The sequence below is a fragment of the Scyliorhinus canicula genome, chromosome 8 (genome assembly GCF_902713615.1).
Source record: "Scyliorhinus canicula chromosome 8, sScyCan1.1, whole genome shotgun sequence".
In the NCBI taxonomy this organism is placed as follows: Eukaryota; Metazoa; Chordata; class Chondrichthyes; order Carcharhiniformes; family Scyliorhinidae; genus Scyliorhinus; species Scyliorhinus canicula.
In genome coordinates this window covers 17,638,317-17,782,495 of record NC_052153.1, presented here as the reverse complement: position 1 = coordinate 17,782,495, position 144,179 = coordinate 17,638,317, and the positions used below count along the sequence as shown (strand labels likewise).

Genomic DNA, 144,179 nt, shown 5'->3' with positions numbered 1-144,179 from the left:
AGGCCAAGAACAGACATGTGGGCATGGGAGCAGGGTCTTTTGTTAAAATGGCAAGCAACAGGAAGGTCAGGGTCCTGAATGTGCACAGACCGAAGATGCTCAGCAAAGCGATCACCCAGTCTGCGTTTGGTCTCTCCGACATAGAGGATACCACATTGGGAGCAGCGAATGCAATAGACCAGATTGAAAGAGGTGCAAGTGAAACGCTGCTTAACCTGAAATTAGTGTTTTGGGCCTGGATGTTAAGCATGGAAGATGTAAAGGGGCAGGTGTTACACCTTCTGCGATTGCATGGGAAGGTGCCATGGGTGATGGGAGAGGTACTGGGTATGGTGGAGGAGTGGACTAGATTGTCGCGGAGGGAACGGTCTCTGCGGAATGCTGACAGAGGGAGTGAAGGGAAGATGTGTTTGGTGGTGGCATCACGCTGGAGTTGGCAAAAATGGCGGAGGATTATGCTTTGCATACGGAGGCTGGTGGGATGAAATGTGAGAATGAGGGGGACTCTATCCTTGTTCTGGGAGGGGGTGTAGGGGGCGAGGGTAATGGCGTGGGAGATGGACCGCACGCTGTTGAGGGCCCTGTGGGAAATCACTGACTTTTTCTGTCACTGACACCATTTTCTTTCCTGCACCTGTCTCCTCTTTGCTTCCCCCTTCCCCTCCCCCCACACCTACAGTTCACCCTCTGATGTTAGTTTCCCTGCTGTTTGACCTTTCACATCTTTTGTCCTCTCTGGGGACTGCCATTAGCACTCTGTCCCCTTGCTTTCTGTGGCATTAGCACCAAGTTTCCCTGGGTTTCTGTGGCTATGATTCATCTTTCATTCTCACTCCACAGTATAAATACTTCCCACTCTCTCTGTCTGTTAGCTTTGACAAAGAGTCATTAGACTTGAAACGTTAGCTCTTTTCTCTCCCTACAGATGCTGCCAGACCTGCTGAGATTTTCCAGCATTTTCCCTTTTGTTTCAGATTCCAGCATCCGCAGTAATTTGTTTTTATCCCTGTGGTGTAGGTTCATCACCGTGCTGTTAAGGAAGGGAGTTCCAACAGTGAATGAACGCCGATATAGTTCCAAGTCCTGATGGTATGTGGCTTGGAGGGAATTTTTCAGGGGGTAATGTTCCCATGCATCCGCTGCCCTTATCCTTCAAGGTGGCAGAGGTAATAAATTTAGAAGGTGCTGTTGAAAGAGCCTTGGCATTAAGCTTGAGAAGGTCAAATTCGCCCTGAGAGGATCGGTGAAAGGGTTCTTTAAACTGTGGCAACCTTTCCTCGACTTTCTGGTTCAACGATAGGGTACTGGGAAAGTAGCAGCAGCAACCCGGGGGGGTTGGGGGGGGGGGGGGAACGTTGATTATGTTTGCTTATTTTATTTAAATTTGATTTATTTAATTTTAATTTATGGTTAAGTTCTTTTGTTGGGGGGGGGGTGGGGGGAGTGTGATACATGTGATGTTACGGTTTGGGGGGGAATTGTGGGTGTTATGGGGCTGTTAGTTGCATATTACTGCTTGTTGCTATACTTGTTATATTTTTATATTTTCTGTAAAAAATTCCAATAAAAATTATTTTAAAAAAAAGAAAGAGCCTTGGCATGTCGCTGAAGATTGTACACACAGCTGCCACTGTGCTGATGAATGGTTCTGAACATCACGGTGGTGAATGAGGTGCCAATCAAATAGGCTGCTTGGTCCTGGATGGTGTTGAGCTTCTTGAGTGTTTTTGGAGCTGCGTTCATCCAGGCAAACGGAGAGTATTCAATCACATTCCTGACTTGTGCTTTGTCGATGGTGGACAGGATTTTGGGAGTCAGAAGGTGAGTTACTCCTAGTTAAAAGTCAGGAGGTGAAGTTAAAAGGGTTAAAGTGTCGGCAAGTAAGCTGACTGCCACATCGCGACGTGTTCATGCGCAGTAAACCTTTGGAGAGACAGATTTAAGCTGATACATTTTCTGCTTTTACTCTCGAGTAGGCGTCTTTGCAGGACTATTAAAGAACAACATCTCCGTCAGCTGAGCAGAGCTCAGAGTCTCCTGCTTCTTCTGATGGGGACTTTATTGTTTCCAACATCTCCTCCTCACTGTGACACATGATTCACCATGTGACAATCCAAAGAGGATTGAACACCCTGACAAGGAGTATGTACCTGAGCTGGTGGAGGTCGAGCATGAGGCCTGTACAGTGCTTCCTCAGGGAGATTTGTCTGGAATTTTCTTGCTCCTCCAGTTCTGGGGATGCTTGCAGGACCTGTGTGAGATGAAAGACGTGTATTAGAGCTGACGAGTTGAGAGACTCCTCTGTCCTTATTGTTCAGATCACCATTTTCATTATTATCAGCATGGGCGAGCATTGTTTGACATGTAGCTGTGTTAATATTAATTATGTCACCAGGTTGCTGTGAGATCCCCATCACTAAAGACCATGCATGTTTGTCCCTAATGCAACCTCCTCTGCAGTGGTCAGAGTACCTGCAATGTCACCTCCGATTCTTTAACTTCCTCTGGTCACCTGCGCTCCTTTTTCCAGTAAAAAGAGAAATAAGACCTTGAGAAGGGGCATCTGAAGAGAGTTGTGGAGGAACAAGTTAGTGGAGGTCACCGAGCAGTCGGTGCCACATGATGATAAGGTTATGGTGAATATTGGTGGCGGATGGTCCCTGGGGATGTAGCAATATGCCTCGAGGGAAAGTGAGGGATGGGTGAGCCTCAAAGGTGTATTGGTCTGAGGAATGCTGTCCAGTAGCCTGGGAAAGGCTGATTGAGAGGGTTTGCATTTGAATATAGATGGCCACTTACCTTTCCTGCCCTGGCGAGGTCAATAAACCTCCCTTGGCATCATACCCAGGTGCAAGGCATCGCGCTCTTGCTGCTCATCTCCTCTACCACTCCCAGCCACATGGGGTAGTTCTCTGACACAGGCATCTTCCTACTGGGATCAGGAATCTCTCTATGAGCTTTTACTGCTCACAGCCTGATGCCCAGAGATGCATCTGTATCCCGGCTCTCAGACTTCCCTTGTAGAGCTCTGTCTGTCAAGTAGCTGGCTTTGTCTTGACACTTGTGCAACATCACACCCTCACAGCCTCTCCTTAAGAAATTAAACTTCAACGGTCATAGATGTTTCAGCATCACAGCTGCCCACATCCTAATTGGTTGGAAAACCTGCAAGTTGGATGTAGTTGTTGGGGTTTAGTTATAAAATACTACTGATAAATCAAACTTCCAGCCTCCCCATGCATTGTCGCCTTCCCGTGCTTCAAATGGATTGAAACATTATAATTCAACCCATTGTCTCTGAAAGCTCTAGCGACCTCCCTGTCTAGTTTCCACAGAAACCCACAACTCAAAAGGTAGCAGGAAGGGTATTATGTTACATTATGTGACATTATGTTAGCTAAGAATTACACTAACAATTAATTTGAGATTATCAGTCGGTCTTGCAATGTAGCTCAATTATGCTTTCCAGAAGCTACATATATTCACATGAAGACACCCTTATTCTGCAGGAAATAGGAATATAGACATTGCACCTTTTTGAAATAAAGAAAAATACCAGATACAATAGCTCTCTTGTGTTTTCTCCATAGTAACGCCTTGACCAATCAGAGCTGAATATGCCAAACAATCAGCATCCCTTTTTCACATGCAATATAAATTGTTGTTCCTTTGAAATTTGGTATTCTTGGGTCTGCCCTGACGAGGGCAAGACAAAAAGCTTTGACAGTATGGGTGTGATTGACCCAAAAAATGATTAAGTGGTATTTTGGGTGGCCTACAGGGGGTGATTCCCTCCAGGTATTTGGGCGCGATCCAGATCTGTATTCCCCCACACTTACTTTTTTTTTGAGCTCGGGGAGATTCTCACTGAAGAGTCGTACCGAATTTTGTTCTGCAGTGGGGAACTAAAGACACCGGCTAGACCGGCTCCTCAGAGATTGGGGCGACACATTTGAAGGGTGCCCAGATCTCAAATTTAGGTTCGGGTTCCCCACAGGTTGGCATTGCCATGGTGTGGCACTGCCCTGCCTTGTTCTTGACCACAGGGGGTCCAATGGCCTTTGTGTACCTCGGCGAGGCCATCATGTCCAGTTTCTGTTTTTGGAATTGGGAGCTCACCTGGTTGCCACATGTCATCCTCTGGTTTTGAGAATTGCCTCTCTTCTTGTCTTGTTATGCTCTTGGCTTCCTTGATGTGCACTCTGACAATGGAAGGTTCAGATGTTGAGATCAACACGTTTATTAAACTATTTACAATTCTCCTACTCGGATTCGCCTCTACTGTCAATCCTTCTATAGCTACTCAGACTGACGAACCAGTCTGCTACAATCCATGTGATGTTGAATCAACCCTGTGTCTGTACTCACTGAGTGTCTCCACTGGAAAGAGGAAGATCATGTGTGCTGTGTCTTTTTTATATGGGTTGGTGTAATGCCCTCCTGTGGTAGTGTCACCTCTGTGTGTATCGTGAATGCCCATTGGTCGTGTCCTCTCTCACTGACCTTTTGGTTGAGTGTCTGTGTGTCATGTCTCTGGTGCTCTCTTTAGTGTCTAGCTAGTCTACGTGTGCTTACATTAACCCCTTGTGTATCTACAGTGATGCATATCACCACATCCCCCTTTTCTCATGTTACATATTTTCTGTACACTGTTAAAGAAAATTGAACAAAAAACAGGTAGATAAGTGATGCTCTGTGGAAGTTATGATAACAGTGATCATTAAACAATAAGTGCAACTCATATGTATGAGTCCAAAACCCATCAATTATCATGGTCGAATGTCTTTCTTGTTGGGTTGGTGAGTTTGATGGTGGCATGTCCTTATGAACGCCATCAGTGTCCCTGTGCATAAGGAACCAAGAAGTGGTCAAATTACTTTGTTGTCTGATTTGGAGTCTTTTTTTCTTCTGATGTGATGCTTGTGACAGCGATGTTGGATGGCATCTGTCCTGAAAGCCAGGTTGCCTGTTGGTAGTGCAGCAAACATGAATTGGGAAGATGCATCGTCCTGCCATGGTATGTCATTGTACTGAGCTCAGCAGTAACGGTGTCCCTCATGGGCAGAGTTGTACCATGTCGTATCAGTCGTAGTTCCATTGGTGTAGTCTTTGTCGTGCTTGCTGTCGATGATGTTGCCTTTGGTACGCGTTGTGTCGTTGTCTTTGATATGGTTTTTATAGGTTGTGTTGTTGTGTTGGTTGGTTTTGTTGCCGTGTTTGCTGCGCTCAAGGACCACACTCTGTGGATAATACGAGTCCCTCACACAGTTACTCGTGTCAGCGTGCTTTGTGGCATCTGCTGTTTTCTTGAGCGTGCCGTCACTGAGTTCGCGGCGCTCCCCGTCTGGAGTCAAGTCCGGCTTACTTGAATCAACTTTGGCATGTCGATGCTCCCCGTCTTGAGTGTGGTCTGTTTCACCTGAGTCAGTTTTGGCTTCTTGATGCTCCCCGTCTGGAGTCATTGCAGGTTCACTTGCCTCTTCTAAGGTTTCTTGATGCTCCACGTCTGGAGTCAAAACATTCAGGAATGCATTTGCTTGTGGAGAGGCTCGAGCGAATGAGGTTTGAAGTAACGTGGTGTCACCGGTGTCACCAGTAGTCTCACTGTGATCGTCGAGTGCCTCTGTACACACTAGCTGAGGGCTGTCACATTGCACATCTTGTATGGGAAGTGGGATGCCGTCGTCACTTGTCTCACATACAGTGGGTAGAGCCTCAGTAGCTTCTTGTTGTTCACTTGAGCAGGGTAGACTGTCAGAGTCTTCTTCTGGTGGCTCAAACAATCTGGGTGGACTGTCATAGTCGCTTTGTTGTTCACTGGAGCGTAGTAGACTGTCATAGTCTTCTTGCTGTGAACTTGAGCATGGCAGACTGTCATAGTCTTTCTGTTGTTCACTTGAGCATGGCAGACATCGTCTGCTGCTGATTGCTCAGAGGAGGTTGGTAGACCCTCATGATCTTTTGCATGCAAGGACTGCGCTTTGGAGTCTTGCGTTGCTTCTATCATGGAGGCTGTCCACGAGCTCGCTGTGGAGGCTTGTGTCACTCGAGTCACTTCTTGTTCATGCAAAGACTGCGCTGTGGAGTCTTGCATTTCTTCTACCATGGAGTCTGTCCACAAGCTCGCTGTGGAGTCTATCATCGCTTTCTGTGTAGAGGCTGGGACCCTTTGTGGTGCGTGAAACACTCTCTGTGTGGAGTCGGGAACCTTTCGCGGTGCGTGGACCATTCTCTGTGTGGAGTCGGGAACCCTTTGCGGTGCGTGGACCACTCTCTGTGCGGCAGCAGGCCGCTCTCGGTGAGCTTGTACCGCTCTCTGTCTCTTGGTATCAGACCGCAGCATAATCCTGCACTCATGAGTCAGGATGTCATCCTCAAATCCGAAGAATACATCCGTGTCTGTGTTGGATTCTTCACTGTAGAACACATCTCATTGCGGTTCGGATTTGGTACTGGGGTAGCCATCTCGAATGATGAAATCTTCGTCTGAGTCGTAGTCTTCTCGGACCATATCATCACTTTTTGTGTCGGAGCTGGCATTGTGCTTGTTATGTCCAAAGAAGAAATCAAGGTCGGAGTCGTAGTATTCAAGGACTGGATCATCTCTTTGGGCGGTGCTAACTGCTTGTTGCAGGGTTCTGCGGAGGATATTTTCAGCTACTGGTCGAATTTCAGGCATTGTGCTGTCATTCCAGGTGAAAGAATCAGGTTTTGCAGCTTTAAATTTTTTAAACCTGTTTTGGGATATTTTCCCTTTAAGTGGGCGTGGTCCGGGGCCTCTGACGTCACAAAGTGTGTGACATCGGTCGTAGGAAGCGATTGTTCATGCGCATATCGCTGTTCCTTTACTAGGGGCCTTTTTTTGCAATTGCGCATGCGCGGCTTCCCGCGCATGTGCAAACGGACCTTCCCGTTCTGTGCGCTTCTCGCGCAACTGCGCATGTACAGTACCTTTTTCAAGATGGCCGCCGATCAAAATTATTGTTCTCTGCTCCGGGAACGCGGCCTCGTGGTACGTACTGGCGCCTCTCTTACCGTTTTCTGTTGGTTTGCTTGTGTTTTCCTCGCAGTATTGTTCGCATTTGTCCAGGACTGCCTGGAAGTCGCTCCTGTTTTGCCCTTTGGAGAAATTGAATGTTTTGAAGATTTCTTCTGCTCTGGCACCGGCGGTGGTGAGCAGAAGCTCTGTCTTTTCAGCATCGGCCATGTCTTGTAGGTCGGCTGCTACCAGGAAGATCTCAAACCTTTGCCTGAATGCACGCCAGTTTCCGTGGAGATTGCCGTGGCAGTGGAGCCGCTGCAGAACCGGAATCTTCATCATCTTGCCTGGGTGTTGTTGCTGGTTGTCACTGTTTGCTGAGTTGTAACTGTATGGATTGAAACAGTCACTCACTGGCACCATGTCTTGTTATGCTCTTGGCGTAGCACAAGCTGAATCCTTGATGTGCACTCTGACAAAGGAAGGTTCAGACGTCGAAATAACTTCAACACGTTTATTAAACTATTTACAATTCTCCTACTCAGATTACGCCTCTATTGTTAATCCTTCTATAGCTACTCAGACTGACAAACCAGTCTGCTACAATCCATGTGGTGGGTGTGATGTTGAATCAACCCTGTGTCTGTACTCACTGAGAGTCTCCACTGGAAAGAGGAAGATCATGTGTGCTGTGTCCTTTATATATGGGTTGGTATAATGCCCCCTGTGGTAGTGTCACCTCTGTGTGTATCGTGAATGCCCATTGGTCGTGTCCTCTCTCACTGACCTTTTGGTTGAGTGTCTGTGTGTCATATCTCTGGTGCTCTCTTTAGTGTCTAGCTAGTCTACGTGTGCTTAGATTAACCCCTTGTGTATCTACAGTGATGCATATCACCACACTTCTGTCTTGCCCACTAGCTCCATCGACCTCAGCTCTGCGGGGGTCTGCCCACGAAAGTCTGGGATGCTCCTGCTAATTTTCTATCACTTCCTTCAATTATGGACCACCTCGTCCTATGGGCACACATAAAGGACATGGTGAGTCACATGGAAGCAGGTTCTATGGTGGAGGGAGGCGGGGGGGTCTGCAGTTGGTGGCATGAGTATGTAAGGCACCTGTCAAAGAGAACAATGCTGGTCTGCTTGTGGCCATCTTCCTGGCTGGAATGAGAGAGTGTGTGGGCAGTGGGCGCTTAAACACAGCTCCAGCTTGTCAGGATCCCCAGCGTCAATTCCAGCCCCAGAGAATCAGATGGCAGCAGGAATGGGAATTGCCCTGAATTCATGTGGGCAGAGCGATGGCACAATTGCATGTCCTCAATTGTTCGCTGAATAACGCCCCCGATGGAAAGGTGAAGAGCACACATTTCAATCCCGGCAGGAACATTTAGTCTCCCAAATGAATAATTCTGGCCAATGTATTATAAATTCTAAGTAAAAAAGTTGTGTTAATTTTTTATAACCATTCCCACCTCTGCAACCTGTGGCCCATTCTCATTTTGCTGTTTTCCATTGGTTGTGGCAGCCTATAGTTTCATCCCCTTCTCCTCGCCCTCATTGTTCGCTCCTCTTTGTGGCTAATTAGGTATCCTGTAGCTTATACTCTTTAAAGAAATGGCCCGCCAACAGTCTGCCTTATTGATGACTCCAATCGGACAAGTGTTTCATTGCGTGACCTCTGACCTTCAGTCTCTCCATCCAATCATGAAAGATTTCTTCCTCGTTGCCAACGAACTAACAAAAAAGTGCTCAACTAAAATGTTTTTAAAACATTGAGACCCTAATGTTTTTCTTTTCTCACCTGTTTTGCTTCAGGGGCAAAAATTAAATGAGCCAAGGGCCTTATCGTGAGATTTTCCGATCTTGCCACAGAACACTCCCATTCCAATCAGGCATGGAAAATCCTGGCCTGTGTTACAGTTGCCTGGCAGTGATTTCTTTCCTCCCCAAGATACTCCATTAGTGTTCGAAGGGCTGGCTCACCAAGCAATGAAGGATGGGGTGAGGGATCACAAATCTATAGGGCCAATAGGAGGCTCTCCAGTTTGGAGTGAGCTGCAACCTACTTATGTAGGTAAAGAGAGTGTGTGCCTCCATTTTGAGCCACCCTCTTGTTAAAACCATGATTTATTTGAACTAAGATTGATGAGGTTCACTTGTTTGTAATAGCTCCTCAACTGTAAATCACATCAGCTTCGACAGACCTGACCATATGTCAAGAAAGAACACTTTAAATGGTGAATTCCATGGTGAAAGTTTAACGATTAAGAAGGCGACAAGTCAAAAGGATAGAAAACAAAGTGTAAATTAACAGTAATTAGCAGTAATTAACAATAATTAACAGTAAGAGGAGAAAGCTTGACTTTAACAACTGAACAAGAATTCTCACCACACTTCTCAGATCAAGTCGTGAGGTGAAGGCTTCGAAAGCATGGATAACACGTGAAAACACACCTCTATTTCAGCATCTCTCTACAAATATGGCTTCTCAAGATCCTTTCTTTATACCTTATAGACATTGAAAGCCCAACTTAGTCAATTGTTGGAAAGTAGCCAATTGGCCTATAATTTATCAATCATGAATGAAGATATCCCATTGGCTTTTTCGCTAATTACGCACATTGTCTCAACTTTAAGACAATGGCTTGTTCTTAAGCTCTATCTCTTATCTTGAATTAGTCCATGTGCTGACCAATAATCAGTTAATCTTTCGTTAAACTTGAGACATAGAATCCATAGAAATCCTAAGTGCTGAAGGAGGTCGTTCAGCCCATCAACTCTGCACTAACCCCCTGAAAGAGCATCCTTCCTAAGGCCAAACCTCCATAACCAAACCTGAACTGCACATCTTTGGACACTATCTTACAATTCTTACGACACTTTAAGAATTTGTCTTAATAATCAAATATTAATTGTCTAGTTCTCCTCCTACCTCGCAATGTGTTTTGTGGCGAGGCAGGCAGCTTATCAATGGCCGTCAGCGGGATCTTTCGGTCCTGCCAATGACTACGGCATTTTGCGTGGCTCAACCATCCCGCCTTTGGTGGAACTGGAAACACCTGCCGATGGGAAGGGATGGAAAATCCTGCCCATTGTGTTTAAACTTATAAAAGTTGTCAACTTTTTGTGTTCCAGATGACATTACCAGCCTATCAATTAATCACACATCTATGAACTAATTATTCCTTGATTGCCTCACAATTAGTGACGTCGATTTAATTAATCTGTCTGGCAAGTTTCCAACAATGCGGATTTAGTTTTTTTCTGAAATGGTTTTTGCCAACTTTGCACAAAATGCTAAATAACATATCAATTCAGACTACAAAATGATAGTCACACTGAAACTATTGATTTTGAAACTACCAACACTTGCAGCAATTATTATTTTTTAACCATTGCAGTAGGTGCAGCTGTGAGATAAGGGGTTAATTCCAATCGTGCGATATGTGAATGAAAAATCATCATATTCTGTAAATACTCTATAGGTTAGTAAAACAAGTCCAAGAATATTCTATGGTAGCGGTGAGTGAAGGAAAAAAGCATGGAAAACGTTCTGCCATTCTCCAGAAGCTTTGAGGAGATTGCAGGTCTCAACTAAGCAGAAGCGTGGCTACGTTCACACCGAAACTTTTCCAGATACTGAACCTCCTCAGGCGTCACCGTGAAGGAAATCGGTGAGGAGGTGGGTATCTATCACATGTGACAGGTAACTGTGCAGAAGATATTCTACCCAGGTAAAGAATCAACAAATAAAGCTGTGGAAGATCAACTAATAGAAGCACTTGGTGCTAACTTCAATCTGCGAAATAACACTATTGTCGGGCCAACTAAATTTAACATGGTGAACAGCAAGAGGAAAGAATTGATACATTTCCCAATCTTCAATATAGATTTGCAGAGAACTATGGAAACTTAAAAGATGAACCACGCAGCACGGTTGCACAATGGTTAGCACTGCTGGCTCACGCCTCTGAGGACCCGGGTTCAAACCCGACCCCAGGTCACTGTCCGTGTGGAGTTTGCACATTCTCCCCGTCTCTGCGTGGGTCTCACCCCCACAACCCAAAGATGTGCAGAGTAGGTGGACTGGTCACGCTAAATTGCCCCTTAATTGGAAAAGAAAAGACTTGGGGACTCTAAATTTATATTAAGAAGAAGATGAACTAATCAGTAACAGAGCCCTGCATGAATCATTATCTAAGAGATGATTTAACAAAGGCAATTTCAGCTGAGCGGACAAGATGAGGTCAGGGAACAAAATCGATCAGTGGTTCAGTGGTTCAGGGTGACAGCAGAAACCAAGTTCTGAAGCCAATCGATTCGGTGGAATGTATTAATTTCAAAAGCAGAGAGATGGCTGTAACAAAGCAGGGGAGGCAGGAAGAGCATCGATCAACCACCTTAGCGAACTGCAATCAGTGTGGCGGGTAAGAACACAGGAATGAAAATGATTCCGCTGAAGACGCTGAATGCCATTCTTTTGCAGAAAGGAGGGCCGCTTCCAAGTTGTGTGTCGCAGCAAGAAGCCAATCCAACATAAATGTAAAGAAAAACCTTCAAAATGTGGAAAATCCCGTGAAGTAGAAAATAGCAATGATATTGTGAAGTCTGTCCTTGGAGAGTTCAGGAATCAAGCAGATATTTCTGGAGTGCTGATATCTCAGTGGAGAGAATCAATGCACGCTCTTCCTGCTGTGAAAAAAAGAGGAAGTTAAAGGGCGTAGCTCCTTTTGATGTGGTGGGAACCTGTCAATCATAGCAAGAGTGTTTATGAACATTGTGGTTGGCATCAAAGCAGGAGAATGTGGATGCATTCAAGCGTGAAGAGAAAGATAAATAAACAATCCACCAAACAGCTGTCTCTGAAGTAGTAAAACTGTTAGTCACTGGCCAATACAATGTGTTGCTGTGTGAAATTGAATGAAAGATCGGCATTTTAAAGGCTCGCAAATGATTTCAAGCCCTCTGAGGTGTACTGCAGCTTTGGGGAAGCCTGTTACACTTGTAAAAGCTGCTTCTTTTTTAGGGATCCTTCCTGTTGGTTCTTGGTTGTTCCCTGTTTATTTCCTTTTTTCCCCTTTCTTTTATGTTTAATCCATGGATGATTTGCAGACTTGTGTCTTGAAGGCAGCTTGCATCTTTAATTCAAGCAGATGAAAACAGTGACCAGTACCTTTAATTAAAACAGGAGAATCCAGAAGGCTGTGCTGATTTGGATTAGTGATTGCCGACTGACTGGCATCAGCGATGTCTCAGTGTGATTTATTTGGCTGGTGGCCAATGAATTAGCCTACAATGCTGTGCTCTGCCCAGTAACAAGTGATGATTGGATCTGATCCCGCTGGAATGTTTTTCAGAGCTCCAAGGGTTGAGTTTGGTTTCACTTTTGACTCTGCATCCCAGACGGAGGGGCCTAACTAACTCTCTCCAAAAAAAATCTAACTAGTAATCTTCAGAAAGCTACTTTGGGGACTGACACTCTTTCCAGACGGTCTGGGGGTCATTCTCTTGAGATTGCAAAAGCCTGAAGTAAAACTCAGAGCTGAAAGCAAGGGTTTGATGTGAAATAAAGTGCCCACACAGAAAGATATCGGCCTGAATGTGGGTCTTGAGCTGAAACCGAGTTTGATAAGAACTAACATGCTTCTCCAGAAAGCCTGCTGCCTGTGCGTAGTGAATTTTCCAACCCCCGGGGACCCTGAATGAATGACTCTACAAGAAAGACCATTACCAGCTGTGAGCCAGAGACCTTGATTAACCAGTGTGCTGTGTGTTGGTAGAGTATGGGATTGTTAAAGGTATTTGGGGGGGGGGGGGGGGTAGGTATTAGTTTGTTGTTATCCAGGTGTTTTCGCTGCATATTTCATGATAGTTCTTGGTATAAATAAATAGTAATTGTGTTTCAACCTTCCTACTTGGTGACTGTAATTATTGGGCAGCACAGGGCCAAAGGCAGCAGGATCTTTATAAGAACTATTGGTTAATCCACTTGTGTTGTGACTCCAGGGCACGTGAGACGGGAATTAACTGTGCACTTTCCAAGGAAGGCGCCAAATCTGAATGCTTCTGTCTCTGGCAGACGTTGTAAGAAAGGTTAAGTGAAAACACAATGATATTTCAAACTGCTGCCTGAACTACTCTTCAGATTTCAGGCATGGATCTTTGATGGGGGGCGTGGCAGGGGTTAAAGGGAGGGCTGGGGGCATTTAATGGGGGGGGGGGTTAATGAGCGGGGGTAAGGAGCACCCCTGCCTCGTTCCCCTTTGCAGTCGAAGGTACACGGAGCTGGTGCATTTGTCTGTACGCTCACCATGGGGGTGCTGTACAGGACTGACCTTCCTAACCTCCTTCAAGAACTCATTGGGAGGACAGAACCCCCCCCCCCATCAAAAGAAACGTAAATAAAGTTAAGAGTTCTGGCATGGATTGTAAATCCGAATGTAAATCAGAAAGTGCGGACGCGGGAACCTTGTTCACAGGAAAGGTGACAACAGATTGTACAGGTGTTGTTGTCTAGTGTCTTTGTTTGTGCATTTTGCCAATGGCTCCGTTTCTTCTTCTGTATGAACTTTGCTACTAAATGTTAAATCCCAATATGAAAACATTTTCACAAATAAAAGTTCCAATAATGTTAATGTTTTCCTAACCTCAGCAGACGGTAAAAGTTCTGCATTCGCACGAAAGCAAAAATAGCCAGGCAGCCAAGTAGGGCCTCAACGCCTGCCCAGAATGCAAGAATTCTGGTCTCGTGCAGCAGGCAGGCTGCAGGCAGCTGACCTCGTCCCTGCTGCCTCGGGGGGGACCCGCAGACGGTTTGGGTTTTCCTGTTCATCCCTGTTAATCATGGGGTGCACAGACTGCCAGATCGACTGTAAGAAAGGGAAAAACGTCACGTTGAAAACCTTTCAAACTAAGCCGAAGCGCAAGGGTCGGAGTACTTACAGAACACTGATGGAAACTGAACCAAATGACTCATTCTTTAACTTCTTCTGAAGTTCCTCAGTGTGGAATGTTAAGTAAAAGTTCGACAAACCTCCATGCTGACTGAAACTGGCGCGAACACATAATTCCGTGTGCGATGTTGTATTTTACAGAAGAAATCATTGCCGACGATGCTGAATCAGATGATGAATACTACGAATCTATGTATGATGATGTTAAAGATGATTCGGAAAGTAAAGGCATGGAAGGTGAGCCAGATAATGACGAATATGAAATGCTCGTAAATCTATTTCGCAGTAGCAAGGACGGGCTTAATGAAGAGGCCCAAGAAGCGCTGCACCGGCGGTTTGGCAGGAATGACGGTGTGGTCACGAGGGACTCGCAGACCGCGCTGGACACGGAGAAGGGCAAGAGCTCTAAGATGGCGCACTCCAAAATAAAAAGTGAAATTGCAGGGGCTGCGTAAAAACTTTTGAACAAGCTAGTAACAGACGACATTGTACCAATCTTAGAGAAGCTTGCTCCAGAGGTAGTTGGTGAATCGTTTCAGGCCTCTGAAGTGGTTCGGGTAGTCAACTCCCTGATCCTTCAGTCGACTCCACTGGAAGGTGAGTTGGAGGAGCTGATGACTATCTCGCTATATAACTCGACAGATCACACATATATACTCGAGCAAGACCAGGATGACCCAATGCCTGGATTTTCAGAGCCAGAGAGTGTGTGCATCATCATTTCTAATGATGAGGAGCCATTGATCCTTGCTACAGCAAGCCAAGAAGGGGCAGAACCTGCTGTCATAGATGGGACTTCAGGCACCAGAGAGTGAGGCCCTCCAACCTCCAGATGAGGGCACAGAATTGGGTGTATCCTCGCAATCCCATGGAGACATGCTGGCACCACAGGCCCCAACTGAGGATCAGCATACTTCTCTGCACAGGGTGCAAACCAGCACCAAAACAGGGGTTCCCAAACCCAAACATAAAAAGAAAATAATTACTCAAAATAGTCATTAAAACAAAAAAGAGAAAGAGGAGAAGAGTGGGAGAGCTAGCTCATCCCATTGGTAAAAACAAACAAGAAGAAGGTGATGTTATGAGTAATAAGCCAGAAACAGAAGAGACAGAGAATATACAGTGAAGCAGCAAACAGCGTTGTGGGATGAAAGGAAAAAAGAATCTGGTGATGCATGTCTGGACATTCAGGAGGCATTACTCCAAAAGGCACAGTCTTCAAAGGATACAAAGCAAGAGACTGGCATGCTAACCAGTCTTTGGAAAGGCTGGCAACAGCCCAAGTGATCCCGGGCAATCCCGTCAGGGAGGAACTATGAGCTGGGTGAAACAGACAGAGATTGACCCGGCATATCATGTCTATGGAAATACTAGTTAAATCTGTTCATATTGTTTGTGCTTATCACAAATGTATAAAGTAAAGGGAATAATCATGTCTGTATACAAACAGCAATATCTCCTAAGGAAAGGGGATGTGGTGATTTGTCTGTGGATAATATTACATGTACTCAGCAGTGTGACCTCCCACCAGCAGGTGGCTATGTACTCAGCAGTGTGACCTCCCACGAGCAGGTGGTGTCTGATATAAGTCAGGTGACTTCCGGCTACCATCAGAAGGTTGTAAGGCGTACATGAGGGCAGTCGTGCATAAGGGTTGCTCCAGGGGAATCTATGAAAACTTGCTATTTATCGGTTCGTTACCTTACCACATGTGCATGATAAACCCTAGTTCTGGTTAAGTCACCAGTAATTCTGTAGATTCATTGCTAGACAAGAACACGGAACACAACGGGCTGAATTCTCCGCCGTTGGGATTCTCCGTTTTGCCAGCAGTCCGGGGGTTTCCCAACAGCGTGGGACTGCCCCACAATGGGACACCCCATTGACCAGTCAGCGAAACAGAGAATCCCGATGGCGTGCTTCACCAGAAATCTGGTGCGGTGGGACGGAGAAACCCTCCCCAAATCTCGTCAAAGGGGAAAGCAGCCTATGGTCATCTGGAACTGTGGCGACTTTACCCGACATTGAATGTTCCACTATACTGGTCACTTTTGTTGCATCAAGCTAAAGCACAACTTGAAAATTGTGGCAGCTGTGATCCAGGCATTGATTTTTCTCCACTCCCGCACCCAAACTGAATTACCACAGTTAAGAATTGCGCATTTTCCTTACACTATATGGGAAATCTCCTTTATACCGTCAATGAGCCTATCTATTATCTTCTGCAACGCATTCCCCTGTCAACGATGGTGCACTTCACTCCCAGCACTGCATCATCTGTATCTAAGCTCGGGATGTTGCCTCCTAATCTCTCCCAAGACCATTACATCCTGCACACTATAATACCAACCAGCTTTTATGTACAAATGTAAAGAAAAAAAACTGTCTGATGGGTAATGATAACTATTTCCTTGCAAATACCCAGGAGGGTCTGGATGTATTAACTGAACAAGGGCTGGTAGAAAGCTATTATCAAAAGAAATTGTTTTATGGTAATGAATTGGTGGCGTTTTAATGGAAGGCACCGGTTTCTATTTTAGCAGCCAGCAGTTGAAATTTCAACCTTTTTTTTGAAAGCAAGATTAATTATTTTGTCTTCAAAACCCGATACCAATTTTGATTAAAATATGTTGTGCTAGATAAATAAGCGAATACTACACGTTAGGGAATTATGGCGAGATATTGAAAATCCATTCATGTGCAATAAAACAAATGATTTTCATCAAAGGATGTTGGCGAAACCCTTCTATTTTAACAACAAGCTGTATTAAGAGTCTTAAAGTGGTGACATATTGCTGATGAAGCTAATTCCGTTATTGTGATTTTCTCTCGTGAAAACATTGCCTCAGTTGATGGATTTGCATTTCCTACCTTCATAAAATTAATAGCTAAATCATTAGGATCTGGTTTCCCTTTAGGCTTCTGTTATTCTCCTCAGAGCGACACTACTTGCCTTTCCTGCCGCTCTCACTTTGCCGATTATCCCCTATCGGCACGCTTTCAGCCTGTTCCTAAGCATAAGAATTGGGGTGGGGGCAGTCGGTCATTCTTCCTCCTCGGGTTTTCTGCTGAGTTCCCCATATCCGTTTTGATTTGCTTCCTCGGCACAAAATTAGCCCACCAATTGAAGAAACCAGCAGAAGATTGAAGAGGTTCAAGTGTAAGTTTCGGCCTGCTACTAATTTGCTACCCACGATCCTTTGCGCTGGTCTTGAAATGATTGCACGCAGAAGCCGGACCTGTTCACAAAACCGTGCGCCTTCCCAAACTGAATGAGTCACCGCTTCCACTCAATGTGCCCATTTGCAGGCCTTCAAGGAGGCTCATGCAATTAAGATATTCTTCAAGGCGCCAGTGCACTTTAAAAAACTTTCAAATCTGAAAACGGCCACTGTGCGGATAATCGAGAAAATGGTTCATTGCAGCTTTATCTTGTAATTTTAATTGTCTACATTCAGGTTCGTGGACGAAACACTTTGCTTAAGAATGTTTATTTTTATGATAAATCAGGGCAGCACGGTGGCACAGTGGTTAGCATTGCTGCCTACGGCGCTGAGGACCTGGGTTCGAATCCCGCCCCTGGGTCGCTGTCCGTGTGGAGCTTCCACGTTCTCCCCGTGTCTGCGTGGGTTTCACCCCCACAACCCAAAGATGTGTAGGATAGGTGGATTGGCCACGCTAAATTGCCCCTTAATTGGAAAAAATAATTGTTCGTGAAACTTTTATGACAAATTCATTTTCAGCTGCATTCATAAAACTGCAACAAGTTACCACTCATAAATGTGTCAAGGAATATATTTTTTTGAAAATGGGTGGGATTCTTCGTCGGGCAATATCAGGAAAGGCGACTGGGTGGAGAATCGGGTTTGACGCCGCAATCGTGGCCAGCGCTGGGTTCATGCCAAATTGCAACTCTCCGGTGCCTCAACAGTGGCGTCAATGCGTTCCACTCCACACTTACAGTAAATGCCGTTTGGTTATCATTAGCGTGCCTGACCCCCGGGTGGGGGGGGGGGGGGGTGATCAACAGGATGCTTGTCCCCTTACGAACACTGGCGCATGACAGGTGGGTCTCACAAACCGAAAGGGGTTCCACTCAATAAACGTGCACATGGACTGCACATCATACACGTCTGCGCCCGATAACCGTCCACGCCAGGAATCGGGCCCATGGATGCCCTGTCCTTATGAGGTGGGGTGTGGGGGGCTCGAGGATCCCCAACAGGTAAGTTGGGGGTGGTCCGTAATTCACGTTGTGGGATCGAGAAATCGGGGCATCATTTAAGAATCCTAAACGGATGCCGAAACGCAACTTCTTTTACAATTCGTGCCGGTAGTATAGTATCGGAGAGGTTTTCCCTCTCTCAGTTCTGATGAAGAGCTAAACAGACTCGAACCAACAACTCTATTTTCTCTCCCTAATGATGCTGCCAGCACTTCTGAGTCTTTCCAGCATTCTCAGATTCCAGCATCCGCAGTATTTAGTTTATCACAACATAAGTTATGCCTATTATGAAACTTTTTTCGAGTCATTTTCAACAAATTCTTCACCACCATGTGAAAAAGTGATCTGTTCCGAAACCTTAGTAAGGGAATGAATGAACTGATGCCAGGTAACTCTATCATTTGCTATTAACTGCATTTTAGAGAAGTATCAATATTCTGCTCTACAGCTCCTCTGCAATGTCACTTAACCGTCTTGTAAACTCACCAGCAGGGGCTCTCAAATGCTGCCTGCGCTGTAGTCTAGTCAATTTATGTCGACATCAAATGCGAACTGCACAAACAAAAATGGTTCACTTCAGAACCACTTTCAACTGCTCAAGCTACATCGTCAACATTGCAGAAATGAGCCCCTATTGGCTGACAAACATGAAGTGTAGAACAGTGCAAGATCTTGGGCGCAGTTCTCCCGAAATGTTTCCATGTGTGGTCTCCGGCAGGAAATGAGTTGCGATTCCTGTCATGTGGGTCGGCGCGATCTAGATTGTAACCTGCCCACACTTAGCCATTTTTTGGGGGTTGGGGTGATTTGCTCTGTGAGTGAGGAGTGCGGGGGACAGAGGCACTTCCTCAGAGATCGGGGTGCCAACTTTAAAGGGCGCCCTGATCTTAAGACAACCCTACAGAAAGGTCTCCCCACAACCCCACCAAATCGCCTTCAAAGACACCCCCAATCACTGTCATTAGGCGTCCCCACACATGAGTAACAGACAGCATGGGGTTAAAGGTCTCCCCCCCTTCAAACCCCTCCCCCCCCCCCCCCCCTTTGGGCCCCTTACCCTCTCAGTGTCTTCTTTAGGCCCTGCCCCTTGACAGTGCCAACCTGGCACTCCCCCCACAGCCAGGGCACTTTTCATCCATGTCCATGACCACCCAGGGGCTACAATGACCTGGGATTCCCCCCCCCCCCCAGGGTGGTCAGACAAGACACCTGCTCAAACAAATAAGCACTTCAGAGTTAATGAACAGTGAACTGCTACAAAAACAAACAAAATTTATCCCTCCTTTGAGATAGTTTTCAGCTGTCTATCAAGAGGCTTGTAAAAGTTAATGAGGTGTGAAATTCAATGTAAACAAGCAAGTACTAAGGGATATACGCAGCCATACTGCAACCGTGAAACCACCGTGTTGGATGCCGCGATGCAGTTTAGTTGCAAACACTCGTCTTCTGGCGGTTCTCAGAGAACGGTGAGGAAGCGACATTTGCCGCCTCGATATACACCACCTGATCAGCTCCAGAAGTGCACAATGCGCAGTCACGGGCGACAAAGAGAAAGCGCCCTCCTCCTCCATCCTTATCGGAGGAGGCTTCGGACTTTGAGGGGAAGGGATGTCATAACCCGCGTGAGACCTACGGGGTCAGACTAATTAGTCTCTGAGTGAGTCGCGTGGAGTACGAGCTTCCCTGCTGAGAGGAAGGGCCCCCATTACCGGAGCAATGGACATGATGTATAAAAGCTTAGCCCAAGTGGGAGCTGGGCAGAGATGTCCCGACTGGAACCTGTTTACATTGTGTAAATAGTTACTTTGATAATAAAGAACCTGATTCTTCACACCGCTCATGTGGAGTCCTCTGTGGTCACAATACACAGATTGTATTGAAACTTCAAGTGGACTGAAATGTTTCTCCGCAAAACAAGCTGTAGAATGGCTCTGTCCTGTGAGAGGGTTTAAGGGCAGACAGGCTGCAGCTGTGCTTTGCCCTATTATGGGATGTTCAACATGAAAGAAAGTAGCTTCAAGGCTTCACAGGCACATCACTACCCCCATCCCTGGGGAGACTCCCGACCTGGCCCCTTCCAGCCCAACCTTAGTCCCCCAACACTTAGCTCCCTTGAAGGACCCACCGACCCCCCCCCCCCCCCCCCAACAGCATCTGGCCAGAGACTGCCGTGCCATAGTGCCCCCTAGGGATAAGCAAAGAGGCGTACTCAACTCCTTGCTCCCCCTCACAGTCCATGGCTCCAGATCCCCGCTTCTCGAGACCTGTAGTGAATTGCACCACAGGATTTCCCACGGAGGGGCCGGGAGCATTCCGGGGGACCGCTATATTCAACTTTAATCGGCAGCATTGGAAACTGTTCTGTGCCCGGCGCAAATCCCATTTCGAGCCTCTCCTGGAATTCTCCTGACATACCGGGATTTGTGTCAGGCACAGCGAAGCAAGACAATCACCTCCCTTTCTCTACCTCACTGTGCGAGGCTAACTTCAAAGTATCAAAGAATATTTTATCTCTTGTTCTGGGCCAGGGTTTAGAAAACTCCAAAGTACATTCACGGAGTTCACCTGACCCACAACTGTTTATTGATTGTGGTTATGATGAGCACAAGGGCCTGCCTTTCAGGTGTTACTCAACAGAGGCGTTAAGCACTTTTAATCAAAAACAAGCATTATTCAACAAATTTAGTTAACATTTTTACAAACACACACAGCAAGCATTTTCATCAACAACAAATGCAAATACCCCACACAGCTACAGTATTCTATGTATCACCCTTAGTAAATTTCCCCCTTTAACAGTTCCATTTTAATAACAAGATCCCATGAACCAGAAACCCCTTTTCAAAGGTGTGGCCCAGCACACGACACTCTTACTATCTTTAAGACTTGGTACGGATACACCTGGTTTCCTTTCCAAACAGCAGGATTGAATTCCTTCCAGAAAACAGTTATCTCTTTTAAGTTGTCAAGTAATCTGGAAACAGTTTTAAAAATGCAGATAGAGAGACACTTCTTTATCAACCTGTGCAGTGAAAAACCAGTTCAAACCCAAAATAAAAGTAAAACTCAGAGCCACAGCCAGCTCCCAACTCAAAAACAAATGTAAAAACTCAGAGCCACAGCCCAGCTCCACCCACACAATGACATCATTGTAATAAGACAAAAACATTTCTTAAAGGGTCGCTCCAATGACACTCTCAAGGAAGATTTATAGCCCATTTTGACGATATTGGCTCTTTAGATCATATTGATTATATTGATTTCACTGGAATAGAAATCAGAGTGCTTTTTAAAATAAAACTCTTCACCACAACTTCAAAAATTTCGCCCTGCCCTTCACTAACCTCCGCCATGTACCACTCCCCACTCACTTTGATGGCAGACACCGCGCTCACAGCTCTAAACCAATACTAACTTTAAATGAGGACTTTGCCTATATGATGATTGTCCAGACATTCCTTAAAAGCGACATGTTTCATTGTTACCTTATTTCTCCTCCCCTCCAAGGCATACCATAACATACACAATCTCCGGGATTTTCTGACTCCTCGCGACTTGAATTGCCGCAGGCATGACGGAAAATTTGTCCGAACAGCCAAATGACGGCCATTTCACCACTGATTGGTATTCTATCTGTCACAGATCATTAACAAGTATGAAGAGTTTAAATAATTATTTCATTGGGTGGAGTCAGTCACGCTGTGTGTGGCAGAAAGGAGGATTTTCACTAACAAAATCATATTTCAGCAGCAGGAATTTGTGAGTTTGAATATAGTTTTCAAGAGTCAGTTCTAAATACAGATGTCATAATCACCTCTGTCCTACAAGACAAGTAAACAATGTCTGTTATGAAGCTATGAACGCTTTTTGCCCTTAGGCTTTTTTTATTATTCATTCAAATAATGTGGGCTTCGCCTGCTGAACCAGCAGTTATTTGCAATCCGTAATTTCCTTTGAGAATGTAGTGGTGAGCTGCCTTCTTGAACCACTGCGGTCAATGTGATTTGGGTACACCCACAGTTCTCCTGGTGAGGGAGGCCTAGCATTTTGATCCAGCAATGATGAAGGAATGACACTATATTTACAAGTCAAGAAGATGAGTGGCTTGGAGGGGAACCTCCAGGTGGTGGTGTTCCCATGTATCTGCTGCCCTTATCCTTCCAGTTGATAGCGGTCGCGGGTTTGGAAGGTACTGTCTCGGCTCCTCAATCTCAAACTGTTTTCAACCAAGCCTTCGCCATCAAATAGATTCATGTGGAAAGTGACGAAAAGGGTCAACAAATCTCCATTTTGCAGTTGTAAAATTTTCTTTTAAACTGTTTATACTTTACTGCCAACTCTATTCCAGACATTGAGTTTGGACATTTCGCCAGGTAGTAACATTAAAAGAAGAGAAATGCTGACACCGAGGGTGGGATTTTCCAGCCGCCCACCCTGCGTATTTTGCAGCAGCAGAGGTGGCTCGCCATTGGCTGCTGGCGGGATCTTCAAGTCCCGCCGATGGTTATGTTGTTTTGCGTAGCTCGCCTGTCCCACCACCAGGGAACCCATTGCGGGGGGGGGGGGGGGGGGGGGGGGGCATGCCATTGGCAGGACCTGAAGATTCTGATGGTTGTAGGGGATGTAAAATCCCACCCAGAGTTCATGATCTGAGTCCCGAAATTATTCTTTTTAAAGAGCATAATGTGCTCTCCAACAACAAAGAAAACCTATGTCCAACCCCTCTTAAGAAGTAATTATATTTTGCCAGCAGAGACTTTCAAAAGGAAGCACAAAGCTTGTGATTTAGAAGCACTTTGCTTTTCTCTTATGTTTCCACTCACGGCTATATGATTGAAAAGGTGAAAGTAAAATTTTTCCATCACAGAGCAGAGTCCTTGACAAATAAGAGCTCATGCGGTCAATTATTCAGTCACCTGCCTTGTGCCCTTATGATTTAATTGGCATTGAGCAGGCCCCCTGTACAGAGAGACCACTGAAGATCCTGCTTGACTTCACACGACTGCTTGCAGCTGTGTGCATCATTTAAAAAATAATCTAAATGATCACTTTATAATTTAGCGGATGGAAAGCACTTTTCCTTAAGTGCAATATTGAGGCACTTCCTCTGATTAACGTTTATTTTTTCCAGATCTAAATCGGTTTGAGAGGTTAGGAATAATTGCACCACTGCCAACTTGCTTGCTCTTCAGTATGGTTGACACCTCCACCGCACTTATTATTTAATCTACCTTCTGGTGTCAAGACCTGGAGCTATTGTCCCACAGTTTGCACATTCAACGTTAATAATGTTAATTCTGACAGGAAAAATATTCAGTCCCTCTTCTCACGTGCTTATTGTAGATCATATAGGTTTGAAAAGATTTGGAAGGGACAGAAAAACAAACCAACAATTGGAGGTGAACAAATCGGCTCAGGTTTAACATTTGGGCCCTTCCACTGATCATCCAATTCCAAGCCGCCTGACATTTGAAAAGTTGACCCCCACAGCCCCTTCTGCAACCTCAATTGCAGATAACCCTTAATTCCGCACATCTTTGGTTTGAATTATGTGGTAATAATCTAATTCAATAGTACCGATCCCTCCCCAACATTAACTGATTAACAAAACATCTTTCGGCACAAATATCTTTTGGGTTTTTTGTGCACCCCCGTGCCCCCCATTGATGGGACCCGCTGGAAGGTGCATTGGGCCAACTATAAGCCCATTGGCTTTCGGCTGGGATCGGAACTCCTGGCGGTGGAAGGGTTGGAAAATCCTGGCCAATACCTTTCCTACCTGCGATGAACTCCTTTGGGTCTTGGATGTATTTGATGTCTCTCTATCTGGGCTGTGCCATAGAACATAGAACAGTACAGCACAGAACAGGCCCTTCGGCCCTCGATGTTGTGCCGAGCAATGATCACCCTACTTAAACCCACGTAACCCGTATACCCGTAACCCAACAATCCCCCCATTAACCTTACACTACGGGCAATTTAGCATGGCCAATCCACCTAACCCGCACATCTTTGGACTGTGGGAGGAAACCGGAGCACCCGGAGGAAACCCACGCACACACGGGGAGGACGTGCAGACTCCACACTGACAGTGGCCCAGCTGGGAATCGAACCTGGGACCCTGGAGCTGTGAAGCATTGATGCTAACCACCATGCTACCGTGAGGCCCCACGGACAGAGCTCATGAGGAGAATTTCCCGTCCCCCCTTTCCGGCGGGTGGGAATGGCGACTCGAGCGGAGAATCAGGGGGGAGTCAACGACTTTCACGCTGGGGGCATTTCCCTGCTCAATTGCCCCTCTCCCCTGCCAGTGATGTAATAATGTTCCCACAAGCAGTGATGGGAACCCCGTTATAATACATTAGCATCTACTTAGCGAGCATCCCCACTGTATCACCATTCCACATAGGGAACTCTGCACTGCCCTCTGAAACACCCCCACTCCCAACCCCACCCACCAATGTGACGTCATGGAGACAGGGTTCACAACTAGTTTAGAAAAATGGGGAAGTGGAAAACGAAACAGTTAAGTCCAGTTTCCAGGCGGGAGAGGCCCATAGATCCATGCCTGGGGGCACTGTCTGTGGTGGGGGAGAAGCATCCATGGGGGGGCTTCCATTGGGGAGGTTCGAGGTGGGATGGATTGTTCTCTGGCATTCCCGGGGAGGTAGGCGGGGGGGGGGGGGGGGGGGGGGAGGAGGAGGAAGGTTTCTGTGTCTGCCTGCGAGGGGGTCTTTTTCTAAATTTTTTACTTTTTTTACATTGGTGGGTCCATTATAAAGAGCCCCCCGATCTTTCAGGAGGGGAGACTGCTGGTGAGGTGGGCTCATTCCCACCCCACCAGCATCATGTCGTGGGACCTCTTCACTTTTTTTTTAAAGTGTTTAAAAACCCGCAAGGCAGCTGGTGGCCTGTCCTTCACTTTTCCCACCGGAGACCACACTTAAAAAAAAAGGGAAAATTCTAACCTGTGTGTTTATTATTGTCTGCAATCCAAATTTAGTTTAATATGTGTGAGATTCATTTGTTTTTAGATTTGTTCGTTCCAGCAGCAATCCTTTGTGAATTTAAAAACAAAGCCAATTATTTATTATTACACTCTTGGCCTGGGGATATGAATGTGATGGGCCACACATGTAATTACATATTTCTGTCTCTTTTGTAGCAGGCCTGTAGTTTCTTCGCTGAGTTGGGTTTGTGGCTGGAGAGGCACTGAAGTGAAAGTAGAGGATTCTCAGTAAGCTGCAAGATTTCTTGTAGTTGAACTTCCAGGAATTTGGCTCTCGGGTGTACTCATAGGTTGAACAAATTGGGGGGGTAATTCCTTCCTTTTTCAAGGTGAAGTTATTTTGCCTTTGTGGTCATGTCATGAAACTGTTTTGATGCCTTTTCTAATGCTTGTTCAGAAGGAACCTCAAATGATGTTTCTTTGATCAGAGTAACTTCAGCTGCAGCTTTTAAAGGCAGCTGCAGGCATGGTCTCCTTACCCATGTGACATTTACACGTTCAAAGTTCTGAAATAAGGTTGTGGATTGGGTGGCTGCCCATCCTGTGTTGTGGCCTTTCACACCTTTGAATTTTTTGAATTTAGGGACTATCACATTGCAATAAATAATATTTGTCCAACACTCGTTAGGTTTTGACAACTATTGATCATAGAATCAGAGAAATAAAAGTGCTTAATTCAGTCCATTGAGTCTGCACCAGCCCTTGGAAAGAACACCCTACTTAAGCCCACACTTCAACCATATCCCCATAACCCAGTAACCCCACCTCACCTTTTTGGACACTAAGGGCAATTTATCATGGCCAATCCACCTAACCTGCACATCTTTGGACTGTGAGAGGAAACCGGAGCACCCGGAGGAAACCCACGCACACAAGGGGAGAACATGCAGACTCCGCACAGACAGTGACCCAAGCCGGGAATCAAACCTGGGACCCTGGAGCTGTGAAGCAACAGTGCTACACACTGTGCTACCGTGCTGCCCATGTGGTGAGACAGGAAGGCCAATTGGCTGGTATATCATACCCCTGTTGTTTTACAATCCATCCTTAACACAGTCACTGGGATAGTTTATATTTTACCGAGGTCTTTGCTTAAGTTTCAGGTCTTGTCTGGTATTGCAAAAATTGTCAGCCATCTTAGAAATTGTTGCATCCATTTTTAAGGAAGCACCACTTGAAAAGTAGTAATAGCTTATTGCCTGTACTTGGCATGACAGATGACTTAACCGTCGCTTAAACTTCCCAATTTATGTAAAATCTTGCTTGGTCAGCTACCGAAAATACTCACATAAGCCGATAGCTTACAGTTTCCTAGCATCAAAATTGGAGGGTACCCCGATGATGTGCTGGAAATCCCTCTAGGAAGTTCCTTCGTAAAGGTTTACCTGGCACTTGCCAAAAATTGCTTACTTCCTCTGGACAATTGTGCTGGGCTGGGAATGATCCGATGGAAGCAATTTAAATCGCTAACTTTGGATTGTTCTGCCAGTATTACCCTGATATAGACCCACCCACTCACTGGACAACCCGGACACACATGCACCACCAGGGTACCCACCACACCACCCCCACACCCAACCCGACACCCACCTCCGCTCCACCCCTGTGTGACCTGAACTCTCCCCTCCTCCCCTCCCTCGCCTGACCTGACTTGACCCCTCCCAAACCCGGTGCGACCTGGTACGACCCCCCCCCCCCCCCCCCCCCCCCCACCCATCCCAGGCTGAGCACCCTATTGAACTAAGCCCATTCCCCGATGAACCGCCCCATCTGGACTTACCTCGCTCCTGGATTGACACCCAACCCAGACTGACCTCCCTCCCTCCATCACTGATCGCATGATCAGGTTCGAACCTTCCCCCCCCCCACCCCCACAACCACCGGGTCTGACCCCCCCCTCCCCTCCTGGGTGCGACCTGATCCCCCATTCCCTAAACTTTAGAACTTGTCTGCCCCCTCCAAATTGTCCCTTTAAACTTTCCCCTAGTGGCATCAAAAGTGTGAGTGTGTTACCTCTCAGGGCTCTAGTTACTCCACAACGATGCAGCCATGGGCCCGTCTTGCTGCTCCTTTCTCACCCAGCCTGAGTGAGGAAGCTTGGGCAAGACAAGTCTTCGGAATGCCCACGCAGCTAAGTCTGGTGAGCAATGCAATCCGCCGGAGATTGCCGTTCTGCCGAACAGCCATCGGCCTAACTGTCTTCCACATCATTCACGCAAGAGTTCCAGAGTAAACTCCTGAATGATAAAGATGAGATACCATTCAATAAGGTTATTAAACAAAAAGCAACTTCCGGTACCTGCACAATGTGGAAAACCGGAAGTTGGAGTTTGAGACAAGCTGCTTCTCCAAAGGTTGGGATATCGGGATTGTTCCTGGTGGACTGCATATTGAAATGACTGCAGTGGCGAGAACCTGCTATTTTTGACCATTAGTTCCTCATTGAAGATGCCTGAAGGGTTCGGACAAATCCATTCAGGGATAAAAGATTCAGGACTCTCGCAGGGTAGATGCTGAGAGGTTGTCCCCTCTTGTCACAGAGTCTAGGACCACAGGGCATAATCTCAGACTAAAGGATTGCCAATTTAACAGAGATGAGGAGGAATTTCTTCTCTCAGCGGGTATTGAATCTGTGAAATAATTTGCCGCAGAGGGCTGTCGTGGTTGGGTCATTAAGTATATTCAAAGCTGAGACAGACAGATTTTTAATCAATAAGGGAACAACCTCTCTGTTCCTGAAAAAAACTAATGTTATAGTTGTGGGAGTCCCACACCGTCAGGAAAAAAATAATTTACCTCTTACATTAGCTCCATAATCCTACCAATATTTCCCAATCTTTATATCACTTTTTTGTATCACTTAAATCAATTTGTATTTCCTGTTTCAAACTTCCTGGTTTGGACTCTGAGTGGGTCAGGGATGATTCTTCAGTTGGACTGGTTAAAGATGATGTTTTTTCTTGCCCTGTTCAAAGATGGCTCAAATCCACTGTGGAAGGCATCGCACTGGAACAGACGCCTGATAACATGGGGCTGAACTCTCTGTTGCGGGTCCATTCCGCTACCGCTGCTTGCGAGGACGGAGAATCCGGCTACGCCTTTGGCTGGTGGCGGGATTCTCTACCCCTGCCGCTCGTGAGTGGAATATCCCATCTAAACCTCCCCACTCTGCTGGGAAATCCGGGGGCGGGCGGTGCTGCCGCTGGGACCAGAGAATTGTGCCTCCAGCGAATGGCTGGAGAATCTCGCCCATAATCTCTCAGCTCTTAATCCCGTTGAATACATGTGGGCAACTGCTAGTGAGTTGAATGTTGATTCCTTCATCACTGATCACAACATTCTGGCCATTGCCTATTCAACCCTTGTACATCCATCCACCACCAGCATTTGCTTGCATTATACATCACAGCAAAGACACGAAGGAGTAAACCTTTTTTATGTTGCAATCAGTTTGTTTCACTTGCCTTGTGACAGATCAGGAAGTAAGGAGCGTGTTTATAATTCAAAAAATGCACAGGCACAATACTGTCAAACTAATCTCCTTGGTGTTCTGCTATGCTGCCTGCTGCACTGTCCTTGGAGGATTCATTAGAGAGGAGCTTGAAGCTGATCATTGACAGACTTTTACTCAGTTGCATACCCAAGTGATAATATTCTAAAAAAAATAACCAAAGGCATGCGTGTACAGTATTAAATACATATGATAATTGATTTTCTTGCCGCTCCTGAATCACTTATTAGTGTTCAACAAGATGTGAGATGTCTTTTCTGGGGATTTGAGAATTTCTTACATTTATGTCACCATCAAAGGTTTCAGCACAGATTGGTGGCAGAGCGTAACGCCATCCATTCTGACTCAATTTCTTCTATCCTGAAAAGGAAGGAACAACTGGGGTTAACGTACAATTATTCATGGCCTTAGGACATCCCAAAGCACTTTACAGGCCATGCAGCAATCGTGGAGTGTAGTCACTGTTATCAAGTGGAAAACAATTGTGCACAGTAAGCTCCCACAGAGAGTGGTGCGAAAATGCCCAGATAACCCACTTCTTGTTAATGAGTCAGATAACCCACTTCTTGTGGTGCAGGGCAAAATAGGTAGAATGGCCCCTTTAAGAGGCAATACTTCACAGGCCACAGGGCAACCCCTGAGCTCATGGGGACAGTGCACACGACAATTAGCCTATCAGGTGTTTAACTTGGGTCTGGCTGTTGGGGTTTGGTCAGAATTACCCTGGGAATTGTGGGAACAAGACCTGGGTAGTCGTTTCCCTATTTTGTGTGCTTAGTTCTTCTTTGTTAAATAAATCACTGTTGTGATTAAACGCTGCCTCGTTGCTTGCCTCGCAATATAACATTGGCGATGAGAATAAATCAAGCTCGTCGAAGTAAACGCGTCAAAAATCAGAAGTGGGGGAAGAGTGGCCTCTCCGAGTCCTGAAAAGGTAAATCATCGTCAACAGTCAAGCATCGAGGCCACTATTTGGGAAAATTGATTAGTTTGATCCAGAGGTTTAAAGTTGGGGCCAATACGTCGAAAGGCTTCGATACCTCTGCCAATGAAATTACAACAGAAGAGAAACAGAAAGCAGTGTTACTCATAGTTTGCAGCCCACAAACATATAGGATCGTGTTCACCAATGGGATGGAGAATCAGGCGTCTGGCAAAATCAGGATCGACGCCGGGCGCTGACCCGATTGCAATGCTCCGACCCCCCGCTGGGGACGGGAACAAGGTCCACACCACACACCAGTGGGAGCATGGAAATAAATGCAAAGCGTCCTAATGACCCATTTAGCGGGCCCGGTACCCAATGTCCTGGCCCTCAGTGATTCCCTGATATCCACGGCCGGGAATTACATGGGCGCGAATCACCTGCGGCTTCTACCAGTGTGGCCCTGGTGTAGTGGACCTTGCGGTGAGGCAAGAGGTGACCATTGCGCCCTTGGCCCACCACTAGGTATACCACTCCAGGGCCATGCTGACAGAGACCATCCGTGCCCATCCGAGGGTCACAACCCCCCCCAACAATGCACTCAATGCATTGCCCACCCGCGCCTCCTATACCACACACCCGCATGCCCCCCCACCCTCTTCCCCAAAACGAACCCCCTTAACTCCTGCTCCTGTATCTTGTTGTTGGATTAACCTCCAACAACCACAATCATCTTCCTTTGTGCAAGGTATTACTCGAATCAATGGAGAGTCTTCCTCCTGTTTCCCATTGATATCAGTTTTGCTAGGGTTCCACAGATGCCACACTCCAGTGCCTTGACGTCAAGGGCAGTCACTCTCACCTCACTTTATGATACCATGGCTCGTCTCAACCCTGTATAATCTTGGTTGTGGAGTATTGTGAACGTTTGTACCTTCCCTCTGTTGGTCTCAGACCCAACCTTTCTCCCCAGGCTTCATCACTGGAAACTAGCATGCTCTATGCCTGGTGATTAAAGTTTGGAGCCAGCTTGTTTCTCTGTTTTTCCTCATGCTGTTTTACACTCTCATGGCTGTTTGTGATAACGTTGCATTTGAATTTTTGTGTCAGTGAAAGAATGTGTGTTCCCCAATCTCTTACCCATTCGTAACTTTGATGGTGAGATACCATTGTGCAGTGGTGAGGATCGATAACTCAGAAGTCTCAGAGGTCTCAATTTTTCTTTTGTAACAGGCAGCATGGTAGCATAGTGGTTAGCACTGTGGCTTCACAGCACCAGGGTCCCAGGTTCGATTCCCTGCCAGATCACTGTCTGTGTGGAGTCATGCTAAATTGTCCTTAGTGTCCAAAAAGGTTAGGAGGGGTTATTGAGTTACGCGAGTGGGGTGGAAGTGAGGGCTTAAGTGGGTCGGTGCGGATTCAATGGGCCAAATGGCCTCCTTCTGCACTGTATGTAACTCCTTAATGGTGTATACCCCTTTCTCAGCCTCTCCATTTGCTTGCAAGAAGTGAGGTGGCCAGTTGCTTGGTTTTGAAACTGTACCCTTACCTGAACACCATTTTGTTGCCATGGTAACTGGTGAGAAACCCCCTTAATGCTGCATCTTTTCTATTTCGCTCTTGCCCAAGAGTGGGTGAGGGGCTTTCCTTATCGTAAGGAGGCAAATTCATTTAGCATCAGCCCGTTAAGTGATGTGCTACTAGGTCTTTTATCTTCACAGCCCAGTAAACAATTTGGGAAACTTGTTTTGGAATGTGGTGCCGTAATTCTCATCAGTAACTTCGTCTACCTTAACAAACTGCTTTTAGTTTTAGGCAATCCCTCCTACTTTGTGAAGAGCATATTTGAATTTGAGTGACATAGAGATGTTGGCAACTTTATATTTCAGCTTCACCATGAGCTGAAATTTGATAAAATTGAAACCCCTGCTCCTGTGTCTAATTTAAACTCAGAGGGTTGTCCATCTAATTTGATTTCACACTCCAGTACTTCTTTTCAGTTTGACTTAATGCCCTTAGAAAGGTTAATTTCTATTCTTGTTGCTTTTCCAATTCCTGTATCTGGATCTGTTCTAAAACTTTCTCCCTCTTGCTGCAAGTTATCAAGTGTTTTCGAGCTTAATCTTCTGCACACAGCCTCTCCTCCCCCCTTCAACAAAACTGTATTCTAATTTCTGTTGCACGATCTGTGCTCACCAGAATTGACTCCTTTCTTGTCTGTAAGAGACCTGACAAAGCTTTGGCTAACACACCTGCAATTATTCGGTCATGTGTCAGCTCATCTTTCAAACTTCCATATGTGCAGTTCCCTGCCAGATATTTGAATCCAAGCTTTCACTTGCTCTTTATTTAATTCTGTTAACTTTACCTGCTCGTTTTGTGAGTTTGGACAGTTGCTGAAATAAGAGTCAAAAACGTTTGTGACTTCTTCATAAGGAGTTGGTGTCTCACCGTCTCTTTGACTTGCTGTCACGTCATCAGTCATAGTTCCCGCAGCATAATTTAAGGTTGTGACCTGATCTTCCTGCTTTGTTTTTACATTGTGAACCATTTTTCTCTAACTGTCCCCACTTCTGTGCTGTCAGTGAGCCTTCCACACTCTGAAATGGTTCTGGCAGTGGTCGGTATTGCTACTAGGGTGATTTTAGTGTAGATCAAAGGTGTCTAACTATCAGGGTCGTATAGTTATGTTTTTTGAATGTTTGCCATGTTGGACTTTCCCCAGATTCACTGATTCAGATCTGTTTCACTATCTTTCTTTCTGAGTTTACTTCCTGATTTTCCTGACTGTCCTGTGTTTGACTGTCCCTAGTCTGCTCCAGAGGAATGAATTAATACATGGATGACAGAGGCTTTCCACAGCATGATTCAAACAGACAATTGGAGGATCTAATCTGGTGTAAAATGGATGCTATTGGATCAGCCACCAAAATACATCTTTCCTGAAATTCATTTATTTTATAAAAGTCAATAGAAGTGAAGATTAGGATTAATGTACAAGTGACAGGGTGGCACAGTGGTTAGCACTGCTTCCTCACAGCGGTAGAGACCCGGGTTCAATTATGACCTTAGGTGACTGTGTGGAGGTCGCACTTTTCCCCTGTGTCTGCATGGATTTCCTCCGTGTACTCCCGTTTCCTCCCACAGTCCAAAGAGCCGGTTAGGTGGATTTGGCCATGCTAAATGGTCATCTCCCCTTAGTGTCCAAAGGTTAGGTGGGGCTGCGGGGAGAGAGTGGGGAAGTGGATCTAAGTGGGGTGCTCTTTCAGAGGGATGTGCAGACTCGATGGGCCGAATGGCCTCCTTCTGCACTGTAGGAATTCAATTCTAAGTAGCTCCATAGCAAAACGTACAGACTATTCAACCCTCGAGCATGAATATTCCATTAGATTGTAGCTTGAACTATACCTTAACTCATCTCCTCACTTGGTTCCACCTCCCTTAATATCCTTGCTTCACAAAAGCCGAACAATCCCATTTTTATGTTGCAGAAAAGACCCATGTTATTGAAACTTGGCTCATCTTGGGCAGCACGGTAGCATTGTGGATAGCAAAATGGCTTCACAGCTCCAGGGTCCCAGGTTCGATTCCGGCTTGGGTCACCGTCTGTGCGGAGTCTGCACATCCTCCCTGTTTGTGCGTAGATTTCCTCCGGGTGCTCCGGTTTCCTCCCACAATCCAAAGATGTGCAGGTTAGGTGGATTGGCCATGATAAATTGCCCTTAGTGCCCAAAATTGCCCTTAGTGTTGGGTGGCGTTGCTGGGTTATTGTGATAGGGTAGAGGTGTTGGACTTGGGTAGGGTGCTCTTTCCAAGAGCTGATGCAGACTCGATGGGCTGAATGGCCTCCTTCTGCACTGTAAATTCTATGATCTTATCAGGACAAATGCAAGAATGCCAAATTTCAAACGATCGCAATAATTTATACTATAGGAGAAAAGGGTACCAATTGATTGGCATGTTGGCTCTGATTTCCTGAGGCATTGCCATGGTGAAGACAGTGTAGCTCTCAGGTCACTTCTTCTTGTTCTGCACAGATGATGAGGGCAGCGGAGAATAAAAATCAGTGAACAAAGGTTGTTCACAATGTGGCCAATCCTCGGAACGAAGATGGATGAATGACAAGAGGAATGTCCTTATTTTGGACATCTCAGATATCATCTATATTTCACAATCACCCAAAGCCAAAACTACTTTGATGGAGCCCGTCAAGTGGAATAGTTGGTTCCAGATTTACCTCCAGATATCCATTCTGTTGAACTATGTTTCGAACACGTGTTACACAATGAGATTGTTCAAAAACCTCTGAAGTGTACAAATTCACATCCCAGGCTTGGAGTTGGAAGAAACACTGATTTAATGTGTCCTTATCAGAAATGACATGCTAGAAAGAAAAAGATTGTGCAACACTACCCTGTGTGGGCTGATTCTTAATGACTGTTCAGCCAACTCCTGTTTTTGTGTTGCAACTCAAAATTAACATTGTCAGTTAATGCTTGAAACTGTGAGATGAGTTGCAAAAGATACATTGCAGGGAGCTCTTTCTATACATACATATTTTAAAAATGATGGAGCTAGAGCAGAGAGCCAGGATTTTTTGTTTCAATTATTTCCTAGGATGTGGCATCGTTGGCGAGGCCAACATTGGTTGCCCACCTCTAATTACCCTTGACCTTTGTGGACCATTTCAGAGGGCAGTTAAGCATCAGTTCCATTGTTGTGGGTCTGGAGACACATGTGGGTCAGACCAGGTAAGGATGGCAGATTTCTTTCCCTCAAGGGGAACTGATGTTTTTTTTAACGACAACTAATAATACCAAGGCTGACTTTTCAATTTCAGATTATTAACCTCCTGCCATTGTGTGATTCAAACCCTTAATTCCAGAACATTAGTCTCTATTACCAGTTCACTATGCCACCATCTCCCTCTAAACGTGTGGTTGACAATGACGAGAAACTCAATGGGTTTTCAACCTACTTCAGTGGGTATCAATGTCAGGAAGGATGCAAAATTGGCTATGGACCTGCTTTATAGTTTAGTATTGTACTAGAGGTAACCCATTGAGAAAAACAATCATCATTTTGTTTCTTTTTGGAGGGTTTACATTTGTCTTTATGAAGTTGTGGGATGCTAGTCTTGTTTAATGGAATATTTCCCTAATTCCATTGCAGATGCAATTGACTTTTGTCCCAACAAAACAATGTCTTATCCTCAACTTCAGAAGGAGTACTCTTACTGCGCAAGAGTGACATTTTCTCTCTCAACCATCTTTGTCATTTTCCTGAGTGAGATTGCTGATTATTGCCAGATCGGTGCCGTCTTGTGTGTGGTCCAATAATCATGAGGAACAAAGTGAGACTGTGCGAGGTCATGTGAAGATTCTAATTATTGAGCAGGGGAGAATGAAATCCTGAGTCCATCTCCTATTTGTGAAAGGATAATGTGCTAACCATTGGCTTTCCCCGCCTCCTATTTTAAGTTGTGAACATAAAACCTTGGTTCAATGAGAAGTATAAAGGCGAATCACTGGTGTGTTGTTCTTTGTGTTGTTAAATTCAGGATGGTTGGCGTAGTGTCCACAAAGACCACAAATAGCTTTAAATTGAACAAACTATAAATTTATTAACACTACTAATTTGGATTCGACACTTACTCCTATACAATACACTGTTGATAATTAACATATAATCTACACTCATCTACTACTAATCTCTATACTATTACATTAACTATGATCTGCTCTCACTCACACCATCTTTCCTTCAGTCTGTTCTCTAGCTATTTCCTTCACTTCTCTCTCCACAAGGCTTAGCATCAATGTCTTATATACTTGTACATCTAGCTTTCTCTAGTGGTTGCTTTAGACATTTAGTTAACCCTTGCAGTTCTTACGTTTATGAAAATGTCACAACTGGAAGGTGCCTTAACCACATTTACTCTGGCAGTACATTTTGTTTCATCCTGCCTGCCACACATAATGTGCCCTGCCTGAGCACATGGGCAAACTCTGAGGCCTCCACCAATGCCACTTGCACTGATCACCCTTCTGCTTAAATTGAGAAATTGCCTGCATCAATCCTTTATTAATTATAATTGACAAAAAACAATTAGTAACATGCAATAAGAAAGAAAGAATTTGTAATTCCACATCCCAAAGCACTCTAGAGTCAATGATGTTTTTGAAGGGTTAGTTATTATAGCAGAGGAGGTCTTGTAGTGCAGTTACTTCCTGCCTCTGGGCCACCAACTTAGTGTTCACTTCCCACTCCAGGAGCTGATGGCCATGGAAGGCACATTCATAATGTGGCCAAACAAGTTGGATGATCGATTTTCCTGATGGCAGACAATAAGAGTGTGAGATGGTCCTGGTCAGCAATACGGCAGAAGGCAATGACAAACGACTGAAGTACTTTTCCAAGTATACGCTTGGACCAATCAAATGAGAGCCGATGGTCACCAACGTCCTCTTCGGACAAGATACCTAACGGAGGAAGTGTCACGATAGTAATGTAAGAATACACACCAATCAATCTGTGCACAGCAAACCCAAGTTAATTAATTTTTTTGATGTTGGTTAAGGAGTGAATATTGCCCAGGACATCAGAAAGAACCTCCCTCCATTTTGTGGAAAAGTGTCATGGAATCTTTTACATGCACCAGAGAGGGCAACCAGGCTTTTGGTTAAAGGTCGTATCCAAAAGAGCAGCTCTGACATTTTAACTGCATTGAAGTATCAATCCAGATTATGCACTCAAGTCTCAAGATTTGGACTTGACATCACAATGTTCCAACTCTCTAATGACAAGCTCACAACTACTGAGCCAAGCTTGATATATTTATATTACATTAGCAATCTGATACTCCAATGACTGATGGTGCCCCCTGCCCAGAATTTTGTCTTTCCTGCAGTAGAAACATTCACTGAATTGTTTTGCTTTTAGTTTAGTGGAGAGATAGGTAGTAATGTCTGAGACGGTGGAGCAATAATCCAAAGGCTTGACCCAATGCCACAGGGTTCATATTCCACCACAGCAACTGGTAGGGATTTAGAACATAGAACATAGAACAGTACAGCACAGAACAGGCCCTTCGGCCCTCAATGTTGTGCCGAGCCATGATCACCCTACTCAAACCCACGTATCCACCTAATACCCGTAACCCAACCCCCCCCCCCCCCCTAACCTTACTTTTTAGGACACTACGGGCAATTTAGCGTGGCCAATCCACCTAACCCGCACATCTTTGGACTGTGGGAGGAAACCGGAGCACCCGGAGGAAACCCACGCACACACGGGGAGGACGTGCAGACTCCGCACAGAGAGTGACCCAGCGGGGAATCGACCCTGGGACCCTGGAGCTGTGAAGCATTTATGCTAACCACCATGCTACCATGCTGCCCCAAATTGGATTTAAATCCAATTAATAAATTTGAACTATAATGCTAACCTCAGTAATAGCGATGATAGCAACAATCCTCAGTTATTGGAAACACCCATCTGGTTCACCATTGTCTTTTTTTAAAACATTTAAAAAATAAATTTAGTGTACCCAATTCATTTTTTCCAATTAAGGGGCAATTTAGCGTGGCCAATCCACCTACCCTGCACACTTTTGGGTCGTGGGGGCGAAACGACGCAAACACAGGGAGAATGTGCAAACCCCACACGGACAGTGACCCAGAGCTGGGATCGAACCTAGGACCTCGGTGCCGTGAGAATACGGGACCAACCCACTGCACCACCGTGCTGCCCCTACCATTGTCCTTTGAGGGAATCTGCCATCGTTACCCGGTCTGGCCGACATATGGCACCAGATCCACGTCAATGTGCTTGACTCTTAACTGACTGCTGGAATGGCTGAACAAGCCACTCTGTTCAAGGGCAATTAGGAATGAGTAACAAATGCTGCTCTTACCAGCGATACACATATTCCACAAAATATATTTTTTAAATATGGAAATTACAAGCAGCAAAATAAGTTCATTGATTTTTTAACTTTGCCTTCTGGTTTGTTTGCTTGACTGAGAATCACAGTCTGGGGCGGTAATGGTTTCAATAATTTACCTATTCAGCAAATAATTGGCTTGCAGTAAGAGGATGTATGATCAATAGCCACACAGTGTGGGTTGCTGTTTTGTGGGGCAGAAACATTCATTAGAGGAGCACAAGTATCCAATAAAACATCTAATTTCAACAATTGCTTTGCCACAGGTGGTGAACAGTTTTTGTGGCTCTGTAAAAGCTCACGGGATACAGACCGAAAACCGATCGCTTGCTGAAGATCGCAGTTACATGAAATCCTTGCCTTTGTTGAAGATTGGTAGCGTTAAATTTCCACCAGAATCATGACAGTAATGGTTATTCTCAGTTTCTTCATAACTTGCTAATTGTTTTCTTATTTCCCTGTCAAATATTCTTCCTTCCTTTCCGGGCAATATTGCTACTTGTTGCTACTGAACGATAGAAATTGTGGGATCCTGCTGCACAAGTGCAGATAATTAAGTCTGATCCTGTCCTCAACTGTGAGAGAAGGGCAGCACGGTGGCTCAGTAGGTTAGCACTGCAGTCTCACGGCGCTGAGGTCCCAGGTTCGATCCCGGCTCTGGGTCACTGTCCGTGTGGAGTTTGCACATTCTCCCCGTGTTTGCGTGGGTTTCGCCCCCACAACCCAAAGATGTGCAAGGTAGGTGGATTGAACACGCTAAATTGCCCCTTAATTGGAAAAAATTAATTGGGTACTCTAAATTAAAAAAAAAAACTGTGAGAGAGCCTTGCAGACAGTGAAGGTATAACACAAACAAGGACTTTATTGGGAAGGTGTTGTCACACAGGCTGCTAGTGTAGACTACGGGTAACCTGCCAAAACTGGTGATGATTTCATCACTACATCATATGATCAAACCCTTAATGTGACCCTGTTCCAACTCGGCAAAATATGAATACACTTTCCTCACCCTTTACATCAGAGGTCCCTGCAATGAAGCACAATATAACACCAACAATCAGCAATTAATAAACACAGCAGTCAATAATTTAGACGTTTTGGAGGACATTGATTCCTGTGTGGTTGTCAGTGAACCTCAGGTGTCTGATTTGTCAGGATCATTGATCCTTTCACTTCAGAGTCTAGTTCTTTAGCTCTTGCCCCAGGGTGTCAATCCGTTTTTCAGCTGGCAATCTCAACCCCTCCAGGCTGCCCACCAAGGTGTCCTTTACCTGAATCATGTGGCACAACCTTTGTGATGCCTTCTCCAGACTGTGGCGTGCCTCCGTCAGACCTTGCATCTCTCCACTCCAAGTTTCATTCTCACGGTATTCACTCTCTCATTTTAGGTCTTCTTTCTGGAATGCAACTTCTAAACTATCTAGTTGAAGCTGTTGCTCCTGAAGACTTCCAAAACGTTTCTCGCTCTTTAAGAACATAGCAAATTAAGCCTTTGGGGATGATTGTTAAGAAAAGTCAGGGTACGGTAATTCTTGCTGTTGGTGTGTTCATTGGGCTCCAGATGCTGCTGTACAGAGTGAAAGAGGAAAGGAATATTGGTGTTGCAGACTGCACTCTGGGCAGTTCCAACTCTTTTCATTTGGTCATCTAGAGCAACTCCCATCCAAACATCCTTCATGAGTCTCTGTGTTGCTCCTTTTGCTCCTGTTGTAGCCATTATTTACGATCAGTAATCTTTTTATTCTTGTTGGCCACTGATGCATGATGGGAGGCAGCAGCTCTTTTTCCAAATTGAATGTATTTTGCCAATGCACTCTTGTGCCAATGTTTTCTTATGGTCAGGTGTTTCGCGATGCACCTCAATTTCCTGTTCCTCTGTGGTTTGAAATTTACAAAGCACTTGGTCATTCTCAATGGGTTTTTCAGTATACATTTGACCTTCATTTTTGTCAAAGTATTCATATGCACCTTCCATAAGCTCTTCATCCTTTGTTTCTCGATGCTGAATCACATTTGTTACAGGAAGCTGAGCCTTTTTCATCTTGGCCCCAGCACTGCTAGCCTGAACCATGGCCACAGCTGCTTTTCAGTGGCTTCTACACATTCTGTTCCTTTAGAACATAGAACATACAGTGCAAAAGGAGGCCATTAGACCCATCGAGTCTGCACCAACCCATTTAAGCCCTCACTTCTACCCTATCCCCGTTGATGTGTTGGGTAAGCTGGGTCTGCGAGGACTGCGTTTACTGTAGCAGTGAGAGACAGTCTTCCAACTCTTGAAGAAATGCAACTCTATTTTATTGAACTCTTAACTATCATACATACTTTAACTGTGGGTTGACACTATGCTGAGTTTACTGGAGACCTGAGGCTAACCTGACCAGACTATCTTACTACCACATGGTGGATGTTAGAGTTGTTGCTCACGGGCTCTGACTGTCTCAGAGGCTGGATCCCAAGGGAGCGGTAAAATTAGTGCGCTCTGGCTTTATAGTGGTCGTGTTCTGTCTGGTGATTGGCTGCTGTGTTCTGTGGTCATCCTGTGTGTCAATCAATGTCTGTCTGTGCATCATCATATACTTGTGTGTATATTATGACACCCATAACCCAATAACCCCTCCTATCCTGTTTGGTCACGAAGGGCAATTTTCCATGGCCAATCCATCTAACCTGCACGTCTTTGGACTGTGGGTGGAAACCGGAGCACCCAGAGGAAACTCACGCAGACACGGGGAGAACGTGCAGACTCCTCACAGACAGTGACCCAGCGGGGAATCGAACCTGGGGTCCTGGCACTGTGCAGCCACAGTGCAAGCCACGTGTGCTACCTTGCTGCTCCTTTAGGCTATCGGCTTTTGTTTGAACCTGCTTCGGACTCTGACATGAGATTCACCTCAGTACACCTAACGTGATTCTCTCCAGCCAGGTTCTCCCTATTAGCGCTGGGAAGTTAACTTTAACAACTTGTAGGGACAAATCTGCATTCTGTCCATTTAGCTGCACATTTACATCAATGCTGTCCCTTAATGGAACAACTCCCAGGTATAGGTCATAAGTCTTACCTTTGAGTGTTTTAAGGCAATATATCATGGTTTCTCTTGATAAACAGTTTCTGGTACCAATGAAATGGCTGCGCCAGTGTCCACCCCCATTTTCACAATTGTCCGACCAGTAAAGGAGTGACCCAGTAATGGTTGGTTGCACTCGCAATGGCCAGCAAGTTCAACTACAGTTCATCATCTGACTGTGGCTCTGCTTCCTTTTTCTGCCCTTTGTGAATGACGTGCATACTCTTCCCTCTATTCAATTTTTCACTTGATATATTTGATTCTTGCTTTTTATAATTCTTGGTTGAAACTTGTGGTTTCTTCCCCCAACTTGCAAGTTCGATGTACCCCTTTTTGCCACAATTCCTGAATTTTACATCTTTAAACCAGCAATCATTTGCTGTGTCCACATTTTGAACCTGCGACAGTGTGCTGGTCTCAGCTGACATTTTATGGACTTTAGTGCTCGAGCTTAATCATTACATTTCCTTAGCTGTTGGCTTCATAGAGACTGCAACCTCTAAAACATTCTTTAGGCCTAAGTTGCTTTCTGTTAACAGACTTTTCTGGACAGCTTCACTTCTTAACCCACACACTAATCTGTCTCTAATGGTGTCATTCAAGAAGTCTCCAAATTCACAGTACTTAGTTAATTTCTTTAAAGTAGGCTCCGAATTGTGTGATTGATTCACCATCGTGTTAGTTACGTTTATGGAATCTGAACTTCTCGCCGATGGCCAAAGGTTTATGTGAGAAGTAGCCCTCCAATATTTCCATTACTTCACCATAAGTTTTCGAGCCTGGTTTTTCTGGTTGCACCAGAGTTTGCAGGAGGTTGAAAGTTGTCCCCCACATTATGCTCAGGAAAGTCGAGACTACGTCCGCTGAAATTTTGTTCGTCTGGTCAAAATATTCAAATCTTTCAGTGTATGAGGTCCAGCCCTTGGTGATTTCATCATACGGTCCCATGGTGTCAAAAACACTCGCCATGTTTACAATGGGAAGGCTTGCATAAGGACAAATCTGTCACATCGTTTTTAACACAACCTGGCTTTTTTTTCAAACAAGGTAATCCTGAGTTTAGCCTGTTACTTTTCAAGTTTTTCAAGTAATGCAATACTCCCTGCTCTCAAATAATTGTCACAGGATATTTAGAAATTAGGAGCATAAATAGGCAATTCAGCCTTTCCAGCTTGCTATGCAATTCAATCAGATCATGGATGATCTCTGCCTGGTCTCAAATCCACCTCCCTGCCTTTTTCACATATCCCTTTGCACCGTATTTTAAAATCAGACATATATCTTCTTCTTGAAACCATTTAATGATTTGGACTCCACTGCACTATGGGGCAACAAGTTCCACAAATTCACCACTCTCTCCGAGAAGTAGTTCCTCCTCTGCTCAGTTTTAAATCTACCACCTCTCAATCTATATCTATGACCTCTCATTCTTGATTGCCCCACAAGGGGGAACATTTTGTCTACGTTTACTTTATCAATTTCTCTTAGTGTTTTATATACCTCAATCAGATTGCCCCCACTCTTCTAAACTCCAGCAAGCATGAGCCTAAACTGTTTAATCTCTCCTCATACGTCAACCCTTTCATCCCCGGAATCAATCTGAACTGCCTCTAATGCCACCACATCCTTCCTCAAATAATTTGTTACTTTACTTGCTACTCACAGTAGAGGAGCACTTCTCCAGAACTTTGCAGCAGAGCACGTAGCAAGCAAAGCTTTTAAAAAATTCTGTATTTTCAAAATTCTGTTTAAATTTTGGTCCCTTCGACACCCGCTGTTATTATTCGGCACTCCTCCGTTGCCAGCTATGGTGTAGCAATGTTTTCATCTTCTTAATCCGTTTTAGATGTTTGTAACATGGATCGACCATTTTTATTATTACCCTGGATTTCTGCATTTCTTGTTCAGGTGTTTGTAGTGTGGATCTGACCACCTCGTCGCCAATTTACTTCACGGTATTTCAAAAGAGAAGCTTGCAGACCATGAAGATACACAGCAAACAAGAGCTTTATTGGGAAGGTGGAGACTGACTGGTAGCTCGCCCAAACTATCAACGATGTCATCAGTATGTCACGTGATCAAACTCTTAAAGTTACCCTGGTTGAACCAGGAACAAGCATGCATACACATCACCCACTCCCCACACAAGGAACATTGATCAGGCGCAGTAACCCTTTCTGATTCACTCCCCTTCTCTTGATCAGTCAGTTGTAAATGAGAACAAAACAAGGTTTCAAAAACTCAGCAGGTCAAGGAGAATCTGTGTCAAGAAACAGAATTAGCGTTTCAGGTGACCTTTCGTCAGAATTGTAAGTTGTAAATTCATGCTTGGGGGTCATCTAATCCACAGGAACCCAGCAACATAAATCTCCAAAATCTGGCTTTTCAAATCCATAAGTTGAAAGCAATTGCACAGGAATACAGTGCTGACCCTAAAACACATACTCTTTCAATTGAAGGATAATACTGAGGTAATCTATGAAGATCACTGTCAATGGTTTTTAACACTTTTATATGATGTGTATATGATGTGTAGACGTTTATATGTTATTGACTTTAGAAGCCATTGGCATAAACTATGACATAGAATTATACAAAATATATAGGTCAGAAACAAGCCATTTGCTCCAACTAGTCTAGAATCTATACTTCACTTGAGCTTCTGCTGATCTGCCTTCATCTCCTTCTATAAACATAACTTTCTATTCACTTCTCTCTCATGCTTCCCTTGTAAGTCCATCTATACTATTTACCACAACCAAAAAAGCGTAAGACATGTGAGTATTCCATTCGGCCCATGGAACCTTCTCCGCTATTCAATGGGATCATGACTGATCTGAAATGATAATCCCCAACACCACGTTCCCTCATTCTCTAGAGGATTCCTGACTTTAACACTCCATCATTGGTGGCCCTTCCTTCTGTTGTCTGGGCCCTGAACTTTGCAATTCCCTCCAACAGCCTTTCCAAATCTCTATTTTGCTCTCCCCCTTTGGGCTGCTCCTTAGAACCTATCCCTTTGACCAAGCTCTGAACTAATGTCTCCTTATGTGGCTTGGTGACACACCTCAGTTTATAAAGTACCCGTGAAGAAGTGCCATGGGATTTTTTCTGAAATTATATAACTTTAATTGTCATTAATAGGCTCACACAATGGCACCTAAGATAAATGTAGGAAACTTTTATATCAGCACGAATTTGTGAGGGGTCTTGCCTTACAAGTCTTATTGAATTCTTTGAGGAGGTGACCAAGCATGTGGATGAAGGTAAAGCAGTGGATGTGGTGTACATGGATTTCAGTAAGGCATTTATAAGGTTCCCCATGGTAGGCTTATGCAGAAAGTAAGGAGGCATGGGATAGTGGGAAATTTGGCGAGTTAGATAACGAACTGGCTAACCGATAGAAGTCAGAGAGTGGTGGTGGCTGGCAAATATTCTGCCTGGAGCCCACTTACCAGTGGCGTACCACAGGGATCAGTTCTGGGTCCTCTGCTGTTTGTGATTTTTCATTAATGACTTGGATGAGGGAGTTGAAGGGTAGGTCAGTAAATTTGCAGACAATACGAAGATCGGTGGAGTTGTGGATAGTGAGGAGGGCTGTTGTCGGCTGCAAAGAGACATCGATAGGATGCAGAGCTGGGTTGAGAAGTGGCAGATGGAGTTTGACCCTGAAAAGTGTGAGGTGGTCCATTTTGGAAGGACAAATATGAATGCTGAATACAGGGTTAACGGTAGGGTTCTTGGCAATGTGGAGGAGCAGAGAGATCTTGGGGTCTATGTTCATAGATCTTTGAAAGTTACCACTCAAGTGGATAGAGCTGTGAAGAAGGCCTATGGTGTGCTAGCGTTTATTAGCAGAGGGATTGAATTTAAGAGCCGTGAGGTGATAATGCAGCTGTACAAAACCTTGGTAAGGCCACATTTGGAATACTGTGTGCAGTTCTGGTCGCCTCATTTTAGGAAGGATGTGGAAGCTTTGGAAAAGGTGCAAAGGAGATTTACAAGGATGTTTCCTGGAATGGAGAGTAGTACTTATGAGGAAAGGTTGAGGGTGCTAGGCCTTTTCTCATTCGAACGCATAAGGATGAGGGGCGACTTGATTGAGGTTTATAAGATGATCAAGGGAATAGATAGAGTAGACAGTCAGAGACTTTTTCCTTGGGTGGAACAAACCATTACAAGGGGACATAAATTTAAGGTGAATGGTGGAAGATATAGGGGGGATGTCAGAGGTAGGTTCTTTACCCAGAGAGTCGTGGGGGCATGGAATGCACTTCCTGTGGAAGTAGTTGAGTCGGAAACATTAGGGACCTTCAAGCAGCTATTGGATAGGTACATGGATTACGGTAGAATGATGGGGTGTAGATTAATTTGTTCTTAATCTAGGACAACAGTTTGGCACAACATCGTGGGCCGAAGGGCGTGTTCTGTGATGTATTTTTCTATGTTCTAACATATCGTATTATATATCTGTTCTAGCAATTTTTTTTAAATCCTGGTTTAACATGCAGGTGATGTGTCTGCTCGGGCTGATATTAAAGTATTGTAAAAGTGTGGTTATCATTAATTCCAACCATACTCTTGTTTACCTATATGGGATTAATGGAATATTGTGCATTTTGAATGGTTCCCTGGGGTGTAGATAATTTAGGAGTTGCGCTTCACCTTCAGCAAGATGGTCATGAGACAGTTAATGGGATAGATATGGGGCTGGGTTCTCTATTTGGGAGACTGAGTGATGACGCCAGTGGTGCATTTGTGGTCTTTCACGACCAGAGAATCGGTGTGAAACCCTCACCGATTCCGGTACCGGTGAGGGGCGAGCACCAGCACCGACTGAAACTCCCGCTACCCGCACCGAAAACGGCAAGAGAATGGTCGGGTCCCTGGCCGAGCATGCGCACGGCTGACAACCTGCACCGATCTTGCCGTACAACATGGCGCCGGTTGCACACAAACCCCTGGCCACACCTCACCAGCACCCCCAGCCCTAGCAGAAGCCCCCTTGGCCAGCCGCATGGATTCTAGCCGAGTGTGACGGTGCTGTACACAGTCCACAGGCGGCACGCCGGATTCCCGACCACTGGGACCACACGTGGCTCGCGCCGTTGGGAACTCGTCCCATTGGGGGTGGAGCATGCGGGTAGGCCAGCCGAGGGCATGCCGCGCCGCTAAAATGGCGCTTGTCATGATGACGCCAGTTTGGAGGGCGCAGAGCATAGTGGACCTGTGTAAAACCAGCGCCGGCCCCGATTTTGAAGTGGGAATCCATTCTCCTCCTGATCACCGATCATGATTTTGGCGGAAGGCTACAGAGAATCTGCCCATGATGTAATTAATGGAGGGGCCAGATATGTAGCAAGCAGTTTAGCTGTCAGATTTCTTAGTCTGATAAAGTTAGAAGGATTTCCAGGTTTTGCCTGAAAGGGCCTCACTCTCCTTTTTTAGCAAATCTCTACACAATAATACAGTAAGCATCCCTGTGTTTGCTAACTTTATTTACAAGTGGCTTTTGACCTGTAATGGGCTTTGCTTAATTGAAGATAGAGAAGGTATAAGTTAGCAATTAAAATGTTTCCTTTTATTTTAAGAATTGTCTTAGTCTTAATTGTAAGGGTATTTTCTGATGTTAATGTGATTAATACTGTGTTAAGAATAAAGTTTGTTTGAATATAAAAGATCCATTTTTGTCAGTGTAATCACTCCTGGAGCAAAGTATCCCTTCCTCACAATATTGCAAATAAAAAATTGTTGGGCTTTCTCATCCATTTTCCCAACATAAATTGGGGTCTGGTCCAGTATACCGACACAGCCTTTAAGATTTCGTTTTGGCTAGGGCATAAAAGAGAGACAATGATGTTCAAAGACATTCAAACATGCACCTTCAATACCAACAATCAATTTCAGTCTGTTGATATGCAGGGAAACATAAGTAACTCCTCAGTGAATATCCAGCACTTCAATACAATAATGCAATTAATGAATAGTCAATTAACAGTGAAAGTAAATTGGAAGTATTAAACAAGGTAATAAAGGCTTGCGAGATGTTGAGAAATATTGCTCATTAACTATCATAGTGAGAATATAACTAATTGGGTGGGATTCTCCTTTCCGGGGACTGAGTCCCCACGCTGGCGGGAAAACCGGCGCCAACCACTCCGGCGTCAATGGCCCCCGAAAGTGCAGAATTCTCCGTGCTTCCAGGGGCTAAGTGGACGCCGGAGGGGTTGGCGCCACGCCAGCCGGTGCCGAAGGGACTGTGCGGGTTCATGCATGCGCCGAAGGGCCGACGTGACTCCGCGCATGTGTCAAATCACGTCGGCGTGGTTCCGCTGTTATTGAAAATATGGAAAGATGTGTCATTTGAAACATGGAAGTCTGGCAATATCTGGTCTAAGAGAAACATGAGAGAATACAGGGAAAGATCCCATGAAGGGTTAATAGCAGCTGCAAAGAGCAGGATTATAAATTGTTCCAACTGTGGCACCACCCATTTAAATTAACACTGCCCTGCAAGAGGCAGACGCTGTTTAAACTGCGGGAAGCCAGGCCACTATGCAGCCCTGTCCAGATCTACACCACCAGTCAGGAGCCAGCGTTCCTAATTCCGACGATGGTGCAACAATGCCTGCAGGATTCTGATCCCGGGAGTGCAACGGATCCAGATGATGAATGCCTGGACAATGCCCACCGTGTGGGCATTATTACAACCAGTGAATATGCCACACCAAACTCATCGCAAGTCCAATCAATCCTAGCTGTTGATTCCAAGGACGAATAGCGAGCAGTGATGAAGGTCAACCACTGCCTCATCCAGTTCAAGCTGGATACAGGTGCCTCTGCCAACCTCCTCTCACAGGCAGACGTCAGTTGCATTAAGAAGCCCCCCACGGTGCTTCCAGCTGCCTGCAAGCTCCTGGATTACAACGGGAATGCCATCACGGCACTGGGATCCTGCCATCTGCACGTATCCAACTGACACACGCAAGCACGGTTACGCTTTGAAATTGTTAAGCCGGACAGGGCATCCCTACCTGGTGTGCACGCCTGCAAGCAGCTGAACCTCATTTAAAGAGTTTACACCCCGACATCCTCCCTTGTGGATCTTCAGGCTGGCATCGACAGCATCCTCACCCAGTATTCAGATGTGTTCAACGGGATGGGCAAGTTGCCATATCAATACAAGATTCTGCTACGACCTGATGCCAAGCCAGTGGTCCACGCACCACGACGTGTCCCTGCTCCACTGAGAGAGCGCCGGAAGGCACAGCTCAAGGATCTTCAGCAAAAAGGCATCATATCGAAGGTCTCCGAACCAACTGGGTCAGCTCGATGGTGTGCGTAAAGAAACCTGCGCATCTGCATTGATCCCAAGGATCTCAATAAGAATATCACGCGGGAACACTACCCCTTCCCGAAGTGGGAGGAACTCACGAGTGAGATGGCACACGCGCGCTTCTTCACCAAATTGGATGCATCACAGGGATTCTGGCAAATCCAGCTGTAAGAGTCCAGCAGAAGGCTCTGCACCTTCAACGCACCGTTTGGCAGATACTGCTACAATCGCATGCCATTTGGCATCATCTCGGCATCAGAGATATTCCATCGCATCATGGAGCAGATGATGGAAGGCATTGAAAGGGTTTGTGTGTATTTGGATGATATCATCATATGGTCCACGACCCCTGAAGAACATATGTCCCGTCTCCAGAAGGTATTCCACCATGTACATGCCAACGGTCTAAAGTTAAACAGGTCCAAATGTTATTTTGCCACATTGACGCTCAAGTTCCTAGGCAACCAGATCTCGCAGCATGATGTGCACCCAGACACAGACAAAATCAAGGCCATCGAGGCGATGAAGGTCCCTGAGGACAAAAAGGCGGTTCTGCGCTTCTTGGGTATGGTCAATTTTCTGGGCAAGTTCATTCCAAACATGGCCACACACACCACGGCCCTACGCAACCTGGTGAAAAGGTCATCTGCCTTTGAGTGGAAGGTGGCACACCAGACAGAGTGGCTGGAGCTGAAAGCCAAGCTCACCACTGCACCAGTCCTGGCATTCTTCGGCCCGGACTGGGAGACAAAGATATCCACAGATGCAAGTCAGGATGGCATCGGTGCGGTGTTGCTTCAATGAGAGGATCATCCTGGGCACCAGTAGCAGACGCATCAAGGGCAATGACGCCCACTGAAATCAGGTATGTTCAGATTGAGAAGGAGTGCTTGGGTCTTCTCACCGGCATCCTCAAATTTCATGATTATGTCTACGGCCTGCCGACATTCACTGTTGAGATGGATCAGAGGCCTCTGGCCCACATCATCCACATGGACCTGAACGACATGATGCCTCGGTTGCAGAGAATCCTGCTTAAACTTAGGAAGTATGACTTCAACTTGGTGTACACAGCTGGCAAGGAGTTCATCATCGCTGATGCATTGTCCCCCTCCGTCACCTCGCCCGGTGAGCCGCTGTAGATCATCGCATGTGCAGCTGCGCGCTAGCACTCTCCCGGCGACAGATGAGAAGGTAGTTCTCATCCGTGATGAGACAGCCAAAGACCCCCTCTTGCAGCATGTCATCCACAACCTCACCAATAGCTGGCAGAAAGGGCAGTGCCCACAATTTTATAACGTGAAGGATGACCTGACGGTGATTGATGGCATCTTCCTCAAGCTGGACAGGATTGTCATTCCGCTCAGTCTCCAGAGCTTGGTGCTGCGGCAGATTCATGAGGGACACCTGGGCGCCGGGAAGTGCAGACTCAGAGCCCGGCAAGCTGTCTACTGGCCTGACGTTAGCCAGGACATCACAAACATGATCCTGAACTGTGCTACCTGTCATGGGTTCCAGCCAGCGCAGAGCAAGGAGATGCTCCAACAGCATGACATAGTGACCTCTCTGTGGTCCAAGGTTGGCATCGACCCATTTCATGCAAATGGTCGCGACTACGTATTGATCATCGACTATTTCTCGAATTACCCCAAGGTGCTGAAGCTCCCAGACCTCACCTCTCAGACCATCATCAAAGCCTGTAAGGAGACGTTCTCAAGGCATGGCACCCCAATCACCGTCATGAGCGACAATGACCCGTGTTTTACCAACCTGGAATGGTCCACGTTTGCCAGATCATACAATTTCCAGCATGTCACCTCCAGTCCGCACTATCCACAGTCCAATGGAAAAGTCGAGAAAGTGGTGCACTTGTGAAACAGCTCATCTGCAAGGCCGCGCACTCTGCTTCCAACACACACCTTGCACTTCTCGCGTACAGTGCGACTCCATTGTCCACTGGCATGTCGCCGGCTCAACTCCTGATGAACAGGGACCTGTGGACGACTATTCCAGCCATACACCTGCCCAACCTGGATCACCTCCCTGGGCTGCAGAAGATGCAGCAACTCAGAGACTGTTAAAAGCAGGGCTATGCTGCCCATGCCACTGATGCTATCCCCGGCAGACACTGTCAGGATCAAGATACCGGATGGTGGGTGATCTGCCCCGGCTGTCGTTGTTCGACAGGCTGCGCCCTGTTCTTATTTTGTACGTATGGCTGATGGCTCAATTGTGCGAAGGAATGGACGGGCACTGTGCAAAATTGCCTGCCTGCAATCACTTTCTTCTCCATCACCCCCGCTGGACTCATTTTTTTAACAGGGGTGAATGTGGTAGTCACCACTGATGTATATACTGTATATATATATATATATATATGTGTGCTTTATGGTAAGGCCCCTGTACTACAGATACGGGGGTAGATCCCTGCCTGCTGGCTCCGCCCAGTAGGCAGAGTATACATATGTGTGCTCCCCGTACAGCAGCCATTTCATCAGCTGCTGTAGGAGGCCACACATCTCTGTGTAATAAAGCCTCGATTACATTCTACTCTCGTCTCGTCGTTATTGATAGTGCATTAGTAGCTCAGTAAGTAATTACGTACCGCTGTGATATTCAGACGCGAATATTCTACAGTCAGCTTTTTACGCTTATGTAAATGAAGGGCGTTTAGAATAGCAAAACAACATTAATGTGAACACGCCTCTACTGAGGTGACTTTAGAAATGGTAAGGGAAGAAAATCTCCAAACAACTTTGGAATGTATTTGAAGCCTCATGTCTTTTTTTTTTCCTATTCCTGCCAAAGATTGCCACGTTCAGTTCAGTAGGGTTCTGCTTAATTGATGTCACCCACTGACAGGATCTATTAGCAGGGAGTTTCACAGGAAATCACACTGATCTGCATTACTTTCCCCCTCCCCCACCCTCCCCACCCCCCCACCATTCTTCAATGCCAACTGGAAGACATCCAAGCCAGATACTTGCAAACCAGCCAAACACACAATGGCAAGTGCCATTCGTTCTTCAGAATGCCTGACACAATCTTCATGCAATTTTCTCTCTGCTGCCGCTCATGAGGCTTCCTCAGCCCGTTCCCTCACTTCACTGACTACATATGCACTTGGTCGGGTTTTATATATAATATATAATCGCTTATTGTCACAAGTAGGCTTCAATGAAGTCACTGTGAAAAGCTTGTTTGCGTTTTCTGTCCTGACGCAGGGCCTTGGCGATTATTTATGAATCACGGCAAACCACCCTGACTGGTTGCTGTCCGGTAGGCCTCAGAGCCAGGCCTTGAGCCTACCTCAGCCAGAGTGGGAATCAAACCCCGTGCTGTCGTCATTAATCTTGTCCACTTTGCGGCCGTCTACCCAACTGATGGACCGGGTCCCAAGATTTTTAAAAAAAAATAAAATCACTTCCTTCGTTGTCCTTTGCTTTCCTTTCAAAGTCCAACTCAGCCCCTCAATGAAAATCTCCAGCCGATGGGCATTGTAAGGGAAAGAAGCAAAACCTTTCATTGCAAAGAATACCTGAATCCGCTTTCCTTCTGAAAAATAAAGTACATGTGTTTGTCATGGTGATATCATCGAATCCCTACAATGCTATTCGGCCCATCGAGTCCGCACTGACCCTCTGAAAGAGGACCCTACCTAGGCCCATCCGCCCCCTACCTGCTGGCTCCGCCCAGTAGGCAGAGTATACATATGTGTGCTCCCCGTGCAGCAGCCATTTTGTCAGCTGCTGTAGGAGGCCACACATCTCTGTGTAATAAAGCTTCCCCATAACCATATCCAGCCTTTGGATACTGAGGGGCAATTGAGCATGGCCAATCCACCGAACATGCACATCTCTTGACTGTGGGAATAAACTGGAGCACCCAGAGGAAATCCACGCAGACACGGGGAGAAAGTGTAAACTCCACACAGACAGTCACCCGAGGCCGGAATCAAACCCTGGTCCCTGGTGCTGCGAGGCAGCAGTGCGAAGCACTTTGCCACCGTGTTTGTGATGGTAACTGGTTGTGACAAAATTATTCAGGACCATTCTGAACCGAGTCACAAACATGACTCCAAGTTCAGCATCGGCCAGAAGGTAAAAATGGATAGCAAGCTGTCCCTGACATATTTTGGAGGGAAAAGAGTAGGTAAAATGAGTTTTGGTCTTCGAGAGTCTGAGACTGGGGAGTTAATAGCAGATAATAAGGAAATGGTGGATGAAATGAATTAATATTTTGCTTCTGCAGAGGAGACCAAAAACATTCCAATAATAGTTATAAATCAAGTGGAGAAAGAGAGAGAGGAACCTGATGGAACTGCGGGCTGAGAAGTTTTGAAATAGCGCCCTGATCTCGAGACCCCCCCCCCCCCCCCCCATCATAGCCTCCGGACCTCCCCTTCTATAAGGGGGTCATCGAACCCACAGCATCTCACGCCATAAGGGCCGGGCACCCTCAGGCCCGAACCCCGGCATAATAATAACCTCTATTATTGTCACAAGTAGGCCTGAATTAACACTGCAATGAAGTTCCTGTGAAAATCTCCTCGTCGCCACATTCTGGTGCCTGTTTGGGTACACAGAGGGAGAATTCAGAATGTCCAATTCACTGAACACATCTTTCGGGACTTGTGGGAGGAAACCGGAGCAGTAAGCCCGCGCAGACATGGGGAGTAAGTGGGGACTCTGCACAGACAGTGACCCAAGCCAGGAGCAGAACCCAGGTCGCTGGCACTGTGAAGCAGCAGTGCTAACCACTGTGCTGCCGAGCCATGGGCAAAATTCCACCCAGGCACCACCAGCTAGCAGTGCCCCTGTCTGTGTACCACACAGATGGCATTGCCAGTGTACCATCTTGCCTACAGCCCAACCACCCAGGGCCCACCGATCACCTGGGTGACCTGTGGGGTTAGATCCCACGGCTTGGTAACTCTGACGAGTGCCTTAGTGCACACTTATATATGCAGATTTAGATCTCACCCATTTTGGAGGTCAGGCAGAACCCAGAAATTCTGACAAATATTGGACTGCTGATTGCATTCTGTTAAATTCCACCTAAATAAGCGGATAGACATGACATGCTGGAATCAAAGTTGACAGCGTACATAATTAGGCGTGTTACAGGGAGATCTATTCTGTGCACAGCTGTTTCACCTACAGCGACATATTGACTGATTGGAAGAGAACTATTTCTTCCAGACTGTTGAACTCCTTAACAAAAGGTACGTTCTAGCAATGTGGAACGAAGATGTAAAGAGATTTGAGAAAATCTAAACTGTTGAGTGGGCTGTGTTCCCAGCTCCATCAAACTCTTAGTGCACCACCTGCGAATATGCAGCTCATTTTACAAAGTTCACCACTGCTTCAGTCAGGGAAGCTGAGAATTTAAACAGCTGGCAAGGTTTAGCTGCCACTGGCGCAATGGGAAAAATCTTGTCGCTTCAGGGTCAGAGTTCAACGTGACTGAAAATTAAGATTAAAGCCTAGTGTACCCAAATTTGGACAAATTAGCATTCAATCTCTTTCCTGCTACGGTTCTTGTCAATGAGGCACTCAATGGCAGAATATAGAGAGCAGGGGCTCAGTTGGCTGGAACGCAGGTTCGTGAGCAAGGCCAACAGCATAGGTTCAATCCCCGTACCGGCTGAGGTTATTCATGAAGGCCCCGCCTTCTCAAACTTGCCCCTCGCCTGAGGTGTGGTGATCTTCAGGTTAAATCACCACCAGTCAGCTCTCTCTCCTCAAATCACCACCAGTCAACTCTCCCCCTTCAAAGCAGCCTACGGTCATCTGGGAAATTTTACTTTAATACAGGGCAGACGTTATTGATATACAATGCAGCGATTGGTTTAACTGGGTACAGAGAGAACAGTTTCTATATCTTCCAATCTCTCGTAAAATAATCTATTGAAAACCAGGTTCCCAGTGCATGCCATATTTCTTTTTCTACATCAAAGGTACATGTCACAGATAAGACATTATGTTCCATCTATTTCCAAATCCTTTGAAGGCATTCTATTCCTGTAAAGAGATTTAGCTGTTTACTCCAACGCTGTTTCCTTTAAACAAGACTTTCTGATGTAACTTAAGTTTTGTGACGAGCAAGCTTTATTAACCATTATCTTTTTATAGCGTAATATATCGATACTTCTACCTATGTTTATTACTTTAGCCACTGCAGTTAAATTTTAATCACGGTTGATATTTTAACCGTCACGTATTCTCCCACAAGCACTTTCTGTGTGAAAAGAAAGCAATGTTTTCCTGTCACACTTGAAAGCCATTCTGTTTATCTTGGAAGACCTGTTGCTCCAAGAGACAATGAAGTTCTCCTGTTAATCCTTCACTCTCCACAGATGTCCAATATACTCAATTAATGATCATCCTTTTGGAGGAAACACATGTAACTGCTAATGCTATGTATGTCCAAACATCTGAGCATGACTGGGCTATTGGCAGCCTCACCACCCCCACACCACAAGATTGTGGCTGATCTAAATGTGGCCTCAAGGCCATTTTCCTGTCTTCCCCCTGTTGCAACGCTGTTTCTTAAAGGGGTCTTCATTGTCTTCAGTATGTTAACTGAGAGCCTGTATTAACTACTTGTAATTCTATGCACAGACAGTAAAGGGCACAGGCAAGGAGCTATCCCATGTCCAGGCCTTCAAATGTCAACGCCACACTGACTCCTGGATTTGGATCATGTGCCTTCTTGCATGACTGTGTGGATGGTACTGTACTCATAGAACATAGAACAGTACAGCACAGAACAGGCCCTTCGGCCCTCAATGTTGTGCTGAGCCATGATCACCCTACTCAAACCCACATATCCACCCTATACCCGTAACCCAACAACCCCCCCCTTAACCTTACTTTTATTAGGACACTACGGGCAATTTAGCATGGCCAATCCACCTAACCCGCACATCTTTGGACTCAGTCCCACATTAATCCTTGTTGGGTCACATCCAAAACTTGCCAGCTGTTTAAATATGAAGCTTCCCTCACCTGAGGAAGGAGCAGTGCTCCGAAAGCTCGTGTTTGAAACAAACCTGTTGGACTTTAACCTGGTGTTGTAAGACTCCTTACTGTCCCTCACTGAAGCAGTGGAAGGGTGTTTTTCCGAATGGAGGTTTGTAACTATTGGTGTTCTGCAAGGATCAGTACTGGGGCCTCTGCTGTTTTTAATGTATATAAATGATTTGGAAGAACACGTAGCTGGTCTGATTAGCAAGTTTGCGGATGATACTAACATTGCAGGAGTTGTGGATAGTGATGAAGATTGTCAGAGAATACAACAGGATATTGATAGGCTGAAAAATTGATCGGCAAAATGGCAGATGGAATTTAACCTGGACAAATGCGAGGTGATGCATTTTGGTAGATCCAATTCAGGTAGGAGCTATAAAATAAATGGCAGGAACATAGGGACGCAGAGACATCTGGGGGTGCAGGTCCACAGATCCTTAAAGGTGGCAGCACAGGTGGTAAGGAAATTATGTGGCATGCTTGCCTTCACAGGACGGGGTATCGAGTATAAAAGCTCATAAATTATGTTACAATTATATAGAACGTGGTCAGGCCACATTTGGAAGATTGTGTCAAATTCTGGTCACCGCGCTACCAGAAGACGTGGAGGCTTTGAACAGAGCACAGAAAAGGTTTACCAGGATGTTGCCTGGTATGGAGAGTATTAGCTATGAGTAGAGATTGAATAAACTGAGATTGTTCTCCCGAGAGAGACGGAGGCTGAGGGACGACCTGACAGAAGTTTACAAAATTCTGAGGGGTATAGATAAGGTGAACAGACGTAGACTTTTTCCCAGAGCGGAAATGACAATTACAAGGGGGCACAAGTTCAAGCTGAGGGAGGATAGGTTCAGTGGAGATGTGTGCAGGATGTTTTTTACACAGAGGGTGGTGGTGGCCTGGAATGCACTGCCAAATAAGGTGATTGAGGCAGATACATTAGCAACCTTTAAGCCTGATCTGGATGGACACACGAACAGACGGTGTATAGAAGGATACAGGCGTTGGATCTAGATGGGACACGGAATTGCCGCAGGCTTGGAGGGCGAAGGGCCTGTTCCTGTGCTGTATTGTTCTTTGTTCTAACCACATCAAAAGGAGCTAAGTGCTTTCTGATGTGAAAAAGAGGAAGTGAAACCATTTTTCTGCTTTTGATGTGGTGAGGACCTGTCAATCATAAAGTTCACACATGAACATACATTATTCACACAGATTCTGTACTACATACATATAATCGGAAGCTTCTGCATTTTTCATTCTCCATTCTTTCATTAGTCTTAACCACTTAAAACTTGGTTTTGTGTCTTATTTTTTCCAACTAAAACGGAACTTAAAACTGAAGGAAAAGTGAATTCTCAAAATGAAGATTTTCCAAACAAAACTACAAGCAGGCGCAGGTGGGGTGCAAGAATGATCATTGAGATTTTCACTTACAGGAAGCGACAGAGCTCACATTTCCCCTGCCCCTGATTGTCACCTCTCACTAAACCCCGCCAGTCAGGGGTACCCCCCTCTCCCCAGATCATAAATGCTTTAACAACTAAAATATCAATTCTCTTTCGCTTACACCAATTTAAAATACACCCACTTCACAAAACAAACAGTCAAAAGAACAACTGAACATTAACAACTTACACAAACAATTTTTTCCCCCCGTTTTTGTCTTTTCCAATAGCATTTTCACCAATTGTCGTACTTGTAACCATAAGACCATCGACATAGGAGCAGAATTAGGCACTCGGCCCATCAGTCTGCTCCGCCATTCAATCATGGCGAATATTTTTCTCATCCCCATTCTCTGCCTTTTCCCCATAACTCCTGATCCCCTTATTAATCAAGAACCTATCTATCTCTGTCTTAAAGACACTCAGTGATTTGGCCTCGACAGCCTTCTGCGGCAAAAGGGTTCCACAGATTCACCACCACCTTGCTGAAGAAATTCCTTCTCATCTCTTTAGTCTGAGATTCTGCCCTCTGGTTCTAATTTTTCCGACTCGTGGAAACATCCTCTCCACGTCGACTCTATCCAGGCCTCGCAGTATCCTGTAGGTTTCAGTGAGATCCCCCCTCATCATTTTAAGCTCCAATGAGTACAGACTCAGATTCCTCGATCATTCCTCATCCGACAAGTTCTTCATTCCAGGGATCATTCTTGTGAACCTCCTCTGGACCCTTTCCAAGGCCAGCACATCCTTCCTTAGATAAGGCGCCCAAAACTGCTCACAATACTCCAAATGTGGTCTGACCAGAGCCTTATTCTGCCTCAGAAGTACATCCCTGCTCTTGTACTCTGGCCGTCTTGATATTAATGCGAACATTGCATTTGCCTTCTTAACTGCCGACTGAACTTGCACATTAACCTGAAGAGAATCTTGAACAAGGACTCCCAACAAGCCCGTTTGTGCTTCTGATTTCCGAAGCATTTCCCCATTTAGAAAATAGTCTATGCCTCCATTCCTCCTTCCAAAGTGCATAACCTCACAATTTTCAATATTACATTCAAGCTGCCACTTCTTTGCCCACTCTCCTAGCCTGTTCAAGTCCTTCTGCAGACCTACTTCCTCAATAGTACTTGTCCCTCTATAGATCTTTGTATCATCTGCAAATTTAGCAACAGTGCCTTCAGTTCATTTTTCCAGATCATTAATGTATATTGTGAAAAGTTGTGGTCCCAGCACCGACCCCTGAGGCACACCACTAGTCACTGGCTGCCATCCTGAAAAATACTCCTTTATCCCCACTCTCTGCCTTCTGCCAGTCAACCAATCCTCTATCCATGCTAGGATTTTACCCTTAACATGGGCTGTTAACTTATTTAACGGCCTCCTATCCGGCATTTGTCAAATCTAAATAAATCATGTCCACTGGTTCTCCTTTATCCAACTTCCTTGTTACCTCTTCAAAGAGCTGTAACAGATTTGTCAGACGTGACCTCCCCTCATGAAGCCATGCTGACTCGGTGCTATTTTACCATGCACTTCCAAGTACTCCACGATCTCATCTTTAATAATGGACTCCAAAATCTTGCCAATGACCAAAGTCAGGCTAACCTGCCTATCATTTCCCATCTTCTGCCTCCCTCCCTTCTTAAACAACCACTTTCCAGTCCTCTGGGATCCTTGCTGCCTCCAGTGATTCCTGAAAGATCATCACCAATGCCTCCACAATTTCCTCAGCTATTTCTTTTAGACCACTGGGGTGATGTCCATCCAGTCCAGGTGATTTATCCACCTTCAGACCTTTCAGCTTTCCCAGAACCTTCTCCTTAGTACTGGCCACTACACTCACCTCTGCCCCATGCTTTTCCTGGAGCTCTGGCATCCCACTGGTAATTTCCACTGCGAAGACTGATGCAAAGTAACTATTCAGTTCCTCTGCCATTGCCTTGTTTCCTGTTATTACTTCTCCTGCCTCATTTTCCAATGGTCCAATGTCTATTTTTGCCACTTCCTTACCTTTTATATATTGAAAAAAACTCTTCCTATCTTCTCTTATATTACTAGATAGCTTACACTCATATTTTATCTTCTTCCTGTCCCTCATATGCTTCAAATCAAGTGGTTCTTCATCCCAAAAATGTTAAGGCCCCTTCCCCAGCCTATACATCAGCCAGTGTTAACAACAGGGGGGCGATTCTTCCAAATGGAGCCCAGTTGTTCGCGGCGTCGTGAACGCCGTCGCATTCCACGATGGCGCAAAACGGGCCCGGGGTCGACCGATTCTGTCCCCCACAGAGGGCCAGAACGGCACTGGAGCGGTTCACGCCGCTCCAGCCTCCCTTCCCGGCGGCAAATGGACGTCCGTTCGAGCAGAGTTCCTGGCAGCGACCAGGGGTGAACGGCGCCGTCGGGACTCTGTTGAATCTGTGCGGCCACTCGGCCCATCCGGGCCGGAAAATCGTCGGCCCCGCCGATTCCAGTGTCCCGCGGCCAACGCCGCGCTACACACGCCGGCCCGGTGCAAATGGCACCGGTTCTCCACACCTCGGAGCATCGCGCGCCGGCATTGGGGCTTTGTGGTGCAGTTGCGACGATTCTTCGGCGGGGGGCTTGGAGAATCGCCCCCCAGGTGCTTCTGATCCCTTTTCATCCTCTGTCAGTTACCCTTGATCATGTCAAGTGTTTGTCATTCCTGAGGCCTGAGGAAGGCCTCAGCGGCCAGTCAAACCTAACAATATCTATCCTCGGGAGCCTGTTGCCTGCGGGGACTTTCCTTTAATCGGAGCATGCAATTCATTCTCTTTATGACGCCAAGTTGTTGCCGATAAAAATGTTTCAGAATCTGAAGTAAACCGAATGTAGGACATTTTATCACAAACATTTGGCAGCAAGATTCGAACTCCAGAGTCGTTCAAAAAAGCAGTTACAGCAGCATTTATTTATGCACAGCACAGATTCAGCTGTCTGCATCTTATTTTGTCCATTCCTGGCCTTCATCTTTCTCACAGACAAGCTAGTGGAAAAGTACAGCTCGGGTTTATCAACTGCAGTAACTTCATTTTGAGCAAAACACATGTAGTAAAACAAACCGGACGTGCAGGCTAAGGGCTGTGGGGGAAACATTCAGGCAAAAAAAATCCCTCTCACAGTGTAAGGTTCTCATGAATCACATTAAACCTTCATTCTGCACATCACTACCAAAATGTACCACTTCACACTTTCTGAATTAAATTTGATCTGTCACATGTCCTCTTGAAGTCTATCACTATCGTCCTCACACAGTTCACAATATGCCTATCTACAATTTTAAAACATTTTTGGGTATCGATCTTAAATGGGCAGAACATGAACCCATATTTTTTTTTTGTTTGTTTTTTAATAAATTTTAGAGTACCCAATTCATTTTTTCCAATTAAGGGCCAATTTAGCATGGCCAATCCACCTACCCTGCATATCTAGAACATAGAACAGTACAGCACAGAACAGGCCCTTCGGCCCTCAATGTTGAGCCGAGCCATGATCACCCTACTCAAACCCACGTATCCACCCTATACCCGTAACCCAACAACCCCCCACTTAACCTTACTTTTTAGGACACTACGGGCAATTTAGCGTGGCCAATCCACCTAATTTGGACTGTGGGAGGAAACCGGAGCACCCGGAGGAAACCCACGCACACACGGGGAGGATGTGCAGACTCCGCACAGTGACCCAGCCGGGAATCGAACCTGGGACCCTGGAGCTGTGAAGCATTTATGCTAACCACCATGCTACCGTGCTGCCCCATGTTGGGTTGTGGGAGTGAAATCCATGCAAACACGGGGAGAATGTGCAAACTCCACACGGACAGGGACCCAGAGCTGGGATCGAACCTGGGACCTCGGCGCCGTGAGGCAGCAGCACTAACTGTGCCACCATGCTGCCCATGAACTGATATCTTAAAATCCATAGGATCGCTACAGCACAGAAGGAGGTAATTCAGCCCATCAAGTCTGCACTGGCCCTTCGAATGACCACCCTGTCCCGGCCCAATTCTCGACCATGTCGATCAAGACCCGAAATAACTTATTCTTTAAACCACACAAAATAGATGATTATGGAAACGCAAGGGCATTTAAAGGAACAAACAGCAGACGGGAGTACAAGGATGATGGACCCTCACACTGATTTTCCTTTTAAATGATACAGCAAATGAAACAAAGGCAGCAAAACAAAGAGAGAGATACGTCAAACCGCTCACATCACAGAAATGATTCCAGAATTCTCTCCACACACAGGCCTGTTTAGAATTCATTCGAATCTAGATATTCCAACTCCCCCATGTCTTTATTACGTGAGATGACCCCTCATGCATTCGGCACTCTGCACATTCTTTTCTGCACATTCTTCTCTGTCAAAATTAGCTTCATGGCAGACAAAGGGCTTTCAATTAATTAATACTTCATGTGACTTTTAGACATTTTATTGTGTACTGGTTGATTTCCGAAAGGTAAAGCTACCATCGTCCCAGATAGAATCATAGAATCAAATAATAGAACCCCTGCAGTGCAGAAGGAGGCCATTTGGCCCATTGAGTCTGCACCAAGCCTCTGAAATATTACCATACCCAGGCCCACTCCCCCAGCCTATCCCCGTGACCCCATGACCTCACCTAATCATTGGACACTAAGCGGCAATTTTAGCACGGCTTATCCACCAAACCTGCACGTCTTTTGATTGTGGGAAGAAACCGCAGCACCCGGGGGAAACCCACGCAGACACAGGGAGAAAGTGATGGCACTCCTGTATTATTAAATGTAAAAAAGTGTAAATTAAAATATATTTTCTATCTTTTGTTGTTATTTGGAGATCTAAATAACTTGTCATAAAAATCTCTGCACAGATTATTGGGCAGCACGGTAGCACAAGTGGATAGACTTTCCCACCCGTAAGCCAACGGACGCCCGTGGTGTGCGAGGGTCCGGGGTGGGGGGGGGGGGTGTGGCGGGGGACACACAAGTGGGAAAGCCGGCAGGTATATGCTGCTGGGTCTGCCGACCACCCAGTGTGGGATCTCCCTCCTGCTCGGAAACCATGCGCCCAATAGAGTGAGCCACTCGTAGCGAGGGCCACACCCATGGAAAAAAACCCTTTTGCCATTCAAGTTGACCTTTCTGGTCCCCTTTCCAGGCCTGTCTGACTCGCTCCTAGCGATTGCGTCACTTCCCTGTGTTCCCGGGTTACACAGCAGTCGGCCTCAGAGGCCCAGTTGCTCTGGCATCAGCTTACACGACCAACAAGTTCTGGCTTAAACATTTTGGAGATGAAGGATGCAGGAAAATGTTAGAACACACAATACATGTCCATTCTGGCCCATTACATTACTTTTATTTCTAATATATTATTTAAGGAAGGCATTCTACTGCTTAGCAACAGTTTAATATCTCCCATTCTTTAGTTCTGATTTACTCTGTTTTCTTTCCTTATAGACCTGTTGAATTTTTCCTGCATTGTCTGTTTGTTTCCAATTCCAGCATCTTCAGTATTTTGCTTATATAAATAAAGTTGCTTTCTAGCTCGAACTTTAACTCCTCTTACTGAACACTATTACATTCAGGTGAGATGGGGTTAATAGGTTCCACTGCTCTCCCTCTCTTTGTTTCACCACAAGAGAATGTTTTTAAACAGATATACTTGTTAATTCCGTGAGTTATTTTTACAGTTTGCTTGCCCTGGATAACAGGGTCTGATAGCTTTCCTTGGGATTTTACAAAGAAAAGAGAATAAGTCTTTTTGGAATTAGCCACGTCTAAGTCAAATGACTTTTTAAACACCTCCAAATTTGTCACTTACACACGGACTTGACGTCCACACACACACAATCAACGTTCAAACATACTTGATGTTCATCACACACACTCACAATCAACATTCAAACACACTTGATGTTCACCACACATACAATCAACGTTCAACCACACTCGACGTTCACACACGCACATACGATCAACGTTCAAATACACTCGACGTTCACACACACACACACATATACAATCAACGTTTAAACACACTTGGCATCCACACACACATATACAATCAATGTTCAAACACACTCGACATCCACACACAGACATACTTGATGTTTGCCCACACACTCGACTTTCACATACATACAGACACACTTGATTGTCACACACACAGACATGTTCAATGATTGCACACACACTCTACATTCACACACACATGCACATTCAATATTCACATACTTGACGTTCACCCATGTACAAACTCAATGTTCACACACACACACACTCGATGTTCACACAGATACACACACAAAATTGATGTTCACACACTCTCAATGTTCACATGCACAAACACACTTAACATTCATACACAGACACTCGACTTTCACATACACACCGACACACTCGATTGTCACACACAGACATGCTTAATGATCACACAGGCACTCTCTACATTGACATAAACTTGACGTTCACACACACACTTGATGTTCGTACACGTATGCACTCAATTTTCATGCACTTACACACACACATACACACTACTCAGCATTCATACACACAAACTTAATGTTCACACACGCACTCAATGTTCATATACACCTACACACTCGATGTTCATGCACATACACACACCATCAACGTTCATAGACACACATATATAAGCTTGACATTCACACGCACACACAGACATTTGACATTAGCACACACTCGACATTCAGACATGAACATACCCACATATCCAATGTTCACACACACACACTTGACATTCACACACACACACAAGCCCACACACACACTCAATGTTCACACATACAAATATAAACACACACTTGATATTCACACACGCACATACATATTTGACGTTCACACACATACTTACTAAATATCCATACCCACATACTTGACACTCACACACACTCAACGTTCACACTATTACATTCAACATTCACAGACAGACACAGACACAGACACGCCGTTCACGCACACACAAATAAATTATTGAGTGATGGGGAGATGCAGTAAGTAATTTAGGGTTCAGTATAATTAAAGGAGCATATGGCTCTTGATGGTTTGGTGATTTCAAGCTGAGGTTAGAGGTCCTGCTGTTTTCGACATGAGGCAGTTTAAAAATGTGGATGGATGATTGATCTATGCTTCTGGAGACAGGAGTTCTTTTCTTTTTAAATTTCTGTTTGCGGCACCAGGATAGTTTAAATCAGGAGGCAGATTTCAAAACATGCAAGTTGGATGGAGAGAGAGAGAGAGAACCCACTCAGGATCTTGTCCCTTCAATTGCTTGTGTCCAATTCTGCAGAGAAAGTACATGCTTAAACATACAGAAATGGTTGGACAGTCACATGACCGTCTCTCACCAATTGCACAGTGACCTAAATATGGCCATGGCCACTGTATTCCAGCTCCTTGATTCAATTCTGGCTGGGAATACCTCGCTCAGACAGGATTCCATTTTTCAAGTAATTATGTCAAACTGTTTGGCTCCACCCAACTTAGTACCAGGTGACTGCGGTGCACTTTGCTAATGGGAAAGGGATTGGTCCCCACTCATTATCCTTCAAGGGCATCATCCCCGTTGCAGCTTTGCAGGTAGGCTGTCTCCATTTCAATAATTTTGTGATGCAGATGGTATAGTGATACAAATGTACAGCCATCTTTGATTGTGATCCCAAGCCCATGGAAACAAAATCAATTGGTGGGCTTTCCAGATGGTAAATTCAAAAGTCATTTTTTTCAATATAGAGCATGATTTCACAACAACAACATTATATTTCCTAAATCTCACACCCGCCTGCCTCCGATCTCAGCCCTGACCCATTTTCAGATCAGGTTCTCTGGGAGACAACAGAGAGGGAATTGGAATACATGGCAATGGGGCTCAGGTTCATAACAGGCATTAAATCATTGGTTTCAGTCTTCCAATGGAAGTGCAGGACCCTCTACCTGGTCCAACATTCTGGCCTTTACTCTGAGTATCATTGCACACAACCACTTGGATGTTATTCCATTAAATATGGTACATCTTTCTTAAAACACGAAACAACAGTATATACTCTTGATGCCAGTTGCTTAGTTTCTCTACGGGTCAGACTCTGTCCATACGAACCCTCCATGCAAAATTTCTGAGTGATTGACCAGGTCACCCTAACTACTGCAGCAATAAAGTCTGTGCGTTCTTTCTTTGTATTGCTTTTGGCTCTGGCCTTGTGAAGTAAAACCGGTTTTTCACCCGCTCAATTAGTCTGCAATTATCCCAGTGCTCTTCCCAATACAAGTCAGTGGGTTCAAGGTCCCTTCTCCGGTTTTCTCCTGCCCGGGCCCCTTGCAAAAACCTGAAGGCCATGTCTGAATTAACAAAGTCAGCTTGATTCCTCTTTTTTTCTATCTGCAGGGCTGTTAGAAACCTCCAAAGCTCAGAGAAGGAGCATATTTATTAGCCTTAACGAGGGGTAGACCCTATCTTTTCCCTGATGTGATCACTTCTGGAGGTTAGTTCATTTGACGGAACTTGTTGGCCGGGATTCTCCAACCCTGCGCTGGCGTTGGAGAATCCCTGCGGGGAGGCGCAAATCCCGCCCCGCTGCCCCGATGCCGGCTGCCCTATTCTTCGGCGCTGTTTTTCAGGGGTCGGCGGGATTCGTGCCACGTCGGTTGGGGGCCGTTGGCAGCGGGCCCCCCGGCGATTCTCCGGGCCCCGATGGGCCGAGTGGCCGTCCATTTTTGGCCAGTCCCGCCGGCGTGAATTACTCACCTCACGCATGGTGGGTCCTGGCATGTAATTGTGCGGGGGCAGTTCTGGGGGGAGGCGCGGGGCTATCCGATCCGGGGGGGGGGGGGGGAGGGCCACGGTGGCCTTGCCCGCGATCGTGGCCTACCGATCTGTGGCCGGGCTGGTTCCGTGGGGAGCCTTCTTTCCTCCGTGCCGGGACCCTGTCGGACTCGGCCATATTGCCCAGGAACTGGTGCAGAGAAGGGAATCCCCACGCAAGCGCGGTAGATACGCCGGCTATTCTACGCATGCGCAAACCCGCGTCAGCCCTTGGGCGCTGGCCGGAGCGGCGTGGACAACTGCGGCGGCAACATAGCCCACGTGAAAGGTGAGAATTTCTCACCTTGGGAGGCCTTTGACGCCTGAGTTGTTGCCGCCGGTTTTCACGCGTGGGGACATAGCCCCATTTTCAGAGAATCTCGCCCGTTAATTCTAGCAAGGCTCTCTTGGTTAAATTAACCATCATGCCCCTCTCCATGCCCATACTGCACAGTTGTTGGAATAATCTAAGGTTCTTCTTTCACTTTGTTGTTCCTTCTTCCACCACCTTGCAAACGCTACGCAGGGCTGCAACACAATTGGTCTACATACATTAATATAAAAGCAGTTACATAATTAAAAAGGTGCAGTTGATAACGCATTCCCTGATCCATTAGCTTGCACAAGAAATATTGACTCCTCTAAGACTCGAAGCTATGATTCATCCTGTCATGGAATTGGGTCACAGTGTTCTCAAATTCAATGCCGTTCAAAGATGCACAGATGGAAGGTTTTGAGGCGAGCTGCCTATCCTGGAACAGTGTATATCCTCTCAGGCATCACAGATGAAGCTAACTGTTCAATTTTTCATCAGCTTGTGAATAAACAAGCAGACTAAATGTGGATAGTATTAAACTACAAAGAATGCTGCAAAATATACGTCAACTTTTTATGTAAGAGCAGAGGGAACCATGAAACATATGGAAATAAACGTCATCCTTTCGAGCTCATTAGCTCCGAAGTGCAATGCACAATGACACTTGCGTCACCCACCTAACTCAATACAAAATTCCCGAACAAGTCATCTGACGCCAGGTTAAATTTCCAAAGGTTCAAAAAAAGGGGCTGGATATTCCCAGGCCAAAGGGGGGCTGAAGTGTATTGCACAGGCTTGAAAAATGGGGGGACCCGAGAACGATTCTCCCACCCCATTCTTGGTGCCAACGATTTTCATTGGTGCAGGGAGGGGACGGGTCGCGACCAAACGCTGCTGTCCAACATTTGTTGGCACCATTGCGGAAGTGGATATTTCTGAATTTTATTGCAGGAGGTTTTGGTAGGTGATGTGAGTCACATCAGCACAGGGGTATCATGAACCCTGGATTTGAGATGGGAAGCCTATGAAACATCAGTATAAAAGCTGTAGGCTACTTCGCATGTCATAATGAAGTGCTATAGTCAAAGTTATATCTATTTTACCACAGCAAATTATCAGTGCTTTGATTTGAAATGGTAAGTGATAATTAAATAATGGTCAGGTTGATCATTCTGTCAAATGCCAATCTGTCAAGGGAAAGAACAGCCTTGTGAAAGTGGAAAAGTCTGTAGATGCATTGGAGTACATAATCTTCATGGATAAAGTGCTATTTTGCATTGTACAATTTTGAAATTCAGATCCGATTGCCTGTAAAATGTCCTAATTTCTTAATATTTTCTTCAAGTTCAACATAGTCATATATTTCATTATTTGCAAGTTGTGATCGGTGGCTGAGCTTCTAGCTGTCTTCAAAGGCTCGAATGGATTCTACTCCAGGGTATTAATAATGCAGCTCTTCAATACAATGTCATAATGAATGCTTGGCAGCCTTCCTAACTACTAATGGATTTTGCTAAGTTGGGGCTATTTACACAGCTGTCAAGGGGAATGTAAGCTTGTTTATTTTGACAGATTTATGAGATTCTGAAAAGGGCAGTGAGCTTTAAAGTGGCTAATAAAGTATTATTTTGGCACACTTGCTTTTCAAATGCTTCCAAATGCTACTATAGGTATCATGCGTTACAATTGTCACAGATATCAGATGAGTGAGTGGGGGATGTTGGAATCAGGATAGAGTGCATTGAGTAGATGAGGGTTGTCTGGTGCCTCATACGCATCTTCAGAACTGAACCAAGACGTCAGTAAATGAAGGCAGGCCTTTAACTTTGCAACTTCAACATTGTCCCTTCTCCTCCTCTGCCTCGGGCCTTTTGCCAGAGGTGGCAAGTCCGACTCCAAGCTCTTTCCTCCACCGCTGGATGAAACTTTGCCAGTAAACACTCCTGGTTGGGAGGTCTAATTGTGACTTTGGGAACTCCACCAAATCCCAAGTCCCACATCAAAGATGAAATGTGCCCAAAGAGTTCCCTTCATTTATCTTTGTCAAAACCTACATAAATATTTCCTAATATCCATGTAAACATACACTTGTAATCTCTTCTTTGCCAAATGATCCTCATCCATTCTTTTTAGAGAGTTATAGGAATTAACACTAACTCTGAAAGTGGTCTATTCTACATTTCAGTCACTGGGAGTGAAGAGAGTTCAATAAATCTCCAGCCTCACATGACGTTTTGGCTGTTTTCATGCTGTACCTTCTGTCCCGAGAATTTAAACAATTATCTCATGTTCCTTTTAAAGATTGGAATCTTTTAATCTCCTTTTAGAACTAAAACACATCCAGTTTTCCCAGTCCATCCCTGGAATTTAATTTTTCCTTATATCTTGTGAGGAACATCAATCTCTTTATGAAGATCAGGTGATCAAAGCGGGCCACATGACTCTAAATATTGCCTCCTCAATAGTATTCAGAGAATTGAAATAGACACCTTTACTTTGTGATCAAATATCCTGAAGCTGCATGTCATCAACAGCATCTGAGTTCAACTGGATAGTTCTGAAGCCTCGATTTAAAACATCTTATTGAAATTTGTCTTCTTGTCACCTTTGGTATTCATTCTAGCAGCATTCACTTTGTATATTCGGGTTGCAGTCGCTGGCCTGTTTTTGCAGTTTAATTTCAATAATCTGCACTTCCACTGAAAAGAATACTTGGCCACGGAGTAAAATGTTCTGACCTTGCATGAATACTTGCGCCTGCCACTTCAGGCGAGATATTTTTGATCTCTGCAATCGATTTATTCGCCCTCACAACAATCAGTCGATACCATCCTTCCTGTCTGATCTCCAGCGGCCACAGGCATTCACCCATGGCACCCAACCATGCTCTTAATCTTGCTGGCTGCCATCTGGGAAACCGGGGTTGAAAACAAAACTTAGGATCTCTCCACAAACTCGTTACGACCTCCAAGGTTTCCTGCTTTCCCAAATTTCTCCAGGCTTTTCGGACATATGCTACCCCCCCCCCCCCCCCCCCCATCCTCCCCCCACACCCTCCCCGCCACCACCCCACCCCCATCCAATTCCTCTCAACCTCAGGTGGTGCACTTGAACCGAAAGGCTCAAAGTAGCCTTTAGGCTTCAACATACTCAGCACTGCAGACCACATCTTGACAGTGAAGACACCAATGTCTGGCCCATTTACCTCACTGGCATTGCTTCAGAGAGGGCCAATTGTGCTTTTTAAAATTTAATTTAAATTTTTCCAAGTGATGGACAATTTAGCGTGTCCAATCCACATACCCTGCACATATTTAGGCTGTGGGGGTGAGACCCACATAGGCACGGGGAGAATGTGCAAACTCCACACGGCCAGTGACCCTGGGGCCAGGATTCAAACCCGGGTTTTTGGCGCCGTCGGGCAGCAGAGCTAACCACTTAGCTACCGTGCCGCACATTACACCTTTTACGACCGATGAAACCGAAGCAATGCACCCAATTCATAACCTCAAATGCTTTTGATAATTAAATAGTGTAGAAATGCTCGAAGAAGCAAAAAATCAAATTTCATCAGGCGCGACGTTGTAGTGACAAATGGATGCCAATTGCTTTCTTGGTTTCTCCTAGGCAGAAATTACAAACTGTTCATCCAAATTATTGCTTCACAGCTATAAACAGAGCACAGCATTAAAACAAGAACGTGTCACCAAATCATGCTGTGATATAATGAATGTCACTGCTCACAGGGTAATCAGAACTCTGTCTATGTCTGCCCCAAATTACTCAATTGACAGTACTTCTGAAGATATAATTTGATTCTGCGGTTTCTAATGTAAAAACAATTTCCAATTAGCTTTGTTGAATGGCATTCCACATTTCCGAGGTACTAATTATGCGTGTACACAATGTTTCTCACATTTTATACAATCAACTTGCTAAATAGATTACTTTGTAAAAGAGATTTTTTTTGACAACCCTGTGTACCTTCCTTCTTGATTGAAGAGAAATTCCACAAAGTTTTTGACAAAACGACTGCTGTTGACAAACCTGTTACGGGGTTCAAACGAATGTTGGATTCTGTAAATTTAGCCTTGTGTTGGAACATGACGCGGTGTAGCCGCACACTGTGTGAAGCCTTTCCTCTGCTGCCACTTCCAGTTTTATGAAGTTTGGAAAACGTTCCCGACGTGACACATCAGACAGCCGACGCTGTCATCCACTTGAACAGCCCTTTCACTCAAATTGGACAAACACAAGCGTTCGAAAACTGCAGCTCATGACGCCATCGTGTTTGTGGCCCGACCAGAATCTTCAAACGCTGAGGAGAAGAGGCGCGAAAGCATGGAACAAAGATGGCCAAATGCTTTTTTGACAGAAGATGGTCAGTAGGTTGGAACACAGAAATCAGAGGTTTTGCCTCACCTTGATGTGTAAAATTACTGGTTAATCCTGATGTGGCGCTCGAAGAGAAGAAATTGTGTATTTTATTTTCCTATCATCGCCTGTCACTCTTGTCCCTGTTTGACACTGATGTGGTCTATCTCCTTCTTGTCTATCATTGTGTACATACCACAGATTTATTCTCCTCAACTTTGTTGTTTTTCCAAGCCTGAAGTTCTCTGTTTTGTCTCTCCTGTGTATCTCCCACTCTGCTCTCCCAGTTTGACTTCCGCCAAAAGTCTTTTTTCTCCAGTCCTCATGCCCGACTTTGACCGTTGCTTGTTGCTTTGTCCTGCCTTCCTCAGCTTTACATGTCCCTGCAACACCATAAACCAGGGGTGGGCAAACTACGGCCCGCGGGCCGCATGTGGCCCGCCAAAGGTATTTCTGCGGCCCACCAAGTCATTAAAAAAAAAAAAAAAAAAAATTTTTTTAATTTTTTTTTTTTTTTTTTTATTTTTTTTAAGGTTAATGGAGGCGGGCTGTTGGGTTACTTACTGGTATAGGGTGGATACATTGACTTGAGTAGGGTGATCATTGCTCGGCACAACGTCGAGGGCCGAAGGGCCTGTTCTGTGCTGTACTGTTCTATGTTCTATATGAGGCGCCCAGAATCATAACCGGGTGAAGTAATTATTTTACTTAATATACTATGCGGCCCTTTGTGAATTGTGAATTTTTGAATGTGGCCCTTGCACGGAAAAGTTTGCCCACCCCTGCCATAAACCATCCCATCCTCTCAATAAGCCTCACCACCACGGTCCAGCACCTCCTCATGTTTCCATTCCTATCGAAGATATTGGGGGTTGTTGGGATTGGGTGGGTTGGCAGTCAACATGCTCGAGGCTATTCCCCCTGAATGGTGCCACTGGGACCTGACGGCAATTTTTTATGCTGGCTTTGAGCTTTCCTGTCAGGTAAAGGCACCAGGTAGAAGAGCGAGAGCCAGAAGAGAGGCAAACTGCTAGGCATTTTTAAGTTACGCTTGTCAGGATGGTATGATTTAAATTTCCTGCCCCACGATCCTACTAGGAAAGCTTAGCACCATCGCACTGCGTGTCAACGCCCCCCCCCCCCACTCCATGAGTTCATCCCCTTCCCCAAATGTAAGATACCCACCCTTAAGAGATGGACTCCCTCAGCCAATGCCCCATTAATACCCGCAGTTAATAAACACCATTCCCCCCCCCCCCCCCCCCCACAACCACATTCCCATTTCTCTGCTGCCAACGCCCAGCATTATCAGAAATCTTGATTCCATTAAATAAGGCCCAGTGGTTAAAGTAACCCTGCCTCATCTGTGGCACTGGGAGTGACTTTCTAAGATCTCGCCATCCACCTGCCCATGTAACCCGCCTGGAATTAATGTCAGAGCCATTCTCACAGGATTGTCAGAGCAGAAGGAGGCCATTCAGCTCACTGTGTCTGCACCGGCCCTCCAGATCAGCAATTCATTTAGTGCCGCTGTCCTGACCTTCTCCCCATAACCCTTTACGTTCTTCCTTTTCAGATCCCGGTTCAATCCCCATCCGAATGTTTTGATTGAACCTACCTCCACCACAACCACAGGCAGTGTATTCCAGCCCCTCACCACGAGCTCTGCGAAGGCTTTTTCTTAGGTTGCGTTTAAGTCTTTTGCCAATAATTTTAAATCTGTGCCCTCTCATGTCGATCTTTTCATGATTGGGTACATTTTCTCCGTATTAACTCTGTCCATGTCCCTTACGATTTTGAATGTTTCTATTAGTATACCTCGATCAATACCTCTACATGTGTAAATCCCCCTTTTGGCCCCTATTTAGCCCTACTCCTTTTTTTTTTATAAATTTAAATTACCCAATTATTTTTTCCAATTAAGGGGCAATTTAGCGTGGCCAATCCACCTACTCTGCACATTTTTGGGTTGTGGGGGCGAAACCCACGCAGACACGGGGAGAATGTGCAAACTCCACACATGGGACAGTGACCCAGAGCCGGGATCGAAGCTGGGACCTCAGCGCCGTGAGGCGGTTGTGCTAACCACTAGGCCACCGTGCTGCCCCTCCCTACTCCTCCTTTGACCACCCCCTTCACTACTTTCATGCTTATGGAGGATTTGGGGGTTCCCTATATATTAGTTGCCATTGTCCATTCAGACTTCCTCTTTGTTTATACTTTTTCCACCTCCTTTCTTAAACAAGGGGCGGGATTCTCCGACCCCCCGCCAGGTCGGAGAATCGCCCGGGGCCGGCGTCAATCCCGCCCCCGCCGTGTCCCAAATTCTCCGCCACCAGAGATTTGGCGGGGGTGGGAATCGCGCCGCGCCGTTTGGCGGGCCACCCCCCCCCCGGCGATTCTCCGGCCCGCGATGGGCCGAAGTCCCGCCGCTGTCAAGCCTCTCCCGCCGCCGGGAATCAAAACACCTACCTGACCGGCGGGATTGGCAGCCCGGGCGGGCACTGGGGTCCTGCTGGGTCTTCACCATGGCGGAGGCGGAAGAGACCCCCTCCCCTGCGCATGCGCCGGGATGACGTCGACGCTCCGGCGCATGCATGGACTTACGCCGGCCGGCGAAGTCCTTTCGGCCCCAGCTGGCGTGGCGCTAAAGGCCGTTCACGCCAGCCGGCGGAGCGGGAACCACTCCGGCGCGGGCCTATCCCCTCAATGTGAGGGCTTGGCCCCGGAAGGTGCGGGGATGTCCGCACCTTTAGGGCGGCCCGAGGCCGGAGTGGTTCACACCACTCCAACACGCCGGGACCCCCCGCCCCACCGGGTAGGGGAAAATCCCGGCCCTGGTTCTCACTTGTTTTTCAACTTGACATTTGCCAGAATTGGACAGGATCTGAAATAAAATCGAAGTGCTGGAAAAATTTAACTTTGGCTGTAACTATTTAACTCAACAATTTGTCCACAATGGAACCTTACCCAGAATGGCACACTCCAAATCTTGTAACAAGCCCCACGACACCATTCTCCTTTATTTCTGCTCAACTTCCCTGCGCCCCACTGAATTTAATATAAATTCCTTATCCTCATTTTTAAATCCCTCTGTTTTGTTTTTCTTTATTCTTTCATGGAATGTAGGCATCACAGGCGAGGCCAGCATTTGTATCTCATCCTTAAATGCCCTTGACTCGCTCCGTCATTTCAGAAGGTATTGAAGAGCCAACCACATTGCTGTAGGTCAGATCAGGTAAGGACAGTAGATTTCCTTCCCAGAGGAGGATTCGTGAACCAAATGGGTGGTACAGTGCTTAGCACTGCTGCCTCGCAGCGCCAGGGACCCAGGTTCAGTTCCGGCCTTGGGCGGCTGTCTCTGCAGAGTTTTCACTTTCTGTCGGTTTCCTCCCTCCGTCTGAAGATGTGCAGGTTAGTTGGGGTTACAGGGATAGGGCGGTGAGTGGGCCCAGTTAGTGTGCTCTTTCAGAGGGTTGGTGCAGACTCGATGGGACGAATGGCCTCCTTCTGCACTGTAGGGATTCTATGGATTTTGTGGAGTTTTATGACAATCGATGACAGCTTCATGGTCATCAGTACTGAGACGAGCTTTCAATTCCATATTTTACTAACCGGATTTAAGTTTCACTAGCTACCCTGGTGGGATCTGAACCCATGTCCTCAGATCATTCATTTGGGCCTCTGGATTACTTGTCCAGTAAAATTACTCGCCACCATTTACCCCCACTTTATTGCCCCATCGTAACTCTGTGATCCCTTCCAAATAAGCAGGCAAGGCTTTCTGAAGGTTGGGGCTTGAAGAGTTAAGCAGCCACCTTTCCCACCGCTTCCCCCTCACCCCTGACCTGGCTCCCAGATTACAGTGGGCGGGGAAGGCACCAGACCGCCTGTCAGCCCTAAGGCCTGTTGAGGCCCTTGAGTTAAGTGCTTCATCCCATCTCTGCCGCTATTTAATATACAGCAGAGGGAAGTTGGAGGAAAGGCAGATAGCCCTGAGCTTTTACTGTGTAGGCTGCATGTGGGCAGTAAGAGGGAGCATCTCCTTTGGGAGTGGTCCCTGTGCCCATTGCAGGCAAAGACCCCTCCCCACTCCCTTTCCATCCGAACATTCCTTTTTCCCCCTATCCCCGGCCTCGTAAACCAATCCTCCCCCCACTGCTCAGCCTCACCACCCCCATCTACCCTCCATCCTCGCTGGAGACTGCCAGGCAGGTCTGTCCAAAAGCCGAAACTCACCTCGGAAATAGGTTCCATCATTCTTCTTCCCCAGAGACTGCCCATGGTCCATTGGTGCTGCTGTGTCTACAGTACTGCTGTCAGTCAGATTGGCTGGCAGCACTTGAGGACAGGACAATTGGGGAGGTGATCCCACTCTGAAACAATGAAGGCTGCTCCACCTATCATATTGCTATGGGGCAGCCAGGCTTTGGGTGAGTGGGCTGATCAGGGTGAACAAAGCCTGCCCTGAGGTTAGGAGAGAACAGGAGCCTGTATCTGTCAGCAAGAAGGAGAACAATCTGGATAAATAGAAATGATAGCAACATTTAGTCAACCCAATTTGCTTGTGTCGGGTAAAGCTTTCACTGAAACCACTCTGGGTCAGTCTCAATACGCATTTGGCCTCAATACGTACTGTCTCCACCTTCATTCCTGGATTGGACCTGCTTGTTGCTTATTGGTCACCAGAGAGTAGAAATTAACAGTCAGCTAAATCCCTGTAAGGTTATTTAAAAGGGAAGCGTTCGTACTGTTACACAAATGAGGAGAAATGGTTGCAAGATGTTTGCTTTGGGGTCCATTTACTGAAGATGGGAATCAGGAAAGACAGAAGTACCTTGTATTTATGGAACACTTTTCATACCCAAGGATAGGGCCAAGTGCTCCACTTTTACAACTTGCCATTATGTAGACAAATGTGGCAGCTGATAAAAGCAAATTACAGCGGATGCTGGAACCTTAACCCAAAGATAAAATGCTGGAAAATCTCAGCAGGCTGACAGCATCTGTAGGGAGAGAAAAGAGCTAGCGTTTTGATGACCCTTTGTCAAAGCTAAAAGACATCGTGCGGGATTCTCTAATAATGGTGCTATGGCCCCACGCCGGCGTGAAAACCAGCGCCAATGACTCCGGCGTCAACGGCCCTGAAAGTGAGGAATTCTCACCTTTCTAGGGGGCTAGGTTGGCGCCGGAGTTGTCCCCGCAGCTCCAGCCAGCGTGGAATGGCCCACGAGAGTCCGCACATGGACGGAATGGCCAGTGTATTTCCCCGCATGCACGGAACAGCCGCCGTTTTTCCGCGCATGCGTGGGTGTTCCCTTCTCCACGTCGACTTTTGGGACGGTAGGGTGGTGCAGTGGTTAGCACTGCGGCCTGCGCTTCTGAGGACCCGAGTTCGATCCCGGTCCTGGGTCGCTGTCCGTGTGGAGGTTGCATGTTTTGCGTGTGATTCACCCCCACAACCCAAAACTGTGAAGGGGAGGTGGATTGGCCACGCTAAATTACCCTTTAGGGGCAGCACGGTAGCATGGTGGTTAGCATAAATGCTTCACAGCTCCAGGGTCCCAGGTTCGATTCCCGGCTGGGTCACTGTCTGTGTGGAGTCTGCATGTCCTCTCCCTGTGTGCGTGGGTTTCCTCCGGGTGCTCCGGTTTCCTCCCACAGTCCAAAGAGGCTGGTTTAGCTCACTCAGCTAAATCGCTGGCTTTTAAAGCAGACCAAGCAGGCCAGCAGCACGGTTCGATTCCCGTACCAGCCTCCCCGGACAGGCGCCGGAATGTGGCGACTAGGGGCTTTTCACAGTAACTTCATTGAAGCCTACTCGTGACAATAAGCGATTTTCACTTTCAAGATGTGCGGGTTAGGTGGGTTGACTGTGCTAAATTGCCCGTAGTGTCCTAAAAAAAGTAAGGTTAATGGGGGGGGGGGTTGTTGGGTTACGGGTATGGGGTGGATACGTGGGTTTGAGTAGGGTGATCATGGCTCGGCACAACATTGAGGGCCGAAGGGCCTGTTCTGTGCTGTACTGTTCTATGTTCTATGTTCTATGACTCCCGGGCAATATGGCGGAGCCCTACAGGGGCCGGGCGCCGAGTAATGTAGGCCCCCACGGAACCAGCTCGCCCGCCAATCGGTACGCCCCGATCGGCGGGCCAGGCCACCTTGCCCTCCCCCGAGGTTGGATCCACCGCTCCCCTCCAGGACGGCCCCCGCACACTCACCTTCCAGGTCCCGCCATGTGGGAGGTGAGTAACCCATGCCAACGTGCCTCAGGCCAAACCCGCCGGCCACTCGGCCCATGGGGGCCTGGAGAATCGCCGGGGTGGGGGGGGGCTGCCCGGGTCGGAGAATCCCGGCCATAGAAAGTGGGAGATATTTATACTGTGGAGGGAGAATGAAAAATGAGTCATAGCCACAGAATCCAAGGGAACAGAGTGCCCACATGTCTGTCCTTGGCCTGCTGCAATGCTCCAGTGAAGCTCAGCGCAAACCGGGGAAATGACATCTCATCGTCCGATTAGGCACATTACAACCTTCCAGTCTCAACATCAAGATCAATAACTTCAGATGATTAGCTCTACTCCAACCCTTTGTTTTCATCCAATTTCATTTTAACTGTCTTACCATTTCTTCCTTTCCTATCTTTCCTTCCCCCCGCTATCTTATCCCCCCTTTCCTTACCATATCTCCCCTTTGCTTCCCCCTTCCCCTGACCCCACCCATGCCCCCCCTCCCCCCACATCTACATCTGTCACAGCTACCCTCTGATATTAGTTTCTCTGTTGTTTGGCCTTTCACACCTCTTATTCTCTCTGAGGACTGCCATTGGCACTCTTTTGCCTTGGTTTCTGTGGTTATGACACAACTTTCATTCCCTCACCCCACAGTATAAATATTTCCCACTTTCTATGTCTTTTAGCTTTGACAAAGGGTCATCTGGACTCGAAACGTGAGCTCTTCTCGCTCCCTACACATGCTGCCAGACCTGCTGAGATTTTCCAGCATTTTCTCTTTGGTGCCCTAATGAGAAAGTGCCTTTCCCTCCCTCTCGACACTCTCCAGGGCGGTCTTTAGCTTCACTTCCATCCAGGCTGGCAGGCAGGCCTGTAGGCCTACCCGGAACAGAGGTAACTGTTAGTCCTGTTGCTTCACAGCGCCAGGGTGCCGGGTTTGATTCCTGGCTTGGGTCACTGTCTGTGAGGAGTCTGCACGTGGGTTGCCTCCGGGTGCTCTGGTTTCCTCCCACAAATTCCGAAAGACCCGGTTAGGTGAATTGGACATTCTGAATTCTCCCTCTGTGACTAGAGGATTTTCACAGTAACTTCATTGCAGTGTTAATGTAAGTCGACTTATGACACTAATAAAGATTATTCTTCTCCACGTCCAGGCAGTTAAACTGCCCCCTGTCATGTCAGGAAACTAAAGGCTGACTGGAAAATCTCAGTCTATCTCCTTAAACAACTATTAACGCAGCTCTTAATGAACCAATTTACTGACTGCCCACCTTGTGGGAACACCCAACCTTTCTCAGAGTCGAACTCGCCTCCCCAGAATGAACAGCACTGGGAGGCCAACATCTCTCCCATCACCCATGGTTCCTTCCCATGCAATCACAGAAGGTGTAACACCTGCCCCTTTACCTCTTCCAGCACTAAACTAGCACTAAGGCCGGTGGTAATATCTTTAGTCCCTGTTGGCCTTTGTTCCCAACATTGGTGGGGCCTGAAGATCCTGCCCAGAAATCCAACACATACTTAACGTTCCTTATTTGATAGTGGCTCACTCGGCTATTTCAGAGGGCAGTTCAGAGTTAACCACACGTTGCCTCAGATTTGGAGTCGGATGCAACCGGGCCAGGTAAGGACGGCAGGAGTCCTTCCCGAAAGAAAATCAGTGAATCAAACAAATAGTCGCTGATTGTTGGCATGGGCATCATTACTGGGACTAACTTTACATTCCAAGCTTATCAATTGAATTCCACGAGCGGCCGTGGTGATATTTGAACCCGTATGCCCCAGGACAAAGCAGCCCGTTTGATTGCTCCCCCTTCCACAAACATTCAAACCCTCCACCACCGAAGAACAGTGGCAGCTGTGCGCACCATCTGCAAGATGTACTGCAGGAACTCTCCAAGGCTCCTTCAACAACACCTTCCAAGCCCTTGACCATTACCATCTGGAAGGACAAAAGCAGCAGATACCTGGGAACCCCACCACCTGGAGGTTCCCCTCCAAGTCGCTCACCACCCTGACTTGGAAATATTTTGCCACTCCTTCACTGTCGCTGGGGCGACATCCTGGAACTCCCTCCCTAGCAGCACAGTGGGTTTACCTACCCCTCATGGACTGCAGCGGTTCAAGAAGGCAACTCATCACCACCTTCTGAAGGGCAACTGGTGATGGGCAATAAATGCTAGCCTAACCAGCGATGCCCACATCCCGTAAATGAATTATAAAAAAGTGTTAGCCTATGCCTTTGGATTTCTTAGGCACCCTCGCCTCTGGAGGACAAGCTCACAACAGAGTTGTTTTTTATTTGTTCATTTGACAAATTGATAAAACACATATCTACACTTTACGATTTGGCATGAATCCATGTTGCCACAAAAAGCAATTAATTAACACTGAAGTATTACAGAAGAAGGTTGTTTTGTTCTGTTTGTTCCACGAGTGCTTGATGCTGACACTGGATTGAACCATTCAAAAATGTTGCATTCACAACATTAGAATTCTTCTGCTCAATGATTTAAAATTGAAAATGTTTTTTGCCACATTTCCCTTCTCTCCGGAAAGTGCTAGACATCTTCCATGTGGCTTTTACATGACACAAGCAGGTCTTCACCCTTCCACACTCGCTGTTTTGCGCCTCCAGTTTTCTGCCGGCTCATTTGGAGTGTTGCTTTGTGGCGGGTGGGAGACCTCACTCGAGGTGGAGACTACCTCACGAAATGGCTTCGCAATGTGGGTTCGGAGGAGACAGGAATGGTTCAGCCGGACAGAAATAAAACAACCAGGGATGAAGTGCTGAGGAGAGTGAACAAACCCGTCAGGCATTTGCTGAACGTGATTTGGAATGTGCAGCAAGAGAGACTGGACAGGGCACTTCTGAAGAGAAAACCCGGCAAGTGCGGAGGGAAGAGTTCAAGGAAAAAGAGGGAAGAGGGAGGGAGAGAATATTGATGCTGCATGGCCTGAAAATTGAAAGAAGCTATTGGAAAATGAAAAGACTGGCACGGATACAGAATCACAGAGAAGACAATGGACATGTTACAGGCAGAGTATACGCGATGGTGATTTCTGTTGGTACATCATTCATTCACACTTATAAACACAAGGTGTTAAAATAATCTCATGAGAAGTGAGATTTCTCTTGTTTTTGTTCTATTTTGGCAAATCCAGCCTATCAATCATGACTGCAGCTTGCGTCCAGCTGGTGATTACAGTTGTTCAACGGTAGATGGAATTCTTGTCTTCTGATTTTAACCATCGATTCTTACACTGTGCTGGGGAACTCTATGCAGCTCTAGGTTTACTGATCACTTCTTGACGATATTGCTCGAGGTTTGCTGTCACCCAGTTACATGCTACTGATTGATCATATGGCTGTCGTGCTATCATCTGTCCACAGATCGAGAACACCCGATGCAAGGAGGCAAAATGTTTTTTTACAGGGAGACAGGCAATCGAGGAGCAAGGGGGCCTTAAAAAGGACAATTTTCCTTAATCTGGATGCCCCTAATGCTACTGATGGGAGGAAATGTTTCTTGAGGAAACTCTATCGAAGATACTGGTGCTGAAAGAAGTATACACACTGAGGACATCTTTTTGGTGGGTGCCCTTGTGCATCTGAGGCACCTCCCTAAGATTGCGCCCTGCTTTTTTACTTCACTGCCTGGCCTCCAATACCAGCCTGATCACCCCCTACCCACCACCACCCCCCGTATAGTGACCCGCTGACAGTGCCAACACAGGCCCATCATCCTGGAGTGATGTTGCACAGACCTTTGGAGGGTCATGATGTGGAGATGCCAGCGTTGGACTGGGGTGAGCACAGTAAGAAGTCATATAACACCAGGTTAAAGTCCAATAGGTTTGTTTCAAACACGAGCTTTCGGAGCGCAGCTCCTTCCTCAGGTGATTCCTTTGGAGGCTGGAATAGGGTGGTCGGGGAGGGGGGTGGTGTGATGGGCAGGGGGTGGATGGTGGGGGGGAGGGGGTGGATTGGGGATGGAGGGGGATGAGGGGAAGGAGAGAAATGGGGAGGGGAGAATGGGGGGGGAAGGAAGGACATGGAGGGCAGGGGTGGAGCTGACAGACGTAGCTTCTTCCTATGTGAATCTTATGAGGATGAGGGCCCACCCTGGTCCTCCGGGCAGATCGGACCCTTGCCGCAACCACCAGTTGAGCTCCATCCTCCGGGCCCTCCTCAGGCTCCTGCCCAGGCTTGTCCTCTAGGCCCTCCCAGTCCGTCTCCTCCTCAGACAAGACGGCATGTCACCCCGTGCCTGTGCCAGGTTGTGGCGGGAACAGCGGACCACCACAAAACAGGGGACCCTCTGGAGGGGTGTACTGTACTCCACTACCAGAGTAGTCCAAGCATTGGAACCTGAGTTTGAGCACTCCGATACACCGCTCAATGACAGCATGGGTGGCGGCATAGGCCTCATTCTACTGTGTTTCCAACTCAGTCTCAGGCCTCTGGACTGGCAGGACAGTCACCATCATCCTTTTTGACACCTGTAAGGGTAGCGTTCACACACGTGCATGATACAAAGGCGGTGGTCGCACACAATTTGAATATTGAGGGAGTGGAACTCCTTCCCGCTAATAAAGGGTCACTCCCTGATGTCCCGGTGTGCGCAAGGCAACATGCATGCCATCTATTGCCCCCTGGACCTGGGGAATTCCAGCGATGGCGGAGAATCCTGCAGCCTGGGCACCTTGATGGGCTTTATAATATCAAAGAAAATTACTACGGATGCTGGAATCTGAAACAAAAGCACGGATCTTGATGAGTTTGGTCCAGGTTGAAGGTGTAGTTGGATGCCCAGGCATACAGGGCATCTGTGGCCTCCCGGATGCATCCGTGGGCTGTAGCTTGAGAAATGCTGCACAGGTCCCCACTCGAGCCTTGGAATGAGCTGGTTGCATAAAAGTCGGGCTGCGGTGACCACCGCGGCCACTGGGAGCGGGTGTCCTCCTCCTCCATGGGGTGCCATGTGCCGCACTGTCTCTCTCCTGAGACGGAGCCTTCTGCGGCACATGCTGTCCATCCCCTCATCGAAAGATGCCTGTAAACCTTGGGCCATCACTGGCCTCACACAAGTGTTCCTCCGCATTCCCCCCCCCCCCCCCCCCCTCCCCCGCCCCCGCCACCATTACCATGGCTGTTCCGCCTTCTCTCAGAGTGGCCATCCAGTGAGCGAACCTTGCCCTGCTCACTCACCCCCGGCCACATCAGGAGCCCCGAGACCCCAGACCTCTGCCAGGAGCATTGGGGAGACCATGTTCAGGTGCCCTCTCCTGATCCACACGCTTACCCTCTAGATGTGAGAGGAACGCCAGTGTTGAAGCCCTTGAGTGTTTGATTGTTGTCAGCTGTCTCTATGGTGCTGACGCTCCTAGAGTTCAGGCAAACTGTTCAGGCTTCAAAGTTTCCTTGAGATGCTCTGCACTAATCATCCTCTCAGACATGGCATGTGTACCCTGGAGTAGGCACTTGAGGGTTGGGAATATTTTGTTTATTAAACAGTCAACAAGAACAAAGATTTGAAAATCAACTATGTAACATTCCACATAACCATTAATCAACAAGGAAATGTCGCCGTTCCATATTGGGACCAATATAAAGCTAATTTTCACAAAAAGACAACCCAGGTATCGCTTGTTGCAGGTTCCTCAACAGAAATGGAGGATAAGCCTGAGAATGTGTTATCATGTCCAGAACTTTGTTGTAGAAATGATCTGTCCACCAATGTGTGACGTGTTCCACGTATCAGTGCCATTCTCTGTCCAGGAACCGCGGCTGTGCAGGCCCCTCCCACAAGGCCCAATTTCACCAGAACTAAATCCTGGCATCCACATATTCCACCAGGTGCAGTTGAACATCCTTGACTTCCAGCATGTTTAACTCGCGATGATGTGCTAGTTACATGCAGCACGACCACACTCGCAACAAAAGCATCAGCAATCTGTGAAAGCATTTCTTTAACGGCGTTAGCAGGTGGCCCATTTGGAACAATGTCGCGCAGCCGGTCCCGCAGCGTCTTCTTGCCTCTGGACTCAAACATCCCTCTGAGCCCAATGCTCCAGGATCCAGGTATGCTTGACTTTTTTTGGTACAGGGATGACGGTCGTCTTCTTGAAGCGGATCGGGACCTCAGATTGTAAAGAGAGGTTGAAGATGTCTGCGAATACCCCCGCCAGCTGATCCGCACAAGACCTGACTGCTCGTCCGGGTACCCCATCCGGGCCAGTGGCCTTCCGTGGGTTGGCCTTCGAGGAGACTGCTCTGACATCTGCAGTGGTGATCTCAGATACAAGTTCATCCGCGGCTTCTGGGGTGGAGGGCTCGCTCTCGCTGACCTCTTGCTCAAAGCGGGCATAGAATGCGTTGAGCTCATCAGGGAGGGGTGCGTTGGAGCCGACGATTTTACATGCCTTCATCTTGTAGCCCGTTATGTCTTGCAGGCCTTGCCATAGACGGCGGGGATCCGTGTGGCTAGCCTGGGACTCGAGCTTGGTCCGGTACTGTCTTTTGGCATCTTTGATGGATTTCTTTAGATCGTATCTGGCTTTCTTGTAGAGGTCAGGGTCGCCTGACTTGAACGCCTCAGACCTAGACTTCAGCAAGTAGTGGATATCCCTGTTCATCCAGGATTTCCAGTTGGGAAACACGCAGATTTGCTTCTTTGGCACACAGTCTTCTACACACTTACTAATGAAGTCAGTTACTGTAGTGACGTACTCGTTCAGGCTGCGAGTTTTAAAATACTGACCAGTCCTCTGACTCTCAGCAGTCCCGTAGGAAATCATCCGATTCCTCAGACCAACAATGCACAACTTTCTTTGACGGATTCTTCCGCTTCAACTTTTGCTTATAAGCCGGGAGCAGGAGCACAGCCTTGTGGTCAGATTTGCCAAAGTGTGGGCGGGCTATAGAGTGGTAGGCATGTTTGATCTTTGTGTAGCGGTGGTCCAGGATGTTTGGGCCTCTGGCGGAACAGTTGACGTGTTGGTGGTAACTTGGCAGTACGCTCTTGAGCTTGGCCTGATTGAAGTCCCCAGCTACAATGAACAAGGCTTCGGGATGTTTTGTTTCAAGGCTATTTGTGGTGGTGAATATTTCGTCCAGTGCGATTTTCATGTTCGCATGGGGTGGAATGTAAACTGCCGTCAGGATAACGAAGCTGAACTCACACGGAAGGTAGTAGGGGCTGCATTTTAGCGTCAGGTATTCTACGTCCGGGGAGCAGAAACTCGCCAGTGTTACTACATCTAGGCACCAGGAGGTGTTGATTAGGAGGCAGACCCCACCTCCCCTCCCCTAGCCTTGCCTGAGGACACCGTATGGTCCATTCGGTGGATTGAGAAGCCCTTTGGTTGTCGGACACAGTCCGGTGAAGCAGGAGTGAGCCATGTCTCCGTGAAGCAGAGCACACAGCAGTCCCTTAGTTCTCTTTGAAAAGTAAGTCTGGCTTTAAGTTCGCTTGTTTTCTAAAGATTGGATATTAGCTAGGAGTAAGCTAGGCAGAGGGGCTTTGGGGCCGCGTTGTTGCACTCTCACCTGCACATTTTCCACGCTTCCTGGAGTGACTGCTTCTTTTCAAGCCTGGGAGACGGTGAGAGTATGCAGTGTTAAGGGAATAGTTGTGTCCAATGAGGTTCTTCACTCTGGTCAATGTGTGGATGGAGGATTTGTTGCGTTGCTTGAAGTTCCTGCGTCGGTAGGTGGGTCTGCGCGGACGAGCGTTCCGGGTCGCTGTCAGACTACGGTTTGTTTTCACAGGTTGGTAGATGTCCAGTTCATGCTCCGGTGTGGATGGGGTGAAGGCCGGTAGGTGGATGACGTCTCTGGGATTGTGGTTGCGGATGAGGCGATGGCCGGGTCCGTGTGTTGGGGTCCGTAGGGACCTTTCCAGATCGCGATCTTCCTTCAGAGGACGGAGAATCTCTAGACCAGGAAGTAAATTTAAAAGAGCAGTGTTAGTGATTGTTAGGCTGTGGGAGTTGATTTTTAGGAGTGTGGGGCGACTGCAAAGCAGGGGAGTGGAAGCAGTGCTTAGGGTCTGTAGGGGGTCGCAGCTCTTCGGGTCAGAGGGGTTGGAAGCTGGGGGATGTGGTAGTCACCACTGTAGCATATATATCGCATATGAGGTGTATTACGGTTAGGCTCTGTACTACAGGTATAGGGGTAAATCCTTGCTTGCTGGCTCCACCCAGTAGGCGGAGTATAAATGTGTGGGCTCTCCAAGCTGCAGTCTTTTCAGCAGCAGCTGCGGGAGGCTACATATCTCTGCGTAATAAAGCCTCAATTACACTCAACTCTCGTCTCGTCGTAACTGATAGTGCATCAATTTATTACGCAGAGATTTTACAACGATGGATCTCCGCATCAAGCCTGATTGCCTGCAGCTGCACCCTCAAGCAGACAACGCCAAGTCGGCCTTCGCACATTGGCTAGCTTGCTTTGAAGCATACATCGGATCTGTGACAGAACCACCCTCAGTGGCACAGAAGCTCCAGATCCTGATTACGCGGCTGAGCACTGATATCCTTCCCTTCATCCGGGACGCGCCTACCTATGCTGAGGCCATGGTGCTACTGAAGGAGAACTACACTCAGCAGACCAACAATGTCTATGCCAGGCATCTCCAGTCCACGCGGCATCAATGCCACGGTGAGTCTGTGGAAGATTTCTGGCGTGCACGCCCTGGCGAGGGACTGTGATTGCCAGGCCATTTCAGCCGTTGAACATTCTGAACTCCTAATTAGGGACGGTTTTGTTACGGGCATAGGGTCGGCGTACATCTGCCAGCGCCTCTTAGAAGAGGCTACCGTCGACCTCGCTGTGATCAAGAAACTCGCGATCTCACTCACAGTCGCCTCCCGCAATGTACAGGCGTACGCCCCCGACTGCAGGGTCCCCCCCCCCTTCCTGGACATCATGGACCCCGCCAGCGAACACGCAATCGTGGACCCCACCAGCGACCGCCCCCAACCAAACCCAACCGTGCGCCGCGCAGCAGCCAACCAACCCCGGGGGACCCAAATGCTACTTCTGCGGACAGACGAAACACCCCCGGTAGCATTGCCCGGCGCGGTGCGTACTCTGCAAAGCCTGCGGGAAGAAAGGGCATTTCGCTGCTGTGTGCCAGGCCCGCTCAATCGCCGCTGTAACCAGAGCCATTGTCCCTGCACCCCCCATGTGCGACCAGTGGGCACCGCCATCTTCCTCGCCTCAGAACTCGTGCGGCCCATGGGCGCCGCATCTTCCTCGCCTCAGACCACGTGCGGCCCGTGGGTGCCGCCATCTTGCTTGCCTCAAAACACTTGCGGCACGTGGGCACCGCCATCTTGCTTGCCTCAGGACATGTGCGGCCTGTGGTGCCACCATTTGTAACGCCGCCCACCACGTGCGCCCCGTGGGCTCCGCCATCTTTACCGACTTAGGACCCCTGCTCGACAGGCACCTCATCAGGCCACTTACCGCCTGCAACCGCTGCCGACCAGCCAGGGGCCTTCCAACACCAGCTGCGTCTCGCCTCCATCACGATCGACCAGTCCCAAGCGCACAACCTCGCGACCGCGTCGACAACAGTGAAGGTCGATGGGCACAAGACATCAAGCCTTCTAGACTCCGGGAGCACTAAGAGTTTCATCCACCCCAAAATGGTAAGGCGCTGCTCCCTCACAGTACACCCCATTAACCAGAAAATCTCCCTGGCCTCTGGATCCCACTCCATGGTGATCCGGGGATACTGCACCGCCACCCTCACCATCCAGGGCATAGAGTTCAGCGGCTTCCGGCTCTACATCCTCCCAAACCTCTGCACTGCCTTGCTTCTTGGCCTGGACTTGCAGTGCAAACTCCAGAGTCTAAACCTGAAATTTGGCGGACCTCTACCACGCCTTACTGTCTGCGGTCTCACAACCCTTAAGGTCGACCCGCCTTCTCTGTTTGCAAACATCACCCCGGATTGCAAACCAGTCGCCACCAGGAGCAGACGGTACAGCGCCCAGGACAGGACCTTCATCGGGTCTGAGGTCCAGTGGCTGCTACGACAAGGTATTATTGAGGCCAGCAACAGCCCCTGGAGAGCCCATGTGGTAGTTGTGAAAAATGGGGCGAAAAACAGGATAGTTGTTGACTACAGTCAGACCATCAATCAGTACACGCAGTTCGACGCAAAACCCCTCCCAGGGTTTGTCACCCAGGGGTGTATGGTCAATCAGTTTGCACAGTACCGGGTCTTCTCGACAGTGGACCTGAAATCTGCCTACCACCAGCTCCCCATCCGCAAGGCGGTCCATCCGTACACCGCGTTTGAAGCGGTGGGCCTCCATTACCACTTCCTTAGAGTTCCCTTCGGCATCACTAATGGGGTCTCGGTCTTCCAACGGGAGATGGACCAAATGGTTGACCGGTACGGACTGCGGTCCACCTTCCCGTACCTGGATAACGTCACCGTCTGTGACCATGACCAGCAGGATCACGACACTAACCTTTGCAAATTCCTCCACACCGCCAAACTCCTCAACCTAAGGTACAATAAGCAGAAGTGTGTGTTCAGCACAACCCGCTTGGCCATCCTCGGCTATGTGTTTCAAAATGGGGTTCTAGGGCCCGACCCCCATCGCATGCGCCCCCTCATGGAACTCCCCCTTCCCCACTGCCCCAAGGTCCTCAAACGATACCTGGGGTTCTTCTCGTACTATGCCCAGTGGCTCCCTAACTATGCGGACAAGGCCCACCCAATCATTCACGCCACAGTTTTCCCACTGACGGCCGAGGCTCACCAGGCCTTCAACCGTATCAAGGCCGACATTGCCAAGGCCGTGATGCACGTGGTCGATGAGACGCTCCCCTTCCAAGTCGAGAGCGATGCATTAGACGCCGCTCTGGCCACCACCCTCAACCAGGCAGGCAGGCCCGTGGCATTCTTTTCCCGCACCCTCCATGCCTCCGAAATTCGAGAAGGAGGCCTAAGCCATAGTAGAAGCTGTGCAACATTGGAGGCATTACCTGGCCGGCAGGAGATTCACTCTCGTCACTGACCAACGGTCAACAATCAACTGACCAACTGACCAAGGATTGAGCTCTCCACCTACAATTACGAGATTTTGTATCGCCCCGGTAAGCTCAACAAGCCCCCCCGATGCCCTATCCCGAGGTACATGTGCCAGCGGACAAGTGGACCGACTCCGGATCCAGCATGATGATCTCTGTCACCCAGGGGTCACCCGTTTTTAAAATTTAATAAAGGCCCGCAACCTGCCCTACTCCATTGCGGAGGTCAGGTCTATCACCAGAGACTGCCAGGTCTGCGCGGAGTGTAAACCGGACTTCTACCGGCCAGACCGAGCGCATCTGGTGATGGCCTCCAGACCCTTTGAATGCCTCAGCGTGGATTTCAAAGGGCCCCTCACCTCCACCAACCGAAACACGTACTTTCTTAACGTAGTTGACGAATACTCCAGAATCCCCTGCGTCGTCCCATGCCCCGATATGATGTCTGCTGCCATCATCAAAGCCCTTAACACCATCTTCGCTCTGTTTGGTTTCCTTGCCAACGTCCACAGCGACAGGGCATCCTCATTCATGAGCGATGAGCTGCGCCAGTAGCTGCTCAGCAAGGGCATCGCCTCGAGCAGGACGACCAGCTACAACCCCAGTGGCCATGGGCAGGTGGAGTGGGAGAATGGGACGGTCTGGAAGGCCGTCCAGCTGGCCCTACGGTCCAGGAATTTCCGGCCTCCCGCTGGCAGGAGGTCCTCCACGACACCCTTCACTCCATTCGGTCGCTCCTGTGCACCGTAACTAACGAAACCCCCCATGAACGTCTCTTTGCCTTCCCCAGGAAGTCCACCTCTGGGGTTTCGCTGCCAACGTGGCTGGCAGCTCCAGGACCTGTTCCCCTCCGCAAGCACGTGCGGTTCCACAAGGTGGACCCGTTGGTCGAGAGGGTACGGCTGCTCCATGCGAACCCACAGTACCCCAACGGCCACCAAGACACAGTCTCCCTCAAGGACCTGGCGCCAGCTGGGTCCCCCCCCCCCCCCCCCCCCCCCCCGCCGCTTCAGCGCCACCCTTCCTCCCCCCAGTGCACCTCACCACAGCCCCCGCTCCAGGACGATCCGTCCTCCCCTTGGTCCCACCCAGGGATGAAGATGAGGTCGACATGCTCCAGGAGTCACCGGAGACCAAACCGACGCCTGCATCGCCACCGGGACTGCGGCGCTCGCAACAAAGGATCAAGGCGCCCGATCGTCTGAATTTTAAAACTTTTCCTAAAATGTTAATATATGCATGTAAATAGTCTTCCACCACCCCCGCTGGACTTTTTTTTAACAGGGAGTGAATGTGGTAGTCACCACTGTTGTATATATCACATACGAGATGTAATACGGTAAGGCTCCTGTACTACAGGTACAGGGATAGATCCCTCCCTGCTGGCTCCGCCCAGTTGGCGGAGTATAAATGTGTGGGCTCTCCGAGCTGCAGCCATTTCGGCAGCTGCTGCGGGAGGCTCCACATCTCTGCGTAATAAAGCCTCGATTACTCTCTACTCTCGTCTCGTCGTAATTGATATGCATCGGGGGAGGGGGGGGGGGGGGCTACAGCTGCTGCGATGCTGGTCTGGTCATTGGAGAGCAGCAGAGTGGAGGTCCTGGCTTCTGTAGTGTTTCCCAGGTCTCTGGGAGCCTGTTGAGTGAAGGCCCTGGGTTCAAGGGTGTTTTCCTGATCTCTGGCAGCCGCTGTAGGGGAATTCTCAGGCCTGGGACTGCAGCTCCGGCAACTGCTCACACGTGGTCGGCTGGTCGGGGTCGACTTCAGGACGTCAGTTTCAGGTGTCTCCAGGGTCCTAAAGATCGCTAAATCTGTAAGTAATTGAATAAGAACATTGTTAGAGAGTTTAAAAGAGTTATAATGAAGTTTTTGAAGCACAGAATGCGAGTAAAAGATAGAATTAGATGGTATGCTGGGCACAGCTTGCAAGAAGTCGCCTCCCTCCAGCGCCATCTTTCTTTCAGAAGACATGTCTTTAAAGAACAATACAGCACAGGAACAGGCCCTTCGGCCCTCCAATCCTGTACCGGTCATGATACCAACCTTTGCCAAAATCCTCAGCACTTCCTTGTGCCATATCCCTCTATACCCATCCTATCCATGTATTTGTCAAGATGCCTTTTGAACGCCATTAATGTATCTGCTTCCACAACATCCCCGGCAACACGTTCCAGGCACTCACCACCGCGGCAAATGATGGCGACTAAAACCAAGGAAGCTCAAGAGGCTAGAATTGGATGAACAGCGAGATCTTTCAGGGTTGTGTGGATGGAGGTGATGACGCAGCAAGGGAGGGGTAAGGACATCAAGCAATTTGAAAACAAAGGTGATAGTTTTAAAATCAAAGTAATTACTTGATTGAGAAGCTGGTGTACTCCAGGGGAGGCAGTGGTGTCATGGTATTGTCGCTGGACTAGTAGGGGACGGCACGGTAGCACAGGTGCTTAACACTGTTGCTTCACAGCGCCAGGGTCCCACACTCGATTCCCAGCTTCGGTCACTATCTGTACTGAGCCTGCACGTTCTCTCCGTGCCTGCGTGGGTTTCCTCCGGGTGCTCCGGTTTCCTCCCACAAGTCCCGAAAGACACGCTGCTAGGTGATTTGGGCATTCTGAATTCTTCCCCCTGCACCCGAACGGGCGGCGGAATGTGCCGTCGTACTGTCAATGGAAGCCTACTTGTGTCAATAAAGATTACCATTAATCCAGAGACCCAGAATCATTCTCTGGGTACCTGGGTTCGAACCCCGGGTTGAAATTTAATTCAATAAGAAAATCTGGAATTAAAAGTCGAATGATGACCTTGAAACCGTTGTCGATTGTCGTAAAAACCCATCTGGTTCACTAATGCCCTTTAGAAGGAAATTGGTTGCCCTTACCTGGTGTGGCCTACACGTGACTCCAGGTCCACAGCAATGTGGTTGACTTTTAAGCTGCCCCTCAGGGATGGGCAATAAATATTTGTCAAACCAGCGGCACCCACATGAATAAAAAAAGTAAACACAGGGATGGTAGGTGCATGGGGCTTAACCTGAGTTAGGATGTGGGCAGCAGAGTATTAGGTGACTTCAAGACGACAAAGGACAAAGCCAGCAAGGAGTGCGTATGAATAGTCAAGAGTTAACAAATAAATGAGGGCTTCAGCAGTGGAGGAGCTGAGAGAGGAGCCAAGTCAGGTGCTGTTATGGAGGTGGAATTAGGTGGCCTTGAGGTGGCGCAGTTATGTGGAGTCAAAGAGGGCACCAGGGTGGTGAACTGTTAAGTTCAGCTCCAAATAGTTGCCTGGGAGACAGGCCGGGTCAGTCGCTCAGGAGTGGAGTTCGGAACTGGGAATGAAAACACTTTCAGTCATAAATATTGAATAAAGAAGATTTCTGCTCGTGCAGCACTAGATATCAGTTCAGTAATCTGATAATTCAGCAACAGTGGAGGAGTCAAGAGAGGTGGTGTTGAGGTAGAGCTGGATGTCATCATCCTGCATGGGAAAATTAGCACTGCTTTCTGATGATGCTATTGAGGGGCAACGTACGGATGAGAAACGGAGGCGACAAAGGTAGATTCTTGGGGAGAAACAACAGAGGTAACAGTGATGGAACAAGATGAAAAACCATTGCTGGTAATACTCTGGGTAGGGTTAGGCAGATGAGGATAGAACCATCCAACTGAATGGCAGTCGAGAAGTTTTGGTGAAGGGCGATGTGGTCAACGGTGTCAAAGGCTGCAAGACAGGTCGTGATGAATGAGAAGGGTTAGTTTACCTTTGTCCCAGTTAAATAGGTTGTCACTTGTGAACTTGATAAGAGCCACTTCCCACTGTGGCACAGGCAGAAATCTGATTATAAGGATTTAAACATGGAATTCTGGAAGAGATGGGCACAATTTGGGGAGGTGACAACACCACCAAGAGCGTTGGAGATGAAAGAGAAGTTGGAGACGGGCGGCCATTTGTAAGAACCGATAAGGTCAGTGGAAACAATCCTATGATCCTCAACCTCATGTCACCGATCAGGTGTCTTGAACTCAAAATCAGTTTTGATGCCTTTTTTCTGCACTCGCTCCAATGCCTGGATATTCCTGCTGTAACACTGATCTCGAGTGTGCACAGTGATCCAAATGGACAATGGCGCATTTTTCAGACTCATTAGCAACTTCTGCGACTTGTGCTCCATTGTCCCGATTATCCCAAGAACTGGTTAGTCTGTCTGACTAAAACTGGACATCATACAGTTGGTTTCAATAAACTACCTACCATTACCCAGAGATATAATTCCTGTGGTTAGAGCCTGGAGTGGGAGTTTAGAGCCATTTTAATTTCTATTTTCGCAGCTTCGTTTTCACCTGTTAGTCCAATTAGTTTTCATTCATCCAAAGTAAACAATATTTGTCATTCAGCAACCTACCTTACTAAACTATCCAAATCCTCTTATGTTCGATATGATTTAGTTTCCCTTTGGAAATAACAGCAATGTGGATATATATAGCACTTCTAGCAGAGTCAGACGCTCCATGTGCTTAATGGGATCATAATCCGACAACAAATTGACATCAAGCCAATGATGGAGACAGGAGTAGAAACAGAAAATGCTGGAAAGCCTCACCAAGTCTGGAAGGGGAGGGAAACAGAGATAATGTTTTGAGTCCCTCTATCTCTTCTTCAGGAGACATAGATATAGAATATAGATATAGATATAGAATTCATAGTTTATCATAGAATTTACAGTGCAGAAGGAGGCCATTCGGCCCATCGAGTCTGCACCGGCTCTTGGAAAGAGCACCCTACCCACCCAATAACCCAGTAACCCCACCCAACACTAAGGACAACCTTGGACACTAAGAGCAATTTATCATGGCCAATCCACCTAACCTGCACATCTTTGGACTGTGGGAGGAAACCGGAGCACCCGGAGGAAGCCCACGCACACACGGGGAGGATGTGCAGACTCCGCACAGACAGTGACCCAAGCCAGAATCGAACCTGGGACCCTGGAGCTGTGAAGCCATTGTGCTATCCACAATGCTACCGTGCACAGGTGGCAAAGACTTGGTAAAAGAGGTAGGTTTGAAGAAACATTGTAAAGAAAGATAGAGAGGTGGATAGGTTCAGAGAGACAAATTCAGGGTCATTGTTAATAGAGACTGCTGCTCATGTAATCATGAAAGATCAAAACAAAAATGGGTGGGGTGGCACAGTGGCACACTAGTTAGCACTGTTGCCTCACAGTGCCAGGGACCAATGTTCAATTCCAACCTCGGGTGATTGTCTGTGAGAAGTTTGCATGTTCTCCCTGTGTCTGTGTGGGATTTCCCCGGGTGCTCCGGTTTCCTCCCACACTCCATAGATGTGCAAGTTAAGCAGATTGGCCATGCTAAATTGTCCCTTAGTGTCCAGGTTAGGTACGGTTACGGGGATAGGTCGGGAGAGTGCGCCAAGGTAGGGTACTCTTTCAAGGGGCCAGTTAAGACTTGATGGGCTTAATGGCCTGCTTCTGCATTGTATGGATTCTATGATTTTCTGGTCCCCCAGCCATGTGTTTCTTGGCAGCGCACCATTCGCTGGCGGCGAGACTCGCTACTCCCACCGCTTGTCAATAGGATTTCTGTAATAACCTGCACAGGACTCATCCAGCTGGGGATGATTGTTTCCCTGTGCTCATTGTACTGAGTTGACCGAGCACTAGTGTAAAAGGCCGGCAGCTGTAGAGCCAGCTAAAAAAGAAGGAAGGACCCGGTGAAATATAATCGGGCCCTGTCAGGATAATGCTGCTGCTGAATTAAAAGACTTTTAAGAATCCCGTTGGACTCCCCTCGCTTTATTAAAATTTCCCTTTGAAGCCACCCCACCCCACCCGGAAACACGAGGGCAAGGGTGCACTGCCGGCAGGAACAGAGAATCCCAACGGCGGGAGAATTCCAGCCCTTAATTTAACCACTTCTCAAGCATTCGGATGAGTAGGGAAAGAATACCCCCAATAATGTTGTTTCCGTTCCCAGTATTGGGTGTCAGTGTGTTTTCCTGTGTAAAAAACAGTGTAAAGGAGAACCTCAATTACAAAAACTCAAGGGAATTATATTTTTGAGTGAAGATAGGTGAGAATACTTAGATCAGCCAAGATGACGCAAGTTTCTTTTAAGAAAAATTAAGTGAAGAGTCGGGCTAAAATATAATGAATTTGTGTGGCTGCCTAATTCTACTGGACTGCCTTCTGCTCCACTGGAGAATACAGGAACCCTGGGCTGATTCTGCCAGTACTTGGTGGTCTATTCTGGACCTCTCAGGAAGGGGAAATACTGGCTTTGTTGATAAACACTTCCTGCTGCTGGATTGACCAAACGATGACCCTGGTTAGATAGGAGTGTCCCTGATTGTCCAGCTGAAGGATAGTCACCTGCTCTGGGGTCAGAGTACCAGAAGCAAGATGGTGAGGCACGTGCAAGCACATTTTAAAATAATATTTCTATCTGAACTAGTCAATAAAGTATGCATTCCAATGAATGTGATAACTGCATGTGTACGTCAGCCATCTTTGAAACTCTGAGACGACATGAGCTCCAAATGAGGTAAAGTTAAAAATGCACTCAGCGCTGTATCATGCAACTGAAATCCCGCGCTGGATCCCGCCATTCTCCGAGGCGGGCGGCGCGACTCACGCCGGGCCAGTTTTTGGGGGACGGGAGAATTGGGAGGACAGGGGGGGTGGGATTCACGTCGACCCCCGACGATTCTCCCACCCGGCGGGGGTTCGGAGAATCCTGCCCGAGGAGTTGATAACTAATTACAAAGGTCTGCATCAGAAGCTGATGAATCCATTCACTGAGTATTCAGTTTGAACACAATAAAAATGAAGCAATGAGTTATGTAAACAGTGGAATGTGCAATTAGATTCAGTGAGTCACAGAAAATCTATCACATAGCCTTAAGCTAGAGGTGTTGTACACAATGCAGCATTATTCAACTGGTAAGTGGAAGATAGGGAGCAATTTGACTCGGTGCAAATAATACTGATTGTGTATGATAGTTTTCCTGTTCGCACTGATTTAATACCCTCCTTCAAGTGTCATCATTCTGGGACAATGACGTTCTCCTTTTGAAATCTGAACTGAAGCAGCCCATCGATCATCTCCCGTTCCGGGAAACCTCTCACTAATTATATTAAAAATACAATGTGATCAAATTAATATCGCTACAAAAATTTCTGCCAAGACACATGCTTTGCTGCATACTTGGCTTGGAGCTAAGTAGTACAATCAGATCTATTTCTAGCCGCTTTACAAAAAATAAATAAGGCAGATTTGAAACTTCAAAAGGGGGCTTTTACCAATGGTCCCATTTAAATGTTTTTTGGGCAGCTGAGCACGCTGTAGCTAGTATTGTGATATAACTTTAAGAGAATACTCAAATGAACAAGGAACCAGGATGTAAAGCAGCAGCCAATTAGCAATGTAAGAGTTGCAAATTTTGCTCTGGCTCTGTTTAATGATGGTTGATGAATCACTGGAGTAGATTTGTCTGTTGAGCCATCTTATAATACATATATATATATATATATAATTATATATCAGTTGGAGAAATGGGACGTACGCATAGTTTAACAGTCCTGTGCGTGAGATTGGTGAGTTTATGTAAAGGGATCAGCAACGCAATGTGGTGGCAGCGGTGTGAGTTTGAAGACCACAGGGGGGGAGCCACAGACAATATTTGGTTCAACAGAGACTGTATGCATTGAAACCCAGGAGGCAGAGTCCGGTACAGATGGTACTCTGCAGGACAGTGAGTACCTGATTTTTGGGAATTGCCTGATTTATGGTTAATGGGGCCAAAGAGTTAGTTCAGAGCCAAACTGCGCAGTTTCTGAATTGGACAGAAAGGCTGCAGGCCATTGAAATGTCCTTAGGTACCATTCTCATACAAAAGACAGGGGGGAAAAAATGTGAAATACAGGAAGACAGCACCATTAGGATGAGTGTGGCCAAAACCTGAACTGCAACCAAGAATAGCAAGGGGGAGACAATGATTAAAAAACCAGCAGCCGCACTGCCGAATTGCTCCATGGAGTAGAGAGGGCAGAAATCCTTTATCGGTTGGGAGCACCTGTAAAAGACAGGGAAAAGCAAGATGACCACCAAATTCGCCAGCATAGATCGGAAAGCCAACAGATGTCTGATCTGAATTCAGGCTGTTAAAACAAAGGATGGAATTTTGCTTTTTAAATTTATCAGACACAAAACCAGATAAATAAGCAGTGCAAATAAAGACAGCCATTGGAACTGAGCGGTTGCATAGAGTCAGCGCTTTGAACCTGTCTGCGGGGTGGGGTGTAGAAGGACCATGATCAGCTGTGGAAAATGCTGAGGATTAGTTTCATGTAAAGGTGAACTTCAGATTGAAGCAGATGAAGCTGGGCTGTCTGAATGGATAATGGAGATTGTTATATCTCAGGAGCTGATTGAAGCCTTCCAAAAAAAAAACCTTTTGGAGAAAAATATAGTGTCACGATATTGACACACTCCTAAAAGATGGCGAACAATATGAAGCCATTGTGGCCAGGCAACAGCACCTTGGAGCTCTGAATGCAGCTACCAGCATTGGCACGGTAGCCAGGATAAAGAATGCAAGTAGTTTGTGTGGAAAGTGCAGTGTCCCATACAAATCTGTATTTGAATACCATTCAATGGTATGCAGTGTATAGTGGTGGAGGTGAGTGGGCCCTCAGTGTCACAACATCAGATTTCTGACTTCGGACCGGGGTTGGAGGCCAGGCTGTGCACACTGCGGGGCATTAGGTCACCACCACCAGAGGGCAGCGGCCGGGGAGGACATTGGGAGGATCATTCGGTCCTCTGGGGGCTTCCCGCAGAACAAGAGCTGAGGTCCTCACAAACTGGGGCAGAGAGTAAGCGAGAAGTGCAGGCTCAAGATGGATTGGAGTTGCCGGGAGCATGGGTTGGAGGAGAAGGAGGGACAAGAAGCCTGCTGGAGAGAATTGAGAACCGGAACTGCAGCCTAGAGCTGGAGCAGCAGTTCAAAACTGGCAAGTATTATGGGATAGGGTTTAGGGGTCACCAAACTATATCATGGAGTTCACCTGACCCACAACATTTAATAGATTTTGGTTATGGGGAGCACAAGGACCCACTTTACAGGTGTGATGCAACAGAGATCTCAAGTATTTTTTAACCAAAAACAGTATTTATTCTATGAATTCAATTAACATTTTTTAAACACACAGTGAACATCTTATCAACTACCAGCACTGACACCACACCCCCACCCCCAAAGATACAGTACTCTATAGATAACCTTTAGTAACTTTCCTAACAATATCCATAAGTCAAAGACCCTTTTTAACAAATACACTAGGTTTGCATTCCTTACAGAAACAGGTATTACTTTGAAATCATCAAGTGATCTGGTAACATTCTTTAGCATGCAGAGAGAGAGGCCAAAATACACCTCCTTGGTTCGAATGCAGCTCTCCAACTGAAAACGAAACTGAAATTCAGAGCCAAAAACAGCTTCCAGCTCAAAACTAAAGTAAAAAGCAGAGCCCAGCTCCACCCACACACTGACATCACTGCAGCCACTTGAGAAGACAAACATTTCTTAAAGTGACATTCCCATGACACAAGTCAGTGCGTTGAGGAGATGAGACCTTGAGTAGAGCAGAGATTTGGACCATTGGCTGAGAATATTCTCTGCAATTAGTTTGTGCCTTGAAGTTAAGCTACCTCTTGAGAGTTTACGCAGCTTTGATGCTGGTGGAATAAATTAATCTTGTTTTATAACCTCCATACAGTCTATGTGCTTCAATCATCAGTTACAGGTGTAAGAGGGCATTGACTCACCAATGTAGGAAACCAGTTTCCAGAGGTGCGATTAGAGATTACAATTAGATGCGTGTGTGCAACAACTGGGAATGCACCAGAGACACATATAAATGAAAGCGTAGACATGAGGGTAGCGGCCTGGCAGGCTTGAATGAAGACTCAGAGTGGAGGAATCTTCAGCCAGAAAACAAACAGGTTTCTCACATCAGTCATGTGGCACCATGTATAGATAAAAGCAAACAGTTAAAGACTTTTGCTACTTACAGCATCGTATGCATGAAGAAATGTCGCAAACACAACTCATAGCCTGAGGCGAGCAGGAACATCTAACAGGCAGAATCCTGAGGTCCATGTATCTGTATTGTTGGGAGTCAGTGATAAAACCTACAGCAGCAAAATTAATTGTGGGCAACGGGTCACCTATTTGTTGCACTGGTACATTGACATTGAAATGTAACTATGCCAATTCTGCATTGAAACCAAAGTATTCTAGCTGGTGGATGGGAGGGGACCAGCAGTAGCAAGTTATTTCAGAGTGTCAGTCTGCACTGAAGTCAACATTCTGACCACACACAAGTTCAGATACATTGGGCGGGATTCTCCGACCCCCCGCTGGGTCGGAGAATCGCCGGGGGCTGGCGTGAATCCCAGGCACCAGAGATTCGGCGGGGCTGGGAATCGCACCGTGCCCGTTGGCGCCCCCCCCCCCCCCGTGATTCTCCGGCCCGCGATGGGCCGAAGCCGAAGTCCCGCTGCTGTCATGTTGGTCCCGCTGGTGGGAATCAAACCACCTACCTTACCGGCAGGACCAGGTGGCGCAAGCGGGTTCCGGGGTCCTGGGCGGGGCGCGGGACGATCAGGTCCCGGGGGGTGCCCCCACTCTTTTCCTTCCGCGTTCGCAATAGTCTTCACGATAGCGGACGCGGAAGTGGCCCCCTCTCCTGCGCAGGGATGACATCAGCAGCCGCTGCGCTCCGGCGCATGCGCGGACTTCCGCCGGCCGGCGAAGTCACTTCGGCCCCGGCTGGTGTATCGCCAAAGGCCTTTCCCGCTGGCTGACGGGCGCCAACCACTCCAGCGCGGGCCGAGCCCCTCAAGGTTAGGGGTTGGCCCCTAAAGGTGCGGAGAAATCCGCACCTCTGAGGCGGCCCGACACCGGAGTGGTTCACGCCACTCCATCCCGCCGGGACCCCTGCCCCGCCGGGTAGGGGAGAATCCCGGCCCTTAATCATGTCAAAAGATGTTAGAAATAATAATCTTGAGTAAGTTCATGGTCTATAGTAAAAATTCCCAGACAAAAGTTTCAGAAAGAATGTCATTCCATTGATCGACACTCCGAGAAGGTGCAGTGTGAACAGAAAGGGGAAGTTTAAGAATGATCTTGATGACATGGAGCATGACAACATTATCTGCCAGGTGTATCAGAGCACTGACCATGCAGCTCTATCACAGGTATACTTATGCTCATGATTTCTAGATCTTGCTCCAAAGAGATGCCCTTACAAGATTCTAACATCAGAGGAATTGGATCCCAAATTCACGGGAGCAAAGTGCAATCAATTTCAGGAGGAAACAGCAAATGGCCCATGACTGAAGGCATTAGAAGCATAGAGCCATAGAATTCCTACAGTGCACAAGGAGGCCATTTGGCCCATCAAGTCTGCACTGACACTCTGAAAGAGAACCCTACCTAGACCCACTTACCCACCCCTATCCCTGTAACCCCCATAACCCCATCTAACCTGCACATCTGTGGGCACCCATTGGCAATTTAGCATGGCTAATCCCCTTAACCTTCACTTCTTTGGACTGCGGCAGGAAACCGGAGCGCCCGCAGTGATGGGGAGCAAGTGCAAACTCCACACAAGCAGTCACCCTAGGCCAGCAGTGCTAACAACTGTGGTGCAGCAGTGCTAACCACTGTGCGTTATAGAAGTTATTGTCAGAAAGTTGACAAGGAGTGTCAGACATTCTAAGATGCTTTTGGCCATATGGAGGTAAACTAGGTGTTTAAAGAGGTCTGATTTTCAAAGGAAAGTAGGTGCTACTGGCTGGAGATCTTCGCCAGGAGATATTGTCACAGTGGGCATGGAATAAACAATATTGCTTGGCAAGGGAAATGGTATATTAGCCAGAAGGTGGTGAGGATATGTGAAGCATGTCAGGGTCACCAAACACAGCAACTCAAAATAACCATTGCACTCAGCCGGTTCCATTGCATCCTTGATCCAAAACTATAACAGATTTATTGACTGTCTGTGGCAGGAACTTTCTCCTCATCATTTACTTCTTCATGGAGCCTCCTGTTAATCCCTGTTTGTCCCTTGCTTTTTCCTTTTAATATCTGTTATTTGGCTATTTCAATTTTTGTACCTGGACAATTAATGTGCCTATGCCTTTAAGATGGAGCTTATCTTTAATTCGAGGGGCTAGTAAATTGAGGATTGACTTATGACCTCGGGCAAGACAGGTTGCAAAGAGCTGTTTATACTTTGGATCAGCAGATTCAATGGAGATCAGTGCTGACGCATTGTGATGGACTTGGCTGTCGGCCAATTGACTGTTTTGAATTTCTCGGCCTTATCAATGGCCCCTGCCGATTGGTTAGAGTTTTCCCTGGAATGTTTCTTCCTCTGTGTGACTGTGTTTTCTTTCACTTTTAGTTTTGGTCAGAAGCTGGAGGGTCACAGCTCTGATCTCTCTCTTTCATCGAATGGATTCTTGCTGAAGATCCAAATTAAAGACCTTTCTCTCTGCACAGCCAGATTGAACTGCAGAGAAATACAATCCAGCCACCAGCTGAGGGCATGGTCAGTTGTTTAAAAACCCTTTTAAAATCTCCTGTGGGGAACTCTGTTCTTACCTCAGTCAGGCTGTTGGTCATTCTGTTGGAGTTGGAAAAAAGTAATAATTAAACAGGCCTGTGGCTGTTCCTTCGAGTGGAGGCCCAGGTTGGTAAAAGTTAAAGTGCTTCTCCAGCAGAAAACCTAATGTCTTGGAGTACAGACTGACTGCCCCTGCCAGGAGATCATCTCTAACCGTACACCGCACCGGGGGCTTCCATCATTAAGTAACCTGGGAGGAAAGCCTGCACCGACCTCGACATCGGAAGCAACATCACTCAGCTTTTAATTTAATTCCTCTTATGTTACCCCTTCCCCTCCCTATGTGTGTGTTTGGGTGGAGGGTGGGACGCTAGAAGGAGGGGGGGGGGGGGGGGAGAGTAGATTAGCTGGCCGTTATTCTGTGATAATTATTGCGTATTTCAACTTTGTTCCGGTTCTAAAGAAACAGTTATTCTGTTCAATTTACAAACCTGGCGGCTATGACTTAATGAGCAATCAAGGGACCAAAGATTCTGTAAACTTTGCACAAATTGTTGGTTAATTCACTTGTGTTGGAACTCCAGGGTCTGTTGGGCTCGAATCGACCACGCACTAGCCCCCAGGGTGTCGTAGCACTTGCTTTAACAAGTTTCTAATCATCCGACAATTGAAAAATATCGCGAATGTTCCTGTGGCGGACACCAGTGAGCACAATATCCTTTTTGCTCGGTGCGCCTGAAGAGATTATGCCAGACAACGAACTACAATAGGCAGACCTTTCCGAGAGCACACAAATGAGAAGCAATATGTGACCAACAGCTACAAGTGTGTAATATGCTGTACGAATTGTGGTTGTGTTGACCTCGTGAGTAATAGTTACTGACTCTGCAAAGTGGATTTGTTTGCTGAGCCATCCTTTACTGTAGCTGCAAATAAACTGAGCCTGTGTCTAATTTATCCAGCCCTGGTCTGGAATTGGTGAGATTATGCAATGCACACACAGATTGCATGTTCATCATTCAAATAATAAAAAAGGCTTCCTGCTTATTACGAACATAAGAGCAATAATCATGTAATTTGATCACTTTTTTTCATAAAAGATTCATCCAAAGTCATTAAATCTGAGCCATTGGCAATTGTGTAGTACCCATGAAATTGTGCATTAATTTGAAATTATCTCCTCCAAATTCCTCCCAACTTCATGGCACATTTTGTCATAGTCAAGTCCACTTGAGCTGAGGATTATTCTGTAAATTTGATGTATTGTCACGATAGGCTGATGTTTTCATGCACCGGTGCGGAGCGACTGCTTTTGGGATGTAGTTGACGTTCCCCAGAGCCACACCATTACTCTTTAGTGCTGTCTCACTCAGGAGATCAATAAGCTGCATGAGTGGTCTTATCTTCCACCTGGCTGGCATGAACAATGCTGATCAAAGCGGGATGTACTTCAAGGGATTTATCACACTGTGTGCCTCAGGGAGTACAATGCAATGAGCAGCATAATGACTGACACTCTTGTTTGACTGCAGCATTTTGTTCTGACATTTCAATGTGCTATGGATGATTCCATTCCATATGGTTTCTTAATTTTTTGTTTAAAATATTGACGCACAACGTCGGAAGTTTGAATCATTTAATTTTAATTTTGCCCTTGGACCTTCGTTGATTCGTCAGTAAAATCCATGAAAATTCACATTATTACAATTAATATGACAACAAAATCAAACCTTACCAGTTGCTTGTGGTTCTTTAAATTCTCTGAGTATGCAAAGTAACTAAGGATGGAATTTATTGCCTTCCGTCGTGGAATGTTTGGTGGCTGGCAAGGCTTTCAATCAAGTAGGGAGGGCGCGAGGAAGGCTCATGGATGCCAACTAAGGAAAACTGATCCCCACTTAATAGCCTCACCCCACCGCTGCAGGTATGTATTTCTTAAATTAATTTACGGGATGTAGGCGTAGCTGGTTAGGCCAGCATTTATTGCCCATCCCTTGTTGCCCTTTAGAAAATGGTGGTGAGTTGCCTTCTTGAGTCCCTGAGATGTAGGTACACCCACTGTGCTGTCAGGGAGGGAGTTCCAGGATGTTGCCCCAGCGACAGTGAAGGAATGGCTACATATTTCCAAGTCAGGATGGTGGGTGACTTGGAGGGGAACCTCCAGGGGTGGGGTTCCCAGATATCTGCTGCCCTTGTACTCCTCGTTGACAGCAGTCATGGGTTTGGAAGGAGTTGTCTGAGGAACCTTGGCGAGTTACTGCACCCATTCTGTGCTCACAGCAGGCCAGATTGTACACTGGTTTCCAAGGATATGAGCTATGTAATTTATATCTCCTCATATTATTAGACATTTGTTTCTGAATGACTTTGCAAATGTGCAAAATGTAATTCTGTCATGTCATAAAGACCTTGCAACCAATCAGACTGAAAGATCAATGACACATGCTGATCTAATTCCTACATTAGGGCTGTTATGGACCAGAGTTTAGAGAACCCCAAAGTGTATCATGGAGTTCCCCTGACCCACAACTTTTAATAGATTGTGGCACAGCAGAAATGGAAAAGTATTTTTCAAAGCAAAACAATGTTTATTCTATTAACTCAAGTTGACTCAAACATACAGTGAACATCTTAGCAACCTTCAATTCAAATACAGCCGCCAAAGACTACAACACCAAGTAATCCTTTAAGCTTTCCTTTTAACATCCATAAGACTTAAAACATCTTTTACCAGAAGCACATTAGGTTTACATTCACGACTGAGAACATTTATAATTCTGAATTCACCAAATGATCAAGAGATAGTCTTTTCATGGCAGAGAGATCAACCGCGCGCCTGCTCTGTCTGGCTTCAGCTCCAACACTGAAAACAAAACTAAAACACACCCTGCAGCCTGCTCGAAAACAAAAGTAAAAAGCTGGCAGACAGCTCAGCTTCACCCACACTCTGACATCACTTCAGGAATAAACACCAATTTCTTAAAGGGAATCTCACTACAGATATTTATATACACACCCATTTCTAAACACCTATTTCTTAAAGGTACTCTCACATGACACCTCCTCCCAAGAAAAAAAAGGAAACCATCAAATTCGTGGTTTCATTTTTCACCTTTTCACTATCCTTTAAAAAATGCACAGTAAATATACTTTTTTGTTTAAAAAAAACACACGCAAACAGGTATAATAATATAGTCCATTTTTGTTCTTCTTCCTCCAACTGAAATCCTTCCTGATTGACAGTTTCTTTGAACAAGAAGGTCTCTGCCCGATCCATATATTTCTCTACGCCTCAACATTTCTCTTTAAAGTCAGATACTTTAGTTCAATCTGATCACAGAGTCCCTTGTAATTCTCCAACACAGGAGCATTGGTTTTCACAGCTTTCAGGCCGTCAAATGCCTGTTGAAACTCCGCTGTCCATTGAAATTTTCAATGTTTCTTCAGCAAGTCCATCAGTAGAGCAACCTTGCTACAAAGCTTTTGCACAAATGTGCAATCAAATCCACTCATACCAAGAAATCGCATTATTTCCTTTGTCTCAAGGGTATTGGAAACTCCTCAAGGAAAGTGACTTGGGCTTTTCCAAATTCATTTTTGGTTAGGTGTATCATCAAACCCGCCTCCTGAAGTCGATTGAATAACTCCATCAGATGTTTTAAATGTTCTTTCCATGTGCGGCTGAAAATTACCAGATCGTCGATGTATACCGCACTATTGGGTAATCCTGAAACGACTTTGTTAGTTAACCGTTGAAATGTGGCTGGTACGTTTTTCATGCCAATTGGCGTAACTTTGAATTAATATATATCACCTGGAGTTACAAAAGCTGAAATCTCCTTTGCCTATTGGATAAAGGTACCTGCCAGTAACCAATAAGTAAATCCAGTTTAGAAATAAAAGCTGATTGTCCCACTTTCTCAATGTAATCCTCCAAACATGGGAGGATAAGAGTCAGCTATTGTAACTGCATTAATCTTTCTATTGTCCACACACAACCGTTGGGTACCGTCTGGTTTTGGTACCATCACTATGGGTGAGCTCCATTGGCTGCAACCCACTTCAATTATGCCATTTTTAAGCAGACTCTCAATCTCTTTGTTAACCTGTGTCAATTTTAAAGGGTATGGATGTTGTTTGATTGGAACAGCCTTTCCCACATCTACATCATGGATAGCCAGTTTAGTACTTCCCAATATTCCTCCACAAACTTGCCCATGTGATATCAATAACACGTTCAGGTCAGTTTGTTTTTCCTCTGGAAGGTAACTCAACAATTTCTCCCGATTTTTAAGAATATCCTTGTTTTCCAATTTATTTTGAGGTATGTCAAATTCACAGTCATCTGGATTTGGTTCGTCGCTTTGAGTTATAATCATTAAAATCTCCTCCTTTTTCTCTCCTTCCCTTTCAAAGTACCTTTTAAGCATATTCACATGACACACTTAGTGAGTTTTCCTTCTATCTGGTGTTTTTAACAACATAATTCACCTCACTCAATTTCCTTTCAATCTGATAAGGTGCACAATACCTAGCTTTTAAAGGTTCACCTACCACTGGTAACAATAATAAAACTTTAGGCGCGATTCTCCGCCTCCTGACATTTTTCATGCTCTCCCGCTATTCTCCCCCCCCCCCCCCCCCCAACGCCACGAACCGACGATTCTCCGAGGCTAATGGGTCGAGCGGCCAGGCCTTCACACCCATTTCAACACGGCAGCAAACACACCTGCTTGCTGCCATCGTGAAACGGGCGCCAGATGCACATTTGGGACATCTGGGGGCCCGATTGGCACGGCAGTACCACGGCCGGTGCCCACGATCGCGGGCCGTGCGTCCGTAACGGATGCACTCTTTTCCCTCTGCCGCCCCGCAAGATCAAGCCGCCACGCTTTGCGGGGCGGCTGAGGGAAAAGACGGCAACTGCGCATGCGCGGGTTGGCATTGTCCAACCTGCGCATACGCGGCTGACATCATAACTGTCGTCAAGGCCGTGACGCACGAGGCCGCGCTCCTAGTCCCGCCCGGGGGGGAGGTCGGCCCCGGAAATGGCCGTGAAGGCTGCCGTGGGTCAAGGCCTGTCCCACGGCAGCCTTTACGATTCTCCATATTTGCGGAGAATCTCGCCCTCTATCTCCACAGGCAAAACTATGAACTTTGGATTTCTTGTCCGTTACCAGTTTCATCACATTTTGTGCAACTTTCAAATTTTGTCTAGTCAATTCACCTGCTCTATTTATTCATTCCTTAAATTTTGACACGTAATTGAATAATATAAGTTCTGATTTCTCACTCATCAAATTTCCTTAATCAATTTAAGTGGTACTCTTCCCTCATGACCAAAAATTATTTCAAAAGGACTAAATTTGGTTGACTCATTAGGTGCATCCCTAATTGCAAACAGTACAAATTAAATTCCTTCATCCCAATCCTCTGGATAATCTTGACAATAAGCCCTCAACATTGTCTTTAATGTCTGCTGCCACCTTTCTAAAGCTCCCTGTAATTCCGGATGGTATGCAGTTGATTTAAATTGTTTTATTCCTAAGCTATCCATAACGTGTTTGAATAACCTTGAGGTAAAATTTGATCCTTGATCTGATTGGATTTCTGTAGGTAGTCCATATCTAGTAAAGAATTTAAGTAACTCCTCCACAATCTTTTTAGCGGTAATATTACATCCATTATAGTCAAAAGATATTGATTCCCACTTTTTGTTTTAGGAAGCGGGTCTACGCAATCAATTAAGACCCTTGTAAAAGATTCCTCAAATGCGGGAATGGGTATTAAGGGCGCTGGTTTTATCACAGCTTGAGGTTTCCCTATCACTTGACATGTGTGACATGATTGACAAAATTTAACTACATCTTTATGTAGACCAGGCCAATGAAAATGTTTTTCTATTTTAGCTTGCGTTTTCCTTATTCCCAAATGACCTCCCACTGGTACCTCATGTGAAACTCGTAACACCTCCTTTCTATACCCTACCGGCAATACTACTTGATGAACTCCTGCCCACTTTTCATCCGCCTGCATATGTACAGGTCTCCATTTTCTCATCATGGCATACCTTTAACGGTAATAACACTCTGGTATACACTCAGATTCCTCTTCCGTGTATGCTTTCAGATACATCCATTTTATTTCTATATCTTTCTGTTGTAACTCTGCCAATTTTCCTGAACTAAAAATATCTGCCTCATCCTCCACCTGTTCTTGTTCTTTTTCAACCATCTGATCAAAAATCATTTCTGATGACTGCACTTCAACTTCATCTTCACTCTCTGATTTCTCCTCTTGTCTTAACCTGTAACTTTGCAACCTTGTTGCTACACAATGCAGAAAAATCCCAGGATAGTCATCCTTCTTCACTTTAGTTGTTCGATTTTCCACTGGCTTATCAACCACCATAGGTATCACTCCGGCCTGTGATCCAGCTATATAATTACCCAAGAAAAACTGTGGGCGGAATTCTCCGCTCCCCATGTGGTGTGGGAGAATCATGGGAGGGCGTCCCCAGCGATTCTCCCCCCTGCTCGGGAAAATCACCATTCGCCGTGAAAAAAGGCGAGCGGTGATTCTCCGAGCCCGATGGGCCGAGCGTCTGGCCCTTCACGCCCGTTTCAACACGCCAGCAACCACACCTGGTCGCTGCATTAGTGAAACGGGCGCGAGATGCCCATTTGGGGCATCTAGGGGCCCGATTGGCACGGGAGCACCACAACTGTGCTCGGCAGGGAACATGCCCGCGATCGGTGCCCACCGATCGTCGGGCCAGCATCCAAAATGGACGCACTTTCCCCTCCGCCGCCCGGCAAGATCAAGCTGCCATGTCTTGCCCGACGGCTGAGGAGAAAGACGGCCACCGCGCATGCATGGATGACCTCACAAATGCGCTGTTTTGCGCGTCATTTCTGGCGCAACAATGTCGCGGCCGGGAAAGACGGAGGCCCGCTCCTAGCCCCCTGGGTGGAGATAAATTAGGTGCGGGTCCAGGCCCCGAGGCCATCGTGAACCTCGGCCGATTTCACGACGGCCATCCCGATTTTTATCGGGAGCGGAGAATACCGCCCTGTATTCCTGGAAAAGATAGTTTCTCTATTACTACTATTACCACTTCACTACTCTTCACTGAACTTTCCAACCTTACCTTATATAGTGGAACACTACTCTTTTCATCCTGAATTCCACATATTCCCACCTTTTCTGGCAACATTCTTCCCAGATTACATATCTCCTCATCTCTTACCATTAAATATTGACAAGCTCCCGTACCTCTTAAAATGGTGACTTCTTAACCAGCTCCTCCTGATACACGTGAGTGTATCACGTGACTGATCTCTTGATCAGGCTGTACAATCTTTTGCACATCCTTCGCTTCACTGGGCTTTCCTTTACCACTTGATCAAACCCCACTGTCTTATCCTGTTTTACCACATCAGCCTTCCCAGTGCTTTTCTTCAACCACCAACACTGACTTTACAAGGCCTACTTTATTGCAGTGAAAACATTTGAAATTTTAAATTTCTTTTCCACCCTCCTGGATTTATTTTTTAATCAGAGGTACACTCTCCTTATTATTTCCCATCAGATCACCTTTACCTTTACCACTTGAGTATTTCTCATGTCCCCAGTTTCTACCCCTCACCGGCTGAAACTGATGTCGGAAACTGAATTTCTAAACTCCTCCAAAAGTATAATTTCTCTGAGAGCTTCATATGTTTGGTCCATTTTCAAAGCCCTTATCTACCTATCAAAATTACTCTGTTTGATCCTTTCCAACTCCATGTCTATTTGACCAAATTCTTTCCTTAAATTTCTAAACCTTTGTCTGTAGGCTTCAGGCACCAGTTCATATGCACCTAAGGTGGATTTTTTCACCTCCTCTTATGTCCCAGATAGCTCCTCCGGTAGTGATGCAAACACTTCACTATCCCTACCTATCAGCTTTGTTTTAATCAGTAATACCCACGTGTCCTGTGACCACTTCATTTGTTTAGCTACCTTCTCAAATGAAATGAAAAAGGCTTCTACCTCCTTCTCATCAAACCTTGGCAATGCTTGGACATATTTAAATAGATTCCCACCAAGCCTTCAACTTTGACGCTCTTTCTCACTATCCTCATCACTATCCACCAACTGTACATTTCCCTTTACGTCTGCCAATTTTAACTGACGGTCATGTTTCATGGCTATTTTCTGAAGTTCAAACTCTCTCTTTATCTTTTTCTCTGATCTGTATCTCCCTTTCTCTTTCATTTTGTTCTGCTATGGCTATTCTTTTCTCCTTTCTTCTCTCTCCTTTTCTTTTTCCTCTCTCTCTCTTTCCTTTTCCTCTCTATCTCTTTCATATTCAAGCTGCTTCAATTCTTTCTCATTCTCATGTTCCATTTGTTTAATTTGCAACTGAATTTTTGCCATTTCCAATGAGTCAAACTGTATCTCAGGCAACTTTAATTGCTTAGCCACCACAATAATTACCTCAACTTTTCACATTTTGTCAGATAATGTTAACTGCAATGTTTTTGCCAAGTCTAACAGTCTGCTTTTAGTCTCTGTCCATGAGGTACTGTGTGTGACTGTCTCCACCCCCAAAAACTTCAGAGCCTCTGAAAGAGCCATAGTCCACAACACACTCCCTACTTAAACTGGAATACCACACCTGAAAACCAACCACAATATGCTCACCCCTCACTGTCTTGATGTTCACTAAGCTAATCCAATAGGTAGACATTTATCCCGGACAAGCCCCCAATTTTTTATGGGCCAGGGTTTAGAGAACCCCAAGTGTATCATGGAGTTCCCCTGACCAACAACTTTTACTGGATTGTGGTATGGGGAGCACACGGCCCACTCTACAGGTGTGGCACAGTAGAAATGGAAAAGTATTTTTTAAAGCAAAACAATGTTTATTCGATGAACTCAAGTTAACCTTTTTAAAACATACAGTGAACACCTTAGCAACCATCAATTCAAAGACTACAACACTAAGTAATCCTTTAAGCTTTCCTTTTAACATCCATAAGACTTAAAACATATTTTACCAGAAGCACATTAAGTTTACATTCACTACTGAGAACATTTATAATTCTGAATTGACCAAATGATCAAGGGATTGTCTTTTCACGGCAGAGGGATCAACAGTACACCTGCTCTGTCTGGCTTGAGCTCCAACACTGAAAACAAAACTAAAACACACCCTGCAACCTGCTCAAAAACGAAAATAAAAAGTGGACAGACAACCCAGCTCCACCCACTCTCTGACATCACTGCAGTAATAAACACCCATTTCTTAAAGGTAATCTCACTACAGATATTTATATACACACCCATTTATAAACACCCATTTCTTAAAGCTACTCTCACATGACTGGGCACATTAATCACGCTATGCTCTAGACCTAGACCTCAGCGCTACTCCCTTGTTCCTCAGGCTGAAAAGGCCAGGACATAATGACTCCCCTTTTACCAATCTTACCTTCTTCTCCAGCTTTGCCTTTATAGCCCTATTTCAGTCTCTTCCCTCTTTATATTTAGACCTCAGGCGCCACCTTGTTCTTTTTGTTGGCACACCTTTGAATCTGAGAACCATGCCCCCTCAAAACCAAGGCTCCATTCCCTGCAACCGCAGACTCTAGGGTTCTCCCTGTTCAAATCTTGGTCCTCAGTTTAATGGGTCTTTTGTTGTGTTTGATTGAGCCAGCCACACACACTGGTCGGGATTCTCCCCTACCCGGCGGGGCGGGGGGTCCCAGCGAGTCGGAGTGGTGTGAACCACTCCGGCCTCCGGCTCCGCACCTTTGGGGTCCAAGCCATCACATTGGCGCCACGCCAGCTGGGGCCAAAAGGACTTTGCCGGCCGGCGTAAGTCCGCGCATGCGCCGGAGCATCAGCGGGTGCTGACATCATATCAGTGCATGCACAGGGGAGGGGGTCCCATCCGCCTCTGCCATGGTGAAGGCCATTGCAGGGGCGGAAGAAAAAGAGTGCCATCATGGCACAGGCGTACCCGCCGATCGGTGTGCCCCGATCGCGGGCTAGGCCACCGTCGGGGCACTCCCCGGGGTCAGATCCCCCCCCCCCAGGACCCCGGAGCCCTCCTGCGCCGCCAATCCCGCCGGTCAGGTAGGTGGTTTAAACCACGCCAGTGGGAGAGGCCTGTCAGCCCATCGCGGGCCGGAGAATCGACGCGGGGGGCCCGCCGACCAGTGCGGGGGGCCTGCCGACCGGCACGGCGCGATTCCCACCCCCGCCGAATCTCGGGGGGTCGGAGGATTCCGCCCACTATCTTTTCCTCTCATGCACCTGTGAACGTGTTTTAATTTATTTCCACGGTGTTGCAGCAACGGTGATTTTTAATTCCACAGGAGAGTTTACGTGATGACATAGAAAAGTGTCTATTTTCTACCAAAACTGAAAGAGAAATGACGTGAAAAGGTAGGTGGGGACCACTATCATTATTGTGTACAGCTTGACCATATTTCAAGGTTAAGGATCCAATGCTAACATTGGATTGCAAATAGAATGATAGAATCATACAATATTGGAGGTTGTTCAGCGCATTGTGTCTGTGCTTGTTTTTTGGAGGAGTTACCCAATTGGTCCCCCTTACATGTTCTTTCTCCTTGGTCCTGGAAGGTGTTCCCTTTTGAGTAAATACCCAATCTCCCTTTGAAAATTGCCATTGAACCTTTAAGCAATGCATTTCAGAACATAATTTGCCACACAAGAATAATTCTCCTCCCATTTTTTTTTTGACAATTGCTTTAAGTGTATGTCATCTCCTACTGACCCTGCTGCCAGTGGAAGCAATTTTCTCTAATTTACTTTATCGAAACACTTAATCATTTTGGACACCTTTTAAATCACTCCCTAACTTTCATCTGCCCTGAAGTGAAAACTCCAAGCTTCTCTCGTCTCTCTACAGACCCTCAGCTTTGTTATAATGTTAGTATAATGCTCCTGTACCCTCTTCCCCAAGGCCTTGACATACTGCTTCAGATATTAAGGCCAGGATTGAACGCAAGCTGAGGCCTAAAAAAATGCATTTTAGTTTTGCATAACTTCCTTGTTTTGCTACTCAGTGCTTCTATGTGTAAAAGTCCGAATTTCATTTGTCTTTTAGCATCTTTATGAAGGAATATGTAATGTGAGATTAGTCACTTGGATGTAAAGTGCTTGAGTGTCGTTGAAAAAAGACACATGTCGAAGCTTTTCAACTTACACCCATCAGGACATTCCCAAGAATACCAAATGCAAAGGGAGATGAAAAAAGAGTGCTGATTGGTTGGCAAGTGGACTCTGATTGATGGAGGTGTTGCCATGGAGAATGCACCAGTTAACTGATGACTAACAGTTAATGGGCAAATATTTAAAAAAATCAAACCAGGCAGGTTGACATTGATTGGTCAAGATATTGCCCTGGGGAATGAACCAGAGAATTAACGTGGCCTATTTTGTTCAGTTGAAACAGATGCAATATGTACTCATGCTCTTTCAGTTTACAAAGAATGATGGTCTGTGCATTAACACATGTAGCTTCTAGAAGGTGTATGTGTGCCGCACTGTGAGCCCAACCGATCATCTTAAATTCTCTTCTGATGAAGTATAAATTGTTGTTCCCTTTATATTTGGTATTCTGGCGTAAGTTCTGAGCAAGATGAAAAGCATCAATGTGCCTTTTTTCTAATCTATAATTCGAAAATGGTGGTCTTATCCATGGAAAACACTGAGAAAATGACAGAAACTAAAGAAAAGGGGTACAATTTTAACTACTTAAGGGGTGGTGGATTTTTGTTTGGGAGATTAGATAAATCCTCAAAGTGGAATAGGTCAGAAACTGGACATGATAACCCCTTGTGGGGTTATGTCAGGTTAGTTGACAAACAGGATCATCCAACCCCCCCCCCCCCCCCCCCCACCCTCCAGCACCGTAACCCAGCAGCTGTTGGGTAAGTCATGTAACGTTCAGTGACAGATGACTTTGAATGTAACCCAGAATTCTGGCATTAACAGCCAGTGAATGGGTTTCCCAACTGTATGGAAAGTAGTCCCAGGATCTTGACCCAGGGACAGTGAAGGAATTACAATATATTTCCTAGTCAGGATGGTGTGTGGCTTTGAGGGCAACTTGCAGGTGGTCCATCTAGGTGACTGATGATATGAGTTTGGAAGGTGCTATCGAAGGAACCTTGGTGAGTTGCTGCAGTGCATCTTGTAGTTGGTGCACACTGCTGCCGCAGGTTTATTGGTGGTGGAGAGAGTAGACGTTGAAGGTGGCGAATGAGGGGCCAATCAAGCAGGCTGCCTTGTCCTCAATGGTGTTGAGCTTCTTCAGTGTTTTTTGAGCTGTCCTCTTCCAGGCAAGTGGAGAGGATGTGGTGTAAATAAAGCCACAGTGCTGCTAAGGCTTTTGACCCAACGATAGCGAAGGCACAGCAATGCATTCACAAGTCAGTATGGTGAGTGGCTTGGAGGGCAACTTCCAGGTGGCAGTGTTTCCACGAGTCTGCTGCCCTTGTCCTTTAAGATGGTAGTGATCTTGGCGAGTTCGTGTTGAGCATCTTGTAGATGGTACACACGACTGCCACTGTTCATCGGTGGTGGAGGGTTGCTTTGTCCTGGATGCTGTAGAGCTTTTAGGGTATTGTTGGAGCTGCACTTATCCAGGCAAGTTGTCAAAATTCCACCACACTCCTCACTGGTGCCTTGCAGATGGTGGGCAGGCTTTTTGTGAGTCTGGAGGTGAGTTACGTGCCATAGAATCCCCAGACTCTAACTTGCATTGTAGCCAGAGTTTTTACGTGGCTGGTCCAATCCAGTTTCTGGTCAATGGTTACCCCACCTACGCGTATTTATATTGTGTGGACGAGTTTAAGGTTTACCATTTTACCAGAAAAACCATCCCTATAGTGCACACAAATAAATTAGACCTAATTTTCAATGCAATAGATCATGCAGAATCAATGTTTGAAAAAAGGATCAACATATTTAAAAAAAAGAGTTTTAAATTATTTGCAATAAATTTAAAAGGGGTAGTTCTGTGAACTACCAAGACGTTACACTTGAAGACAATATGATATCCCCCTCTGCCCTGCGAGGTTGAGCAGTGGGATATTGTACAAACATACTTGTTGGAACTAATGTTGCAATTAACTAGATATTGGCATTTCGCATTTCAAACATTGATTCAATATAAATGAATTTCTTTTCATCTTCTGGCTACAATACAATCTGCCTCTACTTTGACTCTAAAAGGCAATCGCCATTTGTTAGTGATGCCGTTGTTTACAGGACTTACAGGATCACAAATCAATTATAGGCACGGACGACCTCACGACCCGTATTAGTTCATCCATCCAGAACATCCGCCCTCTGCTCGCTCTGTAGCATCTATCTTTTTAATGCAGCCTGGGATGTTGACTCCACAGCTTCACCAGTAAACTCTACTTCAAATGTTGATCACTTGTTGCAGGAATCTATTTTAAAGTTATCTCTTACTAGTTTGAGTCACTAATACATAATTTAATTACGGGGGTGGCACGGTGGCACAGTGGTTAGCACTGCTGCCTGACGGCACTGAAGGCCCAGGGCTGGCTTAGTTCAGTGGGCTGGACAGCTGATTTGTGATGCAGAACAAAGCCAGCATCGCGGGTTCAATTGCCGTGCTAGCTGAGAATTCTGAATTCTCCTCTGTGTACCCGAACTGGCGCCGGAATGTGGCAACTAGGGGCTTTTCACAGTAACTTCATTGCAGTGTTAATGCAAGCCTACTTGTGACAATAAAGATTATTTACATTTACAAGACCCAGGTTCGATCCCAGCTCTGGGTCACTGTACATGTGCAGTTTGCACATTCTTCCCATTTCTGCGTGGGTCTCACCCCACAACCCAAAGATGTGCAGGGTACGTGAATTGGCCATGCTCAATTGTCCCTTAATTGAAAAAAAAATGAATTGAAAAATAAATGAATTGGGTGCTTTAAATCTATGGGAAAAAAAATAATTTAATTTCAGAAAAAACTTATGATTTACCATACCACGCCACTGATCATTCTTAAACATAACTTTTGCATCACCCCTTAGATGCTGCCTTATCAAAGTGCAACAACTACATTTTTCCAGTTTTCATTTGTCCCAGATTCCTTGGGGATTTTAAGCAAATGCATTTGTTGGTAATCTGATGATATCAGATTGACTGTAGAAAATTCTGGAAAACTCAACAGGTCTGGCAGCATCCGTGGAGAGAAAAAGAGATAATAATTCGAGTCCATATGACTCTTCAGCACTAACGTGAGGGGGAAATGTGTTGGATTTCATATTGTTTAAAAGAGGGAGGAGCAGTTGACGTAAAATAGTTCAGGGGTAGGTGGGAGCTCAGGAGAGACTTGACAAAGGTGTTGGAGCATAAGACAAAGGGAGTGTTAACGGTCATGCTAAAGACTGAAGAAGGTGTTGCTAGTGGCATAAAGGTAACATAGCAGAATGTGTTAATCGCAGAATAAGGGTCAGCACTCTGAAAGCAAAACATAAGAACGAGAGACAGATGGCCCTATGGGAGAGTGGGGGACAAAAATATTGGTTTGAGAAAGGTGTCAAGATGTGGGGGGGGAAAAGACTTCATAGTCTCAAGTATCGAACTCAATGTTAGGTCCAGAAAGCTGTAAAGTGCCTCATCGCAAGGTGAAGTGCTGTTCCTCACATGAGAGGGCAATGTTTGTGATTTTCATCCACACGATGTGGGCCTCACTGAAGGTTAAATTGTACAACCCATCCCTAGGTACTGAAGAAGGTGGTGGTCAGACGTCCTCTTAAACCATGGTGAAAGTACACCCGGTAATACATTCAAGTACAGATTGGCTAATCATCTTTTACAACCTGCAGTAAAGCAATGGCTCCACCAGTGCTTAATAATGTAAGGTTAAATAGCAAGCGTATTTATTGCAGATTTCATACAGGATGCGTGCTGCTCAATCACTTGAGGAGAAGAATGGAAGGATCCTGGATGGGACTTGCATGTTAATAATTGGCTCATGTAGGATTGATTGTATGGATACAATTGTGGCTCCAAAGGAACTGGAGGATTGCAAACATTGTTCAAAAAATAGCAGGATAAACCTGGTAATTACAAATCAGCCAGTTTAATGCGCATGTTGGAGAAAATTTTAAAAGCAATAACCCGGAAGGAAATGAACAGCCATGTGGACAGGCAAGGGCGAAAAGGAGTCAGCACAAATTTGTTGAAGGGAAAATGGGGTTTCACTGACTTGCTTGAGTGGTCGGAAAGCATGTTTCTTTTTAAATTCATTCATTTATTGCTCGTCCCTAATTTCCCTTGAGAAGGTGGTAGTCTTCTTGAGCTAAGACCACAGGAAAATGGAACAGGATTAGGCCATTCGGCCCCTCGAGCCTGCTCTGCTATTAAGTAGGCTGATTCCTCATTGCCACTTTCCTTCCTTTTCCCAATAACCTTTAATTCCCTTTTTGATCATGAACCTATCTATCTCAGCCTTAAGTATGCACAAGAGGTGCGATTCTCCGAGCCCTGCAACTGGCTGGAGAATCGGCGCCATTTGCACCGGCACGTTTGACGGGCGCGCCGGTTGCAGGCCGCTGTACGCGGCAGGGCAGCTGATTCTCTGGCCTGGATGGGCCGAGCGGCCGCACGGAAAAAGCAGAGTCCCGCCGGCGCTGTCCACACCTGCTCGCGGCCGGCGGTAACTGCGCGAAGTGTGGGGGGCAGCCTATGGGCGGGGTGGAGGGGGGCTCCATCCTCAGGGGGGTCTGCGATAGGGTCTGGCGATCGGGGCCAACCAATCGGCAGGCTGGCCTCTCCCCCCTCCCCCAGGCCTAATTTGTTCCGCGGCCGGACTCTGAACCCCCACGCCATGTTGCGTTGGGGTCACGCGCTGAAGAAGTCCTCCGTGCATGCACGGGTAGGCGTGGCCTAACTGCACATGCACAGGTTGGTGCGGCACCCATTTGGCACTGGGAAGGAAGGCTGGAGCGGTGTGAACCATTCCAGTGCCGTGCTGGCTCCGATCGGTAGTCCCCACGCCCGTTTTGCGACGTTGTGAAACAGGACGGTGCGAACACTTGGGGCGGAATTCTCCGCAAAGGACGACGCAAACCCGGAATGTTTCACGACAGTGTCGGAGTCCGCTCCTCGCCCCCTATTCCCCCCCACCCCCCCCCCAAGGGGCTAGGAGCGGCGTTCCATAAATCTCGGCCGCTGGGCCTTGACGCTGGCGTCAAGGCGGCGTTTCGAGAATGACGCGGCCGGCGGCGCCTAATGACGTCAGCCGCGCATGCGCAGGTTGGCCGGCTCCAACCCGCGCATGCGCGGTTGCCATCTTCCCCTCCGCTGCCCCACAAGACGTGGCGGCTTGATCTTGCGGGACGGCTAAGGAGAAAGAGTGCGTCTCTTGGAGACGCCGGCCCGACGATCGGTGGGCACCGATCGCGGGCCAGTCCCCTCCTGAGCGCGGCCGTGGTGCTCGCTCCCCTCTCCACCCCCCACAGACCCCATACTCATCTTTTGCACACTGCTCACACCAGCAGCGACCAGGTGTGGTTGTCGCTGGTGTGAACAGGTCGGGAATGCCCATACGGGCCGGAGTATCGCGGGTCGCCATGAAAAATGCGACACACCATTTGGGGGGAGGGGGAGAATCGCGGGGATTGTCAGACAGCCCTCCCGCGATTCTCCCACCCGGCGTGGGAGCAGAGAATCGCGCCCTTTGTCTCCATTTTGGTGAATTGCGTCCAAGGACTCTACCCCCCCAGCACTCTGTGACAAGGAGTTGCAAAGTCTCATAATCCTCTGAGAGAATAATTTTCTCTTCTTCTAATACCTCCTCATCTCTGTCTTAAATTGGCCCCCCTCATTCTAAGACTATGGGCACAAACTAATGGCCTTGTCACGCCCGACTCAAGCCAGAATTATTAACGCTTGTTACGCTTTGCGAGATCTGACAAGCAGATTTGCATATTCAGGTGAGTAGTTCGTCGCACGTGAATATATCTGCGTCGGTGTTACCAGGATGCGGGCCCTAATGGTCTCGCCTCCACGGTGAACCCGAGCGGGTGGTTTGCACTGATTTCCACAAACGTGGACCAGGCGGACTGGCATTTTGGGGGAGTCTCCCAGGTGATCGGGGGGCCCCTGGGTGGTCGGGCTCTGGGATGGGTGATATTCTGACACCTCTGATGCCACCCGGGCACCATGGCACTGCGAGCCTGGCAATGCCACTTGAGCAATGCCAGGGTGCCCAGGTGGCACTACCAGAGTGCCAGACTGACAGTGCCAAGGTGCCCCGGTGGTATCTTGCCTGTGCCGGGGATCGGGTCCAGAGGTACCCTGCTCTTATGAGGTCGGGTGTGGGGGGCTCAATGACCCCCTAATTGGTAACTTAGGGCATTGGGGAATACGGAGTCAACAGTGGTGAGCTGAGATCATGAGGCCCAGAAATGAAGCAGAGTCCCATTTCATAGCGGGGTTGTTTTCAACGCTGTAAGTGCCGGGAAGCACCCTGCTAAATGTTCCCAAAGCAGGACTCTGTTTCATTTGCGCTAAATTGCGCCCTATGCCTTCAGGACCTCGAGTCTCCCATGAGGGAAACATCCTCTCAGCAATTACCCTGTCAAGTCCTTTAAAAATCCTATATGTTTCAATTATATCACCTCTTGGGCTTCTAAATTCCAATGAGTAGAGTCCCAACATATTTAACCTTTGCTCAAAAGACAAGCCCTCCACACCGACGATCATCCTCATGAACCTTCTCTGAACCACCTCCAATTGAGTAACATGTTTCCTTCAGTAAGGAGACCAAAACTACTCCCAATACTCGAGGTGTGGTCTCACCAGTACCTTGGACAGTTGAAGCAAGACTTCCCTATCCTTATACGTCAAACCCCTTGAAATAAGGGCCAACATTCCATTTGCTTTCCTGCTGCTGTCCATGTGGTGTGGGTACACCCACAGTGCTGTTAAGGATTTTAACCCAATGACGGTGAAGGAACAGTGATATATTTCCAAGTCAGGATGGTGAGTGGCTTGGAGGGGAAACCTCCCGGTGATGGTGTTCCAGTGAGTCTGCACCTCTTGCCCTTGTAGATGGGGTATTGGCCATGGGTTTGCAAGGTGCTGCCAATGAAGCCTTGGTGAGTTCTTGCAGTGCATCTTGTAAATGGTACACATGGCTGCCACTGTGCACTGGTGTTGGAGGGAGTGAATGTTTGTGGATGGGGCACTGAACAAGTTGCTGCTTTGTCCTGGATGGTGCCAAATCTCTTGTGTTGTTGGAGCAGCACTCATCCAGGCAAGTGGAGAATATGCCATCACACTCCTGACGTTTGCTTTGCATATGGTGGCCGAGCTTTGGAGAGTCACGTGGTAAGTTACTCAGGATTCCTAGCCTCTGACCTGCTTTGTAGCCATAGTATTTATCTGGCTAGTCCAGTTTAGTTCCGGTCAATGGTAACCCCAGGACATTGCTAGTGGCAGATTGTCAGCAATGGTAATGCCATTGAATGTGTGCTGTGACAGATCCAGTTGGAAGAGGTGGCACAGTCAAGTGCACTGCTTGGCACTGCTCCTTATTGAGCTGGATGTGGAACATCCTGGATGGGTGCAACCTTCTACATAGCGCTCCCATCCCTGGTCTTGACTCTATGTGGAGCTTCCCCTTTCTGCTTCCTGGGCTTGACCGCCAAGGCATGCCCAGCCCAAGCACAACCACAATTGCCCCCATTACTGAAAGCAAATTTTCTCTTGACAGGTCTTTCAACTCCACTGACCAACTCCTCAATGTCCAGCACCAGCCTCTGGGGAATCCAAAATCGTTTGTACACGTCTTCAATAAGCAAACGCCACAGTGCTTCCAATCGCGTTGCAACTGAAAAGGAAATCAAAAGGACCTCACCTGGAATGAGCCCAAGAGATAGCATAGTGTTAGTGTGGTGGGAATAGTGGGGGGGGGGGTTGTGTGGTTGGGAGTGGGAAGGGTTCCCATGTTCATTGAATACACACTCAGCTCACACGATTAAAGGGACAGGACCTGTGAAGTTCGAAACGGTGATTACATGAGCAAAATCAGCATCGAATGTTGTAGGGTGCAACTTTACACCTTTGATCGGTTAATCTGCCGTTCAGACATTGGAATTGCAAGAAATGTTGAGAGCACACTCGAATATAGGCATCAAATATTAAACTTTATTACATCAGACATACAGTGCAAAGTAACATTTTACAATGGATTCCGTCATGACAAATACAATGAGCCATAACCTCCAGTCGGAGTCAGAAAGGGATCAGCTGGAATTCTCCAGCCATTGGGATTCTCTTTTCCCGCTGGCAGCGCACCCCCACCCGGCGGCGTGGGGTGGCTTCAATGGGAAATCCCATTGACAAGCAACAGGAAGATAGAATCCCACCGCCAGCAAATGGCACGTTCCAAGAAACACAGAGCTGGGGTCTGTAGAATCCTGACCACAGTCTGCTGGAATTAAAACAGAGTAAAGTGCCCTTTTCTGCTCTGGAGTTGGGAATGTCCTGGGTGTTGATTAGTCGGGTGGTGGGGGATCAGAGTGTGAGGGGTGTCCAATGCGGGGCTCGGTCTTGGTGTTTACAATTGTTACGCTGAAGCTCGGGGTACCCCCAGGAAACGACAAGCTCACACACACACACACACATGGGCACATAGACACATACACACAGATACGCACATATACACACATAAACACACGCAGATACACACACAGAGACACAGACTCACCCACACACAGATACACACGCCAATACACAGACACAAACAGAGACACATACACGCTCATGCAGATACACACACAAACACAGACACACACGCTGATACAAACATATGCAGGTAGACACATGCATGTGCAGAGACACACACACAGACACATGCAGCCAGACACACACGCAAATATACACACAGAGAGACACGCACTCACAGACCCACACAAGTACACCCACACAGACACACACACAGATAGACATTCACAGAGACACTCACACAGATACACAGACACACAGTCACACAACACACACATCCCTATTTATCCTACTTGGGAATGTCCTTCTTACTCTAGCCTTAGAAAAAAGATGCTCTGCCAATACAGTGCCCAGATATCCTCTGAATGGTCATACAATCACCTGGAATCGGCAATCTCCTGCTGATTGTAGATTTCTGAGTTGGTCCTGCACTAGAGCCCTCACCATCAAAGGCTGCACCAGAGTGGTCTATCCACCATTGCTGAACTTATCTTCCGTGCCAGCAACAGCAGCACTACAGAGCTCAAATCTCAGGCACTTAATCTAGTTATTTACAATCAATTAAACCTTTGTTTATTTTTTCTATTGCCAGTTCACCCCCCCCCCCCCCCCACCAAACCCGACCAGGTTAGTTTGAAAACTCTCCAGCAGCACTGGCAGAGTCCCACGAGGACGTTAGCCCAGTTCTGTTTAGGTGGAACCGGTCTGGCCCTTATAATTCCAACCTCCGCAGAACAGATGCCTATGTTCCAGAAATCTAAAGCTCTCCCAATTCTCCAGCCATACACTCATCTGCTTCATGGGCGGAAAGGTGGCACTGTGGTTAGCATTACTGCATCACAGTGCCAGGGACCCGGGTTCAATTCCAGCCTTGGGTGTGTGTGGAGTTTGCACGTTCTCCCCGTGTCTGCGTGGGTTTCCTCCGGGTGCTCCGGTTTCTTCCTGCAGCCCAAAGATGTGCAGGTTAGGTGGATTGGCCATGCTAGATTGCCCCTTAGTATCCGAAAGATGTGTAGGTTAGTTTAAGGGGTTCATGGAATAGGGCAGAGGAGTGAGCTTTGGTGAAGTACTCTGACAGGGGGTCGGTGCAGACTCAATGGGCTGAATGGCCTCTTTCTGCACTGCAGGGATTCTACCCATTAGTTTCTAACTTCACCAGTGAGTGGTAACTGGGAGTAATAAAAGAGATTATTGTGTCGCTTGCTAGTCTCCATCCCAGCCTCCTAAAACCAGCATATAGAACCTCATTGCTCTTTCTATGTATGTCACGGACCAATATGAACCCTGACCTCTGGTTGTTCACACTCTCCCCTCAGAGTGCTCTGTAGTCATTCAGTGAAATCCTGATGATACATTCATCTCACCACACTATGTTATACTCACCTTCACTTGCAACACAATGAATAATTCCAAAAGGTTCTTGCTTAAGTTCCCAGTTGTGCAGCTTTCGCACCAAACCCCTTTGTTCAGAATTTGCCCTTGAGCAAGTTAATGCAAATTCAGCTTTGGCTACAAATAAAGAATTCAACTCATAAATTTTACACGGTAGTCTCGGTGGGTTGTTGAGCACATTTTATTTTAAGCATTCTTTTGGAAGCTCACAGTTTTTGATATTCTGCCTTCAGCCGTCGAAGTAAGAAAAAAACGGCACAGCGCACGCCGGCCGGAATTTTCCAGCTATTCCCGCTGGCGGGATGGTCTGGTCCCACGGACAGGGGGTGCATTCAACGGGAAAGCCCGTTGAGAGCGGCCAAACCAGATGATCCTGCTGGTGGCCAATGGTAGGCTGCCTCCGCTGCTGCGAAACCCGTCACGAGGGAGTGTGGAAAATACCGTCAGCCATTTTGAATCTGGAAATGGGGCTGAAGCACAGGCTTCATCAGGAAGATCCAAAGTGCTTTGCTTGTGGTATTATAATTTTCTTTAGATAAATTTAGAGTACCCAATTCATTTTTTTTTCCAATTAAGGGGCAATTTAACCTGGCCAATCCACCTAGCTTGCACATCTTTGGGTTTTGGGGGCGAAACCCACGCAAACACGGGGAGAATGTGCAAACTCCACATGGACAGTGACCCAGAGCCGGGATCGAACCTGGGACCTCGGCGCCGTGAGGGATCAGGGCTAACCCACTGCGCCACCATGCTGCCCCTTGAGGTATTATCATAACTATCCACAAGGGCGTGTGGAAAACCCCGTCAGCCATTTTGAATCTGGAAATGGGCATGAAGCACAGGCTTCATCTGGAAGATCCAAAGTGCTTTGCTTGTGGTATTATCATAACTATCAGCATTACAAGGGTTAATATAATACCATGAATAGCCACGAGAGGGAGCTGCAGCTACTACGATATAAAGCAGTGATGCTACACCTTAGAGGAGGAGTGTAAGCAGGAGATAGCTAGAGAAGATCATCAGCGCAGTTAGTGTGAGGTTAGATTATAGTTTATACCAGTGAGTGAGATTAGCAGTAGGTGAGTGTAGTTAGATGTCATTGATCAATTCTTTATTCTGAAAGGACTAATGAAACCCAGTTCATTGGTGGAAATAAAATCATAGCTTTGTTTAAGTAAAAGCTATACTTTGTGGAACATTATGCAATCCATCCTAAATGCGCATCACAAAGAACACCACATTGCTGTTAACAAAGTACCTCTGAAATAATAATATTTTAAAAAAAAATTAGAGTGGCCAATTCATTTTTTCCAATTAAGGGACAATGTAACGTTGCCAATCCACCTACCCTGCACATCTTTGGGTTGTGGGGGCAAAACCCTCACAAACATGGGGAGAATGTGCAAACTCCACACGGACAGTGACCCAGAGCCGGGATCGAACCTGGGACCCCGGCGCCGTGAGGCAGCAGTGCTAACCACTGCGTCACCGTGCTGCCCTTGAATTAATAATATAAAGAATTCAGCGGCCATCTACACACAAGAAGGTCCCACAAACAGCAATGAGATAAATGATTAAATAACGTATTTCTAATGATAGTGCTTGAAAGATGCACGATGGTCAGTGAACCAGAAGGACGTGCCTGTGCTTTCTGCGAGAATCTACTGGTGGGCAGCACCTCACTTGAGTATTTCATCTGAAAGGTGACACCTCCAACCATTACGTGTTATGACATAAGCACCAATCATTCATAAGTAAACGCATTGTGGGTTTATTTATTTAGACTCGGCACATGGGAACATTTGTCTGAAGATATCAGCTGTGTGTGTTGGTGTATGTGTGTGTGTGTGCATTCTACTCAAAGGCAAAAGTGAAACTAATACTGGATTGCTTGACACACTTCCCATCTAGAGATGTCATGCTGCACATTGCAACACCAGCAGCGCAGCACTTAAGTGCCAGACTAAATTACATACTCAAGTGTGTGCAATGGAGCCTGAACCTCTGATGGTCTGTCTCAAGAGTTAGGAGTTCTCATGCATTTCTAAGCAATGTAGACTTTGAGGTAATTTTGCTTTACTAAAGAGGGAAAGAAGTTCAAAAATAGGAAAAGGCAGTTCTCAGCCCATAGTAACACATTCCTTGTGTCTGCCCTTTTTCTCCCACAGAAATGTCCAGATATTTCTTGGACAATGTTAAATTATGTATCAGAATTTCTTTTGCACAGAAAGATCAATTCAGATTCTGAATCTACATTGCATGTGTAAAGACCATTACTCTTTTAATAGCTGATCTATAAAATCAAGATGTAGGGTGGGATTCACCTTTTCGGGGATTAACTCCCCACACCGGCAGGAAAACCAACGCGAGCCACTCCGGTGACAACAGCCCCTCCAGCTATGTGGACGCTAGAGGGGCTGGCGCGGTGCCAGCTGGTGCTGAAGGGACTGCGCAAGTTAGCGCATTTGACGAAGGGTCGGCGTGATCTTATGCATGCGCGGAGCCGCCAGTGTGGTTCAGCGCATGCGCAGACCGGCCGGTGTATTCTGGTGCATTCGCAGGGGGTAGTCTTCTACGCGCCATTGCGGAGCCCTACAGGGGCTGGCGTGGAAGGAAGGAGTGCCCCCATGGCACAAGCCCGCACGCAGATCGGTCCAATCAGGGGCCAGACCACCGTAGGGCTCCCCTTCCCCCAGGATCGGATCCCCCTGCGCCTCCCCGAGGACCACCCCAGCCGACTTACCTGCCGGGTCTCGCCGTGTGGGGTCATGTCTAACCCACACCGGCGGGACTGGCCAAAAACGGACAGCCGCTCGGCCAACCGGGGCCCGGAGAATTGCCGAGGGGGGGGGCACTGCCAACGGCCCCTGACCGGCGTGGCGTGAACCCCCCATCCGAAAGGTGGCATGGGGAAAATGGTAGATGGCATCGGGGCTTCATTCATCTGAAGGCTACATGGAGAACAGTACATGCTGTCCAATGCTAGAAACATTTGTACAATGAAACTCACCAGGAAGTGAGCAGAATTGCCTATCCAGGCCATTCACAGCTCCTCTCCTTTAAGGCAAACAACATTTCTAACGTAATGAAGCTTTGTATCCCTCCTTGTCTTGTGATGGAGTGGGTAACATCCCTGCCTCTGAACCAGAAACGTCAGGTTCCAGTCCAAGCCCAGGACGCGATGGCCAGGCAAGGTGCATTCATAATGCGGTCAAACAGGTTGACCGTGCCAGCCTGCAAATCCTTCCAAACATGCCAATGGGCAGCAGGAGAGAGGCCGAATCAACCCCACACGTGATGTGGAGTGACACCCCTCAAGCCTTCAGCCCCTGGCGACAGGGTAGCGACTTGTTCCGGGAATTACTAGCTATGGTAATATTGCACAACTAGGTGGGGGAAGAGAATTGGAATCTTTGCACCATTTTAGGAAAATCATAAATTGCCCAACCCTTGCCGATTTTAACATTGCTGGGTGTTCTTGTGGTCATTATGTTATCGAACAGGTGGCTGAACACACCTAAGGACCACACGATCAATATCCTATTCCATTGTCTAAAGTTTCATCTTGAGCTAATTTTCTTTCAATGTCATTGTGATCTAAGATAAAATCTGCGATCATAGAGTTAGATTCCATCCTTATCCATACTGGTGGTCTAACCCTAATTGCTACAAGCCTGCACTGTCTGAATTCTGTATTACAATAACATTGTTAATCACATCTATATACTTTCACAATAAGTTGTATCTTTTACATAGAGGGAGGAAGGTGGGGCTTTGTATCATAGGGTCTATTTCCCATTGCCAGCTTTTTTCAGCTGGAAAGAAGCTCTGATAGCTTTGCACTGGCATGTCCTGTAGGCAACCAAGCTACTGGTTCCTCCCAGAATGGTCCTCATTTATTATTCATGGCATGCTCATGGTGGGCAACCCTCAGGGGGTTTGTCAGTTGGATGAGGGTCAATTTGTGATCACTGCTGCCACATTTGAAGGAGGGATATATTTGTGGCTGGCAAAGGTTGCGCAGAGCCAGCGGAAATTGCCAAGCAATGGACCAGCTGCAGGCAAGTGAGCCCCCGAATTGTTTGAGGGATGTGTTGTTTCAGGAAGTAAGGCAAAAGGCCGTGAGTTTGGCATACCCATTAGAGAGTGGTGTCGGCTGTATGTGGGAAAGTAGAGCAAAGTGGGAATGCTGTAACAAGCACCCCGGGTACAGGTGAAGCGAAAGGTGTTTGCCAGCTTTGGAAGATATGCTAATATAAAACTGATGCAGCATTTCCTTACAACCAGACAAGGCAAATCTGTCGCCACTTTCCGGCGCCTGATTGGGGAGGCTGGTACGGGAATTGAACCTTGCTGCTGGCCTGCCTTGGTCGGCTTTCAAAGCCAGCGATTTAGCCCTGTGCTAAACAAAGACAAAATAAATCGGGAAAGGAAGTATGCCAGAAAAGGTTTTAGCAAAGTGAAAGCAGTTTCCTGTGACGTTCCACAGGGCTCAATGTTGGGTACGGTTAAAGTTAGAATTTTAGATATATATTGTATTATACGTATCTGGCACAGTAATGATTTTAAAAGCCTGTGTTAGGGGTGGATGTGACTGCTGCAGTAACGTATATATTTTTAAATCCCGGTTTGAAAGACAGACACTCTTGGCTGCAGAAGAAAATTAAGATGTCATAAAAGTAAGATCATAATTCATTCCAACCATGTTTATTATCTATCTAAATGGGGCTAATGGAAATTTGTTTATTGAAAGAAGGTTCCTTGGGGAATATATGCACTTATTTTGCCTCAGTAAGATGGTCACAACCCATTTAGTGGAATGACGATGGTGTAAATGATGGGAGGAGCCAGGGCTGTACCAGGTCTCTAGCAGGCAGGGGGAGTTAGTTTTTGCCTGAAAGGTGAGCTGAGAAGCAGTTTCTACCGAAGGTAGTCAGAGATTCTGCATTATCTATTAGGATGGTGCCTCTCTCTTCAAGCAGTGTCTTAAAAGATCTCTATTCAAATGTGTGGCAAGTAATCGTGTTTTCTACCTGTATTTAAAAGTGTGTTTTGACCTGTAATGTGTTTTGCTTGATTGGAGATAAAGAAGATAGCAGTTAGGATGTTAAAGTGTTTCAATTTATTGTTAAGCATTGTTGAACTGGTAATTGTAAGCTATTTATTTTATGAAGTTAACCTTACTTTAATGCTGTGTTAACAATAACGTTTGTTACAATAAGCCGTATCCAGCAACCCTGGAATTCACTCCCTAGCAGCACTGTGGGTGCACCTGCACCACATGGACTGCAGCGGTTCAAGAAGGCAGCTCACCACCACTTTCTGAAGGTCAACTAAGGATGGGAAATTAATGTTGCACTAGCTTGCGATGTCCACATCCCATAAATGAATAAAACAAAAAGGTTTTATCATAACTTTTGACTTATTTCATAGTTTACGTTAAACAACCATGTGGCAGTTGAAAGGAGGACTACTGTGGCAATCACATCTGTGACTAACTGTGTCCAGAAGGCATTCTTACAATAAGGCCTAGGTGCATGACACATGGTAGCTCCCTCACACTTTTGCCAGGTTGCAGGATTGGAAACAGGGCATCGTGCTGCTATCCTAACTTCCAGCACCTCAAATCCGCCTTTCGACTCGTAAAGGACGCGTAAAGGAGAAAGCAAGCTTGCATGTGAACATTCATTTGTAATGGCGACCAATGGTCAAGTGGAACTCCAGTTCACAAATACCTCGGTGTTGTGCATGGACTTTGGGGAATTCTGCAATATTTAGGAATTGCAATGCAATCTCCCTCCACTGGGAATGTCTCTGGAACAAAGGTATGCAACATGTTTCTGGGTGACTGTCGGGTCATTATAGCCCCTTACAAAATCCCTGCGAGAAAGTCACAGGCAGTTATGGTTTATTTAGATTGCTGTGTGACTCTCAACATGCTTTAAGTGATGGGCATGGTTTGCCTGGGTTTTCTTCAAAATGTCACATTTCTTTGTCCATTTTTGACTTAGCTGGGGTGGATGCACTCTGCGAGTTGATATTGTCTCCTGAATGAAACAAGAATGAAAGGCCTCATAATCTTCCTGAGCCCTCCCTTTGTACTTTTATATGTGCAGGTGATATAGTACTTGTAAAATGTATTAGTTAACAGTAATATAATTAAACTGACTACAGAATGTACTTGACTACCCAATACCCCTTTCCCAACCCCCCACTTCCAACTCGCCCCACTCACTCACAATCACACACACACGCACACAACACTGCGGGGAAGGGTGGTGGAGAAGGAAGAAAATGATGATAAAATAAAAGGATAAAATATCTCTGACGCACGAGGACGGCTTCCTGTTTAAGACAGGATTCTCCGTTGCCCGACGGCGAAATGGTATTCGGCGATCAGGCGAGGAATCCCCGTTTGCAAACGAATCGGGGCCGGCGCCATTTTTCGGATGCTCCGCCCTCTCCAAATCGACGTCATCAAGGCGCTTGCCACACGCCGTTACGACGACATCAGCGTGTCGCTTTGAGGCTCTCCCCCGATGCTCTGCCCCCGATGGGCCGAGTTCCCGACTGCGCGGGTTGCGTGTGGTCTGAGTTTTCATAAACCTGGCGTGGCGGCTGCGGATTGTGTCCAGCGCTGCCACAGTCAGGCGGGAGTTGTGCTGGCTGCTGACGGGGTGGGGGGGTGGGGGGCTTCAGTGAGGGTTGGGAGGACTGGTGGGAGTGTCCAGCGGGTGGCGAGCGGGAGACTATTTGGCCAGTGGGACCGCCTACGGCCGGGCCATGTTGTATGGTATGCCCGCTGCAGGTCATCGGCATGCGCATGCACGGCCATGGACTTGCCAATTCTCCGGCATTTTATGCTGGGAACGCCGGGAGTTTTACATGGCATGGCTGCTAGCTCCCCACCGGGGGGAGCTTCGGTGTGGGGGCGGCGCTGACTTTTTCATTGTAAAGCTAGACGCTTCCTCCGGACATAGCCTCATAATCGGAGAATCCAGCCCAAAGTCTTTCAGGAGTTCAAGCTTTAATTTTGATGCTTCTTCCTTCTAGGTATGAGATGGTTTCCACTGGCAAAGCTGTCTACTTTCTCTGTAGATTCAAGATAATTTCAAATATATAGTAAAGATGTGCCAGGCACTCGCTGGTTTTAGAACAATAAAGCAGTCCTTTACTTCATTAGTGAGAGAGAGAGAGTCACTTATTCATTCAAAGTACAGTCGCTACTGCACAGCTCTCTCAGGAGCATCATGCAGGAAATAATAATCGCTGACTGTTGATAGCTAGAACACTGTCCCTGGCCAACCCACAGGTTGCCGGCCAGCCAATTGAACTGTCTTCCACCAAAGCTGGTTCTTAAGATGCATTTCGCACTGACGAGTCTATTTTTCCCTCTCCAAAATACAAAACCTGGAACACACTGTCCTGACTACCACGTTGCTACAGCTGAAGTACACTGCTCAAAGGCACATTCCGATTAAGGGTCCACAGATGAAAAATAATGAAATAAAAATAACATTTAAACACAGAATAAATCACATTAGCAAAAAGCTTTACAGTTAATAGTTCTTAAATAAAAAGGAAAAAACCTTAACTTATACCACCTATACCACCTGCCACTATATATATCAATTAAGCAAACCAATAAAATTTCAAGACCACTTACCGATAAAGTTTATAATCAGATTTACGAGCTTTCTCCATGAAGAATCGTTAGAGAGAATCTTTCCAGAGTCAACGGGAGAGTTGACTTGTCAGACAAATCACCATACTATTGCAAACTGCAAAAGTACAGACAGACCCGTCTCCACCATGTAATTACATCATAAGGCCCTTCATTGGTCTCCTCCCACTAAGAAGTACCATTGCATGCTAAGCTAGGACAATACTTCATACATCATCAACACTCCAGGGATCCTCCAAAATCAAAGCAATGTTTCATTAACCATCTCTCTGTCAATAATTACATGGTTAAAACTAATGAGTACCCCAACTTTACGACCCCTTATTCACAGCTTCAGCAGACATACAGCTGTATGTATTTGAACCCAGGGTTTTTAATAACATTAATGTGGCAAATAAAAAGCATAGTGTATAAAAATTTCTGACATTCATCACATAAATGGGTAAATATAGATATGAGCACGAATCTCACGGACTGGCAATGAATGAGATGGTCAGTCAGGGGACGCCAAGGAGGGACTGGACTGAGGGGTTGATTAACCATCTAGAATCTGGCTCCAGGAACCGATTACATATAAATAAAGACATGGAAAATGTTCTCCCTATGCACCAGTGTTACTGAGTCTATAATGTCTTTCATTAGGTAATAGAAGAGATATCTTTAAAGTTACCCGGTCACTTAGGCGCGCGGGCAGCAGAGCTCGCGGCCATAGCTTACATAGTGGACCACCTAGATTCGTTCCCCAGCCCAGCAGGTATACATTCTGATAGTCTATATGTCTGCAACAGTTTGATGGATTTCCTACCCCGTGGAAGACAAGAGGTTTTGTTTCCGCAGACGGGAAACCCCTTCCATCAGCCCCATTGCTCCGCCACATCCTAGAAAAGGCAAAGGATAGGATTTACGGAATAATTAAAGTAAGAAGTCATCATCGGTCATCCCCCCCGGAAATGTGAAAGCCGACGCACTGGCAAAAGCAGATTCCAGGCATGGACATTTTTGGACACCCCCAGCTAGCGCCCCTGTGAGTTCAGTTCAGGTCTTACAGACAAACATTGAGGATCTAGTACAGGCCCAAAGACAGGACAGCAATCTCAGGGAGATTAGTAGAGGAAAGTTAACCCCCCCTTAACCTTACCTTTTAGGACACTACGGGCAATTTAGCATGGCCAATCCACCTAACCCGCACATCTTTGGACTGTGGGAGGAAACCGGAGCACCCGGAGGAAACCCACGCACACACGGGGAGGACGTGCAGACTCCACACAGACAGTGACCCAGCCGGGAATCGAACCTGGGACCCTGGAGCTGTGAAGCATTTATGCTAACCACCATGCTACCGTGCTGCCCAAAGTCATGACAGTCATGGACATGAAGGGATAGACCCCACCACAGCCCACCTGAGACAGCTCTGTTGGTGGCCAGGTTTGAGAGAGGATGTAACACATTACATCGAAAATTGTTTGATTTGTGCACAGAATAACCTGGAGAGGTATTCGAAGAAGGCACAGCTCAGTCACACTCGCCCCGTAAATGGCCCCTGGACTAACCTCCAGATCAATTTTATAGGTCCATTGCCCCCTTGCAGGAATGGATATAAATACGTTTTGGTGATCATTGATCGTTCACTAAATAGATAGAGGCATTCCCATCACGAACTAACACGACCAAAACAACCGCAAAGATCCTGACACACCACATCTTTACTAGATGGGGACTCCCCAGAAGTATTGAGTCGGACCAGGGATCTCATTTTACAGGACGGGTCATGAAGAACGTCCTGACCATATTCGGCATTAAACAAAATTTCCACATTGCGTATCACCCCCAGTCCAGCGGTATAGTGGAACTCATGAATCGGACTCCCTTAGAAAGATGGTCCAGGAAAATAGACAACTTGGGATTCGGTGCTCCCATTCGCACTTATGTTTTTAAGGAATACTGTTTCAGCTTCAACAGGTTTCACCCCACACACACTCATGACCGGACGCCCCATGAAAGGTTCTGAATTCCTTTTAGGACTCAACATAACCAGCCCAGAAGTGACGGCCCTCACACACGAGACAGCAGTAAAGCAATTAGTGGAAAATGTAAGATCGGCTCAGTTAACAGTCGCAGTTAAATTGGGAAAGAAAAAGAAACAGAGCAAGGCTTGTTTCGACAGAACAGTAAATTCCACAGAGTTTTAGGTTGGACAACAGGTAATGTTGTCTGTTTATAATCCCAGCACGTTTTTGGCCCCAAGATTTTCAGGTCCGTACTCAATTGCGGACAAAATCAGCCCTTCAGTATATAAAATAAAGTACCCCAACGGGAAGACTGCCTGGTTCCATATCAACCAGTTAAAGGCATATGGAACACAGTCCAACCACAAACACCATGTCCTGCTAGACATAGCAGAACACCACACCCCGCCCACAAGAGACGCATTTCCACCCTCCCCCTCACAGACCAGCACCTCATCGGACTCGACCTCGACTCCACCCATTGACTTCAGACCACACCCTGAAACGCCCACAAGCTGCCACAGCAGAGACAGCGACTGTGACTTTGACGACAGCCACAGCACGCCTCTCTACTGCCCTGATACAACAGACCCCACACACACCAACTACGACCCCGACTCCAGTGATTTGGAGATCACTTACATTAAAACACCAGACCCACACCCAGACCCGCCGCACAACTATGACGGCCCCGACAACGTTCACACAAATTTGGACACGACCATTTGGCACCGAGACAACTCTTACAGGCTCGTCCGGAATGACGAGAGAGACCCTCAGTCACACAACTCACTCATGGCATGCCTGATCCATACAACGGTATGGGATCCGGGAGAAGAGGATGACTTTAAGTCTGACTCCCGACTCGGCAACCCCTTTGCGACCCTGTTCGCCGAAGACGATGATTGAGGTGTCCAGATGATGTAAAAAGAGGAACCGCTTGAGATAAACGGTGTCCTTTTCTGATGGAACCTGCAGTATGTTTGCTGCATGTTTGTTTGTTTGTGTTTTATTTGTTTTCCAGCAACAGTAGCTCTGCGGCCACACGCACAGTTTGTCCGCCGATACCTACGGGAAATTGCCAGGCTTGCTGGTCAGCTAGGACAGCTGAGAGCTTGCCCGGACCCCATTTCATAAGTGCTCTTCTCTTTGGAGGACAGAAGAGGCAACCCCCACCATGATGACTACATTCTTGTCCTTTCGTTTCAGGTCGCTCAGGCAGTGGAGAAACGACATTGAGGACCCGCCCTGTCTGAGGACCCCCCTCTGGCCAGCTAAGCTCTGGTACAGCATAGCACGCCCTACCCGAGGATTCCACCCAAATCTTACCCATCGCAGCCCAGACGCAACTCATTTGAAAGTCTTATTTCTAAAAAGTTTGGTTTTGATTCCTTTGTTTTAAGTAGCCCTTTGGTTGCCATTCCACATGCTATTTACATCCACGAACATTGGGATGGTAAATTGCAAAGCCTGCGAGACGGCTCGCAGTGGTACAGTATTTGAGTATATGCCTGGTCCTAAATTCGTTTTGAAAATAAATTTAAAAATGAGGGGAGTCACAGGGAGTGACTTGACCATTCATAAAGGGAAAATTGGCACAAGAGGACAGATATGCTATCATTCGAGGTATTAAGCAGAACACTACAAGACACTTTTGGACGTGCGAAGGAGGGACCAAAGCAGGATCAGAGCAAGATCAAAGCACGAAAAGAGAACAGGAAGAGAAGAGAGAAGGAAGATGACAATGTCTACTGTATGTTTCACTGTCATATGTACATTTTTGAGCACGTACGCGAACACCCTTTCCCCTATGACCCCGGCCGTTAATGTTTCCCAGACACAGACCACTCCAAGCCCAGTAAACGGCAACAGTACCCCGACCTGGAGTACCAGATTTCTAACTTGGTACTCCTTGTCATATGTCGTAGAATCGCTTTTGGCACTGGCGATTGTCTGCATCATAGTACAGACTTTTAGGATGAGGAAATGGCGAAAGAGAGCATACCGCTCTCGTACCTCGATGGTATATAGGATGTGATCCCCGATCTTCGGTTTCCATCAGTCCCCCAAACCCCTTGAAATGTAAATAAAGGATTTTCTTTTCGTTGTTGCCATGCCATGTAAATAAAGGAACTTTTTCAATTGATTGTGACACTCTGAGCTCGACTGCCGAGCCAGAGAAATGGAATGTAATACTGCTATTGTTTGTAAGGTTAGGAAGTTAGGATGTTTTAAAATGTTTGAGTGAGTATAGTTTATTTAAGGTGAGTTAGAGGTTCCCGTCGTGATTTTGATAATGCATGTCCCCTATGACATAGCGCCAAATAGAGATGGTAGGTAAAGATTTTCCGCATAGCTGAGGAAAGTGCAGAGGCCATGGAACTCGCTGAGGTCAGGGAACGAAGACACCGTACTTAGGTGATCCTTCACGCTTTCGCGTTAGGATCACAAGGAGAGAGTGTAGCCACCTGGGTTGGCCACTTCCTCACACAAAATGGAAGAACGCAAAGGTTACAGGGAACAATAGACAGTTGCAAAGAGACAAGCAGATTGCAGAATTCCCCGTGTATTCTAGCTGCTAAAGAAACCAGACAGCATTGTAACTAACGAGCTGCGCATATTAAGTGACCGATTCCCGGTGATTCCCAGGCACAATGGACACAACAATTAGAAGAAATCGAAACATTCTATAGAAGCTCAGACATCCCGGCGCCAGTGGAGTCTGAAGCAAAGGCACAAATAAGGTGGAAAGAACCGCCCAGTGATCGAGGAACAGCCCCGTTACAGGGGAAATTCAAATCAATCGATTGGGAAGAGACCCAGTCGATTGCAAATTCATAGAGGGTCCGCCCAGAAGAGCGCAAAGCCCCTGGGACCTATAAAAGTCAGGTCCCAGAACTGATTCTTTCTTCTTGACCAGCCCAGCAGAACATTTTTGCAGCAGAAGACCTTGAGAAGGAGAGGCCTGGTCAGCAGCCACCATCAAGTAAGTGTCATACAACGCACGCTACGAGAGTAGACACTCCTGACCCCTTTAGTCCACACCAACTGGAAGCCTGCGGATCCAGGACAAAGCAAGAGGCCATTGTTCCCTGATCCGGCAGTTCCCTTATTCCAGTTAAGTATTGGCCTGTTAGTGGTAGGAATAGCCTAGTCTTTTAGTGTTATATGCATGAGTAGTAAATAACTGTAATAATAAACATGTCTTGTTTGAACTTACTAACTAGTGTATTGAGTCATTGGTCTGAACTTGAACTTGAATCTTGTGGCGGTATCATAAGGATACCTGGCGACTCTAGAGCTAAGGAATAAAACAGAGCCAATTGAGTGTAAAGCACACTCACCCAGAACGAGCAACAGATCAAATTTTACTTCAAAGTTATTCAAAGAAGTTATAGATAGCTTCGGAATAAAACAATTTAAATCAACTGCGTACCATCCAGAATCGCAGGAAGCATTAGAAAGGTGGCATCAGACATTAAAGACAATGTTGAGGGCGTATTGTCAAGATTTTCCAGAGGATTGGGATGAAGGAATTCCTTTGTATTGTTTGCATTTAGGGATGCACCTAATGAGTCTACCAAATTTTGTCCATTTGAACTAATTTTTGGGCATGAGGTAAGAGGACCACTAAATTGATTAAGAAAAAATTGGTGGGTGAGAAATCGGAAATTACATGTCAAATTTTTGGGAACAATTCAATAGAGCAGGTGAATTGGCTGGACAACATTTGAAAGTTGCACAAAATGTGATGAAACGGGTAGCGGACAAGAAATCCAAAGTTCATAGTTTTGTCAGCGGGGATAATGTTTTAGTGTTGTTACCAGTGATAGGTGAGCCTTTAAAAGCCAGGCTTTGTGGACCGTATCAGATTGAAAGGAAATTAAGTGAGGTGAATTATGTGGTAAAAACACCAGATAGAAGGAAGACTCACCGAGTGTTTCATGTGAATATGCTTAAAAGGTACTTTGAAAGGGAAGGAGAGAAAAAGGAAGTTTTAATGATTCTAACTCAAAGTGACAAACCAAATCCAGTTGACTGTGAATTTGACATACCTCAAATTAAATTGGAAAATGAGGATGTTCTTAAAAATTGGGATGAATTGTTAAGTTACCTTCCAGAGGAAAAACAAACTGACCTGAATGAGTTATTGATATCACATGGGCAAGTTTGTGGAGGTAAATTGGGAAGTACTAAAATGGCTATACATGATGTAGATGTGGGAAATACTGTTCCTATCGAACAACATCCATATACTTAATTCTTTAAAATTGGCACAGGTTAACAGAGAGATTGAGAGTATGCTGAAAAATGGCATAATTGAAGTGGGTTGCAGCCAGTGGCGCTCACCCATAGTGATGGTCCCTAAACCAGATGGTACCCAATGGTTGTGTGTGGACTACGGAAAGGTGAATGCAGTTACAAGAACGGACTCTTATCCTATCCCACGTTTGAAGGATTGCATTGACAAAGTGGGACAATCTGCTTTTATTTCCTACTTCCAGACGTGGAAAGAACATTTAAAACATCGTATGGATTTCTTCGATTGACTTCAGGAGGCGGGTTTGGTGATAAACCTAGCCGAAAGTGAATTTGGAGAAGCCCGAATCATTTTCCTTGAGGAGTTTCCGATACCCTCAAGACGAAGGGAAATAATGCGATTTCTTAGCATGAATGGATTTGATCGAACCTTTGTGCAAAAGTTTTGTGGCGTGATTACTCCACTGATGGACTTGCTAAAGAATCGTCAAAAATCTAAATGGACAGCGGGCTTTCAACAGGCATGTGACTTCCTGAAAGCTGTGATAACCAATGCTCCTGTATTGGAGAACTGCAAGGGACTCTGTGATCAGATTGAACTAAAGTATCTGATTCTAAAGAGAAATGCCAAGGAGTAGAGGAATGGATGGACCGTGAAGAGACTTTATTGTTCAAAGAGACTGTCAATCAAGAAGGTTTTCAGTTGGAGAAAGAAGAAAGAAAAATTGACTATATTATTGTACCTGTTTGCGTGTGTTGTTTTATTTTTTAAAGCAAAAAGTATATTTACTGTGTACATTTCTTAGTGGATGGTGCAATTGATGGTTTAGTTGATGGTTTATTTTATTTTCTTGGGGGGAGGTGTCATGTGAGTACCTTTAAGAAATGGATGTTTAAGCAATGTACCTTTAAGAAATGGAGCAGCTCATATTACTGAAGTGATGTCAGAGAGGGGAGCTGAGCTGAGATCACTTCTGTTTTTTTCTGTTTTTAGTTTCAGTTTGAGAAAGCAGCTGAAAAGTGCCTGGCTGGTTTGCTGTGAACTGTTTTGAAAGGAGAAAGCCAGTTTGGAGGAAAAGAGCTTGGGTGTGTCTGTGTTTTGCAGGGAGCTGGATTTACTGTGATCTCTGCCATGAAAGAATATCTCTGAATCATTTGGGTGATTTAAACTCATAATAGTGATGTCTTTAACCTGATGTGTTTCTGTTTAAAGGTTTCTTTTGGAGGTTTGAAAGAACATTTTGAGGGATTATTTAGTGTTGTATTATTTTCGGGGTTATCTTTGAAGTAAGGGGTGTTAAGGGATCCAATGTCTATTTAAAAAGTTTAGTTGAATTCATGAAATAAACATTGTTTTGTGTTTAAAAACCCACGTGTCCATAATTGTACTAACACACGTGGGGAACAAGCCGTGTGCTTCAAAAACAACAATCCATGAAAGGGAGAGGTTGGTTGAACTCCATGATACATTCTGTGGTTCTGAAACCGATGCTCCCATAACACCCGTACCTCCTTTTCTTGGAGAATGATGTGCAAACCTACAATATCCCTTGAAACAAAGGCTTGTTTTTCTTTGATTTGGAGCAGTGTAGAGATTCACACTCCAGAAAATCAGTGGTACCAGATACCATAGATCGGAGCCAAGGTTTTTCAACAAGTCTTTGGCAAGAGAAAGATTGTTGTATATGAACCAGTTCCATTAAGCTGTATTCTGTGCAGGCAAGTAACAGCGGGATGAATATCCATCTGGCTCTTCAGAGTGGTTACCGGAAAGATGATTAATTTGTGCCCAACCTCTAGAATTTCACAAACAATGTCACAGGAGACGTAAAAGTATGTTAATTATTTGAATATAGTTACAAGCACCAATGTCATAGTGAAATGGTCAGTCAGAGATCTGAGGGAGGGACCTGAGTGTGGGGGTGATCAAATGTCTACTTGGGACCTTAGACAAGCAAGTATTGATAATTTGTGCCCAATGTTTACAATATCCCAACATCATGGGAAATCTACCTATCATCGTCAGTAGCTGAACATGTTTGCAAGCACAAAGCTCACATTCTGACAATGAGACGCCCAGTCGGGACTCCAAGACGGGACTGGACAGTGGGGTTGATTAACCGGCAGAATTCAGGCTCCATGGACCAAATACCTATGAGCAGTGACATGGAGAATTTATGCTTATCGAGACATCACTATCCAACCCTCCTGTGCACCAGCATTATTGAGGCTGGTAATGTCTTTTACAAATTAAAATACACGATACCAAACCACGTTGAGACACATCTTTGACTGTCTTTCGACATTCTATTGAAGCAACTGATTTGCCATTGTTCCTTTTGTTGACACTCTATTCGCAAAATTCAGGATCATCTATCCGACGACATCCACTCCGAGATAGAAATGCCAATCAAGTCAGATCATTTTCCTTCACTGAAACTGGTTGTGCAGCATCAAACGTAGCCAGTTTAAAAATCGACTGTGATGTCTGATCTCATTGTGATGCTCTTTATGAGAGTGAGACTTTCACTGTGTTGTCACCCTTAATTTAACCAGGTCTCTCTCACGTAAATGGAAGAGTTGGACATAAACCCTTGAGCTTCATGTCAGTCTCAATGACAGAATGATCGAGAATGAAAAAGATGTTCCCGTTTGATTCCAGCCCAGTGAACATGGATGGTGGGCAACAGTGATGTGGTTGTTTGCCTCATTCTCCGTGCCTCATTTTTTGGAGAAGGCTGATTCCAATGCTATAATGTCCTTTGAAACAAGGCTTGTTTCCTTCCTTCGGGGTCTGGAGCAGTGCTGAGCTGCAAACTCCACATCATCAGTACCATTGATCAGGATCCACTTCGGCTTGGTGCCAATTGTAGGGGAGGTAATCAGTTGTGTTGGCGGCCTTCGATGGAGCTGAATCAAATTCTTGCTGGGCTCTATGTGTTCTTGCAGCCAAGGTTTTTCAACATGTCTTTGGCAAGTTAAAGGCTGTGGCAGATGAACCAGTAAGTGTACTCTGTACATGCAAGTTTCAGAGGGTAAATATCTCCCTGGAAATTTAGAGTGGTCCTCCGAAAGATGGATAATGTTTGGCGAACCCCGAGAATATCCCAAACAATGCCACAGGAGATCTACAAATGATGTGAATTATCTGAATATAGTCACAAGCACCAACCTCACAGTGAAGTGTTCAGAGACTCCAAGGAGAGACTAGAGAATGGGGTTGGATCACCATCAGAAATCAGGCTCCAGCCACCCAACTGTGCAGCAGTATTACTGGAGTCTGTAATTCCATCACCAATTATAATACAAGTTAACCATGTTGAGATGAACATTTGATTGTCCAAAACCTTCCATTGAATTGACCGTTTGATGCCATTACTATTGTTCGCGCTCCCTTCACAAAATAAACTAATTCAGATCACTTGGTTGACCACGTATACTTGTAGATAACTGAGCTACTGAGTAACGGTCTACGCAGTTTCACTTCTTTCACTGAAGACCATAAGACATAGGAGCAGAATTAAGCCACTTTGCCCACTGCTCCGCCATTCAATCATGGCTGATATTTTCTCATCCCCATTCTCCTGCCTTCTCCCCATAACCCCTGATCCCCTTATTAATCAATGAAGAGAGATACAAACTTAAAACTTTCTCCCTCTATGGCTGCTGCCTGACCAGCTGAGTTTTTCCTGCCCCTTTGGGTCACAATGACAGAATGCACGAGAATGTCAAAGCAGGTTCCCATGTGATTATAACCCGGTAGCCACGGCGAGCAACAAAGGCAATGGGATTGTTTTGCCTTCTCTGTGTCCCCCCCTGGTGACGGGTGTTCCCAATATTTCAATGTCCCTTCAAATATGGAATTCAAAATTCACATCATCTAGTCGATCGCATTCACAAATTTCACATCGTCTAGTCGATCAGCCAGCTGGTCAGATCATTTTCCTTCACTGAAACTGGTTGTAACCCCTCCAATTTACCCAGTTTAAAAACCGATTGTGATGTCTGATCTCATTGTGATGCTGACAGTGAGAGAGTGCGGTTCGCACTGTGATGTCGCACTTCCTTCAACTGGGCCAAACTTCAACGAAAGCGTTGGACACAAACCATTGGGTTTATTGCGGTCTCAATGACAGAATGAGCCAGAATGGTAAAAACAGCTTCCTGTGTGGTTACAGCCCACTGAACATTGGGATTGTGTGGCTAACTCTCTGTCTTTTCTTCTTTGTTAAAAGGATGATTCCAAAGCTACAACGTCCTTTGAAACAAGACTATTTTTCTTTGATTTGGAGCAATGATGCCAGATACCATTGATCAGCATTCACTCAGGCTTGGTCCCAATGGTAGGGGAGGTAATCAGTTCTTTTGGGGGGTCTTAGATGCAGTGGATTAAACTCTTTCTGGGCTCTATTTGATGTTGGAATGTTTGGCATGAGAAAGGCTGTGGTAGATCAACCAGTTATATTGTGTTATATTCTGTGGGGGTGATCAGTATCTGCCTGGATCTTTGGAGCAGTTCAATGAAGATGGATAATTTTTTTGCCCACCTCTGGACTATCACAACCAATGGCATTGGAGATCTACGTATGTTAATTAGCTCAATAGAAGAACAAGCACCAACCTCACAGTCAAGGGGTCAGTCAGGAGGGCCCAAGGTGGGCCAGGAGAATGGGGTTGATACTGCATCAAGCTCCAGCCACCGGACTGTGCAGCAGTATCACTGAGTCTGTAATGTTCTTCACTAATTACAGTACAAGATGACCATGTTTAGATGATTCATTGTCCACAACTTTCCATTGAATTGCCCGGTTGATGCCTTTACTCTTGTTCACACTCCCTTCACAAAATAAACTTATTCAGATCTTCGAGCCGACCACATTCACTCCCAGATAGCTGAGCCAATGCGTAACAGTCTTTGCAGTTTGATTTCTTTCACAGAAACTGTTTGTGCAGCCCCCCTCCCTCAAATCAAATTTATTGTGACGTCTGATCTGATCGTGAAGCTCATTGTGAGAGTGAGGCTCGCTCTGTGATGTCACAGTTTGACTAAGCCAGCTCAGGGCCTCACCTTGATGTAAGTGTTGGACAAATACCCTTTATATGGTTTGATATGGTTTCTCAATGACAGAATGAGTTCGAATATAAAAACAGGTTATATTCCTGTGAACATGGCGGGTGGACAGTAGCGATGGGATTGTTTGCCATCTCAGTGTCTCCATTTTTAGTGATGGGTGATTCCAATGCTTGTGTCCTTTGAAACAGTGAATTGTCTTTTCTTGGGATTGGAATAATGTAGAGACGGACATTCCAGGTCATCATTGGGCCGGATGGCATTGACCAGGATCCGATGTTGGCTTTGAGCCAAAGTTAGGGGAGCCAATAAGAGCTGTTTGGGGTTTTAGATAGCTTTGAATTCATTTCTTTCTGGGCTCTACATGTATTGTTGGAGCTGAGGATTGCCGACAAGTTCTTGCCAAGTGCAAGGTTTTAGGAGATGAATAAGTCCCATTAAGCTCTATTCTGTCCAAGGAGAAATGTCTACCTGGGAAATTGGAGCAGTTCTAGCAAACTGATAATATTTGTCCAGCCCTTACAATATCTCAAATAAACCCATGGGAGATCTACCAATGATTTTAAGCAGTGAAATGGAATGATGAGCACAAACCTTACAGTCTGGCAGTGAGACATTAATTCAGGGACTCCAAGGAGGGACTGGAGAGCAGGGCTAATTAACCATCAAATATCAGGTTCCATGGGACCAAATACCGGTGAGCAATGACAAATGAAATTTACTCTCAGCAAATAAAACTTACCCACTCTACTGTGCAGCTATAATACTGAGACTGCAATGCCCTAACCAAATCACAATGCAAGTTAACCATGTTCAGACAAACCTGTGAATGTCCTCAACCTTCCTTTGAGTCTGCCGGTTGATGATGTTACCATTGATCACACTTCCCTTCCCAAAATGCAGATCGGCTGGTTGACCACATCCACTCGGTTCGTCGGTTAAGTAAGTCATTGCAGCTCAAATTCTTTGACTGAAACTGGTTGTGCAGCCTGCCTGCTTCAATTTATCTAGTTTAAAAATCTATTGTGATGTTTGGTCTCACTGTGATATGCATCGTGAGGTTGACTCTTGCACTGTGATCTCAGCGTTAGCCCCCTCAGTTAATGGACGCCTTGATGAAATTGTGCTTGGTAACAGTACAATAACTTGCCTGCTTGAATACGATAATAGCTTTTTTCACACAATAATGTCTGAGAGGACAGGGAGCACAGGCAATGGGCTGAGATTTGCCTCCCACCATTGATATTAAGTTGTCATCATTCATCAGCCAGCCATTTATCTCCTTGAGCATATCTCAGTGTTCATTTCATTGATTCATAGAATTAACAGTGCAGGAGACCATTCGGCCCATCGAGTCTGCACCAGCTCTTGGAAAGAGCACCCCACCCAACCCCATACCTCCACCGTATCCCCATAACCCAGTAACCCCACCCAACACTCAGGGAAATTTTGGACACTAAGCACAATTTAGCATGGCCTATCCACCTAACCTGCACATCTTTGGAATGCGGGAGGAAACCGGAGCACCCGGAGGAAACCCACACACACACGGGGAGGATGTGCAGACTCTGCACAGACAGCGACCCAAGCCGGGAATCGAACCTGGGACCCTGGAGCTGTGAAGCAATTGTGCTAACCACTATGCTACCATGCTGCCCTGATCATGACCGATCTGTACCTCATAAACATTACCTGCCTTTAATCCATATCCTTTCATAAACTTAGCAACATAGGAACAAGAGTATCCCATTCAGCTCCTTGATCCTGTCCTGCTGTTCAAGTTGATCATGAACTATGTCTTAACTCATGCCTGACTTCCGTTACCTATAATAACCTAACTAGCAAATATCTACCACTCTAATCTTTAAAGTGTTCAATTGTCTTATCCAAGAATCAGTCTTTTGGGGGAATATTTTCCCAATTTCCACTCGACTTTGGATGTTGAAATGCTTCTGAAATCACCCCTGAACAGTCTAACCCTAATTTTGAGAATATGCCCATTAGTCATTGAGAAAAAATAGTGAAAATCTGAGGAGGCCCAGGTACAGATTTCTGGCAACATAACTTGTGGCATCTTGCCAATCAGGGAAAGTTCTCTGTGACAACACTCTGTTTCCTATCTCTCAACTAATTCCCAACCCATCTCTCACGATTCACTCCAATTCAATGTCATCTTCAAATCACTGTAATATCCTGTGCGGATTGAAATATTTCTCTGGAAATTCCAATTAACAACTGTAGACACTCCCATCGAACTGTGCCAGCGAGTTGCTCACATTTATTTTTACAAGTTTTGTCTGTTTTTGACCTACCCTTCACAAAGCTTTGCTGACTCAATTTGCTTACCTGTAAGCAATGCCAGGTAAGCTCTGTCACTGATGTTCAGTAACTGAACTGCAGATCAAATTCACAGATTGGCAATGCGGTGATGAGGCAGGGACTCCGAGGAGTGAACTGAGATTGGGGTGATTAACCATTAGAAATCAAGCTCCATACACCCTACTACCACCAGTTTTGAGGAAAAGAGCTTGGGTGTGTCTGTGTTTGCAGTGAGCTGGATCTGCTGTGATCTCTGCCATGAAAGACTATCTCTGAATCATTTGGGTGATTTAAACTCATAATAGTAATGTCTTTAACCTGATGTGTTTCTGTTTAAAGGTGTTAAGTCTTTTGGAGGTTTGAAGGAACATTTTGAGGGATTATTTAGTGTTGTATTATTTTCGGGGTTATCTTTGAAGTAAGTGGTGTTGAGTGATCCAATGTTTATTTAAAAGGTTAAGTTGAGTTCATGGAATAAACATTGTTTTGTGTTTAAAAACCCACGTGTCCATAATTGTAATACCACACCTGGAGAACAAGCTGTGTGCTTCAAAAGCAACAAAAAATTAAAGGGTTGAACTCCATGACACATTTTGTGGTTCTGAAAATGCCTCTCCCATAACAGTATCTTAACTCAGTCTACTTACCTTGAATTCAAATCACGCAATAACCTAACTAGCATAAATCTATCAAGCTAACTTTTTAACTTTTCAACCAACATGGCATCAAAAGCTATTTTGGGGAGAATATTCTTGGGTGGAGTTCTCCATCCTGTCAGCCCAGTTTTCCGCCGGCAGAGGGTTTCTCCGTTGCCGCAGCCGGCCAATGGTTTCCCATATGGCCACCCCCGCACCGTCGGGAAACCCGCGGGCGTGGGTGCGCTGCCGGCGACGTGGAGGATCCCCCCAATGGAGAATTTTGCAGCATTATTTCCACAAGGTTTGTGCGATGACATGCTCATTGAAGTCACTCCTGAGCTGGCTATGTCTAATTTCAAGAATATCCTCAATTTTACAAGAGTCCCTCACCAGGGAAAATAATTTCTCCTTATTAAATGCATCACAGTATGTCATAATTAAATCTTAAACACCTCAACTGGATCAATCCTTAAACTTGTACAACTGTGATAATTCAAGTTTACCTCCACAGCACATCCCCATAATTTAACCCTCTAATCCCCAGAATCATTGTAGTGAGACTGAACGACACTCCCCCCAGCACCTGTACATCCTTTCTTTTTTTTAATAAATTTTTTTATTGGGTTTTTGAACAAGGTATATTTACCGTTATGTACACAGGATAAGAAACATATATATATATATATACACACACATATATAGAAGAGGAGGGCAAACATACCAAAGAAAAGAAGATAGTACATAGTAAACAAAAATACAATAAAAAATAAAATAGAATAACTGGTAGGGTATTGTGCACTAGCTCAACAGCAGGAACTCTGTACACCTGGCAAAATTATTTACGACACATAAGTAGACGACTGCTTGTGTGGGGGGGGGGGGAAGTGGGGGGGGGGGGGAGAAGAGAAGGGGTGGGGGGGGATTGGGGAGGCAAATATGCATTCGGGTGCCGGAGAGTTCATTACGGTGGGCGATACTCGGCTGTGTTTTATGTTGTTGTCGCTTTCTTCTCCCGGACGGATCTCGCTGCCATCTCGCGCTCGCCTCCTCTTCGGCCTTTCCTCCCGTCTTTCGTCTTTATTCTCCTCGTTCCCTGCTCCTGGAGATGCCATGCTCATTTTTGTATCCCGTGCCTTC

At 46.4% G+C, this 144,179-nt stretch overlaps 1 protein-coding gene across 1 annotated transcript; it reads right to left on the bottom strand.

Annotated features, from left to right (window-relative positions):
* Positions 1 to 59,159: 59,159 nt before the first annotated feature.
* LOC119970743 lies at positions 59,160 to 141,042 on the bottom strand. Its single transcript, XM_038805851.1, has 5 exons — positions 140,909 to 141,042; positions 97,321 to 97,440; positions 88,732 to 89,043; positions 74,183 to 74,284; positions 59,160 to 59,263 (listed from the first exon to the last, which is right to left on the bottom strand). The coding sequence occupies exons 1-5, from the start codon at positions 140,958 to 140,960 to the stop codon at positions 59,160 to 59,162; spliced, it is 690 nt and encodes a 229-aa protein (XP_038661779.1). The 5' UTR covers positions 140,961 to 141,042.
* Positions 141,043 to 144,179: the final 3,137 nt, after the last annotated feature.

Bases quoted from the DNA above. Each gene is read 5' to 3' on its own strand.
- LOC119970743 (XM_038805851.1), bottom strand. From the start codon at position 140,960: ATGGTAACATCATCAACCGGCAGACTCAAAGGAAGGTTGAGGACATTC. The intron at 97,441-140,908 runs GTTTGTCTGAAC...TTGCTGCTGTAG, and splicing joins AAGGTTGAGGACATTCACAG to GTTTTATCACTGACTCCCAA. The intron at 59,264-74,182 runs GTGAGTTTCGGC...GGTTTACTTCAG, and splicing joins TGATGGAACCTATTTCCGAG to ATTCTGAAACATTTTTATCG.